The sequence below is a fragment of the Gorilla gorilla genome, chromosome 5, assembly GCF_029281585.2.
Source record: "Gorilla gorilla gorilla isolate KB3781 chromosome 5, NHGRI_mGorGor1-v2.1_pri, whole genome shotgun sequence".
Classification (NCBI taxonomy): Eukaryota; Metazoa; Chordata; class Mammalia; order Primates; family Hominidae; genus Gorilla; species Gorilla gorilla.
Genome location: NC_073229.2, coordinates 123,027,109 through 123,171,287, shown reverse-complemented (window position 1 = coordinate 123,171,287; position 144,179 = coordinate 123,027,109). Strand labels below are relative to the sequence as shown.

Below are 144,179 nucleotides of genomic sequence, written 5' to 3'. Positions count from 1 at the left end.
ACTATAGATTATTTGAATCCTGATTACAAACATCAAGAATAAACCTGAAAGTTATTTAGATGGTGGCAGATGACTCCTGGAGACAGAAGGAATTATCTAAGACTTGAGTCATCAAGGTTGATGAGGTGGTTTTTACCTACTTAAAAGCCAGACAGAGGACATGGGAGAATGTGTAGGATATATACCATTATGAACATTAACTTCCAGAAATGAAAATAAATGAAGGTGAAATTCTACCTAAAGTAACACCATCATAGCAATACATACTAGAATTTGAGGCAGAAAACTTGAATTTGGGGTGTCAAATCTGCCATTTCTGCCTGCATGACCTTAAGTCAAGGCATGTTGTCTCTCTGAACTGCAATGTACTCATCTGTAAATGGGGACATTTAGAATAAGTTCAAAGAGTTTTTATGAAAATTAAGCCAGAAATAGATATGAATGCACCTTGTAACCTTGAAAGCTCCTCACAAATGAAAGATACTTTTATTTCCAAGTATAGACAGACATTGCTCTGGTGGAGGTAAAAAGGTGATATGGTCCTCATTAACTTAGATTGCAGACAAAATAAATTATTGTAAACAGTTTATTATTGCAACCTCTGAGTCTGATGACACTATAATTTATAAAGTGATTCATGTGCTTCAAAGATATTTAGGGCTATGTGTTTCTCTAAGACTTGCAGTTCCCTCTCTGAGAGGTATTAAATATGGTCTCATCTGTCTTACCTGAGAAGCCATTACTGGGACCTGGATGTCTACACTAATCAAGGTTGGGTGGTCAAGAAGGATTAGAACCTGTGTCCATGAGACAAAACATATGCTGGCTAATGGGGGATGAGTTGGTAAAGGGGGCTTCTGATCAACAACAAAGGCTCATTTGATTGGCCATGAGCTACTGCCTCACAGCTAAAATGCTTGGCCGCCATTTTTGTAAAGGCCCAGAAGCTGGTGACACAGGAAATGTTCTTTGATCGTGTGCCTAATATTTAAGATGTGGGCTCTGGAATCAGATTGCTCAGATTCTACTTTTGATCCTATTAAGTTTTAGTGGTGTAACCTTGTGCAACTGATTAAATACCTCTAAGGTTTAGTTTTCTCATCGGTAATATGGGGATAATAATAATCCTAATATTTATTGTGAAGATTAATGGAAGTAATTTATAAAAGGTATGTAGGCCAGTAGCTGGCATAAAGTAAGTAAACTGTCAATGTCCATATCAAACTCATTTAAGTAGGTTCTTTCTCTACCTTTAACAATAGATATGAATACTGTATATTTTAAGCCATAAGTATTATTCCTTCTTGTACTTGAATATTTAGTATTAAGAAGAGAAAAAGGAAAAGTAACTTTAAAAAATACATGGAGTTAGCTTAGCATGGCTTTTTGATAGACTGGCATTTGATCATATTATGATAACAATCTTTTGCTTCTGTTTTTTCTCCTGTTGACCTTAGTTGTGAAATGCCATTCTGCAGAATGTACACTTCATTTCCTGAGAATTGTAGTTAGGTCATACCACCTCTTCCACTAAGTCTTCTGAGTGCCCCTGTAGGGCTATCCGAGAGGAATCTGCAGTAAAAGGCTTCCCAGGAGAGGGACAGGTTGTGTCATTCAAGAAAACACCACAGATAGCCTGAACTAGCAAGGAATTTATAGCAAGGACCAGTGCCTGGGCTGGGGCACTGTGTCCTAGGATTTCAGTCTTTTTTTTCTACAAAGGGCTAAGATTTCTGGAGGTGAAGATTCAAAATCTCTCCCTTTCATTCCAATGGGACTCTCAGCCTGTAAACTACGTGTGTAAATAATTCTCACACCTCACCAATACACTGCAGGATGCTTTTCCTGTGCCAGGGCTTTTTGTGTGAAGACACTCAGCCAGAAATGCCTGATGTGTCTTCATCCCCATCAGCATCATGGTGACTAGGAGCAATGGATTTGGGGTTATACTAGTTAGCTAAATGTTGCTCAAGAGTAGCAAAATCCTACCTACATTCTACAATAAACTGATGTGAATAAAAGGTAAAATACAAGATAGCTGCTGTCTCTACATTGGCTAGTTGAGATTTATGTGTGTGTGTGTATAAACTCCATTGGAAAAGAAACAATAGAAAAATGGAAATAAGTGAATTTTGCATAAAAAGAAAAACAAGAAAGAGGAAGACCTTTAGGAATCTTGGATGATATGGGTAAAAGGAAAAGCATTTTTATCCTGCTTGGAAACCCCCATGAGAATCAAAGGACAGCACATCATCTCTGCACATTCCCTGAGGGCCACCTCATCACCTTTCCCTGAACCATAGTAAGCTCTACCCTGGGGAATCATTCACATCATTGCCCTTCCTTATGGAGCTAGTGACTCGGAGATGTTGTTTCCAGTGAAGAATTACCAAGTATGACTTTGCTCAAATTCTGGATAAGCAGAAGCAAATGAGCCTTAAGTGACACCAAGAGCTCTTCCTGGGCAGAACCATGACAACAGCAATTTTCACTGCCTCACCTGTGGGCTCCCAGCTGGAAAGTGAGTCACCCTGCATACATTCTCACTGACCACTTTGCCAAACTTCTCTGTAGTATGCAGTGAGCTTAAGTACAGTCTTAGGTCTCTTAATGTTGGGAATACATTCCTGAGAAATGCATTGTTAGGTGATTTTGTCATTGTGCAAACATCATAGAGTGTACTTACACAAACCTGGATGGTGTAGCCTACTACACACCTAGGCTAAATGGTATAGCCTATAGCTTTTAGGCTACAAACTTATATAGCCTAAACAAGTTTGTGTATTTGTGTTTATTTTTAACAAAAAGGCTTTGAAAGTTTTTTAAAAAGTAAAATAAAAAATTGAAAAAATCTTATAGAATAAGGATATCAAGAAAACATTTGTGTATAGCTAAACATTTGTATAGCCTAAACAAGTTTGTAGACTAAAAGCAATAGGCTATACTGTACTAAATACTGCAGGCAATTGTAACACAGTGGGAAGTGTTTTTATATCTAAGCATATCTAAACATAGAAAAGGTCTAGGAGGTGTTAGGTGGACTAAAAAGCACCACACAATGTTAATAAACATAGAAAAGGTACAGTTTAAAAAAAGGTGTAGAAGCTAAAAAATGGTACACGTGTATAAGGCGCTTCCCGTGAATGGGCCTTGCAGGACTGGAAACTGCTCTGGGTGAGTTAGTGAGTGAGTGGTGAGTGAATGTGAAGGCCCAGGACATTAGTGGACACTCCTGAAGGCTTTATAAACACCGTACATTTAGGCTATACTAAATTTATAAAAAATATTTTTTCAATAATAAAGTTACTATAATGTGTTTACTTTATAAATTTACGTTTAAAGAAACTTTTGAGTCTTTTTTAATAACACAGCTTAAAACACATTGTACAGCTATACACAAATGTTTTCTTGATATCCTTATTCTATAAGCTTTTTTCAATTTTTTATTTTACTTTTTAAAAAACTTTTTAAGCCTTTTTGTTAAAAATAAAGACAAATACACATTAGCCTAGGCCTACAGAAGGTCAGGATTATCCATATCACTTCTTCTTCCTCTGCATATTGTTCCACTGGAAGGTCTTCAGGAGCAATTACACACATGCAGCTGTCATCTCCTATGATAACAATGCCTTCTTGAGCAACTTCTGAAGGACTGGCCTCAGGCTGCTTTACAGATAACTTTTTTTTTATAAGTAAGAGGGGTATACTTTAAAATAATGATAAAATGTATAGTATTAGCAGATACATAAACCAGTAATATAGTCATTTATTCTCATTATCAACTATTATGTACTGTACATTATTGTATGTCCTATACTTTTATTTGATTGACAGTGCAGTAAATTTGTTTACACCAGTGTCCCCACAAACACCCGAGTAATGGATAGTGCTGTAAGGTTATGATGGCTCCCAGGTCACTAGACAATAGGCATTTTTCAGCTCCATTATAATCTTATGGGATCACCATCATAAATGTGGTTCGCTGTTGACTGAAATTTCATTTTGCAGCACAAGACTGTATTTAAGGTTTCCATTATAAAACTAAAACAGTAATCTCCTCTTCAGTTTTGTAACTCTTTTAATGTCACAGGGAAGCTTCTAATGAGGTCTCTGTTAAGCTCTGTTCTTTCTTAAGGATAGAGCTGAATCAACCTGGTGCTGCTTCTTTTTGAATTGATCGTCTTCAAATGCAGTTGGTCTTTCAATTTCCATTCTTCTTTGGAATATTTACTGCCCAACCCGTAGAAAACTAGAGAGGAAGGAACTTCTCCAAAAAGCAAATTGCAGGAGCATAGAGCAATAACTGGAGGAGTGGGATTTTCCAACTTCCATTGTAACCAGCAGCTATGCAAGCCTCCACATCATCATCCAACCAGAGGATTTTTGTTGCAGTTAATAGGTTGTAATCAGATTTGGCATTGGTCATGTCATGGGTCATTGGTCTTGTCTAGAGTTCTTAGTCATTATTTTAAAATTTGGGTTCAGAAATCATTCCTTTATTATCCCTTCCCAATAACATGTCCTGAGTTGCAACTTCAGTTGTGCCTTATGCTAAGGAGAACACATGCCAGCCACAAGGACAGGAGAGAAGCAAAGCTATTCATTGAGCTCCCCTAGGTAGTATGTGGTGAATCCAATTCAACCCATACTTTCTATACTCAAGTGTTGTAATCACTGTGTCAGTCTCAATTCACTCAGCAAAACAGAAACCCTTCAAGGTATTCTGAGCAGAAAGGGGTTTACTACAACTTTTCACAATTATAGGAAGAACTTAGATAGCAAAGGTCAGGAAAGCCTCTCCTGATTTTCAGAAAATCTAGATGGAATAGAATTGCAGGAGATTTACCACTGGTAATTTCAGCTTACTGCAGCGCAAAGTGTTCGATTCTTAGGATACCTGAGAGTTTTCCACAAAACTTCATGTGTTCTGCTTGCTAATGCCAGTGCACTAGCCACTGCTAGAGAATAATGTTTTCTTCTGATTCACTATCTAAATCTCATGGGAGTGCTTCTCATTGACAGAATCTAATCTGGAAGCCTGTTAGTAAATAATTCTGGAAAATATAGCCCCCGGGCTGCTTTCCTGTGATGCAAGGGTGTGTGTAGAAGGAACTAGATGGCGTTGAGTTGACCAGTCTGGTCTAACCACTACTTCTACTGCCTCCCAGTAGAGGAGGGTGTGAACAGCACTACCATAGTAGTAAATGGTACTACCATTCATGCCTCCAACAAATATTTGTCGGACATCTTCATGTGATAGACACAAAGGATCAGGGAGCTTTAAAAGTCAGTATTCCTGGCCTCTGGTGCTTATCACACCACCCACTAATTCTATTCAGGTAACTAAATGCTTTTCCTTCTGTTATTGTCCTTTACCATAGAATTTACCTTATTTAGTGAAATGCATCAATTGACATTGAAACAGTAAGAACTGTAATTTTTTGCAATCATTATTTATCCTCCTCACTCCCTTAGGTTTATCCATTACTTATTTATCTTGAATGGTCTCCAGTGGTACAGGAGGGAGAAAATATGGGTTCTCCATTTAGGGTTTTTAGGATTAGTGCCTGAGATACCTTGCAATTTATGATTTATGATTAAATCAGTGACTGTGACATCTACATTAGATCCCTCACTTGTCACAATGAATTATTCCCATAGAGACTTCAAGGTCCTGAATTCTGAAAGAATACCAGAGAATCAAACTGTATCTCAGGTGTTACTGGTAAACCTAGGCATGAGTAACAGAAGAAAGAAACACAGTGAAAAAGAATAGAAAGAAAAGAATTGAGAAGGGGCAGGGAAAGAAGGGAGATCCTTTCCCCATACCTATGCATAATCTGTTCATGTTGACAAAAGTTTTTAATGGGGAAAAGCTGACAAGGTTAACTTTAGAAGCTCAGTATAAAATTGTTCTTATTGTAAAATCTCAAGTTGAAAAAAGTATGGAAAAATATTAGAAGACATCTGCCAAAATGTTAGTTGTAATTCTTCTGTGTGGTATGATTATGGATGATCTTTTTTCCTTCCAATCTTTCTACAGTGGGCATGTATAAATTTCATAATCAGAAAAGAGTGAACTTTTTCTAATGACACAAAAATAAACCAAGGTACCATGTAATGAAATAACTCAGCCATTGTCTCCTCACTAATATTATACACTGTAAAAATTGCTGATCAGGTCCAGGTGCGGTGGCTCACGCCTGTAATCCCAGCACTTACAGAGACCGAGGCAGGCGGATCACCTGAGATCAGGAGTTCGAGACCAACCTGGCTAACATGGCGAAACCCCATCTCTACTAAAAATACAGACATTAGCCGGGCATGGTGGCAGGTGCCTGTAATCCCAGCTACTCAGGAGACTAAGGTAGGAGAATCACTTGAACCTGGGAAGCGGAGATTGCAGTGATCCGAGATCATGCCACTGTACTCCAGCCTGGGCAACAGAGTGAGACCCCATCTCAAAAAGAAAAGAAAAAAGAAAGAAAATGGTGATCAGCTTTATGCCCAGATCCCCCCGAAAGAAGGAAGTAGACATTAGAAAGAATATACTTATCTTTTTGTGTTATTTATTACCAATCTTCTAATGAAATTAAGACCTGAGGTGAGAAGTTAAAAAATGCACACACACATATATGTATACATATGTATGTGTTTATGCGTGTTATAGACCTGTCAAAGTCATCATATAAATTCTGTCTCTACAAAATATTATTTTTTTAATAGAGAAAGTGGAGGCCCAGAGAAGTGCTGTAATTTTTGCGAGGCTTCTCTGCAGGTACTGTCTCACGAACACTATTCAGTACTTCTGACACCAGCCGTCTTTTAGTTCACTGATCCTTGCCATCTGTCAGGGAAAAGAATGGCAGAGTTTTCTAATCTTTGAGTCACATTGATTGGGTTGAAATTTATTGGAGGTACTTACTGTTCTGGTCAGTCTTTAAAATCCAGGAGATAAATAATAATCTGATCCAATTAAAAGGCTGCTTCTCCTCTATGGTGAGAAATTAGCATTTTTTTGGTTCGAATTTTCCAGGGAGTTTTACAATGGATTTCAGCCCTGAGCTAGTTTATGACTCTCTTGGTACTTAATTGATTTTAACTGGCAAATAGGTCATGCTTAGAAATTCTTCCTCTGCAGGCAAAGAGTTAATAAGGATCTTTTTTTGTCACAATTCTATCAATAAGTGATAAAAATTAGAAGATACAGAAAAAACAACACGTTATTTCTTACTGCATTCACAGTCATTTTATATACATATATCTTAATCCTTAAAGATACCTAAATTTTTCTCATTTTAATCTATTCTTGTATAGATTTGGTAGCTAATTGGTATTTCCACTATTATTTTTTCCCCTGTATTTGAAGACATCTCCTCCATCCTGTAGAAGCACCAGAATAAGAAATGTTTTTTTAGGCCGGGCGCGGTGGCTCAAGCCTGTAATCTCAGCACTTTGGGAGGCCGAGGCGGGCGGATCACGAGGTCAGGAGATCGAGACCATCCTGGCTAACACGGTGAAACCCCGTCTCTACTAAAAATACAAAAATTAGCCGGGCGTAGTGGCGGGCGCCTGTAGTCCCAGCTACTCGGGAGGCTGAGGCAGGAGAATGGCCTGAACCCGGGAGGCGGAGCTTGCAGTGAGCCGAGATGGCACCACTGCACTCCAGCCTGGGCGTCAGAGACAGACTCCGTCTCAAAAAAAAAAAACAAAAAAAACCAAGAAATTGTTTTTAGTAGTTTTTTAAACATTGCTCTTTGTTTGTTTGTTTTTTCTGTTTTGTTGATACATAATCATTTACATATTTATGGGTTCATGGGGTGTTTGTTACCTGCATAGAATTTAGTGATCAAGTCAGGGTATTTGGAGTATCCATCACCTTGAGTGTTTATCATTTTTCATGTGTTGGTGTCATTTCAAGTTTCCTTTCTAGTTACTTTGAAATATACATAATATTGCTGTTAAGTATAGTTACTGTAGTCTCCTATCAAACATTAGAACCTATTTCTTATATCTAACTGTATATTTGTGTCGAATTTTTAAGTGAGCTCTTACTTGCCTTATATTCCAGGTTATTTTCTATCTCTAGTTGAATGTGAATGAATTATTTTAAATGACCTTCCAAACTATTACAATACATATTACTGTCAAATGATTTGTTTTCACAGAACAATCATAAGTTAATGCCTGTTTCATCTCAGCACCACTGGATACGTCTGTCTCTCTTTATAAGGCATTGTTGATAAAAAATATAGTCACAACTACCTATGCTAATGAAGTTATTCGCCACTAATGCTTTAGAAAAGATAAAATTAAGATTGAGTTTGCCCAGCAGTAGAATGGGTTCCAGAAAACAACTTCACTAATTTTTAATAGAATCATTGTATCCCAAGGACCTTTAGATAAAGAAATTTTTTGTTGAATAGGTCTAGATTATCAAAACAATTTGTATTTCCTAGGTACAGAATCACATATAGCAAAGAGGGATCATTTGACTTCCACTTCTCCTAATTGGATGTGTTTTATTTCTTTCTCTTGCCTGATTGCTCTGGCTAGGAGTTATAGTACTATGTTGAATGAAAGTTCTGAGAGTGGACCTCACCACTTGTCTTGTTCCAGTTCTTAAGGGAAATGCTTCCAGTTTTGCCCGTTCAGTATGATGTTGGCTGTAGGGTTGTCATAGATGGCTTTTAGTATTTTGAAGTATGCTCCTTTGATGCTAGTTTGTTGAGGATTTTTGTTATGAAGGGATGTTGACTATATAATCATATACCTAGAAAACCCTAAAGATTCCATCCAAAGACTCATACTAAATGACTACAGCGAAGTTTCAGGATACAAAAATCAGTGTACAAAAATCAGTAGCATTTCTAAACGCCAGTAACATTCAAGCTAAGAACAAAATCAAGAATGCAATTCCATCTATTATAGCCACACACATGCAAAAATAAAATATCTAGAAATACATTTAACAGGCTGGGCACGGTGGCTCATGCCTGTAATCCCAGCACTTTGGGAGGCTGAGGCAGGCGGATCACGAGGTCAGGAGACTGAGACCATTCTGGCTACGGTGAAACCCCGTCTCTACTAAAAATACAAAAAAATTAGCTGGGTGTGGTGGCAGGCGCCTGTGGTCCCAGCTACTTCGGAGGCAGAGGCAGGAGAATGGCGTGAACCCGGGAGGCAGAGCTTGCGGTGAGCCGAGACCACGCCACTGCACTCCAGCCTGGGCGACAGAGAGAGACTCTGTCTCAAAAAAAAAAAAAAAAAAAAAAAAAAAATTAGCCGGGCGTGGTGGTGGGCGCCTGTAGTCCCAGCTACTTGGGAGGCTGAGGCAGGAGAATGACGTGAACCTGGGAGGCGGAGCTTGCAGTGAGCTGAGATCGCGCCACTTCACTCCAGCCTGGGCAACAGAGCGGGACTCTGTCTCAAAAAAAAAATAATAAAATAAAATAAAAATAAATAAATAAATAAAAAAAGAAATGCATTTAACCAAGGAGGTGAAAGATCTCTACAAGGAGGACTATGAAACGCTGCTGAAAGAAATCACAGATGGCACAAACAAATGGGAAAGCATTCCACGCTGGTGTGTTGAAATAATCAATATCATTAAAATGTCCATACTGGGTCAGTCTAGAGATTGGGAGCTGAAAGGAGCCAGGACATAAAAGAAGACGAGCCCATTGCACTCAGTGTCCCAGTGGTTTTGCTATTGTGCACTCACTCATTTATTCATTCAATAACCCTTATTGAACCCCCAGCATGTGCCATATATTATCCCACGTGTTGCAGTTATGCCACTCACATCCTTGCCCTCAGCGTACTTGTCTCAAGACATGCAAATACACGGTTGCAATTCGATGTGATAGGTGAAATATTAAAGCTATGTTCTAAGTTCTAGACGGTTAAAGAAGAGAATGACCAACTAGCAGGGATGAGCGCGGACAGAGCAAGAAACAGCTTCACAGAGGAGGAGATGGTGATGCTTTGAGTTCTGAAGGATAAATAGGAATATGTTAGATGGGGGACTATTCCTGACAGAGCAATGTTCCATTTATTTTAAAGTTAGGAAAATATAAGAATGTGCCTTGTCGGAGGTGGCGGGTAGATCAGAGTGACTGAAGCAGAGCAAGTGTCCAGATTAGTGGAAGGAGGTGAGCCCAGAGGGGCAGCCAGAGGCCAGTTCACAAAGAATCTTGTGTCACAAGCCAAAGAGCTCTCAGTTAGGATTTACACACATAGTCATATTTGTTCCCTAGACAGGGTATTGACTGCAGCATGAAGAAGGGATTAGAGGGGTTTGTAACTTCAGGTGGAAAGATTAGTTGAAATAGTTCATTCAATTTATTTTTTCCACCTGTGTTTGTTGAGTGCCGTTTATGCCCCCAAGCACTATTTTAGGTGCTGGAGATATAGCAGTGCAAAGGCAGAGAAAATCTGTCCTTGAGTTATACTGTAGTGTAAATAATTTTAGCAATGATGCCAGTTCATATTAAGTGATATGAAAAAAAAAATAAAGCATGACAGCATTAGCCTCGGGATGAGGGCTAGGTAAGATGAATGGCCAGACAGGTTCCCTCTGAGGAGATGTTGTTGAGCAGACAGCTAGATATTGTGAGGGAACTAGTCTTGTGAAGAAGAGGGGAGGGCATTCCAGAGTGAAAGCAAGTACAGAGTGCCAAGAGGGAAAGAGCTTGGAGAGCTCTGGAAGAGCAAGGAGGCTGGTGTGGCTGGAGAAGAGTGAGCCAGGGAGTGTGCTAGGAGAGGGTGGGAGACTTACATGGACAGGGAATGATTATATAGGCCACAGGAATGAGTTTAGATTTCGTTCTAAATGGGAAGGGATGCTAAGGAAAGGCTTTAAGAGTGGAGCGACTTACATTTTTAAAAGGTCACTCCAGTGTGTGAGGAGCAGGCATTGAGCAGCTGGGCTTGAATTAGGGCAGAAGCATCTGAGATGAAGAGGTAAGACTGGATTGAGGAGGCAAAATTACCAAGACTTGGTGATGAGTTGGATACATGGAGAAGAATTTATGATGGCTCCCAGGTTTCTGGTACGGTGTCTGAAAAAAAGGAGCAGATTTAGGTAAAAGGTAGAGTTTAGTTTAATTTAGTAATTGAGTTTAGTTTAGATGTTTTTTATGTGTGCTTTACATACTAATGAAACATATGGACAGAATTCCTTAAAAACAATTGGTATATGGATCTGGAGCTCAGTGGGTGGGATGTAAAGAATAAAAATACAGGTTTGTAAGTTTGGAGGGTCTGAGGTGGGTTAAAAAAATAGTACCCCTTCATCTGAGTTTGGAATCAATCAAGAAATAAAATATAAAATAAAGGGAGAGAGAAGACCAAACTGATATAGCTTACAGTGGAGAATACAGCTCATATATGCAGACAAATAGGCTTTGTAATGCTCAGCCTCAGAATTACCTGCTGGGTGACAGGTAAACTCCACAAACCCACAGATAACAAATAGTACTGAGACAATGAGGGAAACGTTGAGCCAAGCATGCCCAATTCATTCTTTCCACATTTACCAATTTAGTAACTTACTCTGCCAACCAAAGGGTTGACTAAGTGAGAAGAGGGAAGGGGACCAGGAGGGCTTTACTCATGGAACATTTCCACCTGGAAGGAAACATCAGGAGTGAGGAGATGCATCCTCCCTACCATGCATCCCTTAAGGAAATCAGGCAAATTGAGGGCAGAGATTGTGAGGAGTAGGCAAGAATCCTGAAGCAGGAACTCTGTGACACTAGCCACTCTAGAAGAGGGTGAGTTGGGAATGGATTGGGTGGAATCAAGGGGAGAAAGATCTCAAGAGGAAACAGATTCTCCCATTTAAAAGTGAATAAACCTGATTCTGCCTGTCACTCAAGGAGCTCCTTTAGTGTGATGATTTAATCTTCATAAAACTTGGACTTCATGAATATCAGTGTTTTCAAAGCATTTCATATTCATTTTATGATCAATAATCACCACTTACAAAACTATAACACACATAGTATTTTACTGTTTTCTTATCAAAGAGGCAACGGAAGCTAGAGAACTTGAGGAATTTAATCAAGGTTACTCAGGTTAGTCAGGAGAAAGCTTAGTCAGGATTGTGATGGCAAGCCCTTAGGCAATACTATCTCTGTGTACATAGTTGGAAAAATATACATGGATGATATAGGATATTCATCTCCTATTAGTGTTTGAGAAGGTGTGACTTTTCAGATATGAATAGGACAATTAAAAAGAAAGCACAAGATCTATTCTTTATAAAAGTGAAATAATTTCAATAAGTTATTCATGGATTTGATATTTGATTAGTGTTATTCTAATTTTGTGATACAGCTGGGTTCCCTTGGACCTTTTAATACAGGGAAAATTTTAAAGCTGTGGTAAAAGTGATAAAATATCTAACAAAAACATAGTTTGCATCAGTGCTAAATTGTGATTTGTATAATTATTTCACCCAATCATTCAAAAATAGCATTTAACATAAGGAATCTCAGATTTTTTTTTCTCAAAAGTATACTTGTCCCCAGTCTTCATCAGGACACCCTCCAACAATCTTTAAACCTTAATTAAATAAGGGCAGGAGAGAGCATCAGGCTTGGGTTTAGGATAAATATCCCTGGCTTGAACAGGAGATGTTGCTTTAATGACTTGGAATATGTCCAGAAAGCTCAGACTGGCTAGCAGGCAAATCTGACAGCTACCGGATCTTGAAGCAATAACATTCTAACCAATTAAAAGCTGAGCTAGAAATAATGGTTTGTTACTGAATGGTGTTTCAGAAACCAATTGGTCCAGATTAACCAGAGGATTAACTTTTCCAACTGAATTTAAAGGTCACAAATAACTGACTAATTAAAGAGAAAAGCATTCAATTAGAAGGGGAAATCTTACATATAGAAATTGGTTGAACAGACCTTGCTGTATTATTTATAGATAACTAAACTGCTGTCTTATTTTATGGCAGGAGTTCATAGCCAAGAATAAATATGTTCATTATTTTAAAAATTAAATGAGCAATCAGGTACTTCTAAGAAATTCGTCTACTGAAAAATGGCATTCATGGGTTTCTAACATCCACAAGTGTGTTCATTTTTTAAAAAGATTTTTAGCAGGTAAATACAGCCTACTGTTGACTGATACTCAACTCTGATGGAATCAAAGTCAAGTTAATGGTTTGGCTTTTGATATGTGGGGGCATCTGCGATGAGCTCTTCAGATGGCTCTTGCATAGATAAGATCATGCCAGTGGTCCATTCTTATCTGGGCCACTGAAACAGGTGTGTGCAAAAGGAAGGCTTCAGTACCTTCAGTGCAACTTGCCAGACTTTCACCCACTGTATCGGTGATGACATTTCCTCATTGAAAATACCACTCCTTTAAGAATCCTTCTTCCTGCAGTTACCTCCCCAACAGGATCCATCTCCTGTGGGAAACTGTGCCCCTCACACACATAGTAAGAGTAGCTTGCTATGGGTGGAAGGATGTTGACATAGACTTTAACTGAATTAATGGTGTACAGGTAAGCATTAAAATGATTTCTTGTTAATATTATTTCCTGTACCTAGCACAATGCCTGGCACATAGTGGGTTTTAATAAACATTTGTTCAGAGAAGGTTGGGTGTAGGGGAGTGGAATTGTACAGAGGGAAAGAGAGAAGGGTTAGGCTGAAGGAAGCAAGGTATTGCTACTGACTGTAAGGAATTAGAATGGCCAAATAACCCAGTCAATTTCAGTTTTTATTGTACACGTGCAGAACTTGAATTAAGTGAACTGGATTTTGATGTGACAAGTACTATTGTGTCAGAGGTGTGTGCTAGAAGTTAAAGTATGACATCCCCATTGGTTAAAGGAAACCTTTTGATCTCTCTCTGTGATATGTGTCAACAGCCCCCAATAGGCATCATTTGATCCAACCCAAGCTCAACAAGAGATCACACTGGATCTACCAACAGACAACCAGGGAGCTGTCAATTTCCTGGACACTCCCCTTTGGTTGCTTGGCCCAATGTTCAGTCCAGCTGGAATGTTCTTACGAATGGGCTTGAACACTTGAGCACTAATAGCAGCTCCTCATGGATGAAAACCAGACTTTATGTCCATATCAAGGAGGTAATTTTCAACAAGTGTACACTGGTTTGGTTGTACTGACTGTTAAGAGATCAAGATATTTTTGTACCAGTGGTAAACGTCTGCTGCCACAAGCACTACCCACCCTCCTATACCGAGTGCTCCCAACTTGCTGCCTTGGTCTCCCTCACTATCCAGCAATGCCCGACCCAAAAGTGTTCTTCCCAGACTCTGGACCATAGCTGCAGCCAGTGTCCATTCTTAGGGGTCAGTTGTTGCATGGTTTGAATATTGCTCCTGCCTACATCTGTGCTATGCTCTTTTCAGTTACTCCTCAAGTGTTTTTGTGTTTCTTCCTCACTGATTCAGTCCAAAGAGGTTACCACATTCACTCCTGTTTATTAGAAGTATGTAAGCAAACTACCTGCAGTTATCAATGAAGCAACTAGTTAACATCTTTAGCCTGTCAACACAGAGACTGGGCCCAAATATCCCAAGGTGAAGTTTAGAGGTTATAGTTATCTGGTTTGTTTAGATGTGAAGGCAGTCGAACTAGTTTTCTTTATACCAAATACACTTTGCTGACTGAATTATTTAGGTTGGCTAGTTAGGGAGACTGAATAAATCAGATAGTTGACAATCTCACTTTGTTCTAGGTAAACCTTACTGTTAGCATTTTATAGAAAGAAATATAAGCACTTCAAACATTTTTAGCATTAGCAAAATTCCTTTGTTGATAGTTCATTTTTCTAAGCTATCAATTTGTTTTCTTTCCTTTTAAATCAATTTTATTCAAATTGTAAGAAGTAACCATGACCAAATTAGTTGACAAATGTCCATATTTTAAAATACAAAGCCCCTATCCTTCTAGTAAAACTTCAGCTTAAACTAAAGTTATTCTTCATGTATGGTGGCAGAATGAGCCTGAGCACAGCAGTGTTTGTTCCACTTCTAAGACTCAGCTGAGCTACAGTTGATAGGTTTTGCCAGAAGTACATTCAACAAATGCTGATTGAGTTCTTATTACGAGTCACACACTTTTCTGGGTTATATGGATTCAGCAATGAGCAAAACGAGGTCCTTTCCCTCCTGGGGCTTAAATAACCCTAAACTACTATGCTATTGACTAGAAAAGAATCACAAATTCCTTAAGTGTTTTGAAGAGCTTAAAAAAGATTCTGCTAAATTATTTTTTATCTTACTTTTCATTAATTCTAATACTTTTCCATTCTATATTGTATCCCAGCTGGCAATGCATAAACCTGTAAGGAATTTTTAAAATTTTAGAAAGATTCTTCTGGTTGTATTTACCATTTACTTATGCTACAAATCATTAGATGTATTCCTGCAACCTGTTAATAAACTGCTTTCCCCTACGTGTTTCAGGAAAGGGCCACCTTATTTATTGGCTTTGGTAAAATGTGCAGTACTTGGGAGGATGTCTCCATCCTAGAACCCTCCCTGCACTGTGCTGAATTAACCCTCACATCGGCATCTGTGAATGCAAAGCTCTTCCCCGCTCATCTCCACCTGTGGAAGTTCTATCTTCCTGGTCATTTACAGAGTAACTTCTTTGCTCCACACTTTCTCCTTTATACATGATATGAAAGGAGAAAAAGGCGGGGTATTACAGCTATCTTAGTTTGTCCATCTGCTGTAATAAAATACCATAGACTAGATGGCTTATAAACAACAGAAATTCATTTCTCCTAGTTCTGCAGGTAGGGAAGTCCAAGATCAAGGCACTGGCAGATTAGATGTCTGTTGCAGGCCTGCTTCCTCATAGATGACACCTTCTTGCTGTGTGCTCACATGGTGGGAGAGGCAAGCCAGCTTTCTCAGCCTGTTTGTATAGAGGCACTAATCTCAGCCATGAGGGCTCTGCTCTCATGATTTAATCACCTCCCAAAGGCCTTTAAGTTCCTAATACCATCACCTTGGAGATTAGATTTCAATTTATGAATTTCATGGAAGCACAAATATTCAAGCCGTAGCAACAGCTATGTGAAGACCAACCCTTCCTTCAAAGCCTTGCTCAAGCATTGCTTGCTCCAGGAACCCTTCTCAGATTCCCTGGGATGGAGAGCACATCTCTCTTTCCTCTCTGCCATGGTTCATTATTTGGTACCCTAGGGCTCTTTGTGTATGTGCCTGCCTCTTCCTCTAAAGTTGGCACTTGTAGAGGGCAAAGCTGTATTTTAATCCCTTTTGTATTTCCCAGAGTGCCTAGCACAGTGAGCTATACAAAATAGTCACCTAATAAATGCTTATAGAATAGAATAGAATAAGTTAGTGTTAATGCAATCCTTTATCACTCACTTGAAAAGATGGAACGAGAAAAAATTGGATTGAGCTAAACCATACTATGTTTGCAATATACTGTACCAGACATAAAGGTTGTTCAATGTATTTGTTTCAAGTTTCTTCTATAACATTCCTTCAAATCCTAGATATACTGTAGACTGGAGTGCTGAAGTGAATTACACATGAGGTGCCCAGTCTCACGTATACAGGATTTACAGAATTCCCTGTGCTTTGTGGGACCCCCAAAATGAGGAAAATAAAGCCCATCAAACTTTTTTTGAAATCCGCTGGAGAGGAATAAAATACAAAAAGGCAATCATGCAGTAGCAGCAGCAACCAGGCTCTCTAAGTTGTGTCAAACTGCCTGACTAGTTAGAGTCATGTTCAGGGCGTCTCTCCTGCCTGATTCTCTAACTCTCCCTCTCTCCCTCTGCTGCCTTGGGAAGCTTGCTCTCATTAAAAGGGATGAGAAACTAGCCACATCATTATATTCACTTAAGGCAGAGTTTAGCTGGTCAGTTTTTGCCACTGTCAGTAGTAGTTGCCACATTGGGATTTTGAGCTCTTATTGGCATCATGGTTTGGGTTGGGATTTTTATTTGTCTTAACTTTGAAATTTACATGTCTTCAGAACAACTAAAATTCACAAGAACAAACTAATTAATGGATTCCATTTTTGACAGCTACAAGAAGACGGATGAGAAAGTAACATGCTTCTGGCAGCGTGTTATCAATTGGGAGGCAACAGTGCATTCCCTCTATGTGGAACAGTGAGCTGGAACCGACACTGACAGATGACACGGCCCTTTGACAGTGACGCCTGTATGAGCTGACAGCTCCACTTGCAGTCAGTCAAGTCCATGCTTTGCAGTGAAATTTTAACGGGCTTGATTTGCAGAATATTTTTTGTCTAGTTCTCAGCTTGTGGTAGAAGTGAACAAAAATTTCAAAGCATTCACATTAAAAGAGGATTCTAGGATTTGTTACCCAACCTTCTTTTCCCCTCAAAGCGAATAGTAATAATAGTAAATAAAACATAATCTTGGGGGCAAAAACCTGTAGGACATCTAGGAAAGGGACAATTCTCCTCCTGAAAATTAGGTTTTCTATAATGCAAGGTAATTTATATATTATTAAAAATCTTTTAGGAATGATGAGATACCAAATTTCCCAAAGTAATAATAATTTAATCATAAAATATGTGTGTATGTATGTGTATATATATACACACACATATGTGCATATACACACAAATATTATTAAGGGAGACTGATTTAATTATGCTTCTAAAACTTATTATATGATCAAGTAAACTGCTTCCAAATACTAGAAAATATTTTTCTGTAAGAGAAAGAAACTTGCTCATTCACTTTCAGGTTTGAGGTCATGCTTTCCATTTTACCTTTTTACAATCTATTCTCTTTGAACAAGACATAGGCATAAAGCTGATTTCCTGTGTGACTTTTGTAAAGTTACTATTCTGTGTTTCAATTCCTTCACCAACAAAATGTAGCTAATCACTCTGTCACCACCAACATCCCTCACAGGCTAAGAGCAAGAAATAAGGGCATCAGGGGTTGCAAACTAGTGAGTGGAAGGCCAAATTGGACTGGCAGGGGTGTTGTGAATTTTTGCATTTGAATGCCCCTAGGCTGGGCAGGCACCTCCAGTTTACATAGCCTCTGCTCCCTGTCTAACACTGTATCTCTTCACACATTTATATAACTTTCTTGGGCCCTGAAGGCAATTGAATTTGTCACTGTGGCATCATCAACCAATGTGTTCGCACTACTCATAGAAACACATAATAATTCTAACATTGTTGGTTTCAAAAGACTCACCATAAATGGATAAAATAAATAGAATATAATAATGGAGACAGGCAAATACAAATGAAATAGACATACAATGACAAAGAACAGCTAAAAAGCTAATATTGACATATAATGCAAACTCTGTTCCTAGGGTAATAAGCTAGCACTGAGCCACACACTCTGCAACTGTCCTAACTAGTCCTTCCTCTTGCTCCCCACTTCCCCATAAACAAATACAGCAGAGAGCTGAGTCTAGCAATCTTATGCCAGGCAAAGATAAATGATTCACTTGTTATTGGGATTATCTAGCCAATTAAGGTGACTGATGCAACTGCTATGGTTTTAATGTTTGTCTCCTCTAAAACTCATGTTGAAATTTAATTTCCATTGTAACAGTATTAAAAGGTGGGACCTTTTAGAGGTGATTAGGCCATGAAGGCTCCACCCTCATGGGTGGGAATGGTGCCCTTGTAAAAGGGCATGTTCAACCTCCTCTTGTCCTCTTTTGCCCTCTTACCTTTGACATGGGATGATGCAGCAAGAAAGCCCTTGCTGCAAGATGCCAGCTTCTTGATCTTGGACTTCCCAGCCTCCAGAACTGTGAGCCAGTAAATTCCTCTTTAGTGTAAATTACCCTGTCTCAGGTCTTATGTTATAGCAAAATAAAATGAACTAAGACACCAACCTTCATATATGTATAATTATAAATGATTAAAGAAAGTGACATGGAAAGCATATTAGGAGAGATGAGTTTTTGAAAAGTCTTGGAAAAAAAATTCATAGATTGACAGAGGAAAGGAAAAAGCCATTTTATGCAGAGAGAATGGTTTATGCAAAGGTTCAGAGATGAGAAAGTCTTGAGTTACCATTGCTAGAAAAGAGCCCATACAGTTCATAATGAGGAAAAGATAAGGTTGGGTTCCCTAGATTAACTACATATACAAAGTATTACAGCATGTTAATTTGTAAGGAAACAAAATTCACAGACTGCATACAAAAACCAAGCAAAATATAATGGCCTTCCATTTGTTTTATGGTAATTGGACATTTATTTCATAAAGTAAGTACTGCTATTGTACCATGACCCACGATAAAAAGGAAAACTTCTCAGTTTACATTTCACCCATCATAACCTTGAATATTAAAATAAACTTACATGCTTCATTAACTAGAAAATAATTCCCTTCCATACTTTGAATTTGCCTAGGGTGTGGTTCTCGGTGAAGACAAGTTCAACTGATATGCTTGAAGAATTCTAATTAAGAAACAAGGTAATTTCAAAGGTATGACATTTAATGTTTTACTAGCATCTTTTTAATGCCTACTTTTATTCCATCCTTCAATTTCTTGAAACTTTATATGATTTTTGAGATTTAACTTTGTGATTTCTATATCAATTAAACCTTATTGGCCACCTCTTATACCAGAGATGAAAATTATCATAGGCTGATAAAGAATATTTGATTAGTGCCTAGTATGCTTAGAATAATGCATCAATGAATATTTGTCAGATATCTATGTGTTAGGTGCCATGGTGATGAAGCAGTTGATAATATAAAATAGATAATTGTGGAAATAGATTTCCTCATCAAATTAATGCTCCTTGTCAGGTTTCTGTTTTTCTTTAATCTCTGAACAAATAGTTTTTATTGGGAAATCCATTGATCAATTATATGATAGAAAAACACAAAGTGGTTATACTATAATATCAAGTATTCAGGTTACATAAGAGTTTAAAATAAGATGAGTAAATTGCAAGAAATTATTAAACATTTTCCCATTATAGATTGAAAAACAGAAGAACCAAAATTCAAATGAATAACTCCACTCAGGCAGCAGGGAGGTATTTAAGTCAGCTGGGACTCTTACACACTCAGGACATGCACGGCTCTTGTCAGATCTCTCATTGCCATTTCTGTGGATTACAGACCATTGCATTCCCTCAGTGGAACTGAAAGCCTATTTGTAGGAGAGCCACAACCCAACACCACATTGTATGGGAATGAAAAAATGAAGCCAGTCAGGAAACACATGGTGAGATGGATTACTTTTCTGTGACTGGATTCCTCGCCCCTGCCATTTTTAACCAGGATAACAAATGTTCTTTGTTTGGACATCATTCTGAGCATATAAGGATTCAGGACAGGATTACAGGTGGCTAAGATCAGAAGTAATGGTTCCTGAATTGAATGAGCAATATGTTCAAAACATTAATCTTTAAATTAATTAAAAACTCTATTTGATTATTTCTGTATACCTAAATCAAGTTATCTGTGTTATGAATTTCCAAGAAAATAGGTTGTGTGGAATTATGTTGGTTGGCATATTCCTCTTTCCTCATTAGTCAAGATAAAATTGAAAAATGGAACAATATCTGATGTTAAATGACAATTTTAATTAATAAGAATTCCTTAATAGCAAATATAACTAGTAATGAGTGTATTAACTACAAACAGTCTTTGTTTTTGAAAACCTATTGACTTCATTTATTTATTTTTTCTTTTCTTTCCTAAACATAATTTTGGACTCAATTGCTTCAGTGTTTGCCTTCTCACATCTTCTGGGACTCCACTCAGTCTGTCTTACAAGAGCCAGGAAAACCAAGACAACAGCAACTGAGTCAGCTCAGGCTACAGATATCTTCCCTTCCCCTCTTCTTTTCTTCATTCATTTAACAAACATTTATTGACTGTGTGTTGGACTGTGCTTAATGCTGAAGACACAGTGATGAACAACATAGTCATGGTCACTGTCCCCTGGAGCTCACGGTCTCAGCAGAGGCAACTACTCAAGCAGTTACAATGCAGTATAGGAGGTGCCATAATGGGGAAACATAGGAAGGGAACCCAACCCAAAGGGCTGGGAAGACTTCCTGGAAGAAACGACACTTAAGCAGACACCTCAAGGATAAAAAAGAATTGGCCAGTGAAGAGGTGGAACATGTTCCTGGCAGATGGTACAGCATACGCCAAGACCCATAGGCAAAAGACTCTGAAAGAAATTCAATATGGCTAGAATAGAATGGTGGGGATGAGACTGAAGTTAGACAAATAGGCAGGAGCTAGATCACGTGAGGCCTTACAAACCATGCTAAGTTAAGATTTCATCTTTAGAGCAATGGGGTAGCCACTCCAGGAACTTCTATTTGAAGCACATATACATTATCTATACTCCCCTTGATGTCACGGGCAAGGAGGGGAAGGGGGACATAATTCCTTTCACTGACAAATACCATATTATCCTCTTTATCTCATTATGGGCTCTCCCTTTCTCCCCCCACCCCCGCCAAGTGTGTACGTGCATATGTGCTGGCAGAAAAGAATTTCCCATCTATCTGGCATTCTTTCTCCCCCAAAATGGTCTTCCAAAGGACTCTCTGTCTTCTTTAGCCTCCAAACCTCCTGTAGGAAAACAACCTGTTGCATGGCAACAGTGATGCCATCTGGAAGCAGAACTGCTATGATGACCGATGTTTCATCCCTGCATGCCACGGTATTCTGCAGCAAGATCTTCAAACTATGCTCATAGCATAGATAACCCCTCGTAAAGAAACAATACCTGTAGCATGGACAACTCTTCATGAAGATGCTTACTCCCCAGTGATCATGAGTTTCAAAAGAAAGTATGCAACACGACCACCTGCACGTATTTCACCAAAAACACGATGTCTCCCAGCCACTGAGACATCATGTCTGTTGGTAAGTCCCTATTAAATGTTTCTCTTTGAGAAACTAGATTTGTCAGTCTCTTTCTTCAGCTTCTCAGCTTCTTTTGTCTTTGGGGATATGTTTGCATAGATCTGTCACCGTGGAACACCTCCTTTCTAAAGTGAGTCTTCATTGATGATACTATAATATAATATATTATATTTATATTATATTATTATTGTTTCTTTTTTAAGAGACTGGGCCTTATTCTGTTACTCAGGCTGGAGTGCAATGGTGCGATCATAGCACATTGCAATGTTGAAATCCTGGGCTCAAGCCATCCTCCTACCTCAGCCTCCTGAGTAGCTGAGACTACAGGCATGTGCCAAAATATATATATTTTGAAGCCCTACTATTGCCAGTCATTGTGCTAAGCAGGGAGATAAAATTGTGGTCAAAGACACACTCTGCCTGGTCATTTGGAATTTACATCTTTGTCACAGTTTCTTAAAAAAAAAACCACTAAGTTAAATAAATAATAGATATTTTCCCAGTGATAAAGGAGTAAAAGTTTAGAAGCACAGAGCAATTTTTTTTTCCTAAAAAGAACCCTTCAGAGAATACAGATCTGGATTGAAATGAATTATTGGCTCATGTTTAAGCCCTGTTGACATGATGATAAATAAATATTTAGGCAAGTTATAAACTGATGTGTGAAGGCCACAGCAGTATCTTAACTTCCTCATCCCCTCTCCCTGCTTCACTCAGAAATGTTTTGTGAAAATGTTTCAAACTGCTGTAGAATACTGTCACACCAAAGGCAGGTTTCCAGGAAAAAAAAAAAATGTGGCAGCAGCTTCTCTGCCACCACAGAGATGAATGTTTTTCAGTTATTTATATCCCATAGCATGTGACTGTATGGCAGGCCTGAAGGTGTTAGAGAGCAGGAGAGAATAGGGTACTTTCACCAAGGAGAACACGTGAAAGGCGATTGAAACATATGGTGACAAAAAGAGGAGACATGAAGGCAGGAGAAAATAAAATGTATGCAGTTTTTCACAGGATTCAATGAAGATGCATATTAATTAAACCTCACTTGAGAAATTCACATCCCATAGGTGATACGTATTTTGCTGATATGATGGGAGGTTGACTCTAAGCTTATGATAATTAGTCAATGAGTATGTGTTGACTGCTTTTGATTTGTACTGGATGGCGCAGGGACATACAGAAGAACAGAAATCCAACGAGGATGTGAGAGAGTTTTGCTTTGTCTTATTTCCATGCCACTCGTTCCCACTCTCTGGTGGGGATAAGCAACTGATCCCTGGGGTGAAGGTGCCAACACCTTGGAAAACACTCAGGGTCAGGTACTCTTCCCTCTGGTTTCTCTCATGCTGTTCTGGGACTTCCTCATATTGGCCAAAGCTTTAGAGAGTTAAAAAAGGACACTTCTGTAATGAGGCTGTAGATGCTGCAATATGGACATTCTTTATCCAGGAACACTTGGGATGGGGTTACCATCTATTGAAGGCTCATCTGGCTAACAGAAATGCTGGGGAAAACTTTTACTGAATTGAAAGTGCATTTCAAGTAATGTTCCAAAATCTGACTATCCATCAGAATCCCTGTAAGGGCTTTTAAAAGTATGCACGCATAGCCTAATACCTGACCTACTGACTGATTCAGAAGATTCAGAGCACCAGAATCTTGATTTTCAAAAAGATTCCCCAGGTGAGTCTTATGCAACCTACACTTTGATGTGTTTGGAAAAGACTAAATGGCAACCCATACAAAGATTCTGCTGTTTAATACTGAACACTTTACCTTTTGAATTTCATTTCACTTCAACAATGATATTTTAAATATCTACCGAGTGCTATTCAGAAGCCATCTATAAAGATGTTTGGAAGTGTTTTTTGTTTGCTTGTTTTTGAGACGGAGTCTCACTTTGTCTCCCAGGCTGGAGTGCAATGGTACAATCTCGGCTCACTGCAACCTCTGCTTCCTGGGTTCAAGCGATTCTCCTGCCTCAGCCTTCTGAGTAGGTGGGATTACAGGTGCCTGCAACCACACCTGGCTAATTTTTGTATTTTTAGTAGAGATGGGGTTTCACCATGTTGGCCAGGCTGGTCTTGAACTCCCAACCTCAAGTGATCCACCCGCCTCGGCCTCCCAAAGTGCTAGGATTACAGGTATGCACCACTGCGCCCAGCCCAGAAGTGTTTTTTTAAATGTAAATTAACAACTGTAATCCTTAGCCTGTACTGAGCCTCTCACAGACATCAGCTAAACAGTTACAACAGCCCTATGAGGTAGATACTACTATTATCCCATTTACAGATGGAAACACTGAGGCTTAGGCAGTTTAAATATCTTGACTAAGTCACGTCAGGATTTGAATTCAGGTAAGTATAACTCAAGAGCCTTGAGCTCGTAACCTTTCTGCCTATTGAATCTCTCTATATACTTTACCTTAGAAAGAAATACTATTCAGTGTATTGTTAAAGTAACTGGAAAAATTATTGCTTTCTGGATAAAATGCTTTAAGTGGGCTACTTGCCTAAAGAACTATTTTTTAAAGTTAAATTAGTGGGTGAGCAATATGTCAGATCTACTCACAGGTAAGAATCCAAATTTATAATATTGCTGAATTAAATATTTATGAATACGAGTAGACAGTTTCTTATTTACATAGATCGGTGTGAATATAGCCAAATATAGATGTCTATAATTTTTTCCTCAATCAACCTTTTCCTAGAATTCCTACTTTGATATATTTTAGCTGACTTATATTTACATCAATGCTGTGGTGTTTATGCACTTCAAAGTTGGCAGATTTTAAGGTATCTTCTAAATTTGCCTGTGTCCAAATTTAGACAAATAACAAAATGACCTTGATGCAAATGCCACACTTTATTGAATTATGGGAAATAATATATGTGACCACAGAAGAGGGTACATCAGTTTGATCATGCTTTTTAAAATTATCTATTTTTAGTACAGACCTATATAAAATAAATGTTTTCATATAAGGTAATGCTGTTTGCTAATGATTTTGTTTTGGCCAGAAAAGAGAGTATGAAAGATAAAAAAGCATTTATAATAAACCCATTGGAAATCAATAATATATGTCATAATCTGAGAAACTCCTTCACTTTTTAATTACATATTTAATTATAGTGTGACTGAGCAGGTTACTTAACCTCTTTGTACTTCAGCTCCCTTATCAGCAACATAGAGTTGAGAGTAGTACCCTCCTCTCTGGGTGGTAGAAAAGATGAAATGAAATAGTGCATGTAAAGCTGTTTCAACAGTACTTGTCACAGAGTAGGCACCCAATATTAATGGCTCTCATTATTAATTCAATTCAGCAAATATTCACTGAATGACAATCATAAAAACAATTGATCATTTTACAAATAATAACTTGTATCTCAAACACTAAGCCACACACTATATTCATATTATCTCATTAAATGTTCATAATAACTCTATAGAGTCAGTATACTTTTAATCTCATTTTGCAGATGAATAGACAGGCTTAGGGAGGTGATATAGTTAGAAGATGCTGATACCAGTGTTTTAACAAGCAGTCGAACTCCCTGGCCCTCCTGACTACCAGACTGTGACTCTATATCTAGTACCACACCTGGCACTGGAAGGCAATGGTGAGTTGAAGAGCCGGGGTTGCTTACCCTTGGGAAGGCTACCGTCTAGAAGAGAAGGCAGCCATCAATCAAAACATTACAAAAATAATTATGATCTGATGCTTCTCTGAGGAATTGACATTTAAACAGATTACAGATCCCCCAAGGAGTTAGCCTAGTAAAGGAAGGGTGGTAGCCACTAGGGGAGCATTTCAGGTCAAAGAACAGTACAAGCAAAGCCCAGAGGTGGGAAGAAACATGGCTCACTCCAGGAAATGCCATTTAGCTTGAAACAGCAGAACACTCATGTGAGGAGATCACTTTTAATCCAAGCAATAATAACAGAGGGAGATATTCCACAGAGGAAGAACTTCTGAGTAATGGGGCAAGAGAATCTTCCAAATTACAGTCAACACAGAAAACATGTAAAACCTAAAACCTGAAGAGTTATAATTCCATTCTTGTCATGGGCACCACAGACATTCATGGACACGAGAAACTCATAAACCTAACAAAAAGCAGGATTTTGTAGGAGTCATTTAAAAATAAATTTGCATATAAAGGGTCATGCCCCTAGTCAAAGGACCAGCAGATTATGGTTTGTAAGCCAAATCCAATTGTCTATCTGTTCTTTTACAACCCACAAGCTATGAATAGTTTGTGCATACATTGTTTAATGGTTGAAAATCATTCCAAAAGAGAATAATATTTCACAACATATGAAGATCAGGTGAACTTCACATTTTAGTGGCCATAAGTAAAATTTGAGTAGAACACATCTACATCCATTTATTCATATTGCCTCTGGCCACTTTTATGGTACACAGGCAGAGCTGAGTAGTTGTGACAGAGACTGCATGGTCTGAAAGACCTAAAGTATTTCCTACCTCCTATATGGCCCTTTACAGGAAAAGTTTGCCAAGCCCTAATCCAGCCTATCGCCATTGCTGAGAACTATGTAGTTGCAAAAAGGAATTTTAAAAATCGGTACAAATGCCCCAATGTCTACAAGGCAAAAAGTCTCTGCATTTTAAAACCTAGACTTTGAACCATTGCAGAAATCGAAGGAGCAATCTCAGTGCAATTAGTGTATAATTTTCTATACAAAGAAATTGCCAGCCCAGCAAGTTCTAGTGTGGATCTGTGATGCAAGGCAGAGTTAGTGGCTGTCTTGCTTGCCTTTGTCTATCCAGTGCCTAGACAAATGCCTTGTTCATAGTAGTATATGTTCAATAAATATTTGTTGGATGAACCATTGACATGTCAAATAGATGAGGCAGAATCAGTATAATGAAAGATAAGGCTTTTGGGCAGCATTAGAATAGCAACACCACCCTAGCTTCCTAGCTGAGAGCCTCACTGATTCTTTAGTGGTAAAAGACCATGGTTATACCTATAATCAATTGTGGAGCAGTCTGGTATTGATAGAGTAGAAACATAATCACTTTTCCCCTTTCAAATCACAGCTTTTAACTACAATCTGAAAAATTTTTCTTTCTCATCATTCCATAAGAACATTATCAACAGTCTCTTTCGATTAAAAAGTCCATTCTAATTGAAACTTCAGTCTCACATCTGATTTAGTGTTCACTTCTTCTTCCCTCCCCAGCATCAGCCTGGCATCAGCCTAGCTTTGATAGAGGGACTTGGCTTCTTCCCCTTTTCCTCTCACAGGTTTGCACAAGGAGGAGGACAATGGAAAGGGAACAGAAGCTCTTATTTACCTGGGTGTAGCCATGGGCCTGTCAGCTGTCTCTGCTTTCCTGGCCAGGAATGACCCTCTGGGTGGCAGGTATCCATATCCTGTCTCTCTCATGAGATGAAGGTGTTCCAGGTGTTCGAAAATGAGGGTTCTTGCTCTTTAGGAGACTTTGCAGGGATGTTGCATCTCCCACTGCACCATGCCCTGACTTTTGAGGCTCACTTGGCTCATCTCTTCCAATGCCCCTACTTTCTTCTCTAGGAATACACCCCACTATGTCTTGATTCCAGTGTCCTCTCACTCTTGACTTAAGTTCAGCTACCTTAAGTTCAGCTAATTATGTCCTTTGTGTCCATTTGATCCATGGAGAACCCAGCCATCTTTGCCAGACCAAATGGTGGGAGTAAGGCCACTTGTATAGTCTTCTCCTCACCTTGCCATCTCGCTCTGTTCTTTCTACTCAAAAAGGCACTGCGAGTAATATAAGTACATGTTCAACCAGAGAGTGAGAGGCCAGTCTCTTCTTTTGACAGACAATCTCTACAAGCAATCCTCTTAAAGCCTTCTTCCTAATTTGGAAACTGTTAGGAAAGAGGAAATAGAAAGAAAACTCACAGTGTTCCCCACTGAGTTGATAACTTATGACTCCAGTAATTCCTTTGAATTCTCCCTCCCTGTTGTTTGGCCAATTCTTAATAAGCTCTGAGGAGGTATTTGTTTTTAATTGTTTTCTGATCTCTTTATAATATGAGGTAATTGATTCCTCTTTAGTTTCAGTCTTGGGTCCTAGATGCCAATTCCAGGGGAATAAAAAATATTTCTAATTAATATCTTATTATATCTTTCACATTTTTCAGTTTACTGTTCACAATTTATGCTACCACCTGACATCTTGAGGGGAGGAGGGGAGGCATTTCCTCAAACCCCAGCTTCTGAACACAGGCCTCCCTTCTGGTTCTATAAGTCTTCCATCCCATATATTCGTATATTCTTTCTGCTGATATTTTTGTGGCTTACTAGTGCCAGGTGCTTTTTGGGGGATGGGGGCAATAAAGAAAACAGAAAAATTGGCTACCCCCATGGAGCTTACACTCTAGTTTAGAGCAAACATTCTCCAAACATTCTAGTTTAGAGCAAACATTCTCCAGGAGTTTAGCCGTAACTCCTTTCAGGTTCTAAGGTATAATAATCTACCTACATGAATGTCCTGGGCTGGCCCCGATTCTTGTTCTTCTTCTGTCTGTCTGTCTGTCTCTCTCATTGACTAATTCTTAATCTGTCTTAGCTATACTCCTTTGGCTACCTACAAGACCTCTTTCTTTCTAAAACTGTCCTCTGCCTCTTGATCCACTCCACTGAGTTTAATTTTGATCTCTTGTACCCTGAAACGAGAACCACTGAACTCCTGTGTGATCCACACCGCTTCCTCATCTTTTAGAATAGACGTCTCCTGCCCCTTTGCTCCCACAGCCTTTGGCCATGCCTCCATTACAGCATTGACCATACTTGAGGTCAGGGACTAGGTCATTCCTTTTTGTAACTCTCTCCCCCTCACAGACGCACACATACCACCACCTCAACCTCCATCACCATCACCCCCACCCATGCTACAGCTGTCAACACTACCATCTTTGTGCGTTGGACAGAGTAAGAATTCAACAGAAACTGTTTGAGTTGAACTGTTTATCTATTAGCAATTAACCTTTCACAATGCCAATGTAGTCTTTTAATAACTCTGCCAGGTCATGCAATATAAAGCCTCTTCCACTTCCAAGCTGGCAATGAGGACAATTTACTGCAGATGATTCTACGGGAAGTGACTGACTCTCACTGCTCAGCTCCCCAGTAGCTGTGACTATTGTAAGAATAACCAGAGGCCTCCAAATTCCATGTCCTCTCATGATCCATGAACTTGAGAAAGATAGATACATAAAGGAGAGATCTGTTTCAAAAAAGCTTTGCAGTGTTAAGCCAGCCTTTGAAACCTTATTTATTGTGTTTCATAATACGTCAATTTAGGACTCATGTTTGGTCAACTCTGCTAAAAAATGTTAGAATTGCAATCTGAGCTTCCTTTGTTAGTTTGAATTTTCCATAAAAGAATTTCTTCTATAATGAAAATAACCAAAAGGGCTTTCATTCATGAAAATATTTGAGGCATCTGAAAGCCTAGTACATGTGGGAGTACTTTTGTACTGGTCTTTTTGAAGGAAATTTCTTTTAACTCTTTTTTAACTGTATCAAAAATGTTATGACAGCTCTCTTGGTACTTGCTTCTTTACAAATGACCAAAAAATAGATGCTAATTTTATAAAAATATATTTTCACTGGGAATGGACAAAAGTGAAGGGTAGATCAAGGTTAGTCACAGTCAAAAGAAAATAAAGATCAAAAAGCCTCCTGGGGTAATATGCTGAAAAAAAATGAATTTTCCAATGCCAATTTATGGCAAATTTTCTATGTCAATTACTGATTAAACAAAAGAATAAATAGAAATAAATAGAGAGCTTTACATGCCACTTGTTCTCCACCTGACTTGGAGAAATTGTGAACCGTACACACTTTCCCTAATTTTCCCCCTCGTTACTTGAAACTGAGCCAAAGCCTTGGTCATTGAGTTAGAGAATTGGAAGAGCAATCCCTGGAACCCTTAGCCACTCATTGCTCATTAGTAATGTGGTCTTTCAGGAGATCTTGGAGGAAAAAAGTCAAGTTTAACATTACAGAGGAGAATGTAAAGGAGGATTACATGAGGGATAGACATGGAGGGGATGATAGTCATTAATTTAAAGTGGTTTAGAACAGAGCTGGCTGTTATTTGTTTCTACTTGAGAAAACAGTAGATGATTCCCCTGTTAATCCATTCAGTCATGTTACAAATATTTATTTTTCATCTATTATGTGCCGTGATGAAGAGAAATAGATAACTAAAGCTAGAGAAAAAAGCACTCAGGTAATAAAATTAAACTCACTTATTTTTAAATTTTTAAATTCTGACTTCCATGAAACCTTAAACATTTTCATATTTCTGGGGTTTTCTCAGAATTATGAAAGGCAAAGCAGAGAGGTTATGTCAGTGTGTTGTTGAAAATCACAGGATTGGTGATTACATTTGGTGTATCTCATAAAACAAAGTAAGTATCTAACATATTAGAAAATTAAAATTTTAATAATAAAATTGTTTATAATTGTAATAATATGTTAAGAGGGAGATTCTTTCCTTTCTATCCCTACAGAATAAATTCCAAACAAACATATATGAATAATTCAATAGCTTAGTAATTAAAAATACAAATTAAAATAGCAATGAGATACCTTTTTGCCTTCAAATTGATAAATATCAATTTACAGTGATAGCGCCTGTTGTTGGTGAGAGTTCTTGAAAATAGGCAACCTCAAATAGCTATCGGTAGGGGTGTGAAGTCATACAGTCTTTCTGGAGGACATTTTAATAAATATAAAAAGCTCTAAAAGTATTCATTCTTTTTAATCCCGCACTTCTACTTTGAGGAATGAAAGCTATACAAAGAGATAAATATCCAAGGATGTTTATCACAGCATTACTTAAATAGCTCAAAATTATAATCATCTAAATGTCCAACAGTAGAGAATTGCTAAAAAAATTAGATTGTATCCATATTTTGCTATATTTTAAAGTAATTCAAATCACACTGTAGAATTGTCAATGCATGGAGAAATGTTCACAATGTATTAAGCAAAAAAACCCTAAATGATGTAGAAGTGTATTAATATGTGTGAATTAGTCTGCTTGGGCTGGGCTGGCATAACAAATACCATCAACTGGGTGGCTTAAACAACAGAAATTTATTTCTGGTAGTTCTGGAGGCTGGAAGTTCAAGATCAAAGTGTCAGTTGATCTGGTTCCTGGTGAGGGCTGTCTGCCTGGCTCACAGATGGCAGCCTTCTTGCTGTGACCTCACATGGCTTGGGAAGGGATGTGGCAGGGAGTTCTCTGGTATCTCTTCTTATAAAAACATTAGTCCTATCAGGCTAGGGCCTTGCCCTTTTGACCTCATTTAATATTAACTACCTTCCACAGGCCCTATCTCCAAATACACTGGGGCTTAGGGCTTCAATATTTGAATCTGGAGAGTACACAAACATTCAGTTCATAATAACACATATATTGTCAAATATACAATGTGTGCTATATATACGTGGGAAAGAAGCCAGAAGGATATACATGAGGTATATTAAAATGTTAACAATGTTTGTGTTTGGGTAGTAGGATTAAGGGTAGTTTATGTTTTTTCTTTCTTTGTGCATTTCTGTCATTTCAAAATGTTCTATTGAAAATGTATCGGAAAAACACTACAAATAGCATATGTGTTTTTAATTTCGACACCATAGAACCAGCCCTCACTGAGCAGACCATGTGCAGAGCAGGCTGCCCATTTCAGGGCTGGCCCTGGAATCACTCTGGGCAATGTATGCACAGCACAGTAGGGAACAGAGAAACTTGCTGAACTTCCAAAGGAAACCATAAGAGATAATACAAAGACAAAGCTTTCATGGGATTTCAAGAAACAGCTACTTTTCCAGGAAAGCCTTATTATAAACGGGGTTTCCAAAGAATATGAAAGCCAAATAGGAATAACTAACGCTTGAGTGGCACTTTTAACTTTTCCAAAGCACTCTCCCATTTATTAATTCATTTGATCTTCATAACAACTATGCAGGCAGGGCGTCTATTAGTATTCCTATTTTAACAATGAAGACATAAAGGTAGAGAGCGATTAAGAGGCAAACTCCAATCACAATTAGCAAAGTGGGATCCAGATGTCCCAGCTCTCAGTCCAGAGCTCCTGCCCCTGCCTGGGCACCCTCACACATAACACAGCCTCTGGGAAAATCTAGGATTTTTTCAGCTCTTATTAAAAGAAAAAATTTCCTTAGCTTTCTTGTGAAAAGAATGAAGCCAAATAGGGCTGTAAGAAATAATGTAATTCAAAAGGCAAAATACAGCCTGCTATCACCCAGACGGAAGACTTTGCAGCTAGCGTGTTATGTGGTTATTTCTGGTCTTAAGAAGGTGTCAGTTTTTTCATTGACTATATACTGTTGCTCATTTGCCCTGAGACCCAGACAGGTAACAACTCTTTGAAAGCTAAGTGTAGTGAATCCCGCCATGGTAAAGTGCTTTAGGGACAGTGAGTTGAGTGACTAGTTGTGTAATATAAAATTAAATGGTCCTAACCTCCATCTTAATTAAGAATGATTTCCTAAGGATATTGTTTTATATACTAGATGACTTCACAGTTCTACTTAAGTGCAGTGTAAGAATATAATCTAAATCATTTTTTTTTTGTTTTAAACCCTCAAATATGGCAGCTTGGGAGATAGTTTACAACTCTATTTTTAATGAACTGATTTAACTATAGATATTATAACTGCAAATAAAGCACATTTACAAAAAGCTGTTGTCTTTAGAATTGTAAATCTGGCAAGGTTTTTAGCAGTGGAGTCTTAGATAAATAAAAAGTTGCATCTTTTTAAACTGTCGGTGTTAATTGGGCTTTTCTTATCATCACAAAGAATAAAAGCAGATGTTGATCTGAAACAATGCCTTATCATGCATAGTGGTCTTAAGGGAATGCATTTTCTTTGATGCCCTTATTTGTTCTGATTTATTATCAGCCAGATTTACCTGCTGGTCACATACTTATTCTGACTTGGAAATACCAACCAATGGTAATTCAGGAGATAGCTATTACTAGAGAGAAAGTATCCAACAAGAATGTCACAAACATGTTTTGTCAGTGGACTATAGCCGTGTCAAGGTGAGATAAACTAATCGTTTCACCTTGACGTGCTAAATTAAGTAGTGTGAAGAAATCAGAAGACAATGGTGAATAAAATGAGCCGAGTGAATAACTTGCTATTTCCTTGCATGAATAAATTTTTTTGTGATGATTAGAGCTTAGTGAATAAGGTCAGGGGTGGGGGTGGGAGAGACAATTATTTCACATAACAGAAGAAAGCATCTATAATTATTTCATGATGACTATTTAGAGTCAAACAGAAGTTATCAGAAGGGATGTAGTTGTATATTTATTTAGTAAGCTAGGAAAGGCAGACTTTGCCATTCAAACTCTGAAAAGTTGGATTCAAACCCATCTCTTTCCAAATGAAAAAGAAATACTATAAACATGGTCATTTAGGAGAAGATCAAGTACTAAGAGAATGAATGTAAATACTAGAACCTGTTGGGTTTAAAGCAAGTAGTAGAAGAATGAACAAAAACAAGAAAGCTTGCTCTTGTTGTCCTCCCTTTCTTGATTGTACTCTTTTTCTCCTTCATTTAGCTCATTTCACTTCAAAGACAGTATTTATTGAGCATTTTCTAAGTTCAAGGTTCCATGCCAATAGGCCCTGTGAATGCAGCAGAATCAGTTACTACACACCGGGAACTCTAGGATAGGGAGGTAGTTCTAGTAGATGAATTTCTTGCTTTATTTAAGTGCTGCCCAACTGGGAGACTTTCCGCATCAGATTGGATATGAAAAAGTAGCCTCAAAGCAGCTAATCAAGGCTGAACAAAACAAATACATATTACTAGATAAAATGTTGATGAGCAACAGCTGCTTTTTGGGAGTGTCCAGTTAGCCTCTCCCTCAGCTGTGTGTGCATATGTATGTACATGTACATGTTCATGTGTATGTGTACATGGATATGTGAGTGAGCACATGTCTGTGTGTACATATGTGTGTATTTCTGTGTGTATATATATATATATATATATATATATATATATATATATATATGTATGTGCCTCTAGTAGATCAACAGTCAGTATGGCATGGAATCTTGCAAGTTTAAGTGCATAAGTCCAGGACTTTAACAATTCTACTTTTATATTACTATTTATTCTATTTCTAAAGTTGGTGATTTTCCATTGTGTATGTATTCTAACAGAAAGCTTCCCCAGATTTCCCTCACTTACACTGTTCCCACTTGCGGGTTTACATTATGCCGACATTTTGGTTGAAACTTCTCTTGCCTACCCTAACTCTCTTTGGTTTATACTCTTTTTTTTTTAACCAATCCTGACTGAAAAAATACTTTACCAAAGCTAGTGCAGCACACATGTACTTGGAATTTTTTTGCTTTCCTTACAGAGGAGCAAGCTGACAATGTCACTGAGAGTTGTAACATTGCATTTTTTTTTAAATGGGGCAAAGCAAGGTCAAATGCCAAACCTATTATTCTTGGCTGCTGCTTACAAAAGTGTGAATTCAGGTTTCCTGCTTAGCACCATGTAAGTGTCATGACATGCCATTGTCATAGGAAGGGCACCGGGCTTAGGCTATGTAGTGAAGGGAGTCTTCCTGGAGGAGGCACTGTCTAAACTGAGATGTGAAAGATGAGTAGGAGCTAGTCAGGCAAAAGGGAGAGGGAGAGAAAGCATATTTCAGGTAGAGGGCCCAACAAGGGTTATTTCAGAGGTTAGAGAAAGTTATACGTTTAAGAAGCTTGTATTAGTTTGCTAGGGCTGCCATAAGAAAAGGCTGGATGGCTTAAACAACTGAGGTTTATTTTCTCAGCATCCTGGCAGCTAGAAGTCTAAGATTAAGCTGCTAGCATGGTTGGTTTCCCCTGAGACCTCTCTCCTAGGCTTATGGATGCCTACGTCCCCTCTTGCTGCCTCTTTACATGGTTTTTTTGTGTGCACAGTCGTATCCCTGATATCTCTCCTTTTGTGATTAAATTTCTTCTTCTTATAAGGACACCAGACAGACTGGATTAAGGCCCATTTTAACAGCCTCATTTTAACTTAGTCATCTCTTTAAAGGTTCTAACTCCAAATACAGTCACATTCTGCGTTTGTACTACACTGCATAAATACTGGGGATTCAACATATGAATTTTGGGGGCCACAATTCAGCCCCATAACACAACTTAATGCAAAATTCAATATTATAAAAGCACTTATTAAAGGCAAAATATATGCCTAAATCTTACAACCAAACCACAACATCAAACACATCAATATTCTGAGACAACTCAAGAGATTGCATTAACTGTTTCACAAGGAACTACTGGTCTATCTCCTCTCCCTTCCAAATGGAACTGAAGACAATACTTTTTCTACATGAGTTGAAGATCTGGGGTTAAAAACATCTTAGCAACTTGATAGTAGCAGTTTCTGGAATATTTGTTAGAAAAACAAAACCTCGCTCTTTCTCTAAGCAGCCTGAGGTAATCTGTGAAAATGGTTCGCTATTCACTTGACCCGGAGAACCCCACGAAATCATGCAAATCGAGAGGTTCCAATCTTCGTGTTCACTTTAAGAACACTCGTGAAACTGCTCAGGCCATCAGGGGTATGCATATACGAAAAGCCACGAAGTATCTGAAAGATGTCACTTTACAGAAACAGTGTGTACCATTCCGACGTTACAATGGTGGAGTTGGCAGGTGTGCGCAGGCCAAGCAGTGGGGCTGGACACAAGGTCGGTGGCCCAAAAAGAGTGCTGAATTTTTGCTACACATGCTTAAAAACGCAGAGAGTAATGCTGAACTTAAGGGTTTAGATGTAGATTCTCTGGTCATTGAGCATATCCAAGTGAACAAAGCACCTAAGATGCGCCGCCGGACCTACAGAGCTCATGGTCGGATTAACCCATACATGAGCTCTCCCTGCCACATTGAGATGATCCTTACGGAAAAGGAACAGATTGTTCCTAAACCAGAAGAGGAGGTTGCCCAGAAGAAAAAGATATCCCAGAAGAAACTGAAGAAACAAAAACTTATGGCACGGGAGTAAATTCAGCATTAAAATAAATGTAATTAAAAGGAAAAAAAAAAAAAAAAGAAAAAGAAAAACAAAACCTCTGCTTTAAACCTGAAGGACTTTGGGGAAGAACTAACAACACTACCACGTGTGATTCTTGTCCAAGCACCTAGAGTGACATGGCCGTGAAAAGGCCTGTTGGCCAAGAGTCACTTTTGTTAGCTGATGACACAGAGTGTCATCATTTTTATTAAGACTAAAGAAAGTCTGTACATGTATAGAGCATATGCTGTCTGGGTAAACTTGTAACGAAAAAGGTAATCACAAATAAGGCTTGGGCCTTTAGGGCATATCACGATGGTCTAACTAAGAGAGTGACCTCTGCCTGAGCTGTCAAGAGACACAATTTGAGTACAACAAGTTCTGCTGCTTCCTGTGATCCTGATGTTGCTTTTGGCACTGATATTCTGTGATTCTACATCCCTAGAAAACAAGTCATGTCTGAAAAGTATCACAGCTAAAGAGTTAAGCTGTACTTATTCTTTGTCAACATCTCCAATCACGAACGATGAGCTGACGTCAGAAAGCTGGCCTCACATACCCCCAGCCCTGAGACCATGGGGATGGCACTATTAACGGTAGGACACCTCACTTTTCTTTTCTGAGTCTCTGGGCACTAGGCAGTGAAACCGTGCAAAACTTAGAAAGCTCTTGCCTTCATGATTTATGGCTATAGCCACTTCTTTATTCCCTTACTTTCATAAGCACCAAATTCTGTTAGAAAACTTAGGGGAAAATCTGCCAATCCTGGGCTATTTTGAGGTTTCTTCATCATCTCTTGACCTTTGATTTGACAAGCCAAATAGCAAAATGAAAAATTGGCTCTGTAGTCTTGCCTATGATTACCAGCCAGGACAGGCAGCATCTGGAAGGAAAAACAAAAAAGCCACCAACCATTTGGAGTAAAAGGCTCTGAGCTAGTAGCAAAGGAGAAACTTGAGAATTTGGACACAATGTCCCAATAAAGGAAAGTAAATTATTTTAAGTTTGACAAATTATGTTTCTAATTTGCATCTATCTTTGTGAGATAGAAATGGAAGCTTCAGGAATTGCATGCTGTTTTAAGTGGCCGTCTGTATCAGGCACATCTTAAAGGGTAATTTTGACATTCTTGACTTCTACGAGAGTGAGGCTATTGGGTCTATATAATCTACTTGGTATTATTAATATCTTTAAGATAGTCTGCAAAGTTAACATTTTAAAATTTTGCTTGCCAACAATCATGATTTTCCTGTATCGTGTTGTAATTTTGTATGAACATCAAGGTATTTCAGTATTGTTGACAGTTTTCCATTCTTGCTATATATAACATGTCTAAATTTGAAAGTGAAAGCAAAGTAATGAGGAAATTTGCAAAGCACAGAAATATATTCCACTCGTTCCCTTCCTGAATTTTTCCTTGCAGGTAAGGAAGAAGGTGCAATGTGCCAGTTAATCTATTTAAATGAAACCATAGCTTTTTAAGATTTGAGGGAAAATATTTTTCAGACATTTACATGCATAAACAATTGCTCTATGAAAGCTAAACTTAGTCATACAATCTACCTAGATCTTTAGAACATGCGCATACATTAAACCACTTCAAAATTAATAAAACTCTCTAAATTATGCATGGCGCAAAGGGTGAAAAAAGTTGATAACAGGAACTGCTGCCTGGCTGGTGCTATGCATTTGGTAATGCACTGAGAGCAACCCTATGGCTATGCACTAGAGAAAATCATAATAAGGTATAATTGTTGCTTGCTCATTTGTTCGAACTCTAAAACTATATCAAATAACACTTAATTATACACATAGAATACCATTACAGCAAAGAACTCACACTTGAATAGCTCAGTATAAGTGAGGACATTTAATATTATTTGGCTCCAATAGGTGCAAAAAAGATACAAAGTAGCAGCTGCTAATTAATCTGGAGTTCTAGGTTTGCAACCTCAAAAGAAAATCTAGAGAATATTTCCTGGAGTTTGAATATGTAAAGTTTTAACTGCTCCATCTGGTACATGCCCTCTGATTACCCACAATGTTGGCTGGCAGTTTGAGGGACGCATTTGATAGCCAGCCAAGTTTAAAGGTCTATTGGAGGTAAAACAATGCCCACCCTTTAACAAGAGTGCCATTGTTCCTTAACAATGAAGCTCTCTGGCTTATTTGAATGTCAACAATTCAGAAAAGTTGATGTTTGGAGCCATCAAATAAAATGTTTTTGTGAAACAGTTTATTATTTCAGTGGTAATTATTTGAATCATTCATGGTAAAGGATGTTTGCTAATGAGAGCTTGGCTGCTGTAAATTCCAGAGAGACTGAATGCTCTTTGTGCTGACAAAAAGACCCAAATCACTGGAGAGTGACTGACTGGACAAATCATTCATCTATGCAAATGCCAGCCGAAATGGTCAGATGCATTTATTACCCTCCTCATTATAGTAAACAAGGCAGGAATCGTGACTGGCAGTTATCAACTTGCCCTGAAGTATGATTTGTTCTCCTACCACTATTTAAATGAGAGGAAAAAAGGCATGCCACCAGGGACTTTGTTGGTTTATAAAAGAGTAAATGTCACATAGCCCAGTGCTTAAAGACTTTTGATTGACAAATGTTTTATTTGACATATCAAACAATGATGGTTTTCATATCAAATAGTCCATATTTGTTAGCAGAAATCTTAACCCCTTGAAGTTTGGCCAATGCTTTTAGCTCGCTTCTGCCAATGCTTAGAAACTAGAACACAGATGGCAAGTTACATTAAAGGCAATACCAAATATCTCTACACATAATGTGCAAAGACCTAAAAATACTCTGCATTGGGTGACAGAAATGACACAGTGTTTTATCACAACACATATAGTGTAAAATGTTCTTCTGAACTGATAATGCAAATTAAAGTGATGTTGACCTACTTGCACTTACTAAGTATTCTTCTGCTGTTTAGTGCAAGATAAGCTAAACATTAAAGAATTTATACAGCATATGTCACAGTGAAATCTAAATTGTCTGGTGTAACTCTTCTTAAATGTCACAACAGTGTCACAACACGCTCAGGGTTTCAGGGCTTACAGTTAAAGCCACAGCACCCTTACATAACCCCTTGTTCTCATGTGCTCAAAACTTTTCCCTTCTTGTTTCCTGTGACTTAAGTTTTACATGCTTCATTTCAGCCTGGTTGATATTTACAAGTATACCTCATAATACAGAAGCATGCCAGGCAGATATGTGAGCTTACAGAATTTGTAATCGAGGTTGTCACTTGATAAACATCATATGACAACTTGCCTGGGAGACACTTAGGGCGATGTGTTCCCACACATGCTCTCCTCTCCTTTGTTGCTATGTTTTAGGCTGTCACCACTGCTGGAGTTTGGTGCCTCTTCATTCTTTGAACTGCGATGGAACTGTTCATTTTCCAAAGCCAGAAGTAACTACAATCACTGGAAAAGGTTCTAAACAAACCTAAAACTGTGGTTTGTTTTCCTAGCATAGAATACAATATGAAATTTTCATGGAAACGAAAGGTTTTTCAGGCCATTGTGTTGCATTCAGTTAAGCTGATGTATTTTTTGGCTAGTGTATTATTATTCAAAACATGAAATACATTTAGTAGCCTTCACTGATATAATTTGAGTATTTAAATATGCATTTTATCAGAAGGAATAATAGCATCCCTCCTTTAAATATATGATTATAAAAGTTTGGTGGTTCTTAAGTAAAATCATATGATCTTGGATTTGAACTTTGTCCATAGAAACATTTCTATTTTTATGATAAGTTGTAATCACAAAAGAGAATATAATAGTTAGGGGATAACACTTATTCCTAATGCTCCTGCTTCCTTCCATGTGCGTGGGGGGCCATCCATTAGGAAACCCTCAGCCTATGTTGTCCCCATCACTCAGTGGTTTCTGGGCCTGGTGCACTTGGGAAAAGACTAACCTTTTCTCTGACTATCACTTTAGGGTACATCTGCCTGGAGAAAGCATGAGCTCTGATCTGCCCCTGGAGGGGGAAGGTTGGATCTTCAGCTCCTCCTGACACTGAGTGTAAATCTGCCCAATTCTGGGTGCAGCATTAGGAAGCCCACAGGCATGCCACGGTCTTCAGTAGTTCCATCGGAAATTTGATCGTTATCCCATTGACTCTTTTATCTCTCAGTCAGTTCAGAACTTGGATGAGCAGAAGAACTATATTAATATTAATGTACAATGAAATTTATTTCATTAACAAGGTTTTGAGAACATATTTCTTCTGCACAATATGGCACAAATGAATTAAGAAAGTCTGGACTCAGCTGGCTCTGGTAAGTTCAGAGATTTGGGGGTTGAACAAGAAAGAGATGGGATCATGGGAAGTGGCAACACAAAATAAAGTTACTGGGTAGTGCCTTGATAGGGCTGCATGAGAGGGGAAGTCCCTTCTAGCGAGCGACCTTCCAGTAACAGCAGCCAGAGGCCACCACCTAAAAAAGGGTATAGGGCAGGGAAACTCACAAGGGAGAGGGGAAAATCAGAGAGGGGGCTTCCAGGTCTAAGTGATGTTGCTCAGCAACAAGGTGGGGTGTTTCTAGGTCAGAGAACTCTGAAAGGCAACAGAGTTTTGGCATCTTTTATAGCTACAGGCTTTGTCTTATCTATGGCGAGCAGATGTTGGGTGCAGTTTCATGGAGTATATAAGTAGGTAGGCTCTGAATGGCTAAAAATATGTTTATTTGGACTATATTTAATGGATGTGAGGGAATTTGGGTTTGCTGTTGGCTTTGGGCTAATGGTTCCAGCCTACTGTGAGGAAGTAACATTGGAGCCATTCTAGGCTAATAAACAAGACCTGTCTCTGGATCACTTACGTAACACTGGCTCAGTCAAATTTCATTTCTTTTAGAGGATATATATATACAACAAATGCACTAGGCTTTGTTCTCTAACTCACTAAAATTTCTCTGGGGTGGGAGATTTTGGCTTAAGTAGAAGGGAATATAAAAGGTCCAAAGTGAAAGCACTTTTCTGATCAAATGAAAACTTGTAGTCCTGAAATCACACTATGTGCATGGCTACCTATTTCACTTTCTGTATGGGCTGAGAAGTACATTTCTTGATGGAAAGCTTCCTGAGGGCATACTGTTTCAGATCAATGGCATTTGCTTTGGCTTCAGCTATCGACTTTGCAGTTTTTCACTGACAGTGAGATTCCATGTATGAATTTGTCTAGTCAAACCTGGACTAGACCAGCTATTTTTCTTACACTGTCTATAGTCAAACCCTGTCTTTTGGTCTGTGGTTAAAGCTGCTCCTTAAAGAAATAATCATCTTTGTCACAGGGCTTTTGCTGAAGAAATGGTTTCATCTTGCATGGTAATTTCTGTGTATTGCTATTGATGATAAGTATGACATGGTGTTACTCTTCTGGTTTATGCCCCAAACACAGCCTTCATTTTCCAGCTATAAGAGTGTCTTCATCCAATTGACTCTGCCTATTGAAATTCTGCCCTCTGAAATGTTACCTTGGTCACCTTTGGATGATAGGATTATGAGCATTGAGATTATTTGCTACTTTAGCCCACTTTATGTTGTCTTTATGCTTTGCTATGTTTCATTTTATAATTAAGAAAAGACTATGAAGCTATAAATAGAAAATACTCAGATTCAAATGATGTCATCAGTTGCTCTCTGGTTCCTCTTTCTTTACTGCTGGACTATGCTTTATTTATGTTGATCTTATTCTCAGTCTTACATTCTTTTCATTTATGCAAGATGGCTGCCAATTGTCCTTGGGGTTACAGTCTTCCTGGCTCATGCCCAACAGGAAAATGTGAGAATATTAGTTCCAGAATTCTCATTAAAAATCCTGAAATTTACTTTTTTGGACCAGGTTAGGTCATGAGTTTATTTGAAACAATCATTGTGGTCATAAAATATGATGTATTGATTGGCTTAGGCCTGGGACTACCCCCTAGGGTCAGAAGGAGAGCCTCACCTCACCCCAACAATGAGAACTGAGCATGGAGGAGAGAAGCATCACCAGTCAGGAATTATCCAGTGAAGAACAAATGTCCACTCTGTGTTTCTGGCCACCTTCATGTGAAGTGGCCAAGAGAATAGTTACTAACACTACAATGTTGGTAGGATTCTTATGACTCTCTCTAACATATCTGAGTTACCTTTTCTGTGTTGTTGGCTATGATTTTTGTCATAAAGATTTTTAAAAGTTATTTCGTTTTTCAGAAGTTCCATATAGTTTCATGTATAGCACCTTGAGTTTCAGTTATTCCAGAACAAAATTTAAAAATAACAATACATTAGCACACATAAAGTTTTGTAAATCATGCAGACCTGCTAAGTCAACTGTTGATAGATCTACAGTGGGAGACTGAATATACAAACAGGCATTAGCCAGGCTGTGTATAAAAATAGAAGTCTGGCCCACAGTGTGCAGCAATCAGTCCAGGAAACTAACTCATTATCTGCAATAACCAGCATGGAAGCCAGTCTGCTGTAAGTCAGATTTGTAGGAAGTAAGACCACCATCTCTAGCAATTGATTCTGGAGGCCAAATAATAACCTTTGTAACAATTGGCCCCAAATGGCCAGGATTTGATTAGTAACAGAGAGCTTCATAGTTTTTGTTCTTGCTCCCAACTCAGGACCAACCAGAGAAAGCCAAATTTGAACCCTTAACCAATCATGTGGGATGTCCCACTTTTGGTTAGTCTGCCTACAGCTTCTCCATGCCAACAACCTCCAATCAGGGCATACCTAAAGGTGTTTTTTTTTTTTTTTTTCTCAACTATAAAGCTTTCCCATTCTTCTGCCTGCCTGTGAATCTTTGCCAAAATGCAAGTGACGGTGGCTGACTCCTTCGATATATTATAGCAAGTCCTGAATAAAAAGCCTTTGTTTGTTCTCTTATCGATGGTCTTTATTTCCATAAGTTACTTGAGAAACCACCTAATCAATTAAAGCTTGTATCCTATAGTCTTTTGTATGCCTGCAAATAAATCTGTAATTCTGTTCACTAAAATGGTATTTTTCAGTTACATAGTAGCAGATATTTAAAAAATATTAATTCTGGCAGGGTCCTCCTGTTGGTATCTCTATTTTACAAATGAAGTGACCTAAAACTGCTAAATTGAGTTACTTATAATGAATAAAAGGCAGAGTTAGGATTTGAATTTGACAGTTTTGTTTCACAACTGATCTTTAAACACACAGATAATAAAAACTATAAGAGAAAAATAGGGCTAAAATTAGATTTCTTTTTTATATCAATGTCTGAAGAGAGAAAAGATTGAAGTTTATAAAATAAAGAAATATATCTATACTATGGATATCCTCTGATATTTGAAAGGCAACATTAAGACAAATGAAATAAATTGCTATTTTGTTTGGATGACATAAAACATATTTCTTAGTTGCTGTGTTCTTTGGACTGGTAAAGGATAATAGGAAAGTGGAAGAATTGTGTAGTTAAGCAAAAATCAAAGGCCTACCTACTTACTTCCCAGGACTCATTATATCCATCTTAGCAATCATGGACAAGCCACTTTACCTCTCTGGACCTCAATTTCCTCATCTTCTAAAATGAGGTTTGTAACCTCTATCTGCCAGAGTATTGCAGGGATTGAATGAGGTAACATGTGAGAATATCCTCAGTAACTGGCATTTAATACATACTGGTTCCTTTTTCCTCTCTGTTCAGGGTGTTGTCACTATCAGAATCATAGCTGTACATAGATGGCATAGTATCATCATCACTGATTTGCCAGTCAGTCATTGTCTCTCCAGATTGGATTTCTCCAGGATAGGAATGGAAACTTAGTTATCTCTGTAAAATTAGTGCCAGCATGGACATAAACACTCTGCAAATGATCACTAATGTAGATAATCTTGGACTTCAGGAAGTACGTACTCCACAAGAAAAGAATAACATGTGATATGATAAAGGAATGACATAAGACAGCAAAAACTAAAGTGATAAAATGGAAGGCACTGAGTAAATGAACAAAAAAGGGTAGATGATGTTGGGAAAAACATCACTGGAGATGGATGAGCCTTGAGGTAGACATTAGCAAGGGAGAGGATTTTGCTACTAAAAAAAGGTACAAAATGTAGTGCAAGAGGAATGTGTAAAGGCATAGAGGTAGAAATAGACATGAATGTCTTGGAGGGATGCTGAAAATATAAGCTTAAGTAGCAGAAAATTCATCTGACAATGAAAAGAAAAAGAAGATTGCATAGCTATGGTCACTAATGTAGATAATCTTGGACTTCAGGAAGTATGTACTCCACAAGAAAAGAATAATGCATGTGATGTAATAAAGGAATGACATGAGACAGCAAAAACTAAAGTGATAAAATGTGAGGCACTGTGTTTATGTCCTATCAGGCACTAGTGATACAGAGATAACGAAGTTTCCATTCCTATCCTGGAGAAATTCAATCTGGAGAGAGAATGACCAGCAAATCAATAATGATGATACTATGCCATCAATGTACAGCTATGATTCTATTTAGTCTGTTAAATGGGGTCTTGAGTTTGTCAACAGGTATGTCTGAGTACCTAATAATTGCCTATGCTTGCAACAGCCTACATCCTCTGCTAAACAAACAAAAGAAAGTCATTAACATAAAAACAGACTATTCAAAGAGTAGAGCCAGAGTCCTTACAAGGGCTCCCAAAGCCCTGCTGATCTGATCCTCCATGGTACTGCCCTGACTGCCTCTCCTTCCACTGTCCTCCTGGCCTGCTCCACTCCACTCACACTGGCCTCGTGTTCTGGAAAATTCTAGGCAATGACCCACAGTAGAGTCTTTGCCCTGCTCTTCCCTCTGCCTGGAATGCTCTTTCTTTCTGGCATTTCCTTCACATCCTTCAGGTTTGTGCTCCTTTCTCACCTCCAGGAGGTTGGCTTGATCTCCACCTTTAAAACAGCAGCACCTCCACCCCACCCTACTCTCTTTATTCGTTCCTACCCTGCTCTACATTTTCTTCTTCTCAGAGCACCAATCACCTCCTCACCTATCATAGATGTACTTATTTGTCATGCTTATTGTTTTATATCACCACTCTGGTGTAAGCTTCATGAGTGAAAAGTCTTAGTTTTGTTCACTGAGGTATACTGAGTACCTGGCACAGAGTAGGCCTCAACAAGCAATCATTCACTGAATACATGAAGAAATAGAAAATATTCAGTTTTACCAAATGAAAACAAGAATGAGGTTCCAGATTCAAGTAAACCCTCTCTCTAGAAGTCAGTTTTAGGATTATTGATATTTTAGCATTTTAATTTAAGATCCTGACCATTTTACTACTCAGACCTATACAGAATCTGGACTTGTATTTTTTTCATTCATTTACTCCACTGAAAGTCATTTGAACTTTATAAAAGTTGGAGAAAAAAGAGAAAATAATAGATGGAGGGCCACAGATTTCACACTGACATTAGCTGCAGCCAAGGAGACAAATGCAGAACAGAAAGCCCTCAATCAATGAACTTAGTTTCAAATGTGTATTAAGAAAGCCTGAAGTCTTAATTCCTTTTCTCAGAAATGTAGAAAGGTCAGGAACCTTGGTGACAGAATTTTGTTTGATCTTTCAGCTGAGGTTTCCAAGTGTTTTTCAGATATTTAAATGTGGATAAAAAGGTCAAACATCTTGAACTAAAAGTTATGACTAGGCTTTAAAACTTGGTGCGTTAAACAGCTACACAAACTAAATCATTGTTCATCAGGGAGCAAGAGTAACTTAGAAACAAAAGCTATGACACTTACACATTGTCAGCACAAATGGTAATTTGGCAATCAGCTTAATTCTGGGCAAGAAAACTTCTTTTCCCAATGGGGATAATGGTTCTAAGTATAATGAGAATCTTGTGCCAAATGGAAGAAAATAATTTAATCATACACTAAAAATTCAAAGAGAAGTTTCTTATTAGGATGAATAATATTATTTACCCATGGTACTCCAATCATGTGTCTTTGGTACTTTAGACAGGAATTAAAAATTGAAACACAGGAGTCATCTTTAATTTTTGTTTTTTCTTCTTAATACACTGTATTATATTAATCAATCATCAGAGTTTATAAACTTTTCTTTTCTTCTTTTTTTTTTGTGAGACGGAGTCTAGCTCTGTCGCCCAGGCTGGAGTGCGATCTCGGCTCACTGCAAGCTCCGCCTCCCAGGTTCACGCCATTCTCCTGCCTCAGCCTCCCGAATAGCTGGGACTACAGGCGTCCGCCACCATGCCCAGCTAATTTTTTTGTATCTTTAGTAGAGACAGGGTTTCACCGTGTTAGCCAGGATGGTCTCGATCTCCTGACCTCGTGATCCGCCCGCCTCAGCCTCCCAAAGTGCTGGAATTACAGGCATGAGCGACCGTGCCCGGCCAACTTTTCTTTTGAAATAGAGTGGGCTGGGTCAAGCAGCTCCCTCTCCATCTTCACGTCATCACCATCTCTGTTCCTGTCCTCGGCCACCACTGCCATGGACCATTTGCTGAGTCCCCACGAAGTGGCTCAGGAGCTCTGACCCTCCCAAATTACCCTTTTGAAAATTCACTAATGCTTATACCTGTTTTTTGCTCTGGGCAGGTGGTGGGGTCTGAATACCTGAGATCAGTCATATGTCACTGCATGCCTACATGACTTCAATAGACTAAATGTTCTATATGTGGACACTTAATTCCTAATGTGATATATTTGGAGGTGGGGCCTTTTGAGGTGATTTGGTCATGCTAGTGGAACCCTCATGAATAGGATTAGTGCCCTTATATAAAAGAAACCCCAGAGCACTCCCTTGCCCCTTTCTGCCATTGAGGTTAGAGTGAGAAGGTACTGTCTATAAAGATATTATGAACCAGAAAATGGCCCTTCTCCAGATACTGAATCTACCAGTGCCCTGATCTTGACCTTCCCAGCCTCCTGAACTGTGAGAAATAAATTTATGTTGTTTATAAGTGCTATTGTTTGTCCCCACCAAAAATCACGTTGGAAGTTTAATTGCCAGTGTGGCAGTGTTGGGAGGTAGAGCCTAGTGGGAGGTGTTTGGGTTATTGGGGTAGATTCCTCACGAATAGATTAGTGCCTGTTAATCTTTGAAGTAAGTGACTGAGTTCTCACTCTCTCAGGAATGGATTCGTTCTCTCAAGAATGAGTTGTTATGAAGTGACTTGTTTAGTCTCTCTTTGCACATTCCACTTGCCTTTCTGCTTACCCACCAAGTCTTGATACAGCACAGCACATGGCCATCACCAAAAGCTGAGCAGAGGCTGGCACCATGCACTTGAACTTTCCAGCCACCACAATCATGAGCTAAAAAAAACTATTGTTTTCAAATAAATTACCCAGCCTCAGGTATTCTATTACAACAACACAAAATGGACAAAGACAATAAGCCACTCAGTTTATGGCATCTTGTGATAGCAGCCTGAACAGACTAAGACAATGACTGACCACCAGTAAAAACCCTGAACCCAAGACTTAGTTGAGTTGCTTGTTTGATAACACTTCATATTTGTTGTCACCTATTGTTGCTGGGAGAATTAAGTGTGTCTTTGTGCAACTCCATTGGGAGGGGACACCTAGAAGCTTGTGCCTGGTGTTTCTTGAACTTTGCCCTATGTCTTTTTTCCCTTTGTTGATCTTTATCTGTATCTTCTCACTGTAATAAACCATAATTATGAATATATCAGTTTTTTTGACTCGATACAGATGCATATGCATGCAAACCAACAAATTATTTTTTAAAAAGTAATCACATACTTAGATTTCAAATATCATCTTTTCAGTCAAATTTATGTTTATTACATTATAAACTATTTTCATCATCTACTATGCCATAGTTTTCCTCTAATTTACGGGACAGTCAGGAGATCAAAGAGTGAAAACATTAGAAAGTGACATCTGCTTTGGGCATTATCCTCAAAAGTACAACCAGCTGGGACATAGCCAAGTCCTCAATAGGCCATGCTCTGTTCCATACAGGCAGCCTCTTTAGGATAATGGGGCAATGCCAGTGGCTCATATCAACCCTATTAATATGAAGTGAGTTTCTTGTTTGGTGAAAATGTTTTGTAGAAGGAAATGAGGGTTATAATGTATTCAATGAGTCAATGAAAAGAGTTTATGGCAAAGGCATCAGGTGTCAAAGGTGGGTAGGGAAAGCAAATCCAAATTCAGAATAATTATCTATTCCCATAAGGACAAACTGCTCTGCCATGTATGATGAAAAGAGGCTAAAATGATCAACTTGTCAGCTGAAATCTGTCATTTTCCACCCAGTCTTATGCTCTAGCTACTTTGGGCTCTTTGTGGTTCCCCACATGTATCACACTATTTCACAACTCTTGGTGTTTGTGCATACTCTCCTCTGTGCCTGGAATACCTTTCCATTGCTTCTCCACATGGCTAACTGCTACTCGGATATTATGTAGTTTTTTTTTTTTTTTAACTGTCATGCTTAGCAGAGTGGAAACACAGTGAATGTTTTTGAATTAAAATGGAAGATGATATTACCAAAAGAGAATAGAGTGAGAATAAAACCTGATGAAAAACCTTGGAGAATACTTAAATTTAGGCCATATGATATATAATTCTCTATCCAAGGCCTAAATATATATATAATGATATGTTATATTATATATCACTACATATAATCAATATATAATTATATATAATATATATCATTATACTATTATATATAACATGTGTTATCTATAATAATAAAATAGATTATATCAATTATATATATTATGTATAATATATAATACATATAGTATACTATTATATATCATTATAAACTATATATCTCCAATACTGTAACTATATTTGGCTATATATATGATGTGAAGTCAAAGAAGTGAGAGTCTCAGGAAGGAGAGTTGATTGACTATCAGATATCGCAGAGAAGTCAGGGGACCTAACTGGACCTCATTCTCCAGGCTCCTCATTGGACTTTATTCTCAGACTGACTCTCTCCATAGGATGGTCACTTCCAATTCAATGTTTACATTGTCCTGTTTAAGAATTCCAGTGAAAAAAACAGCATCTGTTTCCCAATAACTTCTTCAAGAGACCTAAGTCTAACACTCACTGACTCTGATGAACCAGTCACTGGCCAGATGGACACGGTGCTCTGCTGGGCCAATCCTGATTCAAGTGGCCAACCCAGAGCTATTGGGATGGGGTAAGCCCCATCTGAATTTCTTCAGTGGATTTTCCCTAAATAAAGTGCAGGTGGGCCAGGTGCGGTGGCTTATGCCTGTAATCTCAGTACTTTGGGAGGCTGAGTGGGGAAGATCATTTGAGCCTAGGAATTCAAGACCAGCCTGGGCAATATAGGAAAACCCCATCTCTACAAGAAAATAAATAATAAAGAAATTAGTCGGGCATGGTGGTGCAAACCTGTGGTTCCAGCTCTTTGGGAGGCTGAAGTGGGAGGATCGCTTGGGCCTGGGAGTTAGAGGCTTCAGTGAGCCATGAGGGTGCCACTGCACTCCAGCCTGGGTGACAGAACAAGAACCTGCCTCAAAAAAATTTTTTAAATAAATTTAAAGAAAAGAAAGCGCAGGTGCTGTCACTAGAGGAATGTGAATGAGTGTTAGGCAAAAACAATAGAAATCTACTCTAGCAGTATTTGAAGTAGCATAATTCTCAGTGTAATTAGTAAAATACTCTACCAACATGTAGATCATAAGAGGAACTACGGAAAGGAAAATTATTTTTAAAAATTCTGTACACATTTGAATCTATCTCCCTCTTTTGGTGTGGAATGGCAAAATGAGTCAAGTCAGCCCTTTCTGAATTGTGAATGGTGGAGAGCAGTCAGTGCCTCTGGAGTGACTGGAGGAGACCTGTGTGAATACTTACCTAGAGTTCTGTTCTTGAGGCAACAAATTCAGGACATATGTGTGTGTATGTATGTGTGTGTATATGTTTTCCCTACTATCCCTTAAAATTGGCTACAATATATATTTCAAAGTCATAGAAATTAAATTCACTATTTTTTCATTCATTAGTTATATTTTTATTTAAACTTGAAATATTGGTTAGGAGAAGAGGGTACAACAAAACCATATTTGTATCTATCCTATTATTGCCCATATCTGGCTATATCCATGATGCGTTACTTCAAATAATAAAATCTGGCCAGAGCACTTCCTATTAGTAAATCCAGCTCCTCATATCAGCATCACAAAGGTATTCTACTATCAATGTAATATGGATTTTAGAGCAGTAAGGGACTGCAATTCTGCACTTATCATCTAGCTGAGACTGGTCGTTTTACAAATGAATAAACTGAAGGTCAGAGAAGTGAGTAACTTGCCCAAGATCTATCAATGTCAGAGCCAGGTTTACAGCAGGAAGACTGGGACTAGAATTGTGCTATTGTTATTATATCCCAACGCTCAATGCTCTCGGACCCTAATGGAAACATCCATAAACATTTAAATACATGTTGCATTTTGATATATGTGGCCCAGTCAAGAATTCTGATCTTTATTTGAGTCTGTCTCAAAATTTGAGGGGTGAGATACTTAGTACACAGGAACTCATCTTAAATCATCCTCCTCTTCTACTGTTGAGCCTGAAATTCCTAGGAGCTTATCAGTCTTTTATTCAAGATCTCTGTCTCTCTCTCTCTGTGTCTCTCTCTCTGTCTCTCTCTCTTGTTCTCTCTCTCTCTCTCTCTGATCCTGAACCTTCACCATCCATTATCTTACTCTCTCAGTTATCTGTTTATTCCATGCTACCTTTACATGACACATTCTCGTGCCACTCACAACTATCTAGGGATTATTGTTCTTTCTTCTGCTTTGACTTTTTTATTTTTTAAAGAGAATCCATGTAGATGTTGTACCTGTTTTCCTCTAAGAGCAAGGATGGGTAGAGAAAGTACCAGGAGAAGCTAAAAAGGGCAGTGTGAGGGAAGGCGTACATCTGTGGAGGTGTATAGTAATGATAATGAAGAGCATATCCTTATTATATTTCAGATCTGGGCTTGCTCTCTCAATAAGCAGAACTGCAGCTCACCCTTGCTCATGACATCTTTGTTCTCATAAGAAACGATTGTGTGGATTTACCACCAGTCAAAAAAGAATGCTCCATTTAAACAAAGTTTGGCTCAACCATTAGGTTGCCTTTGGTTCCTATATCAAACTCTTCTCCAATCTGCAGTTGCTAAAGTGGCAGAGTTGTTTTGCTTGAAGCTGGAGGCATATCTCATGCCAGCTTTTGAGGGGGGATAAAACACAGTTTAGTAGAGTCTCCTTAAAAAGTGGCTGAACATCCTGCAGGCTCTTAAGTCTTCATGGACTTTTGTAACATGACAAGCACACTCCTCCTTCCTACCCTACAGGTTGTACAATGAACTTAACTATCAATAAATATTCAAAACTACAGTGCATACCCAGCATGGGTCCAGGTGTAGCTAAGGTAATGGTTTCTGTCCTGTTCTAGTTGGCTACTCTTCTTGTATCGAGCTGGCTTATTGAATTTTTTTTCTGTGTTCCACACTGTTCAGGTTCTCTATAGTCTGTGTGTTACAGATCACCGCTTCATACCAGAGCTGTTATTGTCAGTTCCAGAGCATGGGAAGCCTTTCTATCAGTATTTGCTTCTTTATCAGCTGTATTTCTCCCTGACAACACGTTCAGCAAAATGCCTGCTGTAGCTGCTTGTTTTCCTAGGAGTGGGGTTTTTATATCTGTGCAGTGTTTTCTGCTCCCTACCTTGTCTCCCTGTACTCTATACCCTCTCTGCTCCAGGGCAGTGCTGTGGGAAGCACTTTGCAACCCATTCTCCATTTCTGAGAGAAAGGAATAGATAGAATTAGACCAAAACAAATTCCTCCACTGTACAGAATGTTTGGAGTTTATGATGCTTTGTGGAGTCTCAGGGTTTTATTGTTTAACCACTTCATACCCATTTTAAAAGTAGATGATAGTTATGGCAAACATGGAATATGCATGCATCTTCCTAGTTCAAATTTATCAAAACAAATGACCTTTTTGTATCACAGGATGATGATATGATTTTTCTCTTTTGATCTATTAATAAATTTTCTACTATCAAATTAACCTTGCATTTCTGAAATTAATTTACTAGGTCATTCCCTAACATTTAAAAATATTTAAAGCAATTAAGTGTATCTTTTGTTTAGGAGTTTTGAGTCAATTCTTTTAAGGGCGATTGTTCTGAAGTTTGTGCTTTCTTTGTTAGATGGATGCTGACTTCATATAAAGAATAGAGACAGTTTCTTTCTTTATCTATGTTCTGGACCAGTTTATATAGCATAGAAACAATTTGTTCCTGGAAAGTTTGAAATAATTCATCTGTAAAACCATCTGGGTCCTGCACATTTTTGAGGAGTAGTTCTGTGACAACTTTATTTTTTTCCATGAAAATTGATTTATTTAGGTTTTCTACCTCTTCAAGGGCCAATTTTGGTAATTTATTTTCTTAGACTACTGTTCATTTCTTTAAGATTTTATTAATATAGTGTTGTGCAAAGTATTTTCTTGGAGTTCTTTTAATAGTCTCTTGGTTCCCTTTTCATTTCTAAGTTTGTGTATAGGGCACTTCTGACAGCACAATTGGTTCTTGTACAATAGTTAGAAGTCAAGTCATGCTTAGGCAAATTCTTTTTATCCTGTTTATACAATCTTACAAATTAGAGTTCTGGTTCTCTTCATACTATAAAAATACCAATGTTAATCACAGAAGCAAATGCAAGGAAAATACAAAATAGACTTGTTAACTAGAAGCAAATATTTATAAATACGTAAAGCAAATATTTAGAATAAAATATAGATTTCAAATATTTCAAATACTCCATTTGAAGGATTTTTCTCTGTGGAATTACAGTAGGTAAGCTTTTTCAAAATGAATTTAGAAGGTTTGGATCGAGGTTTTTTTTTTTTTTTTAACTTGTTTTCTTTTGCTTGAAAAATATCTTGAGGCACACAGAGGTACTGTTCGTTAATCCAGTGAAGATCTGCCTTGAAAATTTCTATTGCACAAAGTTATTGAAGGGTAAATTCCGGAGGATGGGTTTATTTTCATGATAATTCTATATAGCTGATCACAGGATGACAAGGTAGAGGTGAATCTAGAGACAGAGGCAGGGAGCGGAGAACAATGTGTCATGGATATTTTGTACCATATATAGAATTCAAGGCCAGATCTTGTAGATCGTGGGAGGCTATTGAAGAGTTTTAACCATTTGTGTGTTAGGTTGGTGCAAAAGGAATCATGGTTTTGCAATTGCTTTTAATTGCAAGAACCGCAATTACTTTTGCACCAATCCATTTTGCACTTCATAAATACAACTCTGACAGCAATGTGAGGCATAGATTAGAAGGAAGAAAGCATGAAGGCAGGGACACCAGTTATAACAGAAGGGAAATAAGTTAGAGGTCAGAAGGGTCAGATCCGAGTAATATTTAAAAGGCAAAAGGGCAAGACTTAGAGACCAGTTGAATGTGAGGAGTAAGGGGAGAAGAAACATTTAGTTTGGTTTACAGATCACCCATGGCCTGAATAATTGAATGAATTATGGTAACAATTCAATTACTTAAGGTAGTTCAGAGAGACCCCTCCATTTTAGGATTATTTTCTCAATTTTTTTTAATCTAAAACTGCCACTCCCCCTCCCTAGTGGGTTTCAACTGGAGTACAAAGTAATGCCTAGTGCCTGCACTTGCATTCTCAGCTGAGAGACTCTTACCCCAGTGACCTCTTATGCCTTCCCAGACATCTTCTCTGTGTACTGAGCTTGTCAGATGGTTACCAACATAGCATTACCAGATGACTCGCTTTTCCATTTTTTTGAGTACTCTGTAGACTCTCAGTGAATGTTTATAATGTTAGTGAATGCAATCCTCAGTTGTCCTGGGCAATTTAAAGAATTAAAATTATCGTGCATGTGCTCCTTAGAAAATCACTTTCTGATTTAGAATTTCTTCACATACCAATCTGTACTCAAAAAGTATTTTCACAGTCTTGATGAAAGCAGGTGAAATTCTGGATAGAACACTTTGAGGAAGGAGATGCTTTACTGTTTTTTCCATAATCCCTCTCTAATCACCAATCCCAAAATACTCCAGCCTTTTTCTCCCTTTGTCTTAGTCTGTTTTTTGCTGCTACAATAGAATACCTAAGACTGGGTAATTTATAACGAAGAGAAATTTATTGGCTGACAGCTCTGGAGGCTGAAAAGTCCAATATCAAGGTGCTAGCATCTGGGGAGGGCCTTCTTGCTGTGTCATCTCATGATGGAAGGAGGAAGGGCCAAGAGAGGACTGAAGTCATCTTGTGATAACGGCACCAATCTCATCCATAAGGGTGGAGTCCTCATGGCCTAATCACCTCCTAAAAGTCCCACCTCTTAATACTGTTACAATGGCAATTAAATTTCAACATGAGTTTTGGAGGGGACAAAAATTCAAACCACAGTACACCTGAATGCTTTTGTTCATGCTACTGTCTTTGTTGGGAAATTCTAGAAATTGTACCTATTTTTTTTAAGCTCAGTTCAATATGCCAACTGCTTTAAAAAGCTGGTCCTAGTGGCAATCTTGTCGTATTTTATGCTCCCATAGAATTTTATTCATGATACTTTTAAACCCTCTTCTTGTGGGTTATTTGTACACATGGATTATGTCCTTGGCTTGATAGTGAGGTCCTTGTTAGTCTTTATTTCTCCTACAACATTTAGCATAGTGCCTTTCACATAATAAACCATCAAAACAAATTTGTTGAGTTAAATTTAAGTTAAATTTCTAACTGAAAAGGAACGGTAAAATATTATAATTAGGTTATAATATTATAATAAGGTTTATATGTTATATATTATGATAAGCTTTAGGTATTTTAAGCTGATGAGAGGCCTTGACTTGAGACTAGGGGTGTGTGTTCATGTATATGTGTGTGTGTGTGTGTGCGCACATGTATATTTCATGCAATATACATTGATATGTCATTTCCTTCAGCATGTCTATAAAGTATTGTTCCCAGTATTTGGACTTAACTTTGTGTATAAATTTGAAAAGGGTCTGAAGGGCCTACCTGGGAAAAACCAAGGAATATGAGTGACGGCAAGTTAAGACACACATCTAGTGTTAAATCTGGATAGTAACTGGAAGTTTGTACTAATTATTCAGGTCTGATTACAAATTAATAAACCCTTATAGCAGCTAAATGTGAAAATTTGAACATCAAAAGTGATAGCAAATATTATAATAAAGAGCAAGAAAGAAATTTCAATACTTTACTATAGTTCCTACTTTAATTTTAAAAATGTATTAGCATTTTGCTATCTCAAAATATTTGCTAGATATATGGAGTAGTGTCTATTTTGGAATTGAGATAAACCACATAAAATAGTTATTTAGAACAAGTACAAATTTATGAATTATATCTCACTAACAATATAATATACATCTTCCATTCAATTATATTAATATCAATTATTTGATATTTGAGATTTTTTTTCAGTTACAGTATTTCAACTAACGTAACCATCTCTTTCCATAAATAGAGATATGTGCTAATTTTACACTAATTCCTAAGATGATTAATTGATATATTGGATGAAATGCTTTAAAAAATCTGAACCTTGATTGGTGCTTGAAGTAACAAGTCCCAAGCCACGGGTTAATCAAGAAAACTATACATTGGTCTTCATCAACATATCAAGAATCAGCCCACCAATAACAGAATCACCGAACATGTACATTTACTGTGGAAAATTCAATTACCCTTAACTCAGCTTGAAAATATCAGTGTCTTAATAATCTCTTGTTTGATATAGACTAGAACTTTTCCTGTGGAGAGAGCATAGTTCTTTTGCACATTTTCTTTGATTAACTACATTTAAGAGCAGATACCATTATCCACACTTGACAAAATATCCAGAAGGTGAAGTAATTCAGCCAAGGTCACACTGCCATAGAGAGACCTAAATCAGCTTTAGACATCTTGGCTGCAATTAACACTCTCTTGAATCCATAAATAAGTTGGAAAACATATATTTCTATGCTTGGACAGTTCCAAGTTATTGTAAGGTCCCAGATGATGTTGTCACCAACCTCTGCTTCCCTCCTAATGCTAACGAAGGGTGAAAAGTGATGGAGGAGACATCTGACAGGAGTTTTCCTGGAAAAGGATATAGATGAGAACCTGAGACATGGCTATGTGTCCCACTATTGTGAGCTGTGGATTGGCAACATACATTCTATAGTATGGTTTAAGTTTGCTATAATGTGGTCATTCATGAGCGTGGAATGAGTTACAAAGCACCCAAGGCAATACATGTCCCTTTTAATATGCTGGAGAAGAACAGTTGCCATGGATGTGTTCTGGGGAGCCCCTGGTGCTAGTTAATGATAAAACAAGAGGTAGGAGAAGTTTGAAGGTAAGGTGAAGTTGGTTGAGTTGTCCTAGGCTCTTGGTATAATCCTTCCTCAGATTTAATTTTGGTGCCTGGTTGATACTTTTATCTTACATAGAGGGTGCCAGATAATGGGGAAAAGGAAAGAAAAGAAAAGAAAAAAGGAAAGAAGAACATGGAATAGAAGTGTGGTTGGTATTAGATCTTGATTAGAAAATAAAAGGCACATCTACTTACATTTCTCTATTGTATGGCACTGGAAGTGAAACCTATTTGTCACCAAGGACTAGATGCTCTTTAGAAATCATTCTTAGTTGTATCATTATTTTATTGCACTTAAGAGCTTTTGAAAATTATAGAACAATAAAATTTATTCCCCACATGCCATATTCTCATTAATTGCCCTCTGTGAATGCGCAGAAGTGTGGCTGTTTTTTTCAAACAGATAACTTAAGGCAAGTAAAGTGTTGACAGCAACAGGTAAAAGAGCAAGACATCCTCTTTTTTGATATAAAAATAGCAAAGCTCAAAGAGAACGTGAACTTACTGATTCAACGTGTTTTCAGAAGATGAAGGTCTGTTAGAGTCCTGAAGAAAACGAGGCTGAGAAAACTTTGCCCATAAATCAGCAATTACTGGTAGTTAGTCAATATTACAGATTTGATAAAGTGCCAGAGCGCACTAATGATATGAGAACATTAAGTCTTTGGTCACAAAGTCACAGCAAGTCCTTGCTCAGATTTACTTTGGAGCTGTCTGGACTTGGAGCTGTTGCTATGAATAATAAATCTGATGTTTTTCTTATGCCCTCATTTCTGTGGCGTTGTGCTGCACTCACACTTGGTGAAAACAAAGGCAGGCCGAAATGCAACAGCAGCTGGAGACGTGACGTTACTGGTTTAGAATTTTTACATATAGAAAGTTAAACTGATGAAGCTCATGTATTCTTGGTAATGCCAAAATTCTGTCTCCCAAATTCTGCTGATATTGGTTACTGGGTTGCTCAATTACTTGCAAGAAGGGCCAGGTATTTAGTCTTCTGAAATGAAAGGAATGCCCACTTGTGCCATCACCTCCTAGGTTTTTATCTTGCACCTGCCTTTACAGTAAAATGGAAATACAATATGGAATACCTCTCTCCATTCCCAAGGAAATCCAAAAACTGTCCAAATGAGTCAACACACATGTTTAACAAGATTCTATCCATTTGCTTTGCCCATGTCTCCAGCTAAATTAAGGCATTGCTTTGTAATTTTAGTACCTGTTCATGGTCAGTCTTTGTAGTTCAGATAAAATATTCTGCAAGTGGAATGGCCTACAACTTTCTACTCAGGGTGTAGTTCTGGGTTCGGTGACATCTGTTATCACCTGGGAGCTTGTTATTAATTCAGAACTCAGGCCCCACCCAGAATCAGAATCTGCAGTTTAACATGATCTCCAGAAGATTCACAAGCACATTAAAGTTTGAGAAGCAGTGGCCTATAGGACTTTTATTACTTTTACTGAAAATGGTATTTATCAGGCATTTTATGTAAAAGAATGCCTGCTTAGATACTTATGATAGCAGTTGGAGGCACAGACAAACTGGAATAGAATATCATACCAAACACAATTTATATGTAAGATCTAACTTTTAGTTTAAGTAAACATAAATTCTTATTAGCGAGTGAATAAAATACTAATACTGTTATTGTCAAAAAATGGCCTCTCCTACCATCAAAATGCTACCTTCAAAGAAAGTAGCTCAAAACTCTACTCTTCTGAGTTTCAAATACTTGTGTTAGTCCCCTAAAGAGTTTTGTTTTTTTTTTAAGTAATTGCATTAGGATTCCCTTCTAGCTGCACTAATGGCTATGGAAGAATATTCATTTTTAGGGAAATAGAACATACAAATATGAAATTAGCTCAAGACCTCTCATCCTATAAAATGGTCCAATACTATATGAATAGCAATCTACTTAGTAAATAGTAAATAAAGTGCTTGGCTCCATAATGAATTTATCACACTGATCATCGTTAAATCTTGTCTGATCCAGCTCCAATTTGTTTATACTGCCCTGGCAGCCACAGGCATTCTCAAAGGGCAAGAGGCCAGGATCCAGGCGGAAGGAAAAATGCTGCCTGCAGCCCTTCCTGGATTATCATCCTCTTGTAATCCTAGTGGCTTGCTTTGTGAGTCATCTGTTTTGGAGGAAAAGACCGCTACTCTAAAGCAATCAAATTTCTTACCATTAAAGGCTGAAATGATAAGCAAGAAAAAAATAGTAAGAGAATGATGTATAATAAGGAGCTTTATTTATCCTTGGTTACATTTTTTTTATTATTATACTTGAAGTTCTGGGATACATGTGCAGAACGTGCAGGTTTGTTACATAGGTATACATGTGCCATGGTGGTTTGCTGCAACCATCATCCTGTCATTTACATTAGCTATTTCTCCTAATGCTATCCCCACCAACACCCCCACCCCCTGACAGGCCCCAGTGTATGATGTTCCCCTCCCTGTGTCCAGGTGTTCTTATTGTTCAACTCCCACTTATGGGTGAGAACATGTGGTGTTTGGTTTTCTGTTCCTGTGTTAGTTTGCTGAGAATGATGGTTTCCAGCTTCATCCATGTCCCTGCAAAAGACATGAACTCATCCTTTTTTATGGCTGCATAGTATTCCATTGTGTATATGTGCCACATTTTCTTTATCCAGTCTATCATTGATGGGCATTTGGGTTGGTTCCAAGTCTTTGCTATTGTGAATAGTGCTGCAATAAACATACCTGTGCATGTGTCTTTATAGTAGAATGATTTATAATCCTTTGGTTATGTACCCAGTAATGGGATTGCTGGGTCAAATGGTATTTCTGGTTCTAGATCCTTGAGGAATCACCACACTGTCTTCCACAATGGTTGAACTAATTTACACTCCCACCAAACAGCATAAAAGTGTTCCTATTTCTCCACACCCTCTCCAGCATCTGTTATTTCTTGACTTTTTAATGATCGCCGTTCTAACTGGCATGAGATGGCATCTCATTGCGGTTTTGATTTGCATTTCTCTAATGCTTGGTCACATTTTTGATCAGCACATTAAAGAGGCAAAGGCATTTGCACCTCAAAATTCTAGAGACCTTCTACCAATGTATAACCAGAAGAAAAAAAGGGAAAGCATATTTTAAAAATCATTTTCTTTATTTCTTTTTAAATGACTCTGAAACAGAGGAATTTTTCCCAACAAGGCACTGAAAAATCTTACCAAGAAACCCCTTAACAGTTACAGTATCACAAAGGGTGATATTTAAAGATGCGCTTTTAGGGAGCCTCTTATCAGATTACCTTTTTCCTTTCACAAATTATTCAGGAGAGATACAGGGCTGCCAGATGAAGGAAATGCATTATTGAAGGGTACTGGGTTTGGGGAAAACTTTATAATACAGTCTCATTAATTATTATAATTATTTAATTTTGAAATACACAAATTATTCTTGAGTCATTTGTATTTACTGTGTACACTATATTACTTAAATATTAAGTATAAGGGGAAATATATTTATGGCTCAATAACAAAAACAGGATTCACTTTTGTATGTTTCAGAGGAGATGGGTAACCCAGGAAAGCATTATCTTCCATTTTTTGTTTTAAATTCACAGGTTGTGTTAACATGGGGGAGGAACATTAACAGTTGTGCAAGGGCATGTATAAAATGTATATAAAAAATCCATGTATATAAAAAATCCAGAGTTTATCTGGATAATCCAGCCCCCTCAAGTCTTCCACAGAGGACAGAATAATTGCAAGACATTGAAGACCTTGAATTATATGGAACATTCATACTGAAACTCTCAGATAATCACTTGTCGCTTTTGAGTTACCTGTATGGACAGAAAATCCTTGTTTTTCTATAGATTACCATGTCACTCTATGAACAGACCACAGGCACCTGCCTAATACAGATACACAGGAGCTCTTTCAAAAGCATCTCCACTTAAAAAAGGAAAAAGTAGGGAGGAAAGGAATTGTAGCCTCAATTGAGCTTACCCAAGGCCCTGGCCATAAGCTTCGTTTTCCTAGCTGTTGGTAGGTGTAAAGTTACCTCAGGAAGAGGGCTCTTTGGTCCTTTGTCTCTAGGTAGTATTTCTCCTGCATTACTCCTGACCACTGACAATCTTGATTAATGCTAAGTTTTTGAGTATATAACCCAGGCTACAGAAAAAGGGACAAATCAAATCAAAACAGCATAAACAGAACAAATTAGAAAGGCTTTTGTTTTTTAAATATATTTCAAGATATTGCTTGTAGGCCTGTGTAAATTCAGTTTTAAGTTTTATCATATTATTTTAAATAATCTTGTAATTGGTATTCACTTATTAAGGATATTAGAAATTGTTCACTGTAAGCTGCAAGTTAAGAGACCTACATTCAAGTCTTCACTTTGCAAGCAACTTGTCACAAATCTTTGGGTAAGTCATCCAGTCTTTCTAGGCTTTTCTTTCTTCCGGTGACAATTAAAAGGGTTAGACTAGAATGAACTTGAAGGTTCTATTCTGACATTTTGTGTTGGAAAGGCTCAATTACTGATCTTCCACGTGTTTTAATAAATATTAATAAAATTCACACATTTGCATACTACCTTGTAGCTCACAAAGTACTTTCATATATATGATCTCTTTTAAATCTCTCCAGTACCTGTGAGTTAGGAACGTTTCATAAAAGCAAGAAAACTCAGAGAAGTTGCAACTTATCTAGGATCACAGAACTACTAAAATGGCAGAGCTGGATAGCAGGTCTTCCTACTTCCAAGTTCAATTTTTCCTTCTATTATATTCAGCTACTTCAAGGTTATGGTAATATGGGAGCATATTTAGTTAAGTTTATAGAAGTGTAAAGAAATATGACATCATTAAAAAAACCCAAATTTCTGGATTTAAAGTCACAGAACTAGATTTCATTGACAGCTCTGTCACTCTGATTTGGGGAATTCATTTTGTCTCTCTAAGCCTCAGTTTCCTCATCTACAAAAAAAAGCATTTGGACTCCATGGATTTGGGCTTCTTATTTGAAATTCCAGTTTTTGGGCCAGGAGTGGTGGCTCACCCGTGTAACCCCAGCACTTTGGGAGGCCCAAGCAGGCAGATTACTTGAGGCCAGGAGTTTGAGACCTGCCTGGCCAACATGGTGAAACCCCGTCTCTACCGAAAAAACAAAAATTAGTGAAGTGTGGTCGTGCACGGCTGTAATCCCAGCTACACGGGAGGCTGAGGGATGAGAATCGCTTGAACCCAGGGGGCAGAGGCTGCAGTGAGCTGAGATCACGCCACTGCACTCCAGCCTGGGCAACAGAGCGAGACTCTGTCTCAAAAATAAATAAATAAATAAGTAGGTTGGGCGTGGTGGCTCATGCCTGTAATTCCCAGACTTTGAGAGGCAGAGGCGGGTGGATCACTTGAGGTCAGGAGTTTGAGACCAGCCTGGCCAATGTGGTGAAACCCTGTCTCTACTAAAAATACAAGTAATTAGCTGAGTGTGGTGGTACACGCCTGTAACCCCAGCTACTCGGGAGGCTGAGACAGGAGAATCACTGGAACCTGGGAGGTGGAGGTTGCAGTAAGCTGAGATCATGCCATTGCACTCCAGCCTGGGCGACAGAGTAAGCCTTCATCTCAAAAAATAAATAAATAAGTAAATTTAAAAATTAAATAAATAACAAAATAAAATAAATAAGTAAATACAATAAAATTATGGTTTTCTTTTTAAAAACTGACTATTTCTAGATTAATAAATATTAAGTGAAACCTTTTTATGGATGATAAGAGGTTAAAGAAAAAAGTAGACTACAAAATTAGTCCTACTGGCTACTATTCATGCTCTTTGGCCACTGGGATATTAAAAATCTTGAACTAATATGATTGACTGAACTCTACTTTCCAGCAAACTAGTTAACCTAAGATTTCACAGAAGGATAAATTATTTTAGTGGAGTTATGTAGAAAATATATGGAGTTGCATTTTCTGAAAGGCCTTGACTTGAGAGAAGAACTTTCTTAGAAATCAATGATAGAAAACCAAAGGGACTTACTGTGAAGACATTTTTGGCCCTCTGCAATGTTCTGATTCTCTGCCCTCTGACATTGTCATGCATACTTACAATCCTGAAAGTTAATAATTGGTAGACATTTTATTTTAAGATAAAGAAAAATTACTTGAAAATAGTAAAGGGGATGATGGTGAGTGTTTCAAGAGTTAGGGACAAAGAAGAGTTTTGAACCTGCTGCTTTTTTTGCCCGCCTCCCCATCTGAGTAGAACATTGCAACTTTTGAAGCTCACATAGAATAGATCATAACTAGCTTGCTGAGTTGGTGACTTTATGCACAATTAAGCCTTGTTGGGACTTTCTTTATTTGTGATAGTGCTGTTACAGCGTGGGATGCTATTCATTTCCAAACAACATTCCATTTAATAACGAGGCATTAGTTCACCCATTAAATCAGGGCCATCACTAACTGATAAGCATCGCCCTTTTTTTTTTTTTTTTGGCCTCACTTGGCTCTCCTGCCCAGCAAACAAAGCATGGCAACAACATGGCCCTTGAGATGTAAAGGTTGGAGGAAGGGTAGATTGAGCAACGATGACCAAAATTCCATCTAGTCACAGAAATCTAACATTCTCCTAGGCTTTTCCTTTCTTTAAATAAGAACTTTTTATTTCTAAGCAGTACTTAAAGTGCCATTACAAACAAAGCTAAGCAAAAAAACTAAATAAATAATAGCACCAACTTCCACATCTCTTAAACATTGAAGAGATGAAAATGTATGGAGGGAAATGCAACAGATAGGCACCCAAAAGATAAGAACAAGAATGTTAATAGCAGCATTGCTTACAATAATCAAAACTAAAAACAGCTCAATATCTATCAAGAGTAGAATAGATAAATAAATTATGGTATATTTATGTAATAGAAACTCAAGAAACTATCACTACACTTCACAACATGAATAACCGTCACAAAGCTAATGTTGTGAGAAAGAAGCCAGACTCAAAAGAGTGTGTAATGTATGATCCCATCTACCTAAAGGACAAAACTTAGGAAAATTAATCTCTGGTGTTAGAATTCAGGTTACCTTTGGGCAGGAGTAAGGAGAAGAGATTTAGGAGAGAATCTGGGAGGTTTCTGAGTACTGGTGATTATCTACTTTTTTGTCTGAATGGTGAATACAAGGGTATGTACACTCATCTTTTGCATTCTTTTCTGAATGTACTTTATACTTAAATAAAAACTTATTTAGAAGTTATCTAGGATTAAGAAACCACTGTTAGACTGAATTTGAGCATTGAGTTGATGCTTATCAAATCAATGAAGTCTCACCAGCAACCATAAACCGATCAGTCTTATTTACTTATTATATTATTTTTTAATCCAGTTTTAATTTTACAATAGATTTAGATTTACAGAAAAGTTGCAGTGAATAGACTGACATTTACAAAAGAATTGCAATGACAATACAGAGAGTTCCATACATCACTCATCTAGTTTCCCCTTATTGTTAAGAGCTCATGTTACAATAGTATGTTTATTACAACTAAGAAATCAGCATTGGTGTGTTATTATTAAATAAATTCTACTCTTCATTCTAATTTCACTAGTTTTTCTACTAACGTCCTTTTTCTGTTCCAGGATTTCATTCAAAATATCATATTAGATTTTTTGGAAAGATGAGTAAAATCAACAAACCATTAGCCAGACTAAAAAAAATGAGAAATGACCCAAATAAACAAAATCAGAGATAAAAAAGGAGACATTACAACTGATACCAGAGGAATATAAAGATCATAAGAAACTATTAGGAACAATGATATGCCAACAAATTTGGTAACCCAGAAGAAATGGATAAATTTCTGGACACATACAACCTACCAATACTGAATCATGAAGCTATAGAAGATGTGAACAAATCAGTAACAAGTGGCAGATTGAATTAGTATAAAAGGTCTCCTATTAAAGAAAAGCCCAGGACATGATGGCTTTACTTCTACCAAACATTTAAATAGCAAATTGCAATTCTTCTCAAACTCTTCCAAAAAACTGAAGAGTGGGAAATACTGCCAAGGTCATTCTATGGGGCAGGCATTACCCTGATAGCAAAATCAGGCAAGGACACAACAAAAAAACAAAGCTTATAGGCCAGTATCCCTGATGAATATAAATGCAAAAATCTTCAACAAAAGAGATCACTAACCATGGTCAAGAAGGATTCATAGCAGACATGCAAGAATGATTCAACATAAAGCAAATTAATAAATGTGATACATCACTTTAACAGAATGAAGGACAAAAACCACACTGATCATTTCAATAGATACAGAAAAACATTTGACACAATTCGTTATTTTTCTCTGATAAAAGCTCAATGAATTAGGTATAAAAGGAATGTACTTCAATACAATAAAGGCCATATATGACAAGTCCCCAACAGCTAATATACTGAATAGACAAAAGTTTAATGCTTTTCCTCTAAGAACCGGAACAAGACAAGGATGCCCGCTTTCTCACTTCTATTCAACATAGTACTGGCAATCCTAGCTAGAGCAGTTAGGTAAGAAAAAAACAAGGCATCCAAATTGTACAGAAGTTAAATGGTCCTTGTTTGCAGATGATATGACCTTATATATATAGAAAAACCTAAAGACTTTATTAAAAAAAACTGTTATAACTAATAAATTTAGTAAGTTTGCAGGATGTAAAATCAACATACAAAGATCAGTAGCATTTCTATACACAGAAAGCACACTATTTGAAAAAGACATCAAGAAAACAATTCCACTTACAATGACTACAAAAACAACCCATAAAATAAAATACTTAGGAATAAATTTAACCAAGGAGGTGAAAGATCTGTACACTCAAACTATAAAACCTTGATGAAAGAAATTAGAGAAGATGCAAAAAATGGAAAGATATTCTGTGTTTATGGATTGGAGGAATAGTTAAAATGCCCACACCTACCCAAAGCAATCTACATATTCAATGCAGTCTCTAACAATGTATCAATGATGTTCTTCCCAGAAATAGAAAAAAAAATCCTAAAATTTGTATGGAACCACAGAAAATCCTGGATAGAGAAAGCAATGTTGAGCAAAAAGAACAAAGCTGAAGTCATCACAATACCTCACTTCAAAATATATTACAAAGCTATAGCAATCAAAACAGCATGGTAGTGGCATAAAAACAGACACATTAACTAATGGAACAGAATATAGAGGCCAGAAATAAAACCACACATCTATGGTCAATTGCTTTTTTTTACAAAAGGTGCCAAGAACACACAATGGAGAAAGGACAGTCTGTTCAATAGTGTTGGCAAAAACTAATGTCCACATGCAGAAAAATAAAATTAGAACCTTATCTTTCACCATATAGAAAAGTCAACTCAAAATGGATTAAAGGCTTAAATTTAAGACCCAAAACTATGAAACTTCTAGAAGAAAGCATAGGGAAAAGTCTCCATGACATAAGTCTGGGCAAGATCTTATCTTTTTGGTTAAGATCTGAAACACACAGGCAACAAAAGTGAAAATAGACAAATGGGATAACATCGAGCTTAAAAGCTTCTGCATAGCAAAGGAAACAATCAAGTGAAGAGACAACTTACAGAATGGGAGAAAATATTTGCAAACTATTTATTTAACAAGGGATTAATAACCAGAATATTTTATATAAGGAGCTCAAACAACTCAATAGGAAAGCAAAAACAAAAACAAAAACAAATAATCCAATTAAAAAATGGGCAGAAGATCTGAACAGGCATTTCTCAAAAGAAGACATACAAATGGCCAACAGGTATATGAAAAAATGCTCCGTATCACTAATCATCAAATAAATGCAAATCAAAACAATGAGATATCTCACCCCAGTGAGAATGGCTTTTATCAAAAAAAAAATAAAAATAAAAAGCAGGGAACAAAAGATACTGGTGAGAATGTGGAGAAAGGGGAACCCGTGTGCACTGTTGGTGGGAATGAATATTACTAGAGCCACTGTGAAAAACTGTTTGAAGATTCTTCAAAAAACTAAAAATAGAACTACTATATGATCCAGCAATTCTACTATTGGGTATAGATCCAACAGAAAGGAAATACATATATCAAAGAGATATCTGCACTTCTATGTTTATTGCAGCACTATTTACAATAGCCAAGATTTAGAATTGACCTAAGTGTCCACACAACAGATGAATGGATAAAGAAAATGGGGTACATATACACAATAGAATATTATTCAGCCATAAAACCCTCCACAAAATCCTTTTATTTGCAACAAACATGGATAGAACTGGAGGTCATTATGATGAGTGAAATAAGCCAAGCACAGAAAGACAAATAATGCATGTTCTCACTCATATGTGGGAGTTCAGAAAGTGGATCTCAGAGACTGAGAAGTATTGGGGGGGTGGGCCGTGGGGGAGCAAGGGGAGGTAAACATACACTTAGAAGAAACATACACTTAGAAGAAATAAGACCCAGTGTTCCATAGATCAGTAGGGTGACTACAGTTAACATTTATCAATAGTACATGTCAAAATAGCCAGAAGAGAACAATTTGAATGTTCCTAGCACAAAGAAAAGATAAATATTTAAGGGGATGAGTAACCCAGTTATGCTGATTTGATTACAGAAATGAATCAAATTATCACATATACCCTGAAAATATGTACAGCTATTATGCATCAAAAAGTTGAAGAAAATAAAAATTTTAATTTTTTTGTATACAATGTATATTGCATATCATATATTGATTCTGTTCATATATAAGTAAATATCCTTACTGGTTTGCCTCATTGGAGCATTCAGACAGCAAATAATGTGTAGTTCAACATTTTATTAAATATTTTCCATCTTAGTGGATATTTTGTAACAAGATAAATATGATGCAAACTAAAAAAAGTGCCAAGGCCGGGCGCGGTGGCTCACGGCTGTAATCCCAGCACTTTAGTAGGAGGCTGAGGCAGGTGGATCACAAGGTCGGGAGATCAAGACCATCCTAGCCAATATGGTGAAACCCCTTCTCTACTAAAAATACAAAATATTAGCTTGGCGCCCTTGTAGTCCCAGCTACTCGGGAGGCTGAGGCAGGAGAATCGCTTGAACCTGAGAGGTGGAGGTTGCAGTGAGCCGAGATCGCGCCACTGCACTCCAGCCTGGCGACAGAGCGAGACTCCGTCTCAAAAAATACATAAATAAATAAATAAAGTGCCATACTGAATCTACCAAAAATAAATCAAAATGAGTAAGAGAGACTGCCAGACCATCTTCTTCATCAGAGGTAATGGTCAGAGGCTTCTGAACGTTGGTATGGAAATAAGCCTGCAGGCAGGATTTGTATGCAGGGAAGAGGAGGTTTGTAAACTAGGTGAATTATACCTTCAGAGTGCATATAATGTATATTATACTTTTCCTCTACGTATGCGTACCAGCCGTATTACCTATGTGTCACCTGATCCACCAAGTCTGGACTGAAGAAGTCCTAGTAGGACCACACTACACATGGCGAGCCGGTACTCGGAAGGGATTATTCCGAAGAGGATTTGTAGACACTACCCGCTTTGTATGACCTAGGCCCTTTACACGGGCACCACTGGAGCCAGGAAGCCAGCAGAAAGCTCCTCCCCCTGGCCTGGGAGCGGGCTGTCCGTAGGACCCAGAGCACCTCCCATGGGAGAAACGCCCGGCTTTGCTTCTGGCCCCGCCCCGCCTCCCTCCAGGCCCCGCCCCGCCTCCCCGGCCCCGCCCAAACCCCACGGCCCCGCCCCGCCTCCGCGGCCCCGCCCCGTCTCCCCGGCCCCGCCGCTCCTCGCGGCCTCCGCGTCTTCCTTCCGGGTCGCGCTAGGCCGGGCTTGCGGCGGTTGTGCCGCAGCCAGAGAGTCGGGGAGCCGCCCCCGCACCCAGGCCTTCTCGCGCTGCCTGGTCGCTGGTGAAGCCCGCGGCGCGCGCCTCTCCCGGACCCTGCAGGGTACGGCCCTTCCTTTACTTCTCCCTCCCGTGGGTCTCTGTCTTCTTCCTTTGGCGCCGGGGCGGGGCCGGGGCCGAGCCAGCGCGCAGCTCCGCGCTTTGGGGAGTCTGGACGCCTGGCAGAGGCCCCCGCTGCCCGCCCCTCCCCGCCCGCGGCCCCGCGCCCCCGCGCCTCCGCTTCACGCTTGCGGGGCTTGCTGGGGCCCCTGAGAACTGCTGACGTGCCTCGGGCTGTTTCTACGCTACAGTCTGCCTGCAGGCTGTGAGGCGTCGTCCGGACGTGTGCGCGGCTCAGGGTTGTTTACACCGCGGGGGATTGCGGGTCGCCCCACACCCGCGCTCAGTGCTGCCCCGGCAGCCACGCGTCGGCCACATGCCCGCCTGTGCTTGTGATTCCTGTGCCTGCTGCCTTGATTTCCCTCTGACATCCGATGGTTTTTGCCTAACCAGGCCTGTTTTCTTTCTTCAGGACTGCTACAGGGTGCCCAGCTACAACCTTGTTTCTGTGTTTAGGTTTAGGGGTGCCCCTAGAGTGTGATGATGACCATCTACTTGGCCTCCTTGTCAACATATTTATAACGGGTGGTTTTGGATTTCCTTGATTTCCCAGTAATCATTGCCACAAACCTTCGAGATGCATTCACAGATTGAAATACAGTATACAAATAACTATTATAGAAGGTGAAGATGGTATAAGCCTGTGGTCAGGTAGTTGCGTTGGCAGGATGCCCGTCTGGCTTTGTGCTCCGGAGGGCACATTACCACCAGGTGCAGGGATCTCTGCTTGCTTTGGTCTGTTCGCAGACACAAGCTGCCTTTTCTGCTTCTTGCGTGCACTCCTTGGTTTCTTAAGTTCAGCTATAGGTATATATTTTTTTCTTTCAGGCTCACTTCCTGCCTCCATTATCCTGTACCGCATATTGTATCTGTTGGTTGAGTAGAGAGAGATTCATCCAGAGTCATCAACGCTCCAATAGTCCTTTATCAGATTAAGGACTTGAGGGAAATGTGCATTATGCTCTAGTAGGCACTCTAAAAGTTCCTTGAATTGGATTCTTCTTTCCATACTTATGTTCTGAGTACTAACTTTGTTTTAAACTTCTGCGCCAAAAGTTGGCTTTTCTGAACTCTGCATTTTCAAACTCTTCCCTTCTGTTATTTGAAAATCAGATAAGTCAACTCATTGTAAGATGGATAATTTCTTTACTCACGCCGTGATGAAATAATGCGATTATAGTACTCTGTACAATGGTACATATGGTACTTGCACATATGGTCAGTTAACAAAAACTGCCCCTTCTTTCTTTACTGTGTTAGTCTCATCCTCTTAATTTTGCTGTGGTTAACATTCTCGATCTTAACTTCGCGGATCTAACTCAGTGTCCTTTAAAAAAGGCCTTTATCTATATGAATTGTATATAAATATCCACCTCCGTTTTCTTCTAGTATTGTTAATGATCTTATTTATATTTAATGTGAGATAAGAAGGCTCTAACTTTATAATTTTGTTAGTGTCTCCATCATCATTTGTTGAATTCTATTTTTCCCTGCTGATCAGTCCTATAAATACCATAGGCCCTAAATTCCCGTGTATTCTTGGGACTTTCTGAACGGTCTAGTATTCTTTGGCTCCCTGTGGTGATCCTGGCTTCTGTGATGCTCTTATTGCTCTAGGTTTATAATGTGTTTTAATATCTAGGGATTTGAACGATGCCTGGCATATTGTAGACATCACTAAATATTTTTGAAATGAACACATTTAGTGGGGGCAAGTTGATTCCCTTTCTTTACCTCTTGCCTCCCTCCCCCCTTTAAAATTTTCCTGCCAGTTATTGAGATTCATTTATTTTAGCTTGCTTTTTCCATGGTCAGTTGAATCGTTAACTGTTAGTAAATAAATCCCTTCTGTTGCTCACTCAGAACTTGCGACTAGAGTTGCTCCTTACAGTTACACAGAGAAGCAGCCTGATTAAAAATCTGCATGCCTTTTGACTTTGCACCGTGTCATAGTAACTGTAGTGTGTCTCTCCCCATCACCTGTGATTTAGGATGTTCTGTACCTGGTTTCTAAGAGAAAAATCGTTATCTAAGAGATAAATGGCTGTAGAAGTGTTCCCTGGGATATGAGGAAGATATCCTCATATCCATTTGTATTTTACCATCACAACTGGATACCTAAAATATAATAAATTTTACAATGGACATTTAAAACCTTGTTAGCCCATGAAATAAATGTATGCATTCTTTAAAAAACATCAAGCAATACAGAAATCCTTAAAGGAGGAAGTGAAAGTGCTGTGTGCCCACCTACCCAGTAACCTTGTTCCATAAAGATGATCACTGCTTGCAGATTTTAAAAATAAATATATTTAAGTCTACTTTTGTTTCATAAATGGCAGTGTACCATCTATAATTTTCTATAGCTTCCACTTAATAATAATTGATAAACATCCTTCTGTGTCAGTGCATATAATAGTATCTTGTCTTTTTTGTAAGTCTTTTGGTATTTCATTGTAGGAATAACCCAAAAGTTATTTAGCCAATCCCCTGTTGGCATTATTCCAAATTTATTACAAACAGAACTGCAAGGATCATTTTTGTGTTTATTCTGTATACTGTCATGTTTGCATGTTAGTTCATTTCCTAAGATATGGAATTGCTAGGTCAGAGGCTACACATAAGTGTTAAATTATGAGAGATTCTGCCAAAGTGCTCCTCAAAAGTTGTTGGTAAGAGTAAATTTATACAATTTGTTAAAATATTGCTTTTGCCATATCACATTGCCAAGAATTGTCAAGGATCTGAGATCATACCCTACTTGCAAGCTAACAGTTTCATGGAAACTGGCAGAAAATATGAGACTCCTGACTCAGAGACAAAGCACAACAGGAACGGTAGCCAGAGGATCATCTTATGCTGATTTGCTGGAGCCCTGATTTCCACAGGGTGATGTGACAAGAGCCCAGTGACACTAGCAGATGAAGTAGATTATGTTACAGGAGAGGAGTCCTTAGTTTAGGGAACCTGAATCTTTCATAGTGGGCTGCAAATAAAGCTGTCTGATCTTTGCCAGAGAGGGAGACATTATCTTTATTTTCCCACATGGTAAACAAACCTGCCCTCTGTACCAGAGGGAGACATCTCTTTATCTGCCAAGGCTATTTGCTGTATAAACACCACTGAAAAGATAAAAAATAAAGGCCGTCAGTGCCTCTACTTATATGATATGCAGAAACTTGAGAGACCTGCTAAGATGAAGTGATTATTTTTTATATTTAGTAATTTTGTGGATGAAAAATGCTATTTTATTATTTTAGTATTGCATTTCTTTGCTTATTGATGGGGTTGACTATCTGTATGTTTGTTGGTCATTTGTATTCGTTTTTACTTGCATGATCATATCCTTTGCTTAGGTTTCTGTTGAAATGTTCCTCTTTTCTAATTGATTTGTAATAGCTCTTTACATATTGTGGCTGTTAATGATTTGGTTCACCATTTGCTAGTATTTTCTCATAGTCTATTCTTTAGTGTTTCTTGGGGCTTTTGCTTTATAAAAATCTTTAATATTTATGTTGCCAGTTCTGCTGTTGTTTCCCTTTACGGCCTCTGGGTTTCCACCCGAAGATTATTAAAATACTGTTTGTACACATTTTGTTATCATAGATAGAGATTTTTAAAAATGGTTGCTATGGCATACTATTACAAATTTATTTTTCCAAATTGCTGGACATTTTCCTAAAACATTTATTTTGATAAACTGTCCTTTCCCTGTTATTTGATTTGACACATTTGTTGTAAGATACTATATCCTTAATTTGTTGTTTTTCTCAAAGCCGACAAATTAGTAAGCAAAGTATGTTAGATGTTTACTGTGATTATGATTTTGGTTGAATTCAGCCTTAAAGATAATATGTGTAATTGTTCTTAGTGGATTTTATCTTAAAGAATATGAAGTATCTTTTTTGCCCTGTTTAGTGATTTTTTGGCTGGGAGTCTACATTGTCTTATATGACTCTTGCCTCTCTGTCAGTTTTGTGTGTACCTGATAGGTCTTTTTTGTCCATATGTTTATTATGTTTATTTTCAGTCATTTTACACCATTTTGCTTTACTTGCCTTTCATAAACATCAAACATTCATATAACTGAGCTGAACTTTTATTTCTCCCTGAAATCTTCCCCCTTGCCAGTTTGGAAGTTTGTCTTCTTCTTCTTTTTTTTTTTTTTTTTTTTGAGACAGAGTCTTGCTCTGTCACCCATGCTGGAGTGCAGTGGTGTAATTTTGGCTCACTGCAACCTCCATCTCCTGGACTTAAGTGATCCTCCTGCCTCAGCCTCTCAAGTAGCCTGGACTGCAGGTGCACGCCACAATACCTGGCTAATTTTTGTGTTTTTTGTAGAGATGGGGCTTCACCATGTTGCCCAGGCTGGTCTCAAACTCCTGGGCTCAAGTGATCCACCCGCCTTGGCCTCCCAACGTGCTGGGATTACAGGTGTGAGCCACTGTGCCCGGCCTGGAATTTTGTCCTTTTTTTTTTTGTTGTTTTACATTTTATAAAACTTTAAAAAAAGATCATTGTAGATTCATATACAGTTGTAAGAAATAATACAGAGATCTAGATCCTGTGTACATTCACCCAGTTTCCACCTATGGTAACACCTTGCATAACTACAGTACAATATTATACTCAGGAAATTGACATTGATACAATCTATAGACCTTATTCAGATTTCACCAGTTTTAGTTGTACCTATCCCTGTGCCTGTTTAGTTGTAAGTAATTCTATGTAGATTCCTGTGAACACCACCACAGTCAAAATATACAACAGTTCCATCACAAGGTTACCTTGTACAAAATTGGGTTTATCTCTTAATAGGACAATTTAACCTAGTCATATTAACTATTTTTTCCCCTCTCCTGCAAGTTTGGAAATTCTGAAACCATCTATAACTGACTCTTTTTTGCCCTCATTCTTCCCATTAATAAGTTGAGACCTGGATCTCTTGCCTTCTTTACATTCTTGGTTTTATTGATTTGATTTCTTTTCTATAGTTGTAATATTCTGTTCCCACATTGCTATAAAGAAATACCTGAGACTGGGTAATTTATAAAGTAAAGAGGTTTAATTGGCTCACAGTTCCACAGGCTGTACAGGAAGCATGGTGCTGTCATCTGCTAGGCTTCTGCGAGGCCTCAGGAAATTTACAATCATTGTGGCAGGCAAAGCAGGAGCAAGGGTCTTACATGGCAGGAGCAGAAGGAAGAGAGTGGGGGATGCGCTATATGCTTTGAAACAAAAAGATCTCTTCAGAACTCGTATGAGAACACCACTAGGGGCATAGTGCTAAACCATGAGAAACCACCCCCATGATCCAGTCACCTTCCAGGCCCCGCCTCCAGCACTGGGGATTACATTTCACTGTTAGATTTTGATGCAGACACAGATGCAAACCATATCAGTAGTTCTTCTGTTTGTTTGTTTTTTTCTAACCATTTTTTAAAATTTTACTAGTATCGTATCACTTAGATTTAACTATAAGGTCACTGGTTACTTGAATAGTATGTCTTCCCTGTTTTTGAAGTATTTAGTTCTGTTTTTTTTTTTAACTGGCATACATTTTTAAGTAATAGTTTCAGGAAGAGTTATGGGAAGTATACTTGCATATCTAGAATATTTTTTATTTAATTTTGTTTTTTCTATGTGAATAAGAGTTTGAGCCATTTTTTTTTCCTTTAGAATTTCCTTGAACTTAAATTAGCTTCAGTCTTTATCTTATATAGATGTTAGGTTTCTTGTATATGTGCTCTAGGTCATTTATTTGTCTCTTAATTTTCAATTTATTTCAGTCACCACGTCTTCTAAGAATTTTTTTAAGTTAGTTTGTGCTTATTTCATGGATCCTATAACCTATTAATTAACACTAAACAATGATTTTTAAAAAAAACTATTGTCCTAATTTTGGCATTAACTTTTCCTGAATGCCATTTGCTGTAATTGCTTAACTTGTTTCCCTGTCTTTAAAATGGTTAATTCTGTTCAGACATATAAATGCAGATCTATGTTGACCATCTTGGTCCTGGTCTGAAGTATTTCATGTCATGAAGGTCACTATTCTCTTTTCCAGACAGGTAGTTTCCTAAGGCAAGATGAGTGGTTGGGGCTGTGTGAGCAGGCTTTGCCCTGGGAAGAATAAGTGGGCAGAACATGCCAACTAGTACATATCTTTAAAGAGAACAGACAAGTAAGCTAGCGTGTGCATAACCAAATCAATACTAGAGTATCGGATTTACAGCTTGACTTGTTTTGACTGAAAACAAAAGCACACAGAACAGTTACATCATCCTAACAATTCCTTGTGTGGCCTCTTTGTGGTTACTTCAGTCAATTTCTCTTTCCTCCCTTAACCCTGGGCAATCACTGATTTATCTGCCTTTCCTATTTGCCTTTTCCAAAGTATCACATAAATGAAATCATACAATATGTAGTTTTTGCATCAGACCTCTGTCACTTAACAAAATGCATTTTAAGATTCATCTATATTATTGCCTGGATTGGTGGTTCTTTCTTTTTTTTTTTTCCTGAGTAGTAACTCATTGTATGGATGTAACACTGTACATGCATCCGTCAAGGACATCTTAGATGTTTCCAAGTTGGAACAATTATGAATAAATCTGCTATAAACATTTGTATATAGGTTTTTGGTTGGATGTAGGTTTTCAGTACACTTGAGTAAATACCTCGGAATGGGATTGCTGAAAGGTTTGGTAAGGGTGGATGGACCTTTATAATAAACTGTGAAACTGTTTTTCAAAGTGGCTATATGATTTTGCATTCCCACTAGAAATGTTTGCAGAATCTAATTTGGTATCTTAAAATTTGATTAATTTGTAGTTAACTCTTCCCAGGTCTTCCCTTAAGAGCAAATACTTCCCAGGTCTAAGATGAAATACTTTCTCAGGGTTTACTCTTTTGAAACTGTACTTGATCTTGCTCTTCGGTAATATGTTTGCTAGGACATGTACAAGTATCCCATAAGAGAAAAAAAGATATTTTCAAGTAGATGAAAAGGCAAGCACAGACTGGGAGAAAACATTTGCAAAAACATCTGTCTAACAAAGAATTTGTATCTAGTGTGTGTAAAGAACTCTTACAACTCCATAGTAAGAAAACAACAAAGAAAAAAGATTAGAAAATAGACACTGCACTAAAGAAGATATAAATGGCAAATAAGCACGTGAAAAGATGTTCCATGTCATTAATCAATTAAGAAATTCAAATTAAAACCACAGGGTATCACCACCCACCCACTAGAATGGATGAAGATTGACAATATTAACTATTGATGAGGATGTGGAGCCACTGGAACTCTCATATGTTGATGTCAGAATGTAAAATGCTACAGCCACTTTGGAAATAGCTTGATACTAGAAACAAGCCAAATGTTTAGCAACAACTGAATTGATATACCTATGTAGCTGACCCTTGAACAACATGGGTTTGGACTGTGAAGATATGCTTATATGCAGTTTTTTTCATTAAATATATAAAAATTTTGGAGATTTGCAACAATTTGAAAAACTTGCAAATTGCGTAGCCTAGAAATATCAAAAAAAGGTATTTCACAAATAAATAAAATATATGTAGATACTAGTCTATTTTATAATTTACTGCCATGAATAGCACACATATATATTATAAAAAATTAAACTTTATCAAAAGGTAGTCACACACTTACAGAATGTACATGCTTCCATTTGCAGTTGAGAGAAATGTAAACAAATGTAAATTCAGTATTAAATCATAACTGCATAAAATTAGCTGTGGTACATACTGTACTACTGTAATAATTTGATAATCACCTCCAGTTACTATTGCAGTGAGCTTAAATATTGCAGGTATCAGCTTCCAGTGCTGTGTGAAGCTAATCATCGACACATGAGCAGTTTGTCTCTAGTAAATTGTGTATTACAGTAAGAAGTGATTTCTTGTGATTCTCACGTATTTTTCATCATGCTTAGTGTAATACCATAAACTTTGAATAACACCATAGGACCCTTAGAAAGTGCCACTGGTAATGTCGGAAGTGATTCCAAGTAGCAGAGAGAAGTCATGACATTACAAGCAAAAATGGAATTGCTTGTTATGTACCATAGATTACAGTCTGCAGCTATGGTTACCTGTCATTTCAAGATAAACGAATCCAGCAAAAGGACCACTGTGAAAAAAGAAAAGAGAATTTATGTAGCTGTTGCTACAACTATACCAGCAGGTGCAAAACCTTGCACTTTTTGTGAAATACCACTTTATCTCATATAGAAAATGCAACTCTTATGTGGGTGCAGGATTGCTATAAGAAAGGCATGCTTGTAGACTCTAATATGATTTGAGAGAAAGTGAAGTTAATGTATGACAGCTTAAAGCAAAAAGAAGGTGAAGGATAGAAAGCTAGAGAATTTAATGCCAGCAAAGGATGGTTTGATAATTGTAGAAAGAAGTTTGGCTTTATGTATGTTAAGATAACAGGAAAGCAGCTGCTACTGTTCAAGAGGCAGCAGATGATTTCCCAGATACCATTAAAATAATTGAGGAGAAAGGATATCTGCTTAAATGGGATTCTTTCTCTCTCTCATTTCGTTTCGTTTCGTTTCATCTCCCTTCCTCCCTCCCTCCTGTCTTGTCTTTTCCTTTCTCTTCTCTTTTTTTTTTTTTTTTTGAGACAAGGTCTTGCTCTGTCACCCAGGCTGAAGTGCAATGGCATGATCACAGCTTACTGTAGCCCCAGCCTCCTGAGGTGGAAACAGTCCTCCCAAATAGCTAGGATTACAGGTGCACACCACCACACTTAGCTAATTTTTTATTTTTTATTTTTGTAGAGGCAGGGTCTCCCTATGTTTCTTAGGCTGGTCTTAAACTCCTGGTCTCCAGTGATCCTTCTGCCTTGGCCTCCCAAAGTACTGGGATTACAGGCATGAGCCGCTGTGCCCAGCCTCAGTCAGGTTTTGAATGCAGACAAAGTGCCCTATTCTGGAAAAAAAAAATGCCACAAAAGACATTTATTATTAAAGAAGTAGAGCAAGCACCAGGATTTAAGGCAGGAAGGGATAGACTAACTGGTGTTTTGTGCAGATGTATCTGGGTTTATGATCAAGACTCTGCTTATTTATAAAGCTACTAACCCCCAGCCTTAAAGGGAAAAGGTAAATGCCAGTTATCAGTCTTTTCGTTATGTAACAGGAAGGCCTGGACAATCAGAATTCTTTTTCTTGATTGATTTCATCAATGCTTTGTCCCTGAAGTCAGGAAGTATTAATACCTTGCTATAGGGGACTGCCTTTTATAGTTCTTTTGGTATCAGACAATGTCCCTGGCCACCCAGAACTCCACGAGTTTAACACTGAAGGTGTTGAAGTATATTCCACATCTCCCCAAATGCAGTGTCCCTAATTCAGCCTCCAGATCAGGGGGTTGTAAGGAACTTTAAGGCTTACTATACATGGTACTCTATGGAAAGAACTGTGAACTCTATGGATGAGAACCTCAACAGAGAGAACCTGTAAGTTTGGAAGGATTACACCATTGAATATGCCATTGTTACAGAAAAAAACTGTGAAGGCCATCAAGACTCAAACAATAAGAAAACTAAAGAAAACTGTACCAATAGTGTACATGACTTCACAGGATATATGACAGAACCAATCAAGGAAATCATGAAAGAGATTGTAGATAGGGCAAAAAAAAAAAAAAAAAAAAGGGTGCAGGGGGAGGAGGATGAAGGGTTTCAAGATATGGATCTTAGAGAAATTCAAGAGCTAATAGACTCCACACCAAAGGAGTTAACAGAAAACGACTTGGTGGAGACGAGTGTTTCTGAATTAGTGCCAGATGACGAGGAAGAAGACATAAAAGAGGCAGTGCCAGAAAACAAATTGACATTAGACAATTTGGCAGAAAGTTCCAATTATTCTGGACAGTTTTGACTTCTTTTACAACATGGACCCTTCTATGACATGGACACTGAAACTAAAGCAAATGGTGGAAGAAGGATTGGTACTGTATAGAGATATTTTTGGAGAAATGAAATAGCAAAAAGTCAGGCAGAATTTATAGTATATTTCCACAAAATTGCACCGAGTGTGCCTGCCTCTCCTGCCTCTTTTTACACCTCCTCCATCACTTTCACCCTGTACCCTGAAATGGCAAGGACCACCCCTCCTCTTCCTCCTCCCTCCTCAGCCTACTCAACATGAAGATCAGATTGAAGACCTTTGTGGTGATTCACTTTCACTTAATGAGTAGTCAATATATTTTCTCTTCCTTATGATTTTGTTAACAGTACTTTTCTCTAGCTTGCTTTATTATAAGAATAAATTATATAACTTACAAAATATGTTAATCAACTGTTTATGTTATTGGTAAGCCTTCTGGTCGACAGTAGGCTATTAGTAAAGTTTTGGGTGAGTCAACAGTTATATTCAGATTTTTTTTTTTTTTTTTTTTTGAGACGAAGTCACCCAGGCTGGAGTGCAGTGGCACAATCTCGGCTCACTGCAACCTCTGCCTCCCAGGTTCAAGTGATTCTCCTGCCTCAGCCTCCTGAGTAGTTGGGATTATAGGTGTGTGCCACCACAACCGTTTAATTTTTGTATTTTTAGTAGAGACAGGGTTTTTCCCTATTGGCCAGGCTGGTCTCAAACTCCTGACCTCTGGTGATCCACCTGCCTCAGTTTCCCAAAATGCTGGGATTACAGGCGTGAGCCACTATGCCAGCCTATATTCAGATTTTTTACTGCATAGGGGGTCAGTGCCCCAATCCCATACATTGTTCAAGGGTCAACTGTATAATGGGATTTGATTCAGAATAAAAAGGAACTGAACTACTCTTAACACATAGCATCATGGGTAAATCTGGAAGATAGACTGAACAAAATAAGCTAGACACAAAATAATACAGTTGATCCTCAAACAACATGAAGGTTAGGGGTGCCAATCCCCCATGCAGTTGATCCAGCTATAATTTTTTACTCCCCATAAGCTTAACTACCACTGAATAGCCTATGGTTGACTGGAAGCCTTACTGATAACATATACCGTTGGTTAATATATGTTTTATATGTTATATGTATTGTATACTGTATTCTTACAATGAAATAGGCTAGAGAAAGAAAATATTAAGAAAATCATAAGGAAGAGAAAGTATATTTACTCTTCATTAAGTGGAAATAGGTCATCATAAAGGTCTTCATCCTCATTGTCGTCATGTTAAATAGAGGGAGGAAGAGGATGGGTCAGTCTTGCTGTTTCAGAGATCGCAGAGACAGAAGAAAAGGCACATATAAGTGGACCCACACAGTTCAAACCTGTGTTAAGGGTTAGCCATACATACCATATTATTTCACTTTCATATAATTCTGGAATAAAGGACAATCTGGTTTGTAGTGACAGAAAGCAGATCAGTTTTTGCTTGGCATAGGTTGTGGATAGGTGATTGACCAGGGATCCTTTTAGGCTAGTGGTAATATTCTGTATCTTGATTTTGGTGGTGGTTATGTTGGTTTCTGTCATTGTCAAAACTCATCAAATCATATGCTTAAAGTGGGGTACATTTTATACTAAAGTTAATTTAACAGTATTACACCATTTTAATTAGTTGCTATTTTAGCTATAATGGCAAGCTATGACAGGTGTATTGTCCTTGGATTTTTGTTAGGCAGGGTGTAAATCCACTATATTTTTTTCTAGGTAAAATGTTCTCTATGTTAATGTACAAAAATATATGGCTAGTACTTGGCTAAAGTAAATTCACATAATTAGTATGACTTTAACAAACAAAATATCATTTTTTCTTTCTTCAGTAAGTTCCTTAAATTTATCCTCAACCAGATATCTCCAATTTTTAATATTTTAGTTAAATATCATTGCATATCTGCTAAAGATTTAGGGTTATTCCAGAGTCACAGTTCTTCTCATTCAGATGGCTTATTCTTACCCATCGTTAAACACTGAAGAAAAAGGTAATATATAGGTAATATAACAGTGGAATCAATTTCTAAGTTATGTTGTATCATCGTACCTGTGTAATTAGAAACATATCCTTTCTTGTCACTTTGTGAGATAGCATCTTGGGCAGGAAGAGGGTTTCCAGATCCATTATATCAGAAAAAAAAAAAAAAAACCATTCCACTCATCCTATAGCTCTACTTAAAAAAAAAAAAAAAAGATTCCTTCAATTCCTTTTTCTGCTTTTCTTGCTACTAAAGATCGATTATGAAATATTTCAGAAGTTTAGATATGCTTGTTAAAGAAAGTCTAGGAAAGAAAGAACATATTCTGCAGAACTAACCTTTATCAATTCCTAGTTTAAATTGGTTCTAAATCTTATCTCTTGTTTTCTGATAAATTCATTCCTACTTGACTTCTTGGGTACCTCTTGCTTAGTTCCTGCCCTTTATTCATTAACTCACCAGAGGTTTTTGCACAGTCTAATGTATTCCAGACTTTTTGGATTATTTCCTTGCATTTTTGAGATCTACCTTGATTCCTCGAAGAGAGTGGTACTGTTTACCTCTGGTTTTTGAGATTTTTGCTCTGCTTTTAGATTTTTCTTCCTGGCCTGGTTCCCTTGCCTTCTCCATTTGCTTCATTCGCTTGGATTTTCAAGAAGCTTTGAAGCTGGATAGGAGTCTCCAGTCTTCCTCTTGATCCATATGTTTCAGGTAAGAACGCCACCTATTTTTTCTACTTTGGGGCCTTGCTGATTAAAAAATACAGTCATAATAAAAATGTTTTAATTGGGGAAGAATTTACTTAGAGTAAGAGAGAGGCATATAAAGCCTTAAGATACCATCCTGAGTAGTTTCCATGCTGACACTGTTAGATTTTTTCAATGTTAGTTTTTTAAGATCTAGTACAATTAGAATATCAATAATTATGATGAAGAAAAAGCAGAGCTTTTTCTAATGCTTGGCCTTTGCTCTTTTATATCACATCTAATACGAGAACAATATTAAGCTGTCTTGTTACCTTTGCTGTTATATTACGGCCTGTCTCTTCTGTCTCTCTCTCTCTCTTTTTTTTTTTTTTTTTTGAGACGGAGTCTCACTCTGTTGCTCAGGCTGGAGTGCAGTGGTGCGATCTTGGCTCACTGCAACCTCCGCCTCCCGGGTTCAAGCGATTCTCCGTCTCTTCTCTCTTAACTTGTAGGTTATCTCTTTAAGAAATTCTTTTTCAGCCATAGTTTTTCCAGTTCTCCATAATCAATGTACCGTTTTAACATAGATTTGGAGTGCAAAAACATCATTGTATTTGAGGAAATGGCTTTCTTTTACCTCTCTAATCATCTCTTTCATGAATCTTTCTTTAATTTCGATCAGAGCTTCTTTGTGACCAGAGTCAAGACTCTTATGTATTCAGAAGCTGCTTTTGTACTAACAGAAGTTACTACTTTTTTCATTCTCTTTGAACAGTAAAATTTCAGTATACGTACTATTCCTTCTTGGATGGCTTCAAAGAAGTTCATACATTTGATTCTTACCTATTGCGTTTCAATTTTTATTACCCATTTCCTCTCTTTTTATCTCTGTATCAAGATATGGAACATTTCTTGCGTCATTTTTTGGTTTACATGTGCCTTAGGAAGAGTTGCTGGTTTCATCTCTGTGTTTATTTTAAACTTATTCATTTTAATTCTCTTATGCCATCTACTCTTCCAGTCTCCGTAAAACAACAAATGTTTATTGAGCATATATTGGCATGTGCTAGGCTCTAAGGGTATGGTTATAATTAAGGCATGTTCTCCGAACTTGAGGAGTTCATAGTCTATTCAGGTAGAGAAATATTTCAGCATGTAAGAAATAGCAAATAATATGAACATATAAGAGCAGAGGAAAGGTGCATGGTAGATAAAGTATGAACCTGACCTTGAAGGATGAGTAAGAGAGTGCCAAGCATTGGAAGAGAGGGGGCATTCCAGAGCCATCCAGCCTCAGTTGAAGATTTCAGAATGCTGAGGCATGAAAGCAGGAGTGCTGCTGAGGGCATGGTGGAGGTTCTGGTGGGTCTACAGCAAGGGTAGTGGGTGTGGACATGAAAGGGAAGGGGAAGGCGGGCTCAAAGTTAGATTGAATGTTCTTGTATATCATGTTATCAAAAAGACAGCCTTCCTTTAATGGTACCTCTGTGTATATGAGAAGAATTAGGAAGAAGAAAACCTGGGAGGAGACTGAGAAGTTACCAGAGGCAAGAGGGGGCATAAGAGCACAAGTTGGTGTAAAAGCTAGAGGGGGCCAGCCAGGAAAGAGAGCTGATAGGAATTTCAGATGCTACATCAAATTCACATTATCATTCCCCTCTTTTCTCCATTGATGCTTTCTTTCATTCCCCTATGTTTTGATTTCTAGATTCAACCAGAAAAGTCCTTCCTCAAAATAGTATGTCTTGATCAGTTTCAGCAGGATTCAGAAATAATGAGCATTTAAGGGTCGGCCTTTTTTCTTGATTCATTACCACATTGAACATTCTAATTACATTTTGGTACTATGTAGCAAAGCTGTCTAAACTTGCTCTTTTTTTTTTTTTCTATGACTTCATTGACATGTCTCTGTGGGCTCTTTTGCAAGTAAATATTGTGTTACAATTTGCCTTGTATGTATGCCTGTGCCTTATTGCCTGTCCTTTTTGTGTTTTTCCATGTTTTTTCACTTTAGTGTAACTTGAGAATAATCCTCTTTTGAGTTTTAAACTTGTTTTCAGGTTCTTTCATCTTACTGTGAATCTAGCCTTTGCTGTCCTGGCTCTGGTTCATTCTGATTGCTGCCTTTGTTATTTTATTAACAGTCCTTTTCCTTCCTCTTTTTCCCTTCGAAGTACAAGCCGACTTCTCGGCAGCTCCTGCCATCCTGCTTCTCTCCGCCTCATCGATTCCTCATCTCACTTCAAATCTCAGTAGGAAACATATGTTCTCCCTTGTCTATACCTCTTAATTTCTCTTTTCCACTATTACTGCTTTCTCTGTAATTGTATTATTTAACTTCGTTAAGCATTTTGTAATATGGAAGATGTGGTTTAAACCTAAGTTGTATTATAATAAAATCATGTTGTATAAAAGCAAGTTGTTTCCCAAGGAGTATGAAAGTCTCATGATACAAGTTAAAATGGCTGTTGTTTTGGTATTCCTTGATTGTGCTAGTATAAATGTTCAGTGTAGAGAATTTCTCACTTCATAGTCATTGCTTATCAGTGATTGGATTAAGCAACAAATGAAATGAAGATCCCCCTAATTCTGACTTATTCTAAATGGAAAATAATATTTTTATATGTTGTGAGTCCTTAAAATTAAAATAGCTTTTTGAATGAACAAAAAAAGAAAATGTCTCCCAGAAGGTCCATTTTATAATCACTCTTTTGGACAAATGAAGTGTTCCTGACTAATATTTATTTATTTGCACCAGGTGGGAAAAATAATTTTATCTTTGAATCCCATTCTCCTCATAAAATAGTTATTGTATCTTTTACACTTGGTTCATTGCCCATAGGGATATTCATTGGTTACCACAAATTGCCTCCATGCCTTGGCAAAAGTCCAGACAGCGCCTGGACAATTTGGACTTCTGCGTTGGTCGTAGCTCTCCACATGAGTCCTGAGACAATGGCTCCATTCCCTTTTTCAGCTTCATTTCCCAGGGAAAAGTAGAGAGAGCTATCCTTTCTTCTCCATATGTTCTTCCCCACCCCTAAAACACTTTTATGTGTCATCTTAGTAGATTGGAAAGGAGTTTAGAATCAATGAAGGATGTTAGCAATGGGTTTGTACATTTCTCTTTTTTAATTCTATGCCTTGCTTATTTTCAAAAACAGGTTTTAACTTCTATAACATTTTCCGAATAGCACTGCTGGAAAAAGAATAAATATATTTGCTTTTTTGGTATATCAGACTCTGCATTTCCTTCCTTTAAAAATTTCTTTTGCCATTTTTAACTTTATTTCCTGAAAAAATTAGCATTAAATATTATTTTTATCCATAGTTGAAAAAAACTAAAGCATCAATTTTACATTTCTATATTGAAGAAGTTTGAACATATAACACATATATTTACAGTTTATAACTCACTTTTACATATGTTGCCTCAATGCAAAATTTTGCTTAACTTTAACACAGCTTAAACATAATATTGCCCATATGACAGTCTTGCTGCTTTTGATATTATCTTATAATCTACAATGGTAAAAGCTGGGAAACAGTTTCAAAGTTTGTAGCTTGGTATGTCAAACAGAATTTGACTTTCACAATTTGTCTAAAATCTTTTTGCCAAAAATGCACAACACAGTTTTACAAAGAAAGGGGGAGGAGCTTAGTTGAAGCAATTTATAGACCGTGGAGTGAGAAGTGATGTCCAGAGATTAAGCAGTCAACTTATTCATCCACTGTGGCAGATGGTTTTCTGTCCTTCCCTTGATGGTTTCCAGGAATAACACATCCATAGTCTTCTAAATTAGCTGATTTGTCAATTGATTTGAATACATCAATATAGGTTGTTCTTTATATCCTAAATTTTATTTTTGCAGTTTAACTTGTTAATTCTTTTTCTTTTTGAAAAGAGAATACTCAACTTCTTTGGAAAATGGTTCTTAATTTATCTGCAGCCCTATTTTGAAATAAAGTGTATATGGTAAAAGAAAGATTTGTACCATTTCAATTTTTTTTGTTAAGGATTGAGACTTGAGTGGCAAAAAGTTGTCTGTCTGTTTTTGAGACAGGGTCTTGCTCTGTGGTCCAGGCTGGAGTACAGTGACACGATCATGACTCACTTCAGCCTTGAACTTCTGGGCTCAAGTTATCCTCCAGCCTCAGCCTTAAATATATATATATTTTAATTTGACAAATTTATACTTGTGGTAGGTGAAATGTTTGAATAAAGAAGTAATATAACAGGTAGTTATTTTTCCCCCAATTATAACATGACATACTTCAGTACTTGCTATTATATGTCCTGAGGTGAATCTGGTTCATTGACTCATGAGTACATCCATTAAGTGTGTGCTACAGAAACACCTTATTTATTTATTTGTTTGTTTGAGACAGGGTCTGGCTCTGTCACCCAGGCTGGAGTGCAGTGGTGCAATCTCGGCTCACTGCAACTTCCGCCCCACCGGGCTCGAGTGATTCTCCCACCTGGGCCTCCCAAAGTGCTGGGATTACAGGTGTGAGCCATCATGCCCAGCCTATTTATTTTAATATATGCTTTGTTGCCCTTCTTTGGAAAAAGTCTTATCCTGGTTATTCTGTTATTTCTTGTTCTTGTGCTGCAAATCCCTCCATTTGGTGAGTCCACTGACTATCTCTCATCGTGGTTCATTTTCTATTCTGGTCTGTAACTTTTTACTGTGATGCATCATTAGTAAAGGTTTAGTCTTTTCTATGTTTTGGAAGCATTCCTGCAAAGAGTTTTCACATTTGCTCTTACCAGGTCCTAAAGTTTTACCAGTTCAGGACTACTTTTCTTTTTTCAGTTTTTGGCATGAGGAAAGGGTGGGATTCTAAACCATGAAGGTTGTGTGAATTTAGGCCCACACTCTATGCATGGTTCATGCCTCATATGGTTCTGATTTCCTCTGGTGACTTTCCCCCCATTGCCTTAGTTGATGTCATGCCTACTTGGGTTTCCTGGCCAGTGAGCTAAGTTTTTATAGTCCTGGTTTCATGGACAGGGTGATCCTTTCAGAGTTTTGGCTTTATGAAGGTCCTTCCAACTGTGACCTGTGTCTTTAAATAACGTCTCTGAATGGGTGTTAGGGAGTCCCCTTGTAACCATTATGGCCTGTAACTGGTTCCATGAGTCATGTTAGCTTCAGCCCCTGACCTCTGTTCATTGACTTTCTTTTTTCTGCTCATTGACTTTCTTTCTTTTTTTTTTTTTGAGACGGAGTTTTTCTCTTGTTGCCCAGGCTGGAGTGCAATGGCATGATCTTGGCTCACTGCAACCTCCACCTCTTGGATTCAAGCGATTCTCCTGCCTCACTCTCCCGAGTAGCTGGGATTACAGTCATGTGCCACCATGCCTGGCTAATTTTATATTTTTAGTAGAGACGGGGTTTCTCTGTGTTGGTCAAGCTGGTCTCAAACTCCTGACCTCAGGTGATCCACCTGCCTCAGCCTCCCAAAGTGCTGGGATTACAGGCGCGAGCCACCATGCCCAGCTAACTTTCTTCTTAGTTTCTTACTACTGTGGATTCTCTGCACTTCTTTCAAGTTCAGTTATTTAAGTAGTGTTTCAGTGCTTATATTTTTAAATATTTCAGTGTGTTTGGATCTGTTTGGGTTTGAGAGTCAAAGGGATGCTGTTATACAATTTAAAATTATTTTAGATTTTTATAATTTTTAGTTTGCTCATCACCTTTCTATCAACATGTCAAATATTTTGTGCCTATTATGTACTGTGTACTTTGAGAAATAAAGATCTTTGGCTAGATTCCCTCCTTCAAGAGACTCATTCCTAATATAAACCCTAGTGGAACTAAGGTATATATCTCATAAAAATGCAGTGCCAGTAGGTATCAGAAAGTAAGGCTACTGATGTGGAAAAAAGTGGTTGGAAAAGAAATGATAGAGGAAGCGAGACTTAACGTAAAATACGAAGAGTGGTTAGAACTTGATTGGGTTTGCTGGGTTAGACAAGAAGAGATTGGTCCAGCTTGAAGAGAGCCTTAAAATACCAAACCAAATAATTTAGATTATATCTTGCAGATAAGAAAAAGGCATTGGAGGTTTTTGAGTGGAAGGGACATTTAGTGCAAATAATGTTTTATAATCTTAGTGCTGAAGTTTTGGAAGACTAGTGCATTGCTCTATTAAAGAAAAGTTGGGGCAGGGCGTGGTGGCCTACACCTGTAATCCCAGCACTTTGGGAGGCCGAGGCAGGCAGATCACCTGAGGTCAGGAGTTCGAGATCAGCCTTGCCAACATGGTGAAACCCCATTTTTACTAAAACTACAAAAAATTAGCTGGGCATGATGGTGTATGCCTGTAGTCCCAGCTACTCAGGAGGATGAGGCATGAGAATCGCTTGAAACCAGGAGGCGGAGGTTACAGTGAGCCGAGATTGCGCCAGGGCACTCCAGCCTGGGCGGCAAGAGCAACACCCTGTCTCGAAAAAAAAAAAAGAAAAGTTGGTACATATCCCTTCTTAGAAGTTAAACTCAAGACTTTACAGGTACAAAAATAAGTTTGTTTTATAGTTCCTTGTTGTCAACAAAAGTTTACCTACTCAATGACGATGGGCCCCAGCCTATGTTGTAAATGAGTGGAGCTGGCTGGGAACGAGAGTGGCCACTGAGACAGCTCATGCCTCTTGGGATCTTGTTGATTGTTAAAGGTTACAAACTAGATCAAATTTTTAAAAAACACTGTTTGGCCTCAGTGAAATATGTATACAAACATAGTTTGAAACAAAAGCTGTGAGTTTGCAACCTCTTTATAGATAGCGTTCATTATTAAATCTTTATTATATTCTATCATAACATTTAAAAAATACATTATTTAAAATTGTGTACAAAATAGAAAAATGTGGCCTGTTTGATTTGAAGGGTTGAATAAATGGCTATTTATAATTTTGGATATTTTGACTTTGTGACTTGGACATAAAAATATTTTCCAAAACTCTTTTCTTACAGGTAAAAGAATGTCACATGTCAGCATTTGTACCTGAAGTCAGCATGCAAAGTTCAGGGTACATGGATGAATGCCAACTTTTGCATTTCCCATGTGTATCTTGTGACCATTCTATCTGGGGTGAGTGATTTCTAAGAGTAGCTGGCAACAAACCAGATGCCAGCCAGCCATGGACTGCCCTAACAAATAATGCTAGGAGTTATAAATTAAACACTGATCTGTGATCTGTGATGTGTAAGGCAGTTAATGTAGTTCATCTGGATTAACTGTCAGCACCAAAGAACTATATTCCCATAATGTGAAATCTGAATTCTGTATGTTTGAAAGAGAGTAATAATTAACAGTAGGGAATTTTTGTTAACATGTAAAATTTCAGCAATGTCTAAGATTATTTTGAATTTACAGCAGTATTTTAGTGGTTCACCATATAATTTAAATAATTTTAATTTTCAGATTCAAAGACTTAGTATTTCTTGAGTGATGGTTATAATTTTGTATAAAATACGGCTTTTTGGATTGTATATCTTCCAATTGCCTTATAATATAGTTTTGCTTCCCATATTGTATGCATAACAATATTTAGGTTTCTTAAAAATACATTAGAACATTTATTTATACCAGACTTCACATTTGTATTTTAAAACTTGTTTTTTTAGTTTCATTCTGAGAAATTACATTGAGGGTAGAGCCTGTTCATTACCTTATCCATGCATTTTTCTGCTTATTTAAATTATTTTACTTCACCAAGCCATTCATTTTTTTAGAACATCCTTCAAAGAGTTCATGCATCTTACTGAGGACACCTGACCTTTTGAAGCTTCATAATTCACATCTAGATGTCACCGGTCTTTCCCATGTTAACAGTTCTGACCATGTTTTATTATATATGCCTTCGGCGCCGAGCCAGGACAGCTACAAGAGGAGAAATGATGAACAGCCATAGAACTATAGAATCAAACAGCCGGACTTCCCCTCTCAATGCAGAGGTAGTCCAGTATGCCAAAGAAGTAGTGGATTTCAGTTCCCATTATGGAAATGAGAATAGTATGTCCTATACTATGTGGAATTTGGCTGGTGTACCAAATGTATTCCCAAGTTCTGGTGACTTTACTCAGACAGCTGTGTTTCGAACTTATGGGACATGGTGGGATCAGTGTCCTAGTGCTTCCTTGCCATTCAGGAGGACGCCACCTAATTTTCAGAGCCAGGACTATGTGGAACTTACTTTTGAACAACAGGTGTATCCTACAGCTGTTCATGTTCTAGAAACCTATCATCCCGGAGCAGTCATTAGAATTCTCGCTTGTTCTGCAAATCCTTATTCCCCAAATCCACCAGCTGAAGTAAGGTAAGACTAATTTTTTAATGACCTAAGTTATATGGTAGAAAGGTTTTGGTTGTTAATATTGGAGATCTTTTTTATTGCAAGCATTCTTTTAAATAACTTAATTGAATTTGATTTTGAAAATTTTCCTTAGTTTTCTGATGGGGAAGAGAGATCACTCATATAAAGATTTAATGCAGGCTTTATACCTGTAATACCTCATACTATAATATTCACGGCTTATGATATTTGCATCTCATAAAATTTACCAAAACCAAAAAGCACAATTTGAACTCATAGGGACATGGGCCATTCTGAGACGTTAGTACGAAATATGACTTTGAAAATATTTTCAAACAGGCATCATGTTACTACTTTTAAATCTTTTCAACAACTCACAATAGGCCTGTGAGTGACACTTCAGAGGAGGTCCTTAGGGGATTTGGTTTAACGTTAGTTGAATGTTTTTGCAACACCCATATTCATTTAAAAATCAATGTTGCTTTAAGTAATTCATGCATTCTCCCTACAAGCCTGTTTTGCATAACAGCTCCTTGGCTCTCGTTTTTGTCATTCAACTTCCTAATTTTAAAAAATATTAATATAATGCAGTCTCACATGTACCCTGTTCTCCATGTGCCTAGGACCCATTCCTCCCTCGAAGAAACCACTTTTATCAGCTCATTTTGTATCTTTCCAGAATTTCTTTGTGCAGACACAAGCAAATACAAATATAATTTTATATTTTTATACACAAAAGTAAGCATATTTATCACATTGTTCTGTACCTTGTTTCACACAGTAGTATATATTGGATCTTTTCTTGTAAGTACAAAGAGAGCTTCCTCATTCTTTCCTGCAGTTGCAAGTAATGCATAGTGTGTATGAACCCCAACTTATTAACTAGTCCCCCATTGATGGGCACTTAGTTGTTTCTAGTCTTTTGCTCTTATAAACATTAATGCAGGGAATGACCTTATCATAAGTCACTTTGCATGTGTGCAAGTATATCTGTGGGATAAATTTCCTGGAAGAAGGCTACTCAACCAAGGATAATTTGATAATTTTGTAATGTTTAACAATTTTTTTTGCATTTTAACAATTTATTTTTAATTACATTGAATTTTAATTTTTAACAGTTGTAATTTTCATATGTAATGCCAAATTTCTCTTCAAAGAGTCTGTACTATTTATATTCCCACTAGCAGGGCATGTACATGGGTGTTTTGCCAAAGCCTCGCCTACAGAGTATGTTAATAAATTTCAATATTTTTGCAATTTAATAGGTGAAAAATGTTATCTCATGTTAACTGTTAAAATTCTTTTATTATCTCTGAGGTTGAAATCTTTTCATATGTTTAAAAACCATTTATATTTCTTTTTCCTTTAACTATCTGATCATATTATTTGCTCATTTTTTCTATTACTCATGGATCTTAGCAGTTTCTAGGACTTCATATCACTTTATTAAATCACTCGTTCATTAAATATTTTAGTGCCTACCTAATGTGCTAGGTGTTGTTCTAGGTATTAGAGATGTGTCAGCGAGCAGTGAACAAAATAAATAAAAATCCCCGCTCTCATTCTAGCCTGAGAGCAGATCAGGGCACCTGTTCAACTGTAGGATGGCCAGCTGCCAGTGCAGGAGGAGGCGGGCAGAGGTCAGCTGCTACCTCCGTAACATGCAGCTCCTCTGATATCTCTGTCCCCTCATGTCTAAGGGAATACTTCCAGGGCCTGCCAGAAAACATACAGAGTACAGCTCAACTTGGAGATTGCTGGAATAATCTTTACTTTTTTTTCCAGAACTACCTAATAATTCATTGCAAATAATGTTATTAGTCATTTTTTAAACTCAGAAAGCCAGCATACCTTAATTGAAATCAGATTTTTGTTTTCTCCCTAAGAGGAAAAAATGGAGTAGGATCTTTTGTTTTGTTTTGAGACAGGGTCTCACTCTGTCGCCCAGGCTGGAGTGTAGTGGCACGATCTTGGCTCACTGCAACCTCTGCCTCTCAGGTTAATGAGATTCTCCTGCCTCAGCCGCCTGAGCGGCTGGGATTACAGATGCGTGCCACCATGCCTGGCTAATTTTTGTATTTTTAGTAGAGATGGGGTTTCACCAGGTTGGGCAGGCTGGTCTCGAACTCTTGACCTCAGGTGATCCGCCTGCCTCGGCCTCCCAAAGTGCTGGGATTACAGATGGGAGCCACCGTGCATGGCAGGATCTTTTCTTAATGAGAATTGTTTTATTAGGACTCTGACATTCTTCTTACAAAGTTACCTACTTTTTTCCAAAAATCTGAAAAGATTTAGGGAGGAGATCAATGGAACATGTAATGTGTTTTCTCCAGTCTAAAACTTAACAGCTGCATAACTAATTTTAAGTACAAATCATGCTCTTGGGTTACTGAGAGTTATTGGTATGTGGTTGTGATTAAAGTTAAAACTTTATTTATACCTGTATCTCTAATTTTCTTTACTGATTTTCAGCTTTAGTCTACTGAAAATACCATTACATTTTAAGAGAAAAAAAGGTGACTAATATATTATTAAGATATAAGAAAAAGCCTTTTTAAATTTTACTGATTATGAAATCAATAGATGTTTCATTGTTTAAAAATAATCTAGAAAATACAAAAAAAAAGGAAAATATGTATGAAAAAAATCTGTAATTCTTCTGCCCAGATTCAGTAACTGTTAACATTTGGGTGAATTTTTTATACAATCAGAAACATTTATTGAACACCCTCTCTGCCAGTTCACTGCTAGGAACCAAGTAGAGAGTCAGACAGAGATGGCTCTTTTTTGAGCTTACAGGCCAGCCTAGAAGAGGACCATGAGGAACATGTATTGGCAGAGGGGAGAACCTAATCTATGGGCTCAGAGAAGGCTTCCCTGGGGAAGTGACTTACCTGGGACCTGAGGGTTGAGTGAGGCTCCAGTGTGGATAGGAAAGGAGGAGAGACAACAGCACATTTGAAGGTGAGATCATGAGCTAAGATCATGGTGTTTGAAGAAGTGAGAAAAGTCCAAGAATGCAGAAAATAAGCTGTTGGCAACTGGAGACATGGGAGTAACATTCTTAAGATCTAAACTAGGGGTTTCTAGGCTTTGGGATTTTATAGATTTTTTTGGATCCAGCTTCCCAGAAGAATATCTTGAGGTGACTATTCCTGTGCAATTTTTATGGAAATTTTTGTGGAAATTTTTTTATGGAGATACTCTAGGAGAAGCTAGTAAAGGAGTAGGGAAAGCATGATGGGAAAAATCAAGCAAGGATGCAATATCATGTGAAGTCCCAGTCTGCTGGGAGGCAAAGTTGCTAGAGAGCTGGGCCCTTATACTCCTGCACCAGCCAGACTTTGACCATGGGCTGGAAGGGTGGGAAAGGGGGACTAACTAAGATCAGAGCAGAACTGAAGGGGATAGAAACATGGAAAACCCTTCAAAATATCAATGAATGCAGGAGCTGGTTTTTTGAAAAGATTAACAAATAGATGGACTGCTAGCTAGACAAATGAAGAAGGAAAGAGAGAAGAATCAAATAGAAAAATATAAATTGATAAAGATGATATCACCACTGATCTTCTAGGCACATGTCACTCCCTAGATGAAGCCCAAGGTAGTTCTGTGAAGAAGGTTGTAAGTGTAAACCCTTAGGAGCAAAGCAAGCCCATCTGCAGGGTGGCACATAGAACTGATGAGATGGGGGATGTGCATGTGAATGGAGTTCAGGTGGGAGGAGTCAGTCACAATAAACTAGTAACATAATAATGATCATAAAAATTAGGGAACTCATAGACTTGTCAGATTATTTACTTTGCTAAATGAACATACAGTAAAAAGACAAACAAAATGCCAATGTTATCTGTCATCACCATTATTTCATAAAAGTTTATGCATCTGTTCAAAAAAAATTAACCAGTGAAGAGCTTGGTCAATTCTGAGTTAAATGACAAAATCATGTTTTTTGGCCCACAAAGTTGAAAGGACAAGATCATGACAAATTTGTGAAATGATTACTCAGGCAACTCAGTTTATACCAATAAATCAGCATGATCAGAATCTTGAATAAAGATTTCTTTCAATGTTATAAGAACATATGTGTGTGATAGGTGCGTATTAAATGTGCATTCTCACATTTAGTGATGGAAAACTCCATCATGTACTACTGTTTGGGAACCCAGTGGGCTACAGTGCCTATTATTTTAATTTTATATCCCTCCCTTAGGAGTTAACAAACAAGAATGTGTTGGAGTAGCTCAGGAATTTGCAGGAAATTGACTTCTTTTAGTCCCAGAACATTTAAAATTTAAAACCAGTCTTTTCCTATTTCATGTGATTGCATTTCTTTGTTCAGTAAATGAAGTGGAAAAGTTACAGGTAGTTCTACCAGATCTTAAAGTCTCTTCATTTCTTGCCTAGTACCTTATTAAGAGCAAAAGAAAAAGGCCTGGCATGGTGGCTGACGCCTGTAATCCCAGCACTTTGGGAGGCCGAGGGGGGTGGATAACAAGATCAAGCGTTTGAGACCAGCCTGGCCAACATGGTGAAACCCCGTCTCTACTAAAAATACAAAAATTAGCCAGGCGTGGTGGCGGGCACCTGTAATTCCAGCTATTCGGGAGGCTGAGGCGGGAGAATCACTTGAAACCAGAAGGCGGAGGTTGCAGGTTTTATAGAGTGCCCTAGTCCTGTGAATAATATCTTAACGGATGCTTATGTAAGACTCAGAAAATAGGCTAGCTCAGGGTTACCATTTGGAAGAGAGAGACAAGGAAACGGGGAAGAAGAAGATGACAAATAGAGGTCAGATTAAAGAAACCAATTGGAATAAAGTTATTTGGGAATGAAATTTAATGATGTGGATTTTTTTTTCAGTGTTCAAAGCACTCCAACTATATAATATTGAAATTAAGAAAGCAGGGAGAAAAAAAGAGGCTTTCATAGAATTTGCTACCAAATCCAGTTGCTTAAGTAACGATTTCACAAATTTGTCATGACCTGGACCTTGGTCATGTGGGCCAAGAAACATGAGTTTGTCATTTAACTCAGAATTGACCAAGCTCTTCACTGGTTAATTCTTTTTTTAAGCACATGCTAGTTTATTAGTTTCCAATTAGAGATGGGCTGGGAGGCAGGGAGTGAATAGATAGACCTGTCAGAATACTTGTTACTTTTATTTCTGTTTTCCTATTATTCCTTCACTTTCAGCTAGTGAAATGGAACAGGGTTGGCAAGATAACTTTCTTTGCTGGCTACTAGATATACTTACTGGCTAGGATAAATTTTGGTTGCAGGGAAGCTTTTTGTACTCATCTGCCTGGCTTCAAGCCTGAATACAGGTTAGAAAACTTGCTTTCTTTGGTTTCCATTAATGAAACATCTCTCTTCCTCTCATCTACCCACTGCTTCCTGGTTGCCCTGGAGAAAGTTTCTTAGTGGTATAACAGGTTCAGCAGTCATAGAGTGGTTTGTTTCTGAGCACTGGACACATAGTAGTCATCCAGTACAATCAACAGAAAGAACATTAAATGGGCTGTGTTGGTTACTATCCCAGAATTGAATGCTCCAGATGCAGACTGTAAGTCCAGTCTCAAAGACATTCCAGGCTGAATTTTGCACATGTGATACTTGAGATTTAAAATACTTAAAGAGTACATTAGAGTTTGTCAGATTTGTCCAGTAAATAAATAGTGTATGAGAATAATATTAAACATGTAAATGTACTATTGCAAAAGCCATGACTTAAAGGAGTTTAATCATATCAACACTGCCCTGGGGCTAGAGAATTAAAAGAGTTGAGCTTTCTCCAGAATATGTGTGTGTGTGTGTGTGTGTGTGTGTGTGTGTGTATGTGTGTGTACCCATATGTACATGTGCATATGTTTATGTTTGTTTTCTTGTTTTCACTGACTAGTTTTTATTATTCTGGTTTTAGTTTTCCAGAATAAAAAGAAATTCTCATATTCTCTTGTTGGGTAAGATAGATACCTTTCTCATTTTAACTTAGAAATGATACATTTTAGCTCTATTGGGGAATTTTAAACAAAAACCTTAATGCGGGTAGCAGAAAATCTATTTGTATTGGTCTCATAGTTAATTCAAATGGCCACAGACCTATAAATAATTTTTCTGTCTTTTTTTTTCTTGTTACTTTTTAGGTTATCAAGAAAAATAAAAGTAAAATATAAAAACTAATGATTTACTTGGAAATTTTTAATATTTAGACATATTTTTAAATCTTTCTAAAAACAGATACAATCCTGATATTCTACTTTAAGTGTAATTTTTGCAGCTTCTGATATATGTGTAACTAAATAATCTTTATGCGATATAGAAGTCAGAAGCAAGAATGATGCTAAAATAACATTAATCCTAATATGTTTAAACATGCTAGAAATGTTAAGGAAGTCAGTGTAAAGCATCATCTTAACCCTGTCTGTTTTGCATGTTCTGCAAGGTAGCTAGAGAGTTCTTTTTGTAGATTAATGTATTATTAAAATTGAATATTTATGTTCTAATCAATGTCTTTATGTTTATATTTATAATTTTTAATTTGATTTACATTATAATGCATTTCAAATTATACATGAAGACCTGTATTGTGTGCATATTTATTTATTGCTAAGAACTTGGCAGAGGTTATTTCTTTATTATATTTTCAGTGTTTTTCTTAAGCCTCACAAAACTCCCCATTGAAACTAAACAACAAAGTAGGCTGGTTTAGTTCACATGTGCTATAAACCAGTATAGGTGGTTATTTCACAGGGTCTTGAGGGGTCCTTGTTTCTTGGAGATGTTCCTCCAGCATCGTCTGGTGTCAATTTGCAGTAGCGACAAAAAAGTAAGACTAAAATTTGAATTTCTTCATGTATTCTATAATCTACTCTGTGATTCTTGGAAATAAGGTATCCAAAATTAGGCATACATTTTCTCACCAGCATTGTTTTAGATGTTTCATGCTTCTGTTCCCTAGCACCTATATGGCTAGCTCTGTTTTACTGCATATATTTACATTAGAGTATTCAAATCAATTCCTTCGTTAGGAACCCTTGATTTTAGCAGTTAATCTCTAGGGACATTCTTAGGTTCAGGATGGCATTCCAGGTTTGCTTTTCTGCCTTGTCACCAGAAGATACCCAGCCTACTTCTCTTTCCTCATTAAACCTGCCACAGCCTGCTCTATTCTTTGGAACTCTTTCCCTGCCTTGCAAGATTGGTTATAGGGTGTAACTAATTTATCCATTGCTACTTTAAGGTTGCCTCTGAATACAAATACTCACAGGCTGTTTATGTTTGATGGATTTTATTCCTACATTTCAGGAGAGAATCAGCAAAAATAACAAGTATTGGATTTTAAAGGTTCTAGAAACTGTAATAAAAGTCCCTACTGCTAAAGTTCCCTATTCTGTGGTTCCTGATTCCCTTCGTGATATGTTTATTAGAATTCCTTCGGAGTTTGCTTTTATTCCTGAAGGTAGAAATTGCCATACTTCCCTCTCCATTCTTCCAAGATTGTGGCTGTATGGTTTTCTTGGTCCCTTCTGGGCCTAAAAACAGTTGGAGTACCTATATGTTGATGGCTTCTATAATTTTGGCTCTGATTTCTCCCTTGAGTTTCACATTCTTTTTTTTTTTTTCTTTCAGTTTCTTCTATGCGTTGCCATTATCAGTTTTTACTTAGATCTCAGTAGGTCATTGGGCCAGGGAAATAAACGAACAATTTATTGGTGGAAAAAAACCTCATATGATTAATGAATATATAAAAAAATTAAGTGTTATTAGTAATCAGTGAATTACAAATTACATCATGAGGAGATACGGCTCACTATGAAACTAGAGATTATTTTTAATGCTTTCAGTGATCATTCTTATGTACTATTGGCATAAGCTTTTTTGAAAGCAGTTTGTAGTGTGTATTGAGAGACTTAAAAATATTCTTATTCTTTGATGTAAAATCTTTATTAAAAAATTTTACTAGCAAAAGTAAATAATTAGGAATAGAGGAAAGATGATAATTGAAGTATTTTTAAATGTTTCTAATTTTCTCTTTATTAGAAATAATATTAGAGAAATAGTTAACTGACATATGAGTATATTAAGTACCTGATGATACTATTATTATGAAGAATCTTTAAATAATTTTGGAAAATAGTTTTATAAGAAGACTTATCTGGAGATGGAATATAAGTTAGGCCTTGAAGAATAGATATGCAGATAATAGTAGGTTGGGCATTTCATGGGGAGGAAGATAACACGAGCAAAGACATAAAGGTGGAAATAAGTTTATTGCATGGAAAATAATGATTAATCTGGCTGGGAAGCAGGAGTTCATTTGGAGGAATAGGAGAATGTTATTCCCCTTTTATGTCTTTAGATATTTGCTAGATACTAAGGATATAAGATAACTTAAATATAGCAAAAATGGAAATTCAGGAGAAGGGCATATACAAGAAACAGTTTCTTGAAATATTTGATGAAACAATGATTTAATAAAGAGAAAAAGATAATATGAAAGTTTTGCATTTATATGAGGCTAGTGACAGAAATGGAAAAGCTGAAGCAGGAGACCTTTGTGAAGCAAAATGATCAGTTTAGTTTCCGCAGTTGGTTTAAGCCATGCACACAGGGAGCTTCATCTTTGTGTGTTTTATTCTTTGGGTTTACTTATCTTGTAAAATGTAATGTTGTTCAGATACCTCTAACTACATGTTCCAGTTTTTAAACTGATCAATGTGAAATCTGTAAAAAAGGACTGTTTGGGGACTTATAAAAATAAATTAATAAGGTCTGTGGCATTTGGTTTTTTAAAGTTTTTTATATCTTGGGAACAATACTTATATTGGATTCTATTTATTTTGATGACTTTGTTTCACACTGTGACATATTGGGCATGGGTCTATAACCTTAAGGGACCAGTAGATCTCATTCTAAACTGTATTATAGGGAAGTTTCTTTTTTTGGCAGATGGGAGATTCTTTGGTCAGAGAGACCTACGAAGGTGAATGCTTCCCAAGCTCGCCAGTTTAAACCTTGTATTAAGCAGATAAATTTCCCCACAAATCTTATACGACTGGAAGTAAATAGTTCTCTTCTGGATTATTACACTGAATTAGATGCAGTTGTGCTACATGGTGTGAAGGACAAGCCAGTGCTGTCTCATAAGACTTCACTTATTGACATGAATGATATAGAAGATGATGCCTATGAAGAAAAGGATGGTTGTCGAATGGACAGTCTTAACAAAAAGTTTAGCAGTGCTGTCCTCGGGGAAGGGCCAAATAATGGGTATTTTGATAAACTACCTTATGAGGTAAGCCAAAAATATTTAGCAGCAGTATTGGATATAACACTATAGATTTTTAATCTTTAGATATTAATGTTTACTGAGCATCGGTAATTGAGCATTGGTAAGTTATATATAATTTGATATGTTGTATATTTTGATTTTGGAAAAACTAGACAAAATCATGTTTTAACTAATTTCACTGCTTTTGTTTTGGTTTGGCATTAGTGTTTCTGGATAAACTATTAAGTATATATTTTCATATTGCTAATTAATAATAACCAAATACAAAAACCAGTAATAAGTAACAGTCCACTTTAATTCATATTACAGTTTAACTATGGGCAATACAGGCTTAACTTTTTATTAGTTATGTGAAAGATGATTTGCTATTAAAAATAAGAATATTAATAAGATTGTGAGATGAATGCTTATTCTGTTTAATCCGTAGTTTCTCTAAGTGTCATTTTTTTTTTTCTATACTAACTCTATATTCTCCTAACTGTAATTTTTGGTCTAGGCAGGTAGTGCTATTACCTTGGAATTATTAATACTTTTTTTTTTTTAGTTTTTTTTTTAATTATACTTTAAGTTTTAGGGTACATGTGCACAATGTGCAGGTTAGTTACATATGTATACATGTGCCATGCTGGTGTGCTGCACCCATCAACTCGTCATTTAGCATTAGGTATATCTCCTAATGCTATCCCTCCCCACTCCCCCCACCCCACAACAGTCCCCAGAGTGTGATGTTCCCCTTCCTGTGTCCATGTGTTCTCATTGTTCAATTCCCACCTATGAGTGAGAACATGCGGTGTTTGGTTTTTTGTCCTTGTGATAGTTTACTGAGAATGATGATTTCCAATTTCATCCATGTCCCTACAAAGGACATGAACTCATCCTTTTTTATGGCTGCATAGTATTCCATGGTGTATATGTGCCACATTTTCTTAATCCAGTCTATCATTGTTGGACATTTGGGTTGGTTCCAAGTCTTTGCTATTGTGAATAGTGCCTCAATAAACATACGTGTGCATGCGTCTTTCTAGCAGCATGATTTATAATCCTTTGGGTATATACCCAGTAATGGGATGGCTGGGTCAAATGGTATTTCTACTTGTAGATCCCTGAGGAATTGCCACACTGACTTCCACAATGGTTGAACTAGTTTACAGTCCCACCAACAGTGTAAAAGTGTTCCTATTTCTCCACATCCTCGCCAGCACCTGTTGTTTCCTGACTTTTTAATGATTGCCATTCTAACTGGTGCGAGATGGTATCTCATTGTGGTTTTGATTTGCATTTCTCTGATGGCCAGTGATGATGAGCATTTTTTCATGTGTCTTTTGGCTGCATAAATGTCGTCTTTTGGGAAGTGTCTGTTCATATCCTTCACCCACTTTTTGATGGGGTTGTTTTTTTCTTGTAAATTTGTTTGAGTTCATTGTAGATTCTGGATATTAGCCCTTTGTCAGATGAGTAGGTTGCGAAAATTTTCTCCCATTTTGTAGGTTGCCTGTTCACTCTGATGGTAGTTTCTATTGCTGTGCAGAAGCTCGTTAGTTTAATTAGATCCCATTTGTCCATTTTGGCTTTTGTTGCCATTGCTTTTGGTGTTTTAGACATGAAGTCCTTGCCCATGTCTATGTCCTGAATGGTAATGCCTAGGTTTTCTTCTAGGGTTTTTATGGTTTTAGGTCTAACATTTACGTCTTTAATCCATCTTGAATTAATTTTTGTATAAGGTGTAAGGAAGGGATCCAGTTTCAGCTTTCTACATATGGCTAGCCAGTTTTCCCAGCACCATTTATTAAATAGGGAATCCTTTCCCCATTGCTTGTTTTTCTCAGGTTTGTCAAAGATCAGATAGTTGTAGATATGCGGCATTATTTCTGGGGCTCTGTTCTGTTCCATTGATCTATATCTCTGTTTTGGTACCAGTACCATGCTGTTTTGGTTACTGTAGCCTTGTAGTATAGTTTGAAGTCAGGTAGCATGATGCCTCCAGCTTTGTTCTTTTGGCTTAGGATTGACTTGGCGATGCAGGCTCTTTTTTGTTTCCATATGAACTTTAAAGTAGTTTTTTCCAATTCTGTGAAGAAAGTCATTGGTAGCTTGATGGGGATGGCATTGAATCTATAAATTACCTTGGGCAGTATGGCCATTTTTACGATATTGATTCTTCCTACCCATGAGCATGGAATGTTCTTCCATTTGTTTGTATCCTCTTTTATTTCCTTGAGCAGTGGTTTGTAGTTCTCCTTGAAGAGGTCCTTCACGTCCCTTGTAAGTTGGATTCCTAAGTATTTTATTCTCTTTGAAGCAATTGTGAATGGGAGTTCACTCATGATTTGGCTCTCTGTTTGTCTGTTATTGGTGTATAAGAATGCTTGTGATTTTTGTACATTGATTTTGTATCCTGAGACTTTGCTGAAGTTGCTTATCAGCTTAAGGAGATTTTGGGCTGAGACAATGGGGTTTTCTAGATATACAATCATGTCATCTGCAAACAGGGACAATTTGACTTCCTCTTTTCCTAATTGAATACCCTTTATTTCCTTCTCCTGCCTAATTGCCCTGGCCAGAACTTCCAACACTGTGTTGAATAGGAGTGGTGAGAGAGGGCATCCCTGTCTTGTGCCAGTTTTCAAAGGGAATGCTTCCAGTTTTTGCCCATTCAGTATGATATTGGCTGTGGGTTTGTCATAGATAGCTCTTATGATTTTGAGATACCTCCCATCAATACCTAATTTATTGAGAGTTTTTAGCATGAAGGGTTGTTGAATTTTGTCAAAGGCCTTTTCTGCATCTATTGAGATAATCATGTGGTTTTTGTCTTTGGTTCTGTTTATATGCTGGATTACATTTATTGATTTGCATATATTGAACCAGCCTTGCATCCCAGAGGTGAAGCCCACTTGATCATGGTGGACAAGCTTTTTGATGTGCTGCTGGATTCGGTTTGCCAGTATTTTATTGAGGACTTTTGCATCAGTGTTCATCAAGGATATTGGTCTAAAATTCTCTTTTTTGGTTGTGTCTCTGCCCGGCTTTGGTATCAGGATGATGCTGGCCTCATAAAATAAGTTAGGGAGGATTCCCTCTTTTTCTATTGATTGGAGTAGTTTCAGAAGGAATGGTACAAGTTCCTCCTTGTACCTCTGGTAGAATTCGGCTGTGAATCCATGTGGTCCTGGACTCTTTTTGGTTGTTAAGCTGTTGATTATTGCCACAATTTCAGCTCCTGTTATTGGTCTATTCAGAGATTCAACTTCTTCCTGGTTTAGTCTTGGGAGAGTGTATGTGTTGAGGAATTTATCCATTTCTTGTAGATTTTCTAGCTTATTTGCATAGAGATGTGTGTAGTATTCTCTGATGGTAGTTTGTATTTCTGTGGGATCGGTGGTGATATCCCCTTTATCATTTTTTATTGAGTCCATTTGATTCTTCTCTCTTTTTTTCTTTATTAGTCTTGCTAGCGGTTTATCAATTTTGTTGATCCTTTCAAAAAACCAGCTCCTGGATTCATTAATTTTTTGAAGGGTTTTTTTTGTGTCTCTATTTCCTTCAGTTCTGCTCTGATTTTACTTCTGCTAGCTTTTGAATGTGTTTGCTCTTGCTTGTCTAGTTCTTTTAATTGTGATGTTAGGGTGTCAATTTTGGATCTTTCCTGCTTTCTCTTGTGGGCATGTAGTGCTATAAATTTCTCTCTACACACTGCTTTGAATGTGTCCCAGAGATTCTGGTATGTTGTGTCTTTGTTCTCGTTGGTTTCAAAGAACATCTTTATTTCTGCCTTCATTTTGTTATGTACCCAGTAGTCATTCAGTTTCCATGTAGTTGAGCGGTTTTGAGTGAGTTTCTTAATCCTGAGTTCTAGTTTGATTGCACTGTGGTCTGAGAGACAGTTTGTTATAATTTCTGTTCTTTTACATTTGCTGAGGAGAGCTTTACTTCCAACTATGTGGTCAGTTTTGGAATAGGTGTGGTGTGGTGCTGAAAAAAATGTATATTCTGTTGATTTGGGGTGGAGAGTTCTGTAGATGTCTATTAGGTCCGCTAGGTGCAGAGCTGAGTTCAATTTCTGGGTATCCTTGTTAACTTTCTGTCTCGTTGATCTGTCTAATGTTGACAGTGGGGTGTTAAAGTCTCCCATTATTATTGTGTAGGAGTCTAAGTCTCTTTTAGGTCACTGAGGACTTGCTTTATGAATCTGGGTGGTCCTGTATTGGATGCATATATATTTAGGATAGTTAGCTCTTCTTGTTGAATTGATCCCTTTACCATTGTGTAATGGCCTTCTTTGTCTCTTTTGATCTTTGTTGGTTTAAAGTCTGTTTTATCAGAGACTAGGATTGCAACCCCTGCCTTTTTTTGTTTTCCATTTGCTTGGTAGATCTTCCTCCATCCTTTTATTTTGAGCCTATGTGTGTCTCTGCACGTGAGATGGGTTTCCTGAATACAGCACACTGATGGGTCTTGACTCTTTCTCCAATTTGCCAGTCTGTGTCTTTTAATTGGAGCATTTAGTCCATTTACATTTAAAGTTAATATTGTTATGTGTGAATTTGATCCTGTCATTATGATGTTAGCTGGTTATGTTGCTCGTTAGTTGATGCAGTTTCTTCCTAGTCTCGATGGTCTTTACATTTTGGCATGATTTTGCAGCGGCTGGTACCGGTTGTGCCTTTCCATGTTTAGTGCTTCCTTCAGGAGCTCTTTTAGGGCAGGCCTGGTGGTGACAAAATCTCTCAGCATTTGCTTGTCTGTAAAGTATTTTATTTCTCCTTCACTTATGAAGCTTAGTTTGGCTGGATATGAAATTTTGGGTTGAAAATTATTTTCTTTAAGAATGTTGAATATTGGCCCCCACTCTCTTCTGGCTTGTAGAGTTTCTGCTGAGAGATCCACTGTTAGTCTGATGGGCTTCCCTTTGTGGGTAACCCGACCTTTCTCTCTGGCTGCCCTTAACATTTTTTTGCTTCATTTCAACTTTGGTGAATCTGACAATTATGTGTCTTGGAATTGCTCTTCTTGAGGAATATATTTGTGGCATTCTCTGTATTTCCCGATTCTGAATGTTGGCCTGCCTTGCTAGATTGGGGAAGTTCTCCTGGATAATATCCTTCAGAGTGTTTTCCAACTTGGTTCCATTCTCCCCGTCACTTTCAGGTACACCAATCAGACGTAGATTTGGTCTTTTCACATAGTCCCATATTTCTTGGAGGCTTTGTTCGTTTCTTTTTATTCTTTTTTCTCTAAACTTCCCTTCTTGCTTCATTTCATTCATTTCATCTTCCATCACTGATAACCTTTCTTCCAGTTGATTGCATGGGCTCCTGAGGCTTCTGCATTCTTCACGTAGTTCTTGAGCCTTGGCTTTCAGCTCCATCAGCTTCTTTAAGCACTTCTCTGTATTGGTTATTCTAGTTATACATTTGTCTAAATTTTTTTCAAAGTTTTTAACTTCTTTGCCTTTGTTTGGAATTTCCTCCTGTAGCTCGGAGTAGTTTGATCGTCTGAAACCTTCTTCTCTCAACTCGTCAAAGTCATTCTCCGTCCAGCTTTGTTCCATTGCTGGTGAGGAACTGCGTTCCTTTGGAGGAGAGGCGCTCTGCTTTTTAGAGTTTCCAGTTTTTCTGCTCTGTTTTTTCCCCATCTTTGTGGTTTTATGTACTTTTGGTCTTTGATGATGGTGATGTACAGATGGGTTTTTGGTAGATCGCCTTTCTGTTTGTTAGTTTTCCTTCTAACAGACAGGACCCTCAGCTGCAGGTCTGTTGGAGTTTGCTAGAGGTCCACTCCAGACCCTGTTTGCCTGGGTGTCAGCAGCAGTGTCTGCAGAACCCCAGATTTTCGTGATCCGTGAATGCTGCTGTCTGATCATTTCTCTGGAAGTTTTGTCTCAGAGGAGTACCCAGCCGTGTGAGGTGTCAGTCTGCCCCTACTGGAGGGTGCCTCCCAGTTAGGCTGCTTGGGGGTCGGGGTCAGGGACCCACTTGAGGAGGCAGTCTGCCCCTTGTCAGATCTCCAGCTGCGTGCTGGGAGAACCACTGCTCTCCTCAAAGCTGTCAGACAGGGACATTTAAGTCTGCAGAGGTTACTGCTGTCTTTTTGTTTGTCTGTGCCCTGCCCCCAGAGGTGGAGCCTACAGAGGCAGGCAGGCCTCCTTGAGTTGTGGTGGGCTCCACCCAGTTTGAGCTTCCAGGCTGCTTTGTTTACCTAAGCGAGCCTGGGCAATGGCAGGCGCCCCTCCCCCATCCTCGCTGCCGCCTTGCAGTTTGATCTCAGACTGCTGTGCTAGCAATCAGCGAGACTCCGTGGGCGTAGGACCCTCCGAGCCATGTGCGGGATATAATCTCCTGGTGTGCCATTTCCTAAGGCCTTCGGAAAAACGCAGTATTCGGGTGGGAGTGGCCCGATTTTCTAGGTGCCGTCTGTCACCCCTTTCCTTGACCAGGAAAGGGAACTCCCTGATCCCTTCCGCTTCCCGAGTGAGGCAATGCCTCGCCCTGCTTTGGCTGGCACACGGTGCGCTGCACCCACTTGTCCTGCACCCACTGTCTGGCACTCCCTAGTGAGATGAACCTGGTACCTCAGATGGAAATGCAGAAATCACCCGTCTTCTGCGTTGCTCATGCTGGGACCTATAGACTCGAGCTGTTCCTATTCGGCCATCTTGGCTCCTCCCCCCCCAATACTTTTTTTTTTTTTCTTTTTTTTTTCGATATGGAGTCTCGCTCTGTTGCCCAGGCTGGAGTGCAGTTGTGCTATCTCGGCTCACTGCAAGCTCTGCCTCCTGGGTTCACGCCATTCTCCTGCCTCAGCCTCCCGAGTAGCTGGGACTACAGGTGCCTGCCACCATGCCTGGCTAATTTTTTTTTTGTATTTTTAGTAGAGACAGGGTTTCACCGTGTTAGCCAGAATTGTCTCGATCTCCTGACCTCGTGATCCGCTCACCTTGGCCTCCCAGAGTGCTGGGATTATGGGCGTGAGCCACCATGCCCGGCCTGGAATTATTAATACTTTTTTGTTTGTCTAGTCTGAAGTCTTGTTTTCACTGTGTCCCTACTGAGGTGTTTCTGAGGTATTTTAGCATCCCAGGCTCCCAGATGTCAAATGCTAGTAGCATTCTAGGGCTGTGTGACACGAAAACCTCTCCCCACCAGTTTCGAAATATTCCTAGGGGTGAGAGTAGGGCCAAGCATTTCTGTCTCCCACTGAAAACTACCACGTGGTTAAAAATGTATATCAGTTTTCTTTTTAAGAAAACTTTATAGACTCAAATTTTAACCAACTTAGATATCCCTTTTCCAAATTGATGTGTATTTCAGATTTCATGGAAATAGCACAAATAGCTTAACTTTCATGAAACAGTAAGATAGCCTTTTGAATGTCTTAGAGTAATAGTAACTATAATGCCTCTCCAACATATTACAGTTAAAATGCCATGGCACATCCCGTGAAGTAGCTAAAGTTGCCACATAAAGGTGAATTTAAGTGTCCAGGGTAATTTGGTCTTTAAGCCATGGGACCAGGATCCCACCCAGACCTCGTGATGGAAAGGGAGCTTCACAGAGTGGACAAAACTGGCCTTTACTGGGAGGAGGGAGGAAAGATGAAGGAAAAGCTGGGTTTGGGGAGAGAAAGGAGCATGAGATACTGACAGTGTTGCTCCTCAGGGCTCTGCGGAGGGTCTGTTGTTGCAGCAGTGGGAGCAATTCATCTGGAGGAGAGTGAATCACTGCTTTGATTCTTACCCACTTGCAAAAACTGTAAAATAGAAATATAATTTCAGCAAATACATTTTAAACAGTTTATTGAATTTTATCCAGACCTGATAAAATGCTTGACCCATAGAATTTGAATGAAGGCCAGAAGACACTTGAGGCAAAGGGAAGAGAAGGTACAAAGATGAGAAGTGAAACTGTGTGACTTGTTTGGAAACTCCAGTATTTCATTGTGACCAAAGCATAGGATTTGATAGGGGAGGCTGCAGGAGATGGAATTGGATGGAGGCTCAGGGCTGCCTCAGTGCACAGCTCCATGCACATAGATGACAGTGATTGGGACTCCCTGTCTTTGGCAGTGTGGAGTCTATTCTGCTGCGTCATAGAGGTCTGTTTGGGTTTCACCAAGAAATTTGCATTTTATCCCTTCAGCCAGTGATCTTCAGGGTGGTACAGTATACAGCCAAATTAGTCAAGGGGAGTCACAGATACTTTAGACTTTGCAGATAATTTACTTTTGCTAAAAAATTAGAACATGCCCTAGAGTAGGAAAATACAATAAAGTAAAAATATCAGTTTTCCTTAATCAGTGTATTCAATGAAGTCCCAATTAAAATGCAAACAGAATTTTTTAAAATTGAAAAGTTTGCCTAAAAATATGAAAATACTCAGGAACATTCTGGAAAAGAAGTGTGATAGAGGAGTATTAGTCCTGATTCTCATTTGCAGTCAAACAATCCATGACATTCCAACACATATGCTTTAAAAAACTTAGTTATTTTACTTGGAGGACTATTGATATGGGAGAAATAACGTATAGATAAATGGAACAGAATGGAGTCCAGGAACAGGTCAAGAGGATAGCGGGAAATGTATTGACAACTCCCCTGGGAAAGTGTTATATTTCTGTCGTTAAAAAAAAAAAGAAACACAAATAAAAACAGTTTTATATCTTTTCTTCCTTTTTTGTCTTTCAGAATAAAAACGTTTTGATACCAATGTTGTCTAGGATATAAGCAAAAGGGTACTTTCATACAATTTTTATGGATATATAAATTGATGGGAACATTGTGAATGGCAATTCTCCACTTGCATCAAAACTTCTAAATGCATGTAATTTACTATAAGGATATATTTTCAAAGTTTGCCAAGATGAACATACATGCATAATGCATACACACAATGATATTGCAGTATTATTTGCAATAGGAAAAAAAGCAGGACATACATCAATGAGGAACTAGTTGAATTATGTCACTTCTATGAAACGGAAGGAGGTGGGTCTGTATGTGCAGATATAGAAAGATTAAGATATATCATTAAATGAGAAAAGCAAGTTGCTGAATGGTGTATATAGTATCATTCTTTTAGTGCAAATTCAAGAACAGAATTTCATACACATTTATTTGGAAGAGATCAGAAAAACAATGATTATCTTTGGGGAGAGGGATGGTTAGAACTGAGTGTAGAGAGGAAGTAACTTCTTATTTTAGACCTTTCTTTAATGTTTGGGTTTACTTTTTACTTGAAATTTTTGATTTTTGTTTGTGTAATATTTTACACATCAACAGGTGTATCTGGATGATGAGATTTGTTAAAGAAAAATTATTCAATCGTTCTAGGTATATGGACCACTACAATGGGATTTTGCAGTGTCTGAGAGAGATTGGGTTCAACAGCATGGGCAAGTGGGAATTAATAGCCAAGGAGCAGATTAGAAAGTCAGTAAATTACTAAGAAAATTACTAAGAAACATCAGGAGTAAGGGAGATTCTGGCTACACCCTCTTTAAACTTATTTTGAAGATCATGTTGTTGTTACTCTGCGTTTTGTGATATTTTGGCTTAAAACAGTGAAATTCTGACTTGAAATTAATACTGAGCCTAGATAACAAAATAAATTGAAGAAGAGCATTTAGGTTAATTGCAAAACAAAAAGTTTAGCTAGATAAATACATTAAATTAAAAAAAACCCTCTCTCATCTAAATAAGATTTTTAACATTTAGCAAATATTTAACATCTTTTTCTTTATAATTGTTAGTTCAGAATAGGCTATTTAAGCAGTTCTTTGAAACTAGAAGCCCCCAACTGTTTAGAAAAAATAAACCTTGGACTAGTTCAAGAAGATAATTTTAATTAGAGATAACAATCTCTTGAATTCTGCCTTCTTAATAATTCTTGTATCTGTTTGCTACTCCATCATCACTGCCAGCTGCCTTAAGCAGACCCCTTATTTCCTATTTCCTAGAATTCTGTATTAGCCCCATGGCTGGTTTCTCTTCCTGCCTCCTTGCTCCCAGTAGCACGCCCACAATGATCTTTCTGAAACACAAATGTGAACATGTCACTCTAGTTTAAAACCCCTAGTTTAAAACCCTTCAGGACTCCTCATTGCTTTCAGGATAAATCCAAGCTCCTCTGTGAGGCTTTCATAACACAGTCTTTACCACTAGACTCTCTTTTCACCTGGTTTGCCCCTGACTCTTTGAAGCTGAATGTTCCAGCAAAAAACTATCATCAGAATGAACAGGCAACCTACAGAATGGGAGAAAATTTTTGCGATCTATCCATCTGACAAAGGGCTAATATCCAGAATCTATAAAGAAGTTAAACAAATTTACAAGAAAGAAACAACCCCATCAAAAAGTGGGCAAAGGATATGAACAGACACTGCTCAAAAGAAGACATTTATGCAGCCAACAAACATAAGAAAAAATGTTCATCATCACTGGTCATTAGAGAAATGCAAATCAAAATCACAATGAGATACCATCTCATGCCAGTTAGAATGGTGATCGTTAAAAAGTCCGGAAACAACAGATGCTGGAGAGAATGTGGAGAAATAGGAATGTCTTTACACTGTTGGTGGGAGTGTAAATTAGTCAACCATTGTGGAAGACTGTGGTGATTCCTCAAGGATCTAGAACTAGAAATACCATTTGACCCAGCAATCCCATTACTGGGTATATACCCCAAGGATTATAAATCATTCTACTGTAAGGACATATGCACATGTATGTTTATTGTGGCACTATTCACAGTAGCAAAGACTTGGAACCGACCCAAATATCCATCAGTGATAGACTGGATAAAGAAAATGTGGCACATATGTACCATGGAATACTATGCAGCCATAAAAAAGGATGAGTTCATGTCCTTTGCAGGGACATGGATGAAGCTGGAAACCATCATTCTCAGCAAACTAACACAGGAACAGACAACCAAGCACTGCATGTTCTCACTCATAAGTGGGAGCTGAACAATGAGAACACCTGGACACAGGCAGGGGAACATCACACACTGGGGCCTGTCGAGGGGTGGTGGGGCTAGGGGAGGGATAACATTAGGAGAAATACCTAATGTAGGTGACGGGTTGATGGGTGCAGCAAAACACCATGGCACTTGTATACCTATGTAACACACCTGCATGTTCTGCACATGTACCCCAGAACTTAAAAGTTTTTTTTTTTTTTTTTTAAAGCTGAGTGTTCCTGGCACGGATACACTGTACACTTTCACTTTGGAGCTAGGTCTGCTAGGCTTTAGTAGCATTCTGTGTATCTTTTTGTCAAAGCTATTAAAACGTATCATTGTCCTTACCAATCCCCACTGGACTGTAAGCACTCTGAGAATGGGCACTCTTTCTTTTCTGTCGCCAGTGTCTGGCACGTAGTAGCTGTTCAGTAATGCTGAGTATGACAAATTGTATTAGTCAATAGATTACCAAAGTGTATCTTTGCACCTAAGAAAATGAGTAGGCAATGTGAGGTGAGTATACTTTGAACAATCTTGAAATGCACTACAGTCAAATGCATGTATGATTTCTTTTATTTGGATAATTCTGTTGGATGTTTATTTACTATGTGAAAATGTTGTTATAAAATGTATGACACTTTTATTCCTTATTAGATCATGTTATATGTTTCATAGAATGATACTGCTTTTCACTCTTGATGATCTTGGTTTCTCTGTCTTATTTAGCTTATTCAACTGATTCTGAATCATCTTACACTACCAGACCTGTGTAGATTAGCACAGACTTGCAAACTACTGAGCCAGCATTGCTGTGATCCTCTGCAATACATCCACCTCAATCTGCAACCATACTGGGCAAAACTAGATGACACTTCTCTGGAATTTCTACAGTCTCGCTGCACTCTTGTCCAGTGGCTTAATTTATCTTGGACTGGCAATAGAGGCTTCATCTCTGTTGCAGGATTTAGCAGGTTAGTACAAAGCCTTGATGAAGTTTTTTTTCCCCCCCAGCAGCAGGTTATACTTATTATGTAGTGGTTTTCATAATAAAAGTTTGAAATTATGTAACATGTACTTACAAAAATAAAAAGGAAATATATTTTGAGTGTCATGTTTAGAATGCTGCTGCTTATAAAAAAATAAGTGTTTTACTATCCTCTTCAGCTAAATTTTATATGAATATGAAGGGAAACTATACCCTTTACTTCATGTTTTTTAAATCCCAAGTAACTTTCAGCAGAGCTCCTGTTTCTTCTTTTTCATATTTGCAGCACAGATGATTAACACATTTTAAAAACTATTTCCAAATCAAAATCTACCTCTCTAATGTGATTTGTCAGAAATGGAAAACAATTTATTATAGAACATTTTTAATTAAATCTTAATTACATGTGCAATACATCACCCAGATTTAGAAGCTCATTTAAACTAATTATGTTGAAAATGCAGTTGCATGCTAAATAGACGACCACACTTGCAGACCTGCCCAGGTGTTTCCGCTCCTTTCTATTTAAGCATTTAGTTTCCTTACTATTAAATGTCACCTGTTAAGCATTTGAAAGCTTGCACAAGTGCATATTCATTTAGTAATGCCATAGTAATTTTTCTTAGGATACAAACAGGTGTTTTTCTCCTAACCTTGATCATGGTTTTTCTCATTGTATGTTACATATAATCCCAGCATTTTCATGAAGTTAAATAATGAAGAAGGAGAAACTTTAGAGAAATTTTCTGTTATTTTTAATTAATGAATACTCTTGTATTCTATTTTTAAAAATGAAAAGTGAACTGTAGCGATCCCTACACATATCCCCAGTGTACATTCTAGAACAGTGGTTTATGAATTAGAAATTCGTATGTGGAGCCTTGTTTCCTCAACTTAGATTATAAAAATAAAGATGCAGTTCCAGAAATAAAGATTTGATATTGTTAGATTTAAATGAAGTAATGATGTTTGAAATAGTAACAATGTGTTCCAAATACTGAGCTTGATAGTTTATGCATCAAAGTGAAAAATAAACCAAGCAGTAATGGCTAGTAGCACATGTTGAAACCATGGATGCACTGAGTTTCTTTTCTGCCAGAAATTGAACCAGGGGAAGGAGTTCATTGCTAGATATTTGGCAGCTGTCCAGTGAAACACAGTTTAGTCCTTTCTACTTCCCTTTGCCCCAAACACACATATTTCAAATTCTTTTCTCTGCTAATAGGACCAAGAAAGAACTGAAGCTAATGAAGTCTGTGAATATTGAGTATACATTATCATAAACCAAGACTAACTGAATATGAAAACAGAACAAGTGGTGTCAGTAGCATTATTTTACATTATGTAGACCATTAGGGTATTTTAATTACCCTCATAGCTCTTTCCCAATGTTTTCCATTATTAAGAATTTATTAAACGTTTGTTTTCACCCTTTGTGTGCAAGGCATTGTAGTGGGTGTTGATCATATACAGAGACATGAGATATATAATATAGTTCCTGCCTTCAGGCTACAGAGAAGATAAAGATATTAAGATAAACATATAAACATATCCCTTATTTTTATGAATAGAGTAACAGGGTAGTAACTGATGTGTAGACATTAAAGAAAATATTAGTCGTGAATGGCTGAAGTCCAGCTGTACTGGCAAAGTGCTGCATATGACTGTGATAATAACGAGTAAAATATAAAGCTAATATTAATCAATTTTAAAAACTTTATGCAGCCTCTGGCGCTTGAGAAGAAACATCACTTATAAGAAGAAAACTTAGCCATGCCATTTAAAAAATTTTTATACTAGTAATGGATAAAGATCTTTTGCAAAGTTAGAGTTTCTATCTACTTTCTAACCCACAATTTATCTTCCATTTTCAATTCACCCAGGGTAGTTGCTGTAGAGCAGTTTGAATAATCAGAAAAAGCCGTATATAAATTTAAGTTCTCATATTTTACTGTAGTATTTCAGCCAGTAAAATCATAAATCTTGATGGCATTCCTTTAAGTGTAGTCACTATTCCCATTAAGAAAAGAAAAAGTTGAGGTAAGAGGGAGAGAGAACCTTTTCTTGTGCGGGGCATATTGGAGTTTTGCCTACTGATTACTGTTGGCCCCCATGACTTGACTGCTGAGTTGATAGTTATTATGGCTTGTAGGCAGCATTCCCAGAATAAACAATAAATATGCATGGCTTGATTATTAATGAATAATCTTTGAATAAGTATGGTCTATTTATGCTCATTACTGTGAAGAAGACTTATTTGTAATACTTTAAAGAAGAAAAGCACATTTAAAAACTAGAGACCAATGTTGATGAGCTGCTTTTTGAACAAATCTTTGGGAAAAAGTTGGATGCAGTTTATTTTTGTTGCTTAAAAGCCTTATCTCACAAGTTAGAACTGTTTAACTAGATTTTAAATAACTTTTTAAGAATTTTTATTATTCAGAATAGTGGAGAAATAGGTTACATTGGAATAAAGAGAACTTAAAACTTTTAATCAGTTATTAAAATCCTATTCTAGCTACAGATTTGTGATTTATTACTTTGAGTACTGTTCATGCATATCATTACTCATTAAAATCACATCTATTATAATTCCACTTTTCTAATATGGTTCCCCGAAGTCTTAGATGTTTCTTTCCCTGCCTGCCTGTTTGTGCTTTAGAACTTAATTGTATCATTCTGTTCAAAAAGCCTTAGGTTCATTTTTTCCCTACCATTTTTCTTCAAATATTTGCTGAATGGCCTTGATCTCCCCCTCAGTTATGTGTAGGTTTTTACTCTAAACTCCTCTTACTTGTTCTCGGTAGTTTATATTCATTCCTTTAGGAAACATTCTTGGATGCATTCTAGATTCGAGAACTTTAGGTATTTTGACATAGAGCTAAAGTTTTATGGTATAAAGAGCTTATTTCCCACTAATATGTTTATTCAGTTGCCTGCCTATATTTTATACAGTCGTGTCTTAGATTGTCAACTCTAGAAAGTAGAGACCATTTTAAGATGTTCTTTTCCCTTCTTTCTATCATTGTTGGATAGTACCCATATACAGTTAAGCAGGAAGTTTTGTTTTTAATGGCTTTATTTTGGATCAGCTATATTAAATAATGTTCCAAGTTATTTGGGATTAAAATTATCTTGAATATATTGTTTTAGAAAACTCGGTGAGGATCAGCTAAAAAAACATGAGATTAGGAATTTAGAAGTCGTAGATATTTATATCTAATTCTTCTCTTTTATACTTCAGGCAATTTCTGAGGACTATTACCTTTTATTTTGTGATAAGTAAACTCAAATCATTCATGTGATCTTAATTATTTTAGGGTGCAAGTTACCATTTAGTAAATTGCTTCTTATGTACTTGTATTATTTTGGACAAATTAATCACCTCATAATGATAAGCAATTTACTTTTCTCTCCAGAGATTCCTTTTCTCATAGCAGGAGACTTAGTCTGGGATTGTTTATCTGAACTTAGGTCCTCTCATAAAACCTTCAGTATAAAAAAATACTTTGTGAGCAATCACAATGTAGAATGAATTGACTGCAGGAAGTAAACAAGCTGAGTTCTCCTTTCAAATGATCAGTGGCACAGTTGAGATGAAAAAATACATATATGTAATTATGCATTAAAGTAAAACCTGCATGAGAAGCATTAAGGAAAGAAGTAAGAGCTGTGTTCAGCTAATTGAGTCTGCTACTGTCTCTGCCCTCTTGGGATGTAGATATGAAAAGGTAGGTAGTATACATTTTGAAAATTTAAGTAGAGATAATATGAGGATATTAAATAATCTGCTCAGAGTAAAAATATGCAATATGGGATTCTTGAGAGAGAGAAGGAAAGTCAGAAAGGTAGTATAGGTATAGACTTTATCTTATTTTGCTTTCAAATTCCATCATTCATTAAATCAAGTTGGGAAGTTTCCTATTGTCTCCTAACAGTTTGCTTTCTGGTATAAAGCCAGAGTCTTTATAGTGACACACACTACGTCAACTGTCCCTCATCTCTGATCTACTCATCTCGCCATCATTTTGCACCTCCTGCATCCCCCGTCTCACTGTTCTTCACTCTGCTTGTTATCCTGCCCTGGACTGCCCTTCCCTTTGCCTAGAATGCTCTTCCTCCAGATACCTGCTTTGCTCACCCTCTTGCTTCCTTCAGGGTTTTACTCACTGCATCTCTGAAGCTTCTCTGACTACTCTGTCCATCCTTGACACTTTCTATTGCCCTTCCCTGCTTTTATTTCCTCCTGGGCACTTTTCACAAATTTGCGACTTACTTTACTCATTTGGTTATCATCTCCTTCTCTCTTCAAAACATTAGTAAGCTTCATGAGAGCAGGGATTTTGTTTTGTCCACTGCTATCTCCCCAGTGCCTAGACTATTGCCTGGATGATAGTAGAAGCTCAGGGCATATTTGTTGAATGAATGAATGAATGTGCTTCATGTGGACTGCAGTTTAGCTAATACAGCTAGCAAAGGAAGCGGCAGTGAGAGGGGTTGGAGGAGATCCAAGAGAGGGAGTTATGTGAGGAGTGTCAGAGTTTTAAGGAAGGAGTGTGCGGTTGTATGAAATGTCACAAATCAAATAATACAAGTTTGAATTTAGAATAAACGGGTGTTCAGGTGTAAATAAGATGTGCAGGCTACTGGGTTATTTACAATATTTAAATTTGCAGCAACTGAATTTTTTTATTGTTTAAATGTGAATTGGCCAAGATTTAACTTATACTTAATGTTTATGGGGTGCTTTGACCTTTAAAAACTGCATTTGCATAGTATTTCAGCTTCAATCCCACGAGGCAGTGTGGTGAATGTTGTTACATACTTCAAGTCTGCGTTTGCAGCTGAGGAAATGCTAAGACTTGAGTAGATGCCTTTTCCAAGGTCTCTGCTAGGAACTAGTCAAACAATGCAAAAAAACTCCATCTTTTAACCAGTGTTACTTTCTTTTATTTACACAACTAATCTGATTTAGTCAATTTTGCTTTGTATGTGTATTTGTAAGCTCATTAAATCATTTAGGAATAAAGATGTGGCATAAATTGACTAACAGTATATTACTGATGTGACACTGGTGGGAAGATTTATGTCAAGAGACCTGGACAGGCATAATTGGTACATTGTTAAGAGGGTTCAGTTTGCTTAGTTGATAAAGTTTCATGGATTCAAATACTCCTAGATTAATGTTTACTTTTAGATTGTTTTCAGGGGATGATCATGGACAGGACTATTTTTCCCCCAACTGTAACATAACTGACATAAATATTGTGGTAACTACTCTGATAAAGCATTTTGTGACCTTCATCTTGGTTTATTTCTATATATTTTATGTAAAGCTGCAATTGAATATTTTCAATATCAAGCAATCTAGCTGCTAAATAGTAACAGCTGCAAGTACCATGACAGTGCTGTAGTTAAACCCACATAGACATTTTCTGAGCTGAGAGGAGCCTAGTCTGATTTGTTTTGAGGTTATTTAAATAAGTTGTCACTTTCGTGTGCAGTGTTCAAAATATATTATCCAGTACTTGATGGGTACTGTTGAGGGGGAAATGTCTCCCAAGAGTTTAGAGTTTTGTTATGTTTTGCTGTTTTTTTTGTTTGTTTGTTTTTTGGCTTTACCAACTCAGATGTGAATTATAGGTAAGTGGGAAAAATATATCTTCTACTTTCTTAATTTTCCACTTAGCATTAGCTGACTTTTTATATGATGTGAATTCATTTTGTTCTCTCAAGTTGATTTTTTTAGCCTAACCATTCATATTTCAGTATGCAGTGTGTAAGAATTTAAGCAAAACAAATTTTACATTTTCCCTAATAGAAATCTATTCTTTCAAATGTATCTACTTAGAGTTGCTAAAATTCCAAAATTCTTGCAAAAATATCTTTTAGTTTTATAAAATTCACATGGAATGTTGTTTTGGCAGGTTTCTGAAGGTTTGTGGATCTGAATTAGTACGCCTTGAATTGTCTTGCAGCCACTTTCTTAATGAAACTTGCTTAGAAGTTATTTCTGAGATGTGTCCAAATCTACAGGCCTTAAATCTCTCCTCCTGTGATAAGCTACCACCTCAAGCTTTCAACCACATTGCCAAGTTATGCAGCCTTAAACGACTTGTTCTCTATCGAACAAAAGTAGAGGTGAGAGTAATTCATAATTTTCATCATTGCTATTATGGTAGCCAGCTGAGGATTTGGTTTTCTGTAATTGCTCATAATAATGTGTTTTTTATTTTTAAATCAAGTTTATGATGCCTTCTGACTACTCTGAAATCAATAGAGCTGATTCAGTCATTGTGAAGTTATTTCAAACCTAATATGCTTTTAAATTATAAGGAAATGTTCTTCTCTATGCTCTTAAAATTTTTGTGATGCTATTTATGCCCCCAGGAAAAAAAATAAGCAGTTGGTTGAGGTAAGCCAAAATGCTGGCAGGGAATGAATTAGAGAAAGGTAGGCGGATAGTATGTAAGAGGACATTTGCTTGCAGTGGGAGGAAGCAAAGTGGTATTTATCCTGGACCAGACTTGGGGGTTAAAATTTGTAATACCATAGTTAATGAGTCTCATTAAAAAAGGAATCATGTCATATATATTAGTCTACTTGCTTTTTCACATAATATCTCTAGGACATGTTTCCAGGGTCAGTGCATATATTATCTAACTCTTTTACTGTAATAGTGTATGTTATACCATAATCTATTTAACATTCTCCAAATGATCAACATTTAGTTTTTCCAGTTGTTTTCCTTTTACAAACTACCTAGCACTAACATTCTTCTGTGCATAGTTTTTTTTTCTTTTTTGAGACGGAGTCTCACTCTTGTCGCCCAGGCTGGAGTGCAATGGCATGGTCTTGGCTCACTGAAACCTCCGCCTGGCCAGTTCAAGCGATTCTCCTGCCTCAGCCTCCTGAGTATCTGGGATTACAGGCGCGTGCCACCATGCCCAGCTAATTTTTGTATTTTTAGTAGAGACGGGGTTTCACCATGAGCCTGTGCATGGTTTTACACATACTTACTATTACTGCTGTTGGATAGAGTCCTAGAGGTGGTATTGCTAGGTTAAAGAGTATGTACCTGGGCCCCTGTAGTACATACTGTTTGTCATATACTTTTTCCCTCTGCTCCATGCGTATTGCCCTTCTTTCTATTCCTTGAATGTTCTGACCTGGTCCCAGCTCAGGGCTTTTGTTTTTTTGCCTGTCTGGAATGTTTGTCTAGCTCATTATGGCTGCCCTTTTTTCAGCTCAGTGTTCAACTTGCGTAGTTTTTTGGAGATGGCTTCCTGGACACTGTAGCACCCCTTCTAGTTTGTTTCCTTCATATCATCAAGTTTTATTTCCTTTTTAACATCCTTGTCACTCTCTGAAATGATACTTGTTTTCTTGCTTATTTTCTGTCTTCTCACGTTAGGATATAATGGTAGAAGCCTTGTTGGTCTTTTTCATTGCCATATTTCCAGAATCTAGAATAGTACTTGGTAAAGATTGGCCATTCAGTAAATATTTGTTAAGTAAATGAATAAAGATAACCAAATTACTTTTCCAAAATGATATACCAGTGACTTGGGAGACTGGATTAGTTCTGGTGGGAATTGTTTGGTTCCCAAGAGAGCAGGTGGTTGTAAAGCAAGGATGCCCTTTGTGTTTGGCCTCTTTGCACTGTCTGCCTCCCCTTTGATCTTCTGCCATGTTAAGACACAGCAGGAAAGCCCTTACCAGAAGCCGAGCAGATGACAGTGCCATGCCCCTTGAAATTCCCAGTCTGCATACCTGTGAGCTAAATAAACTCTTTTTCTTTATCAGCTACCCACCCTCAGGTATTTCGTTATAGCAACACCGAATGAATTAAGATGGCATTATTCTCAATTTTGGGCAAAAAATTTAGCTAGACTTCAACAGGTGACCTGGCAGGGTGGAAAGAAGACTTTGATTCTAGTTCTAGCCCTGCCAGCAATAAGCTTGGTAATCTAGGTGAAGACATTGTCTCAGATTTCCAGATTTTTTATTTGTAAAATGAAATAATTATTGTCCCTGAATGCCAGATGATATTAGCCTGTGTTTTCATTGGTCTGTGGTGAAATGATTCCCCATTTGTGTGGGTATAAAATTGCTAGCTATCTTTTCTTGGGTAGGACTGTTCATTCTGAAATTATGCCATACCTGCTTTTTACTGGCACATTTACTATTTTATGGGCCTGTGTACTATAAATGAAATCCTCTGAGCAAGGAGGATTTAAATGCCTCATTTAAAATTTTCTGATTGTTTAATAAGAAATATAGCATGCATAATTATTAAATGTAGTTGTTAAATGAGCCTTTGAGAAGAAAAATAGGGTAAAAACCAAAAAAATATTAACTTGCTAGGCATCTTATATCTATTGTGGCTTGTGAAAATATATCCCATGAGATGTTTTTGAAATGTTGTATAGTAATGTGATTTAAGTGTCAGAGAATTATTAGTCTACAGTTTTCTTAAATTTGTTTCAGACTGATAGATATGACCAAAGTTTTTAAGTGTGATTTATGAGGATTAAGAAGATTTCATATCTGAAGAGTGGAAATTTATACATACGTACCTAGGTCTAGATAGCATAAGCTCTGGTTTCCCTCAGTTACTTAAATACAGATGTAAAATCATTGTATAAATATATTAAATAAAATTTAGGTTGTACCCTCTGTTACTTCCTATTAAATTTTTTTATTGGCTCATCTGGTAAAATATCATAAACACTACGCAATTTTTCTGACATTGAATATGTAGAAAAAATTATAAAACTGAGTTTTCAGTGATCTATGGTTGACTTAAAATTAAAGATGCTGTTATTTTAGTGATATAAATGGCAAATGTGAAATTTAGAAAATCTTACCCAGGCAGTGTTTACTTTTAATGCCTCTGAACTCATTGCTTTCTACCTATACTTCACTCTCTTATTGTCTCCTCATTCTTGGGATCTATATCAGAGTCCCACATGGGCACTAAGTAAATTAGAAAAAGGAGAGTTGGCAAAATAATCAGCTGATTTCTTTAAAAACAAACAGAAGCTACAGCACTAGTATTCATGGCAATCTGTAAACACCTCCATTGTCAGTTAAGCAAAGCGTTATGTCACCTCCTTCTTCCTTTGATACACACACTCCTTTTACCTTGCACCTAATGATGGTGTATGAGAGCAAACAGAGAATGAGAAGACAAGATGTAGGAGACTGGTCTCTCTTTAAATGTTCCACAAAATCACTGGCAGTATATTCTCATTCTAGACTCTGTTTTGAAGAAGGAGCAGTAATTGATTTCAAATGCCTCTGCTTGCTCTAAGGACATACTTGAAAAGAAAAAGAAGATAATAATTTTAGTTTTCTTGGAGAGGTTATTTTGTTTTAAAAGGGCTACAAATTATCTGGTACCACTTTAACCCTGTTTCCTGAACCCTACAAAATTCTAAAATAAGCAAAAATTAGTATTAAAAATATGGATTGTATTATAGCATATTAACCTCACAGAGACCAGTTTATGATACAATACTGTTACATTTTATGTGCCTTTACATAATTTGCATTAATAAATATAGTATATTTATGCCATTTTACAAGACTTAGACAAGTCCGTATGCATAGTGCATAAAGCTTTTGAGGATTTTGAAGACCTGGATTTTTAGTCCCAAAGTTTGGGAAAAAGCTACTGAATATATTCTGTTGGCTGTCCTAGATATTTTGCATTATTATTTCTTTACACCAGTCTGAATAGGGTTGGTGGTATTCTCATCTTTACACATAATTAAATTAAGGTCTCAAAAGATTAATAAATTGCCTGCTGGCACAAGCAATAGAGTCAGGATTTGAACTCAGGTCTTGTGGCCTTGGTGTTGTAGTTAAAATTATAACATATATAAAAGCATAGAATAGTAGTTATTCTGATAGCTTGGCTATTTACCTAAAACAAGGATTTTCTTTACTATTTACTATTTCTAATTTGTAGTTGGTAAGGAGATACAACATAGTAACTAACATATACAACATTATAATCCATGATAAAATACAAACTATTATGTTTATGTTTTATAAATATCTTCTGCAGGAAAATGGATTTTTTGCCTTTTTACTATGAACAAGCTTGGTTTGAAGTCTTAGTTGTTCTGAATTTATAAATCACAATTTGTTATTCAAATTACATTTAGAAACATTTAAGTGAAAGTTTGTAGAATCAATACATAATTAACTGCTTTAAGTAAATAGTTTATATAGGCCTACTCTCAATTTTATACTGTAATGGAGAGCAGCATTGAGACAGATAATCCTCAAAATAATTTTGACATGTAAAATGATGTGTTGTTGATAGCTAGGTGATGTATTCTTAAGTCGTTAGCCATAGCCAGGCATGCAGCAGGCCTGATGACTCAGTAAGAATGAGACCTCAGGAGAATAGAACTGTGGCAGGGTCAGAATTGTCTTGTATGCTGATGTGGTCCCTCCCTGCATCAGTGGTTGTTCAGAATTTTTAGCCTTATAAGATAGTAAAATATAGTTCAACTTGGTTTCTTAATTTATTTCATGAGATCTTTTTCTTTCTTTAGTTGTGTTTAGGATTACAATGAAAAATGACTTCATCAGAGAAATAACAAATGTCTTATAAATTTAGCAAAGAAAATTCACTAAGTAAGCTATGTGCAGAGTCAGTGGCATATATTTGTTGAATTTCATTAGATGCAGAGCATTAAATACATGCCTAGTAAAGAACAACATACTATTACATTAATAAAAGACAGAGTGGACGGGTATACAATAAGCCCAAATATATGCTCGCATTGTCACAGGCTTGTCCTTAGTTGGAGGGTGATCTGTGTTGGGAAACCTTTTTAGAAGAAATTACTCTTGAGCTGAGATTTATGCCCTGTTTAGTGTGTAATCCCAGAATTACTAGTGAAATGGGTTGGTAAATAGGGTAATTTTTTTTCCTCCTGAATTTGGTGGATCTTTTAGAGTTGAATAGACAGCACTTTCTGCAACAGATGGGAATTTAGACAGGAAGGACACTTTAGTTGTGCTTAGTTTCTTCTACCATCCATGGCATGGAAATAATTAGGTATTATAATGATTTAAAGGACTTAAGTTCAGTCTTTTTGGTTCTTTTCATAAGATTCTTATTATGTACAATAAAGCATTGATTGCAAGTACTTCTTTAACCATACATGATGATGTATTTTCGTGAAAGTAGAGCTGTAAAAATCTAGCCCATTCAGCTGGGCTCAGGGGCTCATGCCTGTAATGCCAGCACTTTGGGAGGCTGAGGCAGAAGGATCACTTGAGATCAGGAGTTCAAGACCAGCCTAAGCAACATAGCAAGACCCCATCTCTACAGAAAATTTAAAAAATTAGCTGGACATGCCCCTGTAGTCCCACTCAGGAGACTGAGGTGGGAGGATCACTTGAGCCCAGGAGGTCGAGGCTACAGTGAGCTGTGATTGTGGCACTGCACTCCAGCCTGAGTGACAGAGCAAGACCCTGTCTCAAAAATAAAATAAATCTGACTCATTAAATTGATTTTTAAATACTTGAAAAAAACTTTTATTTTGAAATAATTTCCGACTTACAGAGAAATTGAAAAAAAAAAGATTTCTTATGTATTTTCACCCAGGTTCCCCTACTATATGCATAATTGTTTTACTGAACCATTTGAATATAAGTTGAAAACATAATAACCCTTTACCCCTGGGGCATTATAAGTGAAAGACATAATTTGCCCCTAAAAGGGCATATATCTGTAATGTACTTTCAAATACTTGTGTTATAGGCTGAATTGTATCTCCCTGAAATTCGTACATTGAAGTCCTACCCCCCAGTACCTAAGAATGTGACTGTATTTGAGACAGGGTTTTTAAAGAGGTAATTAAGGTTAAATGAGGTCATTAGGGTGGAGCCTAATCCAATATGACTGGTGTCCTTAAGGAAGAGGAGATTAGGGGACACACACACAAGGAAGACCATGTGAAGACAATGGAAGAAGATGACCCGCTACAAGCCAGTAAGAGAAGTCTTAGAGGAAACCAACTCTGTTGACACCTAGATCTCAGATTTCTAGCCTCCAGAATTGTAAGCAAGTAAATTTCTGATGGTTAAACTACCTAGTCTATGATACTTTGTTATAGCAGCCCTAGAAAACTAATACACCTTGTATAGGATAGCATAAGAAAAGTTTTTTAACATAGTGCATGAGAGTGTCTTTAAGATAAGTCCCACATGTGTACTAAAACAATCTGGACTAGTTTTAGAAGTTTGAACCTGTTTACCTTTTCTCTGTTTGGGGAAAAAAAAAATCTGGAGTCAGGGGTGAAAGTGGGGCATGATAGGTAGCTCAGTAAGAATGTTATTCTGTTGCTTAGCAGCAGACTAGAAAACCAGGAGTGTTTTTTAAAAGTTGGAGTTATAAATGAACACCTGCATCCAGTTTTGATTGCCTCACTTCAAGAATGATAGAGCATAAATTGAAAGAATCTGAAGAAGTGAAAAAACTGATTATAGGTATTGTGGGGGACTAGTATATGACAGTAATCCATAAGTATGGTTCAGCATCTGTTTACTTGGCCTACTCAGCTGTGTCGACAGTTTCAAGGACCCCTCTGCTTTTATCTTCATGAACTAGAAGACAACAAAAGAAGTTGATCTTTACTTCTGTAGGATATTAACACTCTCCTATTTTTTTCTTTCTGTGCCAGTTTATTTGGCAGAGCATATATATAAGTAAAATTGCACACCAGCCTGACTGTTAATGAAAGCAGCTGGGCTTTCTACAAAAGATATATTAACTGTCTTTTGAAAGAGTGTGATTTAATTTAGTGCTACGAATTTGTTTTCTGACATGCGTATATGGTGGTCTCCTTACTGCATTCTTATTTGATTTAAACAATACATTATTGTATTTTGGTAAGTAGAGCAGGGATGAGCTTTCTTTGAAAAGAGCCATTGCAACTAACAAAGTCAGACTATAAGACCAAACTGATTGGCAAATGAAGAGGGTGGCTTCTCACTTACAGAGCCAGTGCTGGTAACTAAGATGAGGGTGAGAAATTAAAATAGAAAGAACCGGCTTTGGTCACCTAAATTAACTAATTCAGGATGTTGTTAGTTGTCATCTAAAATGCAGTCTATTTAAAACAGAAATGTTAATATAGCTAGATAATATGTAAAACAGAAAGATATTAGTAATTACTTTGTTCTTAAACACAATCAAGAATCGATAGTTTTAATAGCTGATAATAAGTTTAATTATCACAGATAAAACTAACAAACTTTCTTAGAGTCCTTGGTATGTGTCTCTAGGCTATATTTCTGTATCCTGATTGGCCTTGTAGAACTTTCAATGGGAATAGGCGACTTGGTGGGGTGAGTATGTGTGCCCTGAATGAATGGACTGTAGTCCAGTTACAGTCAAGAAGCCTAACTTGTGAGTGCCGAGGTGGGAAAGATCATCTTTTAATGGGGGCAGACTCCTTATCAAACACAACCATGACAGTGACCAATAAGCCAGGTGTAAGAAATCTACCTGGAAAGGACACCATTCATTAGAGATGGCTGATTAACCCATCCTCTCACAGTTGGCATGTCCTGAGGAAAGTCAAATTAAAGTTATAGGACTGTAATATGTAAACTGCCATGTCTTTAAATTTTTTTTTTTTTTTTGATAGAGATAGGGTCTCACTGTGTTTCTCAGGCTGGTCTCAACCTCCTGGGCTCAAGTGATCCTCCTGCCTCAGCCTTCAAGTGCTTGGATTATATGCATGAGCCACCACATCCAGCCCCATGTCTTTTTGACTGCAAATCTCTGCATCCGTTGTAGGTTGTTATGCAAATTGATCAGTCGACTGATCAGTTGATCAGTTGAGTATCTGTGAGGAAAGATGTGTTCGACTATATTATTGTAGGAAAGATCCAATACAGTGATAAAAATAGGCTTCAAAATGAGACTGCAGGGCAAGGTAAAGGTGTGTGAACATTTAGTCTTAGATTTTGTTTCATCACACACAAGGATTTTAAGAATTTGACAAATTATCTGAACCTTAAACTGAAACTTGTATGTTAGAGCTAAAATTCTGAGTCTGTGGTCTAGGGTAGCTATTAAACATCTACAGTTAGGTTTAGAGAACTTTCTTCTTTTTCCTCAAAGGCAGTGTAAGGAACTTTATTAATTTTTGCAATTTATGATATTTAGCCTTTTCTTTTTAGAGATCTGTCAGAATTCTAACTCCCCACCACAATGTTGATCTTAAAGTTGTGAAAGACAATATTATTTTCAAGTTGTGATTATGTATCAGTATATAATCTATACCATATTGTGTATTTGAACTGTATAAAAGAATAACTTCTAGTAGATGGTTCATAGCAAATCTGGATAAAGTAATTGAATTTAAATATTCTAAAATGGTGATTATTTCTACATATGTTTAGTTTCAAGTACTTTAAATAGTTCTTAAAATACTTCAACTCTTTTTTTGTTGTTTTTTTTGTTTTTGAGATGGAGTCTCACTGTGATGCCCAGGCTGTAGTGCAGTGGAGCGATCTTGGCTCACTGCAACCTCCGCCTCCCTAGTTCAAGCAATTCTCCTGCTGCAGCCTCCCGAGTAGCTGGGACTACAGGCGTGTGCCACCATGCCCGGCTGATTTTTATACTTTTAGTAGGGATAGGGTTTCACCATATTTGCCAGGCTGGTCTCGAACTCCTGACCTCAAGTGATCTGCCGGCCTCAGCCTCCCAAAGTGCTGGGATTATAGGCATGAGTCACTGCACCTGGCTTTCAACTTTTATTCTATATTCTTCTTCACCAAGTTTATTGAAATTGGAAGAGTGGAGCCAAAAAAAATTTAATTAGAGAAAGATTTACACTTATACATGTATTTTACACTCCAGTAATTGAGTGGTTGTGTTCTTAGGATTTCTTTGGAGATATTTGTTATGCAAATTTGTGAATTTTCATTTAGTGAATATACTTTTATAAAATTTCACCACCTTACTCTGAGATAGTTCTCTGATGTGTTTGAAATGTAGTATAATCAATGAAAGTACATTTGTTTCTGATCACGTTATATAACTAGTCTATATTTTAGCTAGTCTTTGTCTGTAATATGTACACTTGTTACCTGTCCCTTATTAATATGCTTTCTAGGAATCATGTTTTAGAATGGAGAATACTAATTTGGAATCCTACTGTCCTATATTGAGTGTTATAATTAAGGGTTACATTCTTTATTAAAGATAACCAACAATTCTTAACACTGAGCAAAAAAAGTCATAAACTAGTTGTAACAGCTAAAAACTTACATTAATGTAAAATAGCAAACATATTACTGCATACATTGATTATACAAGGTCTCAGTATATTATAAAATGTACAGGTATGCATAAATATAATTCTAAGCTATAAATCTGGACTATCTAAAAGTTATATGTGAGTATAATAAATATTGGTTATTTTTATTAAGTAGTTTTGCTTAGCACTTTAGAAGCCTGGAGGGTGGGAAGTTATAAAGTTTATGGATAACGTTTCTTAAAAAGCTGTCAATGAAAATTTGAATTCATGCCTTTTATCTATTAATAAATTTCTTCTTAACAAGTAAAGGCATTAATAATAATTCTTTATAACTGAATGGCACTTCATATCTGCATACACCAAACTTCCACATCTGTTATCCATCATTTCACTAACTAAAACTGTTTTTGAAACTGAAATCATTGTTGTTGTTTTTTTTTTTTTGAGACAGGGTGTCACTCTGTCACCCAGGCTAGAGCAGTGGTGTGATCTCAGCTCACTGCAACCTCTGCCTGCCAGGTTCAAGTGATCCTTCTAGCTCAGCCTCCAAAGTATCTGGGACTATAGGCACGCACCACCGTGCCAGGCTAATTTTTGTATTTTTTGTAGAGATGGGGTTTTGCCATGTTCCCAGGCTGGTCTCAAACTCCTGAGCTCAAGTGATCTGCCCACCTCAGCCTCCCAAAGTGCAGTGAAATCATTTTCTTAGCAATAGTCATTGTAGTCATTGTAGTAGTCTGAGTATTTGGAGGCTTCACTAAAGGACACTAGGGGGAATAAACTTGCTAAACAAACAAGAAGGCAGTTGTGAAAGTAGGGGGAAGCAGTCTTCCTCCTGTTATAATCATTGGAGTATGGTGTTTATGGACTAATTCCTTTACAGTCCTTTTCTAAGTTGTATAGGAAGGTCCGGAACCCTGATGCTATAAGCATGCTTTACAGTTGTTTTTGCCTAATTGCATTAATAAAAACTGTTCACGTTGAACTTGTCTCTTGCCTTTCTCTCCAGTTATAACTTGTTATAATATTTTGCTGTTTACTTCTTTACCTTTGGCATTTCACAATGGCTGAGTGTCATGTGACCCACTTGAATATTTAATTATGTGTTTACTCTTCCAGTTTGGTCCCAGGTTAAGAAGCGTATGCTTCTTATGTGTGGGGAGTTGTTGAATTTATTACTTGAAGTTATTCATTGGGTTTTGAAGCTGCTGAACAGGGTTAATAGGTAGATTTTAGGTGGAATGTAAAATAAATCATTGTTTATGAATATGTATTCTACTGCTAGATGACAGCATGCACCTAGAGTATGTTTTGGTAATTCTGTAGAAGAAATTATCATGGACCCAGTCACTCCTTAGTGAATGCCTTGCCATAGTTGTTTAAGTAAGGTTGCCCTTTGTTTGAAAATTACAGACTCACTTGAAAATTAATCTGCTGCCTTGCACTATTAAAGCTGCTATTTTAATTATATTTTAGTTTTATAGAGCTACTCTTGTACTTCTATTGAATGAGTTTTTGAGACCTAACCAGCAGAATATGTAGACTTGGGGACCTGAAAGATACTTTATGTCTTAAATAAGAGGTTCATAGAATTTTTCACTTTTCATTTCTGAATAAATAAAATACTGTGCCATTTTCACAGTACACCTAATAATATAGCTTTGATCCATCCATTTGTGTGTTCTAGATATGTAGCAGTGCTGCATATACTCATTATAGTAGAATTGTCTTGTTCTCCTAAGTAGAGATTGGCAAACTTTTTCTGTGAAGGGCTAGGTAGTAAATACTTTAGGCCTTGCAGGCCCTATGGGCTCTATCACAGCTACTCAATCCTGCTGTTGTAGTGTGAAAACAGTCACAGACAATACATTAATGAGTGGGTATGTCTGTGTTCCAATAAAACTTTATTTACAAAAACAGGCAGTAGGCTGGATTTGGCCTGTGGACAGTAGTTTGCCAACTCCTGCTCCAAACTATTGAGTTGGTGGTCTCTACAAAATCAGGTCCTTTTGTATCTGGAAATGAAGAGTTAATTTCTCCGTAGTTTATTCTCTTTGCTTTGACATCAGTAACAACATTTTAATTCTGAATACTAATAGCATGGAGAACGAATATTTTAAAGATATTTTAGGAGGAAACGGGTTAACTGGATTTAAAGACATTGTAAACTGATTCCGTAGGCATGTTCTCTAAACCTGGGTACTCCCAGAGTCTCTGGCTTTCGCTGATGAGCTTTGCTGGAGAAAGCCATGAAACTGTGTTAATTTGTGCTTACTCACCTCAGTGCTACCTGTCAGCCCTTTGATTTATTTCTATTTGACCTCTTGTTAATTCCTCACAGTATCTCTTCCAAGGTCATCATTGTTCTTTCCATTACCATCACTTCCATCTCGCAATATCTTGGTCTCAGCATTTGATCTCACGTCTCTTATGCAGCAAAGATCAGTTATATCATTCAACATAAATCTCTTTTGTTCTATGTTAATTCCTTTTCAAGCTGAGGATTTTAAAAATGATAGTTCTAATATTAAATGATTTTTTAATTCCCAGTTTAATGTACAGACTGATATAAGTTACTGTAAAATATTTGCTGTGAATTCCTCTTCTATGACTTGAAATTCTCCCAGAGAAAATAATGCATCTACCATTTCACAAATGTTTTCTAGACATATATAATTAGACTTCAGTTCAAAAGTGAGTTAGGAGGATATGCTGTTAGGTCTGTGCCTTAAAGTTACAATCTTTAAGACACACAATAAGCAGAAGTTGTGATTTCTCTGAAGAACAGTCCAGACAGGTTAATATAGTATTCTTGACAATAAATATTTTTTCTTACCATTATCTTACTTTTTTTGTTTGTTTCTTTTGCAGACAGGTTCTTGCTCATTCGCTTAGGCTGGAGTACAGTGGCATGATCACAGCTCATTGCAGCCTTGACCTCCTGGTCTCAAGCAATCTTCCCACCTCAGCCTCCCAAGTAGCTGGGACCACAGGCATGTGCCACTATGCCTGGCTAATTTTTTTTATTTTTATTTATTTACATTTTTTGTAGAGATGAGTTCACACCATGTTGCCCAGGCTGGTTTTGAAATCCTGGGCTTAAGCTGTCCTCCCTCCTTGGCCTCCCAGAGTGTTAGGATTGTAGGCGTGAGCCACCACACCTGGCCTTACTCTTACTCTTAATTCAAAGAACTGATTGTATAGGGAATTTATCTCAAGCTGTATCATGAGAATCTTATTGTCCCAGTCTGGGGATAATCAGCTAGGTGACAGTGTTCCAAGCCACCCCACCCAGGAGTTTGGATGGAAGTCTTAGAGAAAGAAGAGATTTTGTTCTGGGCAGATATACCAAAAAGTATATAGTGACCTGGTATTGGCCATGCCTCCTGGTCAGAACTGAGCTAAGCCTTCTACTGGTCCTGCAGTATCCGCAGTGCCACTGCAGAGCAGGACCTCTATACCTTCAGCAGAAGTCCTGGTTCTAGAAGGGAGCAATGTGCAAGACCCTTAGACAAGGAGGAATAAAAAAAGGTGGGGTCAGGAGATGGCAGTTCAAAGAAATAAGTGAAAGTACCTTGTGAAAAAGAACCAGAAATTTTGAAACATAAATAGACTAAAATAAGAACACATAGTTGTGAAAAAAACTGATTGGAAATCTAGCAAATAAAGTATAGTCATTAGGACATACTGAATAGATGTGATAAATTCTAAATTGGACACAGGATTACTAAATTAGAAGAGAAGTCTGAGGAATGTACTCAGATTTGTAAAAGGTATGTCAGACACTGCTATAAGTTTTATACATACCCACACAATCTCAATCAATAAAGCTCTCTCTCTCTCTCTCTCATTTACTCCTAAGGCAAGGCAGTCCTACTCATTTAATAAATATATATTGTGCCTACTATATACTAGTGACTCTGTTATTTATCTATTGCTATATATCAATTGCTTCAAAATTAGTGGCTTAAAACAACCTACATGTATTATCTCACACATTTTCTGTGGGTCAGGAATCTGGGAGTGGTTTAGCTGGGTAGTTTTGGCTCAGGGTCTCTAAGGAGGTTGCAGCCAGGTTGTTATCTGGTGCTTGACTATGGCTGGTGGCTCAGCCTCCAAACTCAGGGGGATGTTGCTACAGTTCCCCTTCAGCTTGTGACCAGAGGCCCCTGTTCTCTCCACACAGGCCTCTCCATAGGCTGCCTGAGTGTCCTCATGACATGGCAGCTGGCTTCTCCCCAAGGGATCAAGTTGGGAGGGAGGAAGCCAAGACAGGAGCCACAGCCTTTTTATAACTGTATTAGGAGGGTTCCAAATCAGAACCAATAGGAGATAAATATATTTATTATAAGGAATTGGCTGACATGATATGAGGCTGGCAAGTCTCAAAATCTGCAGGACGAATTGGCAAGCTGGAAACCCAGGAGAGCTGATAGTGTAGTTGTAGTCTGACAGGTAGCAGGTTTAAGACCCAGGAAAAGCTGATGTTTCAGTTTATAACCAAATTCAGGAAGAAACCAGCGTCCCAGTTTGAAGGCCATCAGACATTGTTTTTTTTTCCTGAATTTGGAAGAATTCTCTCTTATTTGAGGGAGGGTCAGCCTGTTTTTTCTATTCAGGCCTTCAGCTGATCAGATGAGGCCCACCCACATTAGGTAGGGCAATGTGCTTTATTCAGTCTACTGATTTAAATGTTAATCTCATCCAAAAACAACCTCACAGAAACACCCAGAATTGGCAGGGTGCAGTGACTCACACCTGTAATTTCAGCACTTTAGGAGGCCAAGGCGGGTGGATTATGAGGTCAGGAGGTCGAGACCATCCTGGCCAACATGGTGAAACCCCATCTCTGCATAATATAAAAATTAGCTGGGCGTGGTGGCACGTGCCTGTAATCCCAGCCACTTGGGAGGCTGAGGCAGGAGAATCGCTTAAACCAGGGAGTCGGAGGTTGCAGTGAGCTGAGATTCTGCCACTGCACTCAAGCCTGGGGACAGAGTGAGACTCCATCTCAAAAACAAACAAACACCCAGAATTATGTTTAACTAAATATCTGGGCACCCCATGGCCTAGTAAGGCTGATACATAAAATTAACCATCATAAATGTAATATTGAAAGTGACCTGTATCACCTCTACAATATACTGTTTGTTAAAAGTGAGTCGCTAAGTTAAGCCCACTCTCTCAAAGGGAGAGGAATTAAGCTCTACCTCTGGAAAGAAAGCATATGGAATAACATGTGGACATATTTTTCAAACCACTCTAACCACTGGTACTAGGAGACTCCAGTGTTATACTCCAGTGTTCATTGAATAGAAGTTACTGAAGAAAAAAATGGAAGGAATGGTAGAAAAGTAATATTTGAAGAGAGAATTGTTAAGAATCATTATCTTTCATGAAGAGAGATATGAGTCTTCAGATCAAAATGGGCACTTGGGGTTTTAAACAAAATAAATGAAAATACATTTTTAGACAGATTGTGATGTAATTGCAGGAGATCAAAAATAAGGGGACAAGAGCTATCAGAGACAAAAGATATATTACCTGCAGAGGAAAACAATTAGATTGACAGTATACTTCTTATCAAGTAAGAGACTGATAAGCAATGGAGTAATGTTTTCAGAGTGTTGAAAGAAGGTAACTGTCATCTGAAAATTCGAAGTCTAGCTAAACTTTCGTTCTAGATTGAGGAAAAATCTCAAATATGCACAATAAAATTTATTTTAAAAAAGATTGAGGGTAAACATTAAACTAAGTTATTTAACTTTCTGTCTTTCTGATTCCACATTTATAATGATAGGATAGGTAAATAACGGTATTTACCTTATAGGTTAACTGTTCTGTTCACTGTTATATCCCAAGTGCCTAAACGGTGCCTAACACATAGTAGGCATGCAATAACTGTTTATTAAATGAATGAATGAATGAATAGGATTGTTGTGAGGATTTATATATATAAAGAATTTACAGCAATGCTACCTGACATGTTAATAAGTACTCAATAAATGTTTGTTGTTAAGATTTTATCACCTGTAGACACTCAGTAAAAGAACGATTAAAAATATTTCTCAACAAAAAGACAAATTCTGTAAGGAAGTATCAGATATAAAAAAAATTATGACAGAAATTGATAAAATGCTAGTAAATTAACTAATGACCATGGAGGGGAGATTAATTTAAGAAAAATTAATCTTTTTGTATTATTTCTAAAAGGTAAAAACTAAAACCTTTAAGGTGATTCTAAAGTTCACATGAAAGAGCAAAGGGCCAACAGCAGCTAAGAGATGTTTGAAGAATGAGGAAAAGCTATTTGCCATACTAGATTTAAAGACTTATGAAGTATAATAATTAAGACAGAAATGTTGGTGCAGGGAATGGAAAATAGACCAGTGAAACAAAATGACCCAGAAGTAGACTCATGCGTATATGGAAACCTTATATATGACAGAAAGCATTACAAATCAGTGGATACAATAAAGTCTTCAATAAATCAAACTGGAACAATGTGGGGAAAATGAAATTTGATATCCTACCATATAAGAATCAGTTGTAGTTGGGTTAAAAACCTAAGTGCAAAAAAGAAAGACTCTAAAACTCTGATTTAAAAAAAAAAGAATCTTAGATTCTTCCTTAGCTAAAGAAGAACTTTTTGGAAAAAACAACAGGATACAAACATAAGGGGGAAAAGGATTAATGGCACATTTAATATAGTCATATTAAAATTTAAAATGTTCACATCTCAGAAAATCCAGTAAACAGTGAAAAGACATGCCTCAGAGAAGGTATTTATAGCTGATATAACTGACAAAGATTGGTATCCAGCATGAATAAAGAATTCCAGAAGTCAAGAAGGAAGAAACAACCCAATGGAAAGAAAAATCAGCAAAGGATGTGATTAAGCAATTTACAGAGCAGGAAATATGAATGGCCAATGAACATATGAAAAGATCTTCAGTCTCACTAGTAATCATACTAATGCAAATTATACCATTCTGTACTCATGAGACAGGCAGATATTAAAAAGGATGAAAAGTCTACGTATGTTGGTAAAGATGTGGGGACCTAACAGTCTTACAGTACTGATGGGAGAATAGGTTAATCTAAGCACTCAGAAGAGCTATTTTGCAAAGCCAAATAAAGTCAAAGAATACATAAACACCTGGAAATTCTCCTTCTGGTGTGTTCTCTAGAGAAATACTCTTCTATAAATGCACAAGGAAGCACATAAAGGAATGTTTATTCTAACACTGTTTGTAATGGTGAAAATTGTAAGCAACTAAATATCAATCAAATGAGAGTGTATGCTATTATATCTTTGCATAATGGAATATTATACAATTTCTAATGTTAATATTATATGCTACTTATGGATACATAACGTATAGTAAAATTGTATATTTTCAAGCATGTTTTAAACACCAAGTCATAATAAAGGTTACCTCTGAGGAAGTACGTGAATGGATGGAGGGATACAAAAATGTAGTGAGGTAAACAAAATATTGAGTTGATAAATTGAGTGGAGGCTACATGGTTATTGTGGGCATTCTTTTGGACCCTACACTTGTTTGTATATTTGAGATTATTCATAGTAATTTAAAAATAAATTACCAAACAAGTTTCATTTAAATAGTAATTTAAAAATAAATTACCAAACAAGTTTCATTAAAGATTAGTGGACTAGAGCTATATGTATCAACATGGACAGATCCCTTACACTGATGAAGAAGATGCAGAAGTATATTCACATCGTAATACCATTTATATAGAAACCATGTAGAACAATATTATGTGCTACTTATGGATACATAATGTATTGTAAAATTATATATTTTCAAGCATGTTTTAAACACCAAGTCATGATAAAGTTTACCTCTGAGGAAGTATGTGAATGGATGGAGCCATACAACAATGTAGCCAGATAAGCAAAGAATGTCAAAATGTTAAGAGTTGATAAAACTGAGTGGTGGCTACATGGGTGTTATATTGGAACCTATACTTCTTTGTGTATTTGAGATTCTTCATAGTAAGTAATTTAAAAATAAATTACCAAACAAGTTCTGTGAATTATATGTATGTGTGTATTTATCTGTATGTATGTGTATTTTTTTAATTGAAAATTTCTTACCAACAAGAATTTATGAGATTATTTCTAAAAATTCTAATATTCTCTGGATCTTACTTAAGGGAAAATCTTATAAAACAACCTTTTAATGTGGATATGGTCCTGTAATTAAAAAAAAACAAACCTAATGTTATGTTCCTGTCTGTTAATTAGTTAACATGGCTAAGTATTGTGAAGAACCTGAAAATTAAATTATCTTAATATACCCTTTCTAATGTTAACATTCTGAGAGCTACATGGGATTGTTTTGTAAATGTTGTTATGTTGAAACTTAAGTATAAAATCAATATAAACTTTTTTTGTTTAAATTCAAAGAAATGCTCAATAATGAAATAATTAGACTTAAGTATAATAGTCCTCTGTGGCCTATTGTAACTATTATTATTTTTGCTTTAAGTAACCTTACATTTGAGAAATATTTTATTACTTTATTTTCTCAATGAGAATCTTTATCTGGGATTTGGCCAAATGTTTTACATTTTCATTGACACATTCTTCACCTTTCCCTCAACTGATAGTTTTTAGTTTCTGATCACTTGGAACAGATTTTTACAGAAGTTGTATAATATCTTAATTTTTAAATATATTTAAAAATGTATAAGATATTTTGCCATGTAAGTTTGAATAGTTTTCTCCTTAATTGATAAAAGAAAAATTAGAAATTTGAATATTTTGCATTGTTTTTCACAATTTTTCATAGCAGACTTGTTTAAAAAAATATTTTAGGGTGCCATGATTATGTAGCAGTCTTTGGGTTTCTTTAGTGGTGAGACCATTTTCATTGCACAGGATAGATGGGCTTAAATGGCAGGAACATGACTAGAAAGTACATATTATGTATATTTCAGTCAGCATGTTGCTACTGACAGGTGCTCAATGGTTGTTGGTATCCTTGTCAGCAAAGAGAATCCTTTGACATTAAAGTCACCAGTTCAATCCTGATTTGGGGTGACTCTATTGGCAGTTCCATCAAGCTGCAGCTGATCAGTGAATGTCAGAGCTGCAGCCATTCTTCAGGAGTGTCACCAGCCTGCTGCGGGTTTTTTGTCTTTTTGTTTTTGTTTTTGGAGGGAGGAGTGGTTTAGCTTGTCTTGTTGTTCAATTGTAGCCAGACTTTCAAATTGCTTACCTTTGGGAAATGAACCGAGAGGTCACAGGGAATATAGGTATCTTTAGGGCATCCAAAACCATATACAAAGTGATTACTTACATGGAGACTAGTAATGATTACCTTGACTCCAAGCCAATCAATGGTGGAGCCTCTGGGGACTCATTAAATGGCATTTGTGGACTCTGTAACCTAGCTTTTGAGCTGCATTTCAGGAAAAGCAGTGACAGCCTTTAATGTCTAATTGACCTCTTCTCTTTGTTTCACTTTCATTCACTTTCCATATTTGCCTCTGATGTGGTCCCTAATGGCAGCAAACAGCACTGCTCAGCATTTTGAACTTCTGTTCAGAGCTTCAGCACCTCAGTTTAGGCAGTTGTGTCATGGTAAGTGTTTGAGAATTCTTTATACTACTCAATTACTTGTTCTCTTTTTCTTCCTATGGGTGAAATGTATCCTGACTCACCCTACCCCATACACACCCACAGTTTTTCAGATTTATGGTTCTCTTCTTTGTCCCTTGCTTTCAAACATTTTTCTTAAATTGGAAAGTATGTCTTTGAAACACTGACATTATTTATCCATGAGAGCAAGGAAAGAAGTATAGCGTGGTGGAATATAGTTCTGCCTCAAGCCAGATGTTGTCTCCAACAAGCTAATCACCTCTCTAGGTTTCTTCACAAACTAAGGTGTTAGTCATACCTAAATGCCAATAGTTCAGTAAGTTTTTCACTAAGCTCATTTTAGCTTTTAAATCCTGAGATACTTTTCTTGAAATTTTAATGATAATAGATAGGTTTATTTTATCTGTTTGTTTTTGTGTTTGTTTTACTGTCCTTACTGGTCAAAACAGAAAGATTAACACCCTATGTTGGAACTCTTTTTTGTGTGTGGAAATTTTACTGGTCTGTGAAATATAAAAGCCTAGGGACTGTTGGGCTAGATAAGCTTCAAAGTCCTTCCAGATTTTTTTTTTTTTTTTTTTTTTGAGATGGAGTCTTGCTCTGTTGCCCGGGCTGGAGTGCAGCGGCGCGATCTTGACTCACTGCAATCTCCGTCTCCCAGATTCAAGCAATTCTCCTGCCTCAACCTCCCAAGTAGCTGGGATTACAGGCATGTGCCACTACGCCCGGCTAATTTTTTTGTATTTTTAGTAGAGATGGGGTTTCACCCTATTGGGCAGGCTGGTCTTGGGTTTCACCATATTGGGCAGGCTGGTCTTGGGTTTCACCATATTGGGCAGGCTGGTCTTGAACTCCTGACCTTGTGATCTGCCCGCCTCGGCCTCCCAAATTGCCGGGATTACAGGTGTGAGCCACCGCGCCCAGCCTAGTCCTTCCAGATTTAAAATACGATTTTATGTGCCCTTGAAAGAGCTCATGGAAAGAGTTAAATCTTTTAATCTAAACCACATAATTATATAGCTTTTAAATAATACTGAGATATAAAGGACAATAGAAATCTTGTGTGGAGAAGGTGTGCATGTGTGTGTTTGTGTGCACACATACCGTAAGTGAATCTTCCAGTGTAACTGACTGGAAGAATTCATTCCTCCTCACTTCCTCCCCTGTTCCCTAAAACAATGTAGGTTTAGGAGATCCCCAGACCATTCCATTTCTGCCTTGCATTCACTTAGTAGGAAGACTTGAATTAGCAAAATGATTGCAAGATTCTAGAAAACTTCTGGTATGCTAGGGAGTATTTGCTTTAAGTAACCTTACATTTTGAGAAATATTTTATTAGAGTCAATAGACAAGGTCCCTGACCTAAAATGAGTACCATTTGAACACCTCTTAGAGCTCAGTGTGGCTTCAGAAATGCCTCAGGATTTGGCAGTGTAGACTAAGTAGGCCTCTTATGATGACATATTTATCTCCGTGTCCCCATGGTCTTTAAAATCTTGTGGTTAGGTCTTATTAAACCCTAAGTATGGGCTCAGGCCATCTCAGTCTCTAGAAACAGCCTTGGGAGCCCACTAGATTTTCCTCACTTCTGGTCAAATTCTTTCCATAGTAAGCCATTTGATAGGCTTCTGTGGGTCTCTTCAGTGACTCTTCTTGATGGGCCCAGTGACATTTGATGGCAGTTTCTGTCACAACAAACCAGCCAGTTACTGCCACTTGGATCTTCCTTATTGCTAGCCTGCTCTCTTTAGATTGGTAAGGACCGTTCAACTTTGCTTAGATGTACGTTATTCTGCTTGTTATTTACCTCCCCTTAAACTGGAGCAACATTCCTTAGAAAATCAAGCCTCTGGCCATAGACTCTTTACTGTTGGAATTATATATATGCTTATAATTGAAATTGTATTATTTTAAGTTAGCATTTTCCAGAGTTGACCCATGGAAAATTACCTCTAAAGGATAATCAATTTTAAAGGTTGTGTATTTGGGGGTGGAGTGGAGATTCCTAATGAAATTAGGAAGCCAGGTATGGTTGCTCACACCTATAGTCCCAACTACTCTGGAGGCTGATGTAGGAGGATTGCTTGAGCCCAGGAGTTTGAGGCTGCAGCGAGCTATGGTTATACCACTGCACTCCAGCCTGGTCTTAGAGTTTTACAATGGTGTGTGCTACAACAAAGAAACTGTTTACCTTTGCTAAAACCAGTGTTTTCAAACCTTGCCTGACTACTGAACTCATTTTTCTATATTACATTTTCCATATTATATTTTATTGTTGACTGTGAATATAATAGCAATTTTTAGATTTGTGATATTTATGAAGCAACTGTACACAGTATACATACATAGAGCACTGTGCTGACTTTCCCATGGTGATTGTGATCTATTATATACCTTCGCTGAGTATTCACCTCATGGCATACTTTCTCTGTAGTGAGTTTAATGTAGATACTAAATTAGTTGTGTCACTTTTTTTCTGAAACTAATCTTTGTGCCACAAGTGCCAGTTAGACAGATTTGCAGTGACAAGAACTTCTGAGGAGTAGTGTCTCACCTGTAATAAACCTGAATATTCTAGTCAATGCCGTAAACATGTTTTTAGGACTGCTTAGAAATATTTATTTTTCCTTTTGATTGGGAAAGAGACAAATTTTATCTATTTCTTTTTACTTTTAAAGATGACTTTAAAAAGTTTAAATTCCACTACTATATAATGCTGATTGAAGTAATTTAAAGTTGCCTAAATTAAAGAATCCTAAGACCTACCTGCTATTTTCTTAAGTTTCCTACTAATTATGTGATCCTGGTCAGGTCACTTAAATTCTTGCTGATAGTTCCTCTGTGACATTTGCCCTATTTTTAAAATTAGATAATGAATAAGAAAATAAATATGTGTAATATTTTTGGGGGAAAAAAGAGTCCTGCATAATATCTAAAATTTAGAAGGAATTATAGTTAATAAAGGAGGGATAGGTTGCCTTTGTTCCAGTAAAAAGTATTTGGTTTCATTTTTATTTTCCCAGCCCTGAATTTGGCATGAGTAGTGCTGTGATAATTTCACAACAACAACAAAAAACTCTTGAAGGAATTTCTCACTGTGTTCTATGCTAGTAGAGAATTTGTTCAAATGCTGCTGAGATTGCCCAGGCACAAATTGGGCACAGTCAGAATCATGGGTTTCATAAAGTTTTTTAATTTTTTTTTTCTAAGTAAGCTAATTGGCTGCCCTAATTATCAAACCCACAGTTTTGTATTGTTCAGGTATACTCACTTAAGGAGATATGTTCCCCCAAACCTGTTTCTCATAGACTTCTGCATGATTCCACCATACATACACTGACATCCAGAACCTTAGAAATCATTACCCCTATATCTAATCTGTCAGCCTTTGGTTCTAACTCAAAAATGCAGCCCCAAATCTGTCGGATTTCTCCATTCCACCATTGCCACCTTAATCCAAGTCCCTGTCATCTGTCCTTTACACTGTTGCAGACCTCTTCAATGAGCTTCCTTCTCCATTCCTCACCACTATAGGCCCATCCTCCAGACAGAAGCCAGAGGTGGTTTTGTGTCAGTTTTTATGTAAATAATAATATGTCACTCCTTTGCTTAGAACTCTCCATTGACTTCCTTAGTACTTGAAAGAAAAATCTAACTCCTTCATGGTCTAAATGGCCTGGCCACTGCGTGACTCTGCCCTCCATAGCCCGTCCTCTCCCTCACCACCCTTGAACTGTATGGATCTCATTTTTGTTCCTCGAATGCATCAACCTCATTCCTGGAGATTTCAGCAATTACCACCTCTTGCCTCAACCCCTGACACTCTGATCACTCTCACATCACTCTGTTTTATTATTTTCCCACTATATGTCACTCTTTGAATGTATTTTTTCCTTAATTAGTCTGTGTGTCTTTCCTAAAAATATGGACAGTGTCTCCTTTTTTCAGTTTACTGCTGGTCCTAGCATCTGGAGTGGTGCGTAGATGTTTGTTGAAAATACAATTAAACAAAAGAACAAAAAGAAATAATCATTGTAATTGTTTACTATTTTGTTTCCTTTTGATAATTTCCTTGTGATAATTTTAATATCTGATTTTAGCAAAATCAAATGAACCTCTTAAAATAACCTATTTAAAGAAACATTATTAAAGCATGTAAAGCCCAATAACTGAAATGTTTAATCCTTGATTAGGATTAGTAGAGTCTTGTCCTGTAATCATGAGGTAAGCACTGGACACCTCCAATAACTGACAGTTGATTAACATATTGTAATCTAAATTATTTTCATGTTGTATATGCAGTCCCCAAATGCCTCATTTAACCCAAAACTAGTATCCTTATTAGTATTATCAGCATTTCCACATAGTGTTTTAGAGCCTACCAGATGCACATCAGGGAGATCATATATACTTGCCAAAGTATATTAGCCATATATAAAATGGAGGAAAGTAGGTGCTGTCAATGAGTAGCAGCAGCAAGGTTGAAATGGTGGGCATAAAAGAAGAACATATAATCCTTTAATTCTTCATGAGAGACTGAAGACATCAGACTGCTTTGGGATTTAATTCATTAACATCTTCTGTCTGGAGTTCTCTTAAACGGATTTTTAAATAAATGAGTACTCCTGGCTGTTTTATGAAACAGTGGCAGATCTGTGAGGTCAGTGGGCAGATCTGTATTAACAAGGATGTGGATTTGTTTACATGGAAGCAAAGCAATAGGTTATAATTAAGAATCTGACTTACTCTAAACAGTTTGCATGTCTGAGCATAACATGTAAAAGATTGGAATTATTTGATTTCCAGATTGAAGACTATGATGTGATAGCTAGCATGATAGGAGCCAAGTGTAAAAAACTCCGGACACTGGATCTGTGGAGATGTAAGAATATTACTGAGAATGGAATAGCAGAACTGGCTTCTGGGTGTCCACTACTGGAGGAGCTTGACCTTGGCTGGTGCCCAACTCTGCAGAGCAGCACCGGGTGCTTCACCAGACTGGCACGCCAGCTCCCAAACTTGCAAAAACTCTTTCTTACAGCTAACAGATCTGTATGTGACACAGACATTGATGAATTGGCATGTAATTGTACCAGGTTACAGCAGCTGGACATATTAGGTAAGGTTACAATATATAAATTTGTTTTAAATGTCTGTTTCCTTGACAGAAAAGCCAATCTCAAGACTTTTTGTTAGGAAAAAGAAAATTTTTGGATACAATAAAAATTTTGTCCTGATAAGATGGGCTTGGTTTGATAGGAAATGCAAGATAGATCAGTTAATATAGGGAATATGTACTTTAATAAAATAGTGAGGACAATAACAATTTTATAGTTGAAACTGTAAAAAACCATAACCATTAATTCTTGGTCTACTTGTAAGAGTGAGAATTTACATGAGCTGCGCTCTCTATTTTTATTAAGGAGAGAAGAAATTAATTCATTTGTATAATGAATTCAAGCTAGTTTTTTTTTAAGTTTCTTAATTAAAATTCTTGATTAAGGAATATCGTGAAATCTTTATCCCTGATAATTCTAGCGTTTAGGAATAGTTCTACCCCAGGCAGATCTATTGAAAATCTTTTCCAGCTCTGGGATTTCTTGAATCCTTGCTGCATTCATCAGAAAGGAACCCTGTGTAATTTTGTTGCTTCTTACTTTTAGCCAGGGGTGCTAGCAGTGTCACAGTAGTTATCATTGTCCACACAATTGATACTTTGTGAAGTCATATCGCACTTGCACATTTTACATCAAATGCATGGTGAAAACCATTTTGAACTGGGGTGACAGACATAGGAAAGTCTGGAGGAGCTGATTTGAAGGGTTAGGAGGTAGGAATGAAGATAGTGGGTAGGATATTGGCAAGATTCAGGTCCTAGATGCTAAATTGGCTGGAAAATTCAACTTTTACTTTTTTAACAGAACCATTTCAATATGAAGTCATGTTTGAAAAAATGATTTTAATTTGTAAAGGGTTATTTTAAGTTCATTACAAACAATAAATCATGGATGGATTCATTGTTAGCACATTATATAAATGTTATACTTAAGGTGTTTTGTTTTGTTTTGTTTCCCTTAAATAGGAACAAGAATGGTAAGTCCGGCATCCTTAAGAAAACTCCTGGAATCTTGTAAAGATCTTTCTTTACTTGATGTGTCCTTCTGTTCGCAGATTGATAACAGAGCTGTGCTAGAACTGAATGCAAGCTTTCCAAAAGTGTTCATAAAGAAGAGCTTTACTCAGTGACTTAATATATGTTCTGTATTAAAATTAATGTGCTTTGTTGGGGTTTAATTTTGGGATTGGGTTTGGGTTTTGTTTTTAGTTGTTTTAATGGTAAGAATTAAGACATTTGTAGATTTTAAAGAAAAATGTGAAATTGTCCATTAAATCAAGTAAAAATGTGCACAAATGTTTTCATAAAATACTGCAAGCACTTCTCTTCAAGAATATGAGTGGATGATATTATTTTTACCTTATGTTAATCAGTGATATGCTTTAGTCAATAATATGATTGATAAAAGAATAACATGGAATCATGCTAACTTATTTTCAAAGGAACACTGAGCAATAAAGTATTGTGGCATTTATGCAAAAAATAAGTTAATTTTTTACACCTTCATGTAAGGATGTCTTATTAAGCCTGTGACCTGGCAAGTGTTTTGTTCGGTATGTGCAAAATGGTCAGAGCTAGTTGGAGAATGAGACATGCTTTTCCAGCTGTTTGGTTATTTCTCTGGATTAACTGTTCAACTGGAAAATTTTTAGTTTTTCTAGCCAGGTGTGGTGGCACACACTTGTAGTCCTAGCGACACAGGAGGTGGAGGCAGGAGGATTACTTGAGATGGGATTTTTGAGACTCTAGTGTACTTACGATTGCACCTGTGAGCAGCCACTGCACTCCAACCTGGGCAATATAGCAAGTCCCTTTCTCTTAAAAAAAATTGTAGTGCTTCCACTTTTCTTCTGATATTTTTATCTATTTCACTACTGGATAATGCCAATATAAAAATTTGGGTATAATCAAGAATAAGAGGTAAACTACTAAATAAAAAAAGCTTTCCAACTGTTAGAAGCAGATGCCTTAACATTTTGTGAAAGGTAAAGTTTTGAGGTTTCTGAATTATATAAAAAAACATAAATGTGGAGATATATATTATATATACACATTATATATACATGTGTATATATAGTATATACACATGTGTATATACTATATATACATACATATTATAGATAATATATATCCACATTAATGATTTTTAATATATACATGTATATATTATATATTATATAATTATATATTACACTTATATATAATATATATGTATATATTACATACATATATAAAATTATATATAATTAATTATATATAATTATATATTATATAGAGAGATACATATCATGCTAGGGTGTGTGGATGCTGGAATATAACGATTTTGCACTTAACAGGACAATGAATTTTGTTATACTACAGTTAATATTAGTTTTGTGTTCAAAACAGCTGTGCCTTTTCATGCCACAAAATATTTTCTGTCTACTTTCTGAGTAGCAGAATTAATTCATTTTTTTAACAAAACAGTGTATGTCAAGTGTTCAGTAGTCACATGAGGAGAGTGCTTCCTTTGTGCCTGGCACTGTTTCTTGTGCTTTGCATTTACTAATTCAATTCTCACAACAACCCTGTAAGATAAATGCCATTACTTACCCCCATTTACAGATGAGGAAACTGAGGCAAAGAAAGATTGAAGAATTTGTTTATGATCATACAGCTGCTAGTGGCAGAGCCAACATATAAACCCAGGCCATCTGGCTTCTGAAGCATTGCATTAAACCTGTGCTTTTAAGTGTTCAGGGTAGCTTCTGGCTCTAGGGCAGAGGTCAGGAAACTTTTTCTATAAAGGGCCAGATAGTAAATATTTTAGGCTTTGTGGGCTAAGAGGTAAAACTGAGATTGTTATGTAGATACTTAAATAACTAGAGAGAAAATTTGCACAAAAATTTTATTGACAAAATTCAAAACAATAATTGAGAACAATTTTTTTTGTAATATGGGTTTACTAATGAAAAGAATTAAATATTTACAGGGAGGATCAAAGTTAATGTTTCGTGTCATTAAAGTTGATTGTAAGTACTCATTTGTTAATGCTGATCTGTAAAAAGATTTTATGTATTTTACTTCTGAAAATTCCTTGCAGATAGGTATTGTCAAATACTTACATTAATCCATGAGAATATGATTTTTGTTGAGCATATTCATCACTTGGAAGGTTACTTCTTCTCTGGATATTTTCCTTTTAGCATGTTATTACATTGCAGCTTAATCACTTCCAATTGAAGACTAGGCAGAAGCTCCTCAATTGCACTGTTAAATTGATTTTGAAAAATGGAAATTTCCTTTACATTTGCAAACTCCAAAAAATACTGCAGGCACTATAGTGTGAGCTACAAATTTGTGTGAGAGTGGAGATCCCGCTTCTTTGTCTTACCTTTTGATAGCACAGGAAATGTGTAAAGCAGCTTGTTGTTACTTGTAATTCAAACAATGTTGTCATCAAAATGACTTATGTTTTGCCTGTAAACACTTGTTTTGCCTTGTAATTTTGGCTTGAATTCA

At 37.3% G+C, this 144,179-nt stretch overlaps 2 protein-coding genes across 8 annotated transcripts; both read left to right on the top strand.

The window, feature by feature from the left end:
• The first annotated feature begins 35,395 nt into the window (after nucleotides 1–35,395).
• LOC115935032 (large ribosomal subunit protein uL22-like) lies at nucleotides 35,396–36,046 on the top strand. The gene has a single exon (XM_055391178.2). The coding sequence runs from the start codon at nucleotides 35,428–35,430 to the stop codon at nucleotides 35,980–35,982; it is 555 nt and encodes a 184-aa protein (XP_055247153.1). The 5' UTR covers nucleotides 35,396–35,427; the 3' UTR covers nucleotides 35,983–36,046.
• A 32,135-nt stretch (nucleotides 36,047–68,181) lies between these two features.
• Nucleotides 68,182–142,161, top strand: FBXL4 (F-box and leucine rich repeat protein 4). Of its 7 annotated transcripts, none has more exons than XM_031012493.3 (10): nucleotides 68,182–68,381; nucleotides 80,976–81,093; nucleotides 88,046–88,163; nucleotides 88,808–89,391; nucleotides 98,341–98,686; nucleotides 110,371–110,615; nucleotides 116,557–116,770; nucleotides 135,473–135,544; nucleotides 140,369–140,681; nucleotides 141,645–142,161. In XM_031012493.3, exons 4-10 carry the CDS (start codon nucleotides 88,880–88,882, stop codon nucleotides 141,806–141,808), a joined length of 1,866 nt encoding a protein of 621 aa, XP_030868353.1. In that variant the 5' UTR covers nucleotides 68,182–68,381; nucleotides 80,976–81,093; nucleotides 88,046–88,163; nucleotides 88,808–88,879; the 3' UTR covers nucleotides 141,809–142,161. The 7 variants fall into 7 exon arrangements, with proteins under 7 accessions (XP_030868353.1, XP_030868354.1, XP_030868355.1 ...); XM_031012495.3 differs by having other exon boundaries at nucleotides 68,204–68,381; nucleotides 116,608–116,770; XM_031012494.3 differs by lacking the exon at nucleotides 80,976–81,093 and having other exon boundaries at nucleotides 68,184–68,381.
• Nucleotides 142,162–144,179: the final 2,018 nt, after the last annotated feature.

Bases quoted from the DNA above. Each gene is read 5' to 3' on its own strand.
- FBXL4 (XM_031012493.3), top strand. From the start codon at position 88,880: ATGTCACCGGTCTTTCCCATGTTAACAGTTCTGACCATGTTTTATTAT. The intron at 110,616-116,556 runs GTTAGTACAAAG...TTGTTTTGGCAG, and splicing joins TCTGTTGCAGGATTTAGCAG to GTTTCTGAAGGTTTGTGGAT. The intron at 116,771-135,472 runs GTGAGAGTAATT...CCCTAATGGCAG, and splicing joins TCTATCGAACAAAAGTAGAG to CAAACAGCACTGCTCAGCAT.
- LOC115935032 (XM_055391178.2), top strand. From the start codon at position 35,428: ATGGTTCGCTATTCACTTGACCCGGAGAACCCCACGAAATCATGCAAA.